Source organism: Serinus canaria, chromosome 1A, assembly GCF_022539315.1.
Source record: "Serinus canaria isolate serCan28SL12 chromosome 1A, serCan2020, whole genome shotgun sequence".
Lineage (NCBI taxonomy): Eukaryota > Metazoa > Chordata > Aves > Passeriformes > Fringillidae > Serinus > Serinus canaria.
Genome location: NC_066314.1, coordinates 3,526,481 through 3,670,659, shown reverse-complemented (window position 1 = coordinate 3,670,659; position 144,179 = coordinate 3,526,481). Strand labels below are relative to the sequence as shown.

Below are 144,179 nucleotides of genomic sequence, written 5' to 3'. Positions count from 1 at the left end.
GTCAGAAAGTCTGATTTTCAGGGAGCTGCTTTGCCCCTGCCATCTGTCCCACTCCTCCAGCACAGTGGGCTGCACATCAGGGAGCAGAGATGCCTGAAACCCCCAAAGATGGGAAAGTTTGCAAGTATCCTTCTTCAGGAGGCAAACAGCTGCATTTGGGTGTTACAATTTTCCACCTCCAACCAGCCCTCGGTGGGCCAAGCAGATAAAGCTCCACCACAAGCTACGGTGCAGCTCATGTGACAGCTTTTTCTACTGAGGACTCGAAGGCAAACGTTTGACACATGTCTGGTTTTCTAACCACAGAGACAATATCTCCTTCCTCTGGGCTCCGTGGGGAGGCAGAGCCTGGAGAGTTTCTCACTCTTCCCTCAAGTCCCCTGAATCATTCACCCTCAGAGATACCTGAGCAAGAGGAAAATAAATTCAAGAGGAAACCTCGGGGTCAGTTAATTTGTGGTCTCCTATCCCAATCAGTCCCAGCTAAGTTCTGGGGCCTTGATCCATGGGACTCTGCAGTTTTCCCAGGTGCAGAAGCCCCAGTGAATCCACAGTATGGATCCATCTGCTGGTTTCCATCTTCTCCCTCGTGCCTTCACCCCAGGGAAGAGCAATGCAGTGCTCGAGAGGCTGTTGGGGTCTGATGGGTGCTACTGAATCATCCTAAACAGGGCCAAAGAAAAACAACAAAAATGGGTTCCCATGCTTCTTTTCTTTTGTTTTTACTTGCCACAGGAAATAGGCATCAAAGGGCTGCTCTGAGGAGGCAGAGTGAAAGCAGAGCTGCTCTCATAACAAAGGCCCTTTGTGATTCACCATCTTCAGCTTTTCCTAGAAGGAAAGTCAAATATCGTGGTACTTGTTTATGAGGAAGTTAAAGAAGAGCCAGCCTCCTGGAGGTCTGGTCAGAGGATTTGAAGCCTGTGGAAAAGTCCATGACTCAGAGACTTCATGCCCAAATTTGCCATGGTCACATTGTGCCACCAGCTCTTTCATGGTCCCTGTACAAAAATGTTAGATCACATAATCTCAGAATATTCTGTTTTTGAGGGGACCCAGAAGATAATGTTTGAAAACCTGAATGTACCTATAGCTGTCCCCTAAAGCAAGTCAAAACCCAATTTTTCAGTTCTGCTACAGCTTCTCTCCTTCTCATTGTAAAAGTTCTCTGCTCAGAGTGGCAGAAGGATGTAAAGACATGGAAATGTCTTGATTGAAACACAGTAAAAACAGGACATTATTATGCAGATCCATTCAGAAAAAATGTGGGGGGTTTTGGGGTTGCTTTTTTACAATATAGGATTTCTTAACCTCTGGCATAGCAAAACAAAGTTTGAGTAGAACATGCACAGGAGCACAGTTTTCAATACTATAATGTCACGAGATTGGCCAACTTTCTGCTCAATTTTGCTTCATGTCCTCAGCAGTCTCACACTGTCATCCAGTATATTATAAACCTATTTCTATAAAAAATAAAATAGCTTAGTAACTACAGCATCACAAAAATAAACTGAAGAATTTAGAAACTTGGCTCTGGGAATTATACTCCCAAGAGAGTCTTGAAGAGTAAAGAATGGGAGATCATCATCTCAGGAGAGGCCCTGACTCTTGGTCCCTGGACCAGGTCCTTCCACACCTTTGCAGCCCCCAAGCCAGGTGGTGCCAGTTCAGATTCAGGATGAGTGGGACAAGAAGTGGTGACTGAGACTGGTGGGGTGGGTTAGCAAAGGACATGGAAATGGGCTCTGGCTGATGAGTGGGAATGTGTGAGGAAGGTAACAAAAGGAAAAATTGGTGTGGCCAAAAGTGCATAACAACCTGGGCAGAATTCAACAAAGAAAGTCACATCTAAAAAAAAAGAGGAATGAAAGTGTTAAGATTTTGTATTTCTGCCTCTCTAAAAATGAAATGTTGGGGCTCTGAGCAAGCTGTTTGCTCTGAGAGGCAGAGTTAACTGTGAACACAGACAGGGGGTTAAATACAGGGGAAATAAAAGAAACCACTGAACCCGACAAGGAACAAAACATTTCAACATGACTTAAAGAGACCTTCTCTGGCAGCTTTGTTGATTTCCAAAGAACTCCCCTCAACACCTTCCTTCTGTGAAATCATCTCTCACTCCCAGCCTGTATATTTTTTTTATTATTATTTATTAATTTCATTTACTGAACCCAGAAGTTTATGAGTGCCCTGGTTCTGTCCACTTCTTAATTCAACTTGAACTCCTTTTCTTTGCTGCTGGAGGGGCAGCTGGGTGGTAAAAGCCCTTCTGCACCTCTTCAAAACACAGTTCTGCACATATTCCTTTCCCAGGCCCAGATGTCCATAATGCCAACAGAAAAATGACAAGAGTACCCACAGTCAGTACCAACAGAAAGCAGAACTTGAAATGACCTCAGCTGGGGATTCATGATGTCAAGTTCAGGTGTCACAGTTCTGGCTGTGTCTCCCAATTTTTCCTTAATGTGTCCTAACCACATTGTCAAGGCTTGATTCTCAATCTGCCAATACTTTTCTTTTTCTGATGTTTCAGTTCCTGATTACCACCACACTCTGAGCTCCTGTCAAGGGATCTAGCCTCCCAGAAAGCAAAAATTTCTCTTCAATCTTAGATCAGCCATAAAGTCTTCCGTGTTTTCAGCTTTTTTTGATAAGAGCTGGTTTAAAGGATCACTCTCACATGTCTTGATATGGAGTGCAGTACTCCTTCCATCCCTGCTCCACACTTTTTTTGTTAACTTCCTCTGCCTGAGTTAGCTGAAAAGCATTACAAGAATGAAGTGTTTCACAGCCAGCTGCTGTCAGAAATGTTTTCCTTCCATGGCATGCTTATCTAGATGATGCAAAATGAAGCATTTGCTTTCCTCTCTCCCTAAAGATGTAGTTCCACTTGTGCTTATATCCAGGCTCATCTTCCAGGCACTGCATTACTCCTTTACATTACTTTAGTTTATTCCTTACACGAATAAATGTTCACAGCTCAATGGCTGTGCCAGGGCCCTGCTTTCTCCAGGGTCTGACTTTCAGTTATTTCTCACTGTGCAACCAGGATGTTTTCACAGTAATCCCCACGTGTGAAAACATCCTGTTACCACACATTAGCTGCTTGTGATCGATTGCTGGTGTTTCCACTTTTTCCAGTCCATGGGAGCTTGCCAAACCAGAGCTTTCCAAATGCAAGGCTCTTTGTTTCCTTTATTTAGAACCACTGAGGTGTCTCACTCATACCTGGTGGTTTTCAGTAGCTGTGATGTGGCTACATCTCCGTGTTGATCCCAGAATATTGATTGCAGGATAAAGGCTCTCATTGTTGGGAAGAAGGTGTAAAACTCGCTCGGTGTATTGATTGGCTCGTTACTGTCTTGTGAAATGAGATTCATGACCTGACTTCTGCTGCTGTGTTAAATACACATGTGCATGAGACTGCTGCTGGAATAATGTTTGAGCTGCCTGCCAGCCCTGTCAGACAATAAATCAAGGCCAGAAGAGATCTCAAAAGTTTGAAAAGCTGAGAAGAGTTTCCATCATTCATTCCCAGGTTCCTCAGTCCTGGCAGAGTTAATCTTCACAAGGATTCTCCTCCAGCACATCTCCCAAGATCTGATAAGCTGCCAGTGTTTCCTTTTTGGGTCCCCAGAAAAGAGTTTTAAGAAAGCCTCAGGGGTTTCAGGGGTTGACACTCAGCCTTTTTTGAAGATTATCTCCATCAGACCCACAGAAATCCATCAGCAGCTTCAAAGTATTTCTGAAAGTCCTATCCTAAGAGGACTGCTCGGGTTCCTACTTTTTCCTTTGACTTCCAGGACTGGAGCTCTGGCTCTCCAGACATGTTCAGCATGAGTTTGACTCTGAGTGAACCAGTCTCTGACATTTCATGGTCAGTCTATTTCAATGACAATTTCAGTGTGACCTCAGTGCTGCTGATCATGTCCCTCTAATGGTGCCACTTCCTCTCTAGTGCCCATCCTTCTGAAACAGAGCACCACTCATCTTAATAAGACCAAAAAGGAGAAACTCTCCCTCATTGTCAGGAGAGAAACTTTATGAAGTTCAGAAAGAAAATGAGTCATTTACATACTGCAGTGAGTTTTTCATGCAGTGCTCCTCTGTCTCATTTAACTTTTGACAAGTTAAATATTTTACCAGTTTTAGGATTTTGAACTCAGGATTTACCACTCACAGGCTAACAGCAAAACTTTGTTACATTAATTGTAATTAAAACTTTTCCTTCATTCAACATGCAGATGTACAGGCAGTCTGCAAACATCTTTTATTTTCTGTGGTGTAGTTTGGTCTGTAACTCAGATGCAAAATTTCCACTAAATGTGACGTGGGTTGGAACCTTACGTTGCCCACTGAAACCCACTGAGGTCCCCATCTACAGTAATTGCTCTTATTTGTGCTCTACACAAATATTTACAGAAAAATATAAATCCAAACTCAGAGGTGGGCTGAGTGGGTTCAGAGAAATCACAGAATCACAGTAAATTGGGATCTTAAGAGATCATCTCTTCCATCATCTGTCTCAGAGGGGGATCAACCCTACCTGTTTCAGTTCTCTACAGCAAAGAATCTCAGAATGGGTTGGGTTGGAAAGGACCTTAAAGACCCTCCAGTTCCACCCCCTGCCATGGGCAGGGACACCTTCCACTGTCCCAGGGTGCTCCAAGCTCCATCCAGCCTGGCCTTGGACACTTCCATGGATCCAGGGGCAGCCACAGCTTCACTGGGCAACCTGTGCCAGGGCCTCACCACCCTCACAGGGAAGAATTTCTTCATAATATCTAGTCTAAATCTCCCCTTTTCCAGCTTGAGGCCATCCTCCCTTGCCCTCTTGTGGTATTTTTGGGGTCCCCCATCATGGGGAGGAGGAATGATGAATCTGACTCCATGTTCTTAGAAGGCAATTTATTATTTAATGTACTTATATTACATTAAAGAATGCTATACTAAAACTATACTAAAGAATAAAGTAAGGATACAGACAGAAGGCTTAACAAGATACTCATGAAAAACCCGTGACTCCTCCAGAGCCCCAACACAGCTGGCTGTGATTGGTCATTAAGTTGAAACAATTCACCTGTTGGATAAACAATCTCCAAACATATTCCAAAGCAGAAAAACACAGTAGAAGCAAATGAGATAATTACTGTTTTCAATTTTCTCTGAGGCTTCTCAGCTTCTCAGGAGAAGAATCCTGGGCAAAGAGATTTTTCAGAAAGTATGACAGTGACAGTCCTATCGCTGACCTTGTTTAATTCCTCACTGAACTCTCCCAAAGTTTTTGTACACGTGTAGGCTCACCTGACTTGTTCTTCGAACCTCAGGTGATGGAGCACCTCCAACCAACCTGCTCAGATTGTCCTGGTCACCTCTGATGAAACAGCCCCAGAGTGTGCTCTAATTCCCCCTTGCTGGAGTTCAAACCCATTACTGCCAGCCCTGCTCCTGTCACCAGAGCCAGTGAATGCACCTCACAGCAAATCCCCTTTTGCTGTGTTAGGGCAATAATTGCCTTACTGTGGATCCTTTTTTATAAAGGAAGAAAATATAATAAGGCACTATTTTTTTCCCCTCTTAGGCACTTGCTGTCAAAGAGAGACAGAAAGTGGTACTCTGACAGTGTGGTGGTGTGCCATACATTACCCTATACCACTTCTTCTTTAATTAATAGCTCCATCCGGCAAACATTTGCACAATTTTATTCCAGTAAGCTTGTGGACACATAAATATTGGCAACATTCATTCAAAGAAACATATTTTCCTCCTTTTTTTAAGATTATGTGCTGTTCATGTGCTTCAGGCCTGATTTAGAAGTCCAAACAGCTGAAGTCTGAATTGATCCTCATATTTCTGTAGAAATGTGCTAGAAAACAACCTTTCCTTGAATTATTACATTAAAAAAAAAGAATATGCACATTTATACAAAACCTTACGTGAATAATAGGTTACCAGGATGTGCCATTATCCAGTCAGTTTTAGAGCTTGCATCATCTGTTTTATTTTGGCATGTCATGCTGTCAAACAATCTCCTAAATTTAACATTTGAGATCTACCTCAAACATAAATCCTCTTTAAGTGGTTCATTTCAAAAGACTGTCAAAAAAGCCCCAGGATTCAACGTGTTTTACTGAAATTCAAAAGAAAGTACACATCCATACACATGCAAATATATATATGTATATGCATAGAAATGTGTGTATATATAAATATTTAATTTATGCAGTTTGAAAGCCAGATTTAGCCATAAAAACTCAATTCACTGTTTTTCTCTTGGTGTGGGAAAGGATGAGTCAATCATTAACCCAGTGCTTGGGTCTCAATCTCTTCCCCCCAAATATGGCACAAACAGAAGTAACACAAATTAATTATTTGGAGCTACACCAACATGAAAGTATAGCAATGGAGAAAAGAATAATAATCCTCTGTGCATGAAGCTGAAGAAGTTTATTTTAGTTTCATTTATTCCCAGGCTTTTCAGCTGGGAGTCCTGGAGTTTTTTTTAATTTCATATGGTGTAACTTGAGGCTGCTGTAAAGACTCCTTTATTCTTTTAAATATTCTTTCTTCTTCCTTTGTGTCATCTGTAACCCTTGACTCTCTCATGGATAATGTGTCCCTCAAAGACTCCTCACAAGAGGGATTGATTTGAGGTTGGTTTCATCTTGATTGCATTTTGTAGGACAGGAAACATAAGCAACGTTGACCTAATCCTATGACCTGAGGCATGAAAAAACAAATAAATTAAAGGGAAAGATTTGCATTTGGCTGTTTGCCCATGGGGTCAGCTTTAAGGACTTGATGGCCCCACATCCTGCAGGACCTGGGAGCAATATCTACATGATTTTTGCATAAGTCCAGTCTGATTTATCCAGTTTGATCCAATGCACCCAGTGCAGATATCCAGAGCTCAGCTCACTCAGCACCCTGCTCTTACCTGGTTCATTGTCAAGTCCCAAAAATTACCCATGTCACCTTCCTCCAATTACATCCCAGTGTTGTTTAAGGCCATTCCTGCAATTTCAGGCCAAAATGCCTTGTCCTCAGCAGACACACAGAAGAGATACATCTTTTCCTTTGCTTCTAATGACTAATTTGGAAAAAGTTGATGTATTATGCTTTGCTGCTCACTTCTCTTGACCTGAACATCCTCCATGGCTTCCATGGCTATGTTCCCTACACCTTAATCCCTGTTACCATCCTCTGGCCTCCTCAAAAAACACATTGCAGCCCACCTGGCACTGCAGTCAAAGTAAAGGTGACACCTAAATGGTCCAGCCTTTTAATACAGGTTTCCCAGTCTGCATTAAACCAGCAGTTTTTCCTTTCCATGGAGCCTGTTTCAGTGGGACTTGTCCATTACATCCAGCCTGGCTGGATTTTTACTGCTCAAGCTGCAAACTAAGCTTTGGTTGAAAGTATTCCCCTAATATTTTGCTTTCCTTTTCTGTTCCTGACTCCTTTGTTTATTTTGCTTAATCTAATCTCTCAGGATGATTCAGGAACTCACAGGAGCTCAAGGGAATTCCAGCCACCAAGACTGATCTGTTGCAGCAGCCCTGGAGGCAGCACAGAGCACCAGGCTGGGTGCTGTGCTATGTTCCAGATCCTGCCCTCTTTTCCTGCCTGTTGCTCTGTTTCCACCAGATATTCCCATCCCTGGAGCAGAGCTGGGGGAATGAATGGCAGGATGGGTCCTTATCCTGTGAAATCACACTCTGCAGGGATGCCATCTAGTCTAAAAATCTCTGTAGTGAAAGCTGTGGGCTAGGTTGGTAAACTCCATCCAGATGGAGTTTTCAGTTTTTGAAAGGTTTATAATCATAGAATCAAATAAGGGTTTGGGACCTTACAGGCCATCTAGCTCCAAGCCCCTGCCATGGGCAGGGACACCTTCCACTAGACCAGCTTGCTTCAAGTTGATTTGATATAGCACCCAGTAATAATTTATCCCAAACATCAGAAGAAAACCCCAAAATGGAATCTCATTACAAAGGAATGTGCATTTTAAGCAGATTCATAAACTGTGGATCTTTTTTCTTCATTTGTTGTATTTTACAATTAATTTTATTTGCTTATCTTCTGACATGACATTCTTAGAGTATGACATGCATTTATCTCATCACCACTTGATACCAACAGTGCAGACCCACAGGTCCAAATTACTCAGAATGAGGATGCCACTGTGACACTGCTGAAGGTGCAAAGTGGAATCAACAGAGTAAAATCAGTACAAATTTTGAAAGGACACTGATTTTGATGCAGGTAATCTTCCATGGCAGAGTAAATCCATGAGAAGAGGTTAATGGCAACCCAAAATACATCAGTCTGTCAACGAAAGACATGCACCATCCCAGCAGTTTGCATTGACAGGACTGTGAGGATAATTAGCTTGGTAGCCAACAGCATTGCACAGCTTTTGACCTTTGCATTGAGCACCTTTTCTCTGTAAAAAAATAAAGGAAAAAGCAATGTTGGGGAAAGATGTCAAATCTTGTATGACTCCAGCTAGCAACTGGAATATAGATGAGTTCATACTCACAAAAACCATTCTCAAAAGGGTTTTAAGTTGAGCTTTTCTGATGGTGTGGTTTAACCTGGCAGGCTGAGTGAGCTGAACTGCTCACTCACCCTCAGAGGGATGGGGGAGAAAATCAGAAAAAGGGTAAAATTAATGATGAAATAAAGACAGTTTAATAGCACAGAAAGGGGAGGAAAATAAGAATAAGGATAAGGATAAGGATAAGGATAAGGATAAGGATAAGGATAAAAGGATAAGAATAAGACAAAGAATAAGAATAAGACAATAAGAATAAGAATAAGAATAAGAATAAGAATAAGAATAAGAATAAGAATAAGAATAAGAATAAGAATAAGAATAAGAATAAGAATAAGAATAAGAATAAAGAATAAGTACAAAACAAGTGATGCACATTGTAATTGTCACCTCTTACTGACCCAGCAAGAGTTGGAGCAGCAGCTGCCACGCCCTGGACAATTCCCCCTGTTCAGTTTTCCCATTCAGAGAGATGCTGTATGGTCTGGAATCTCCCTTTGGCCAGTCTGGGTCTCCTGGCTGTGTTCCCTCCCACTGCTTTGTGTCCCCCAGTCTCCTCCCTGCCAGGACAGTATGAGAAGCTGAAAAGTTCTTGACTTAGTGGAAGGTCAGCAACAACTAAAACATCAGTATGTCATTAACTCATCTCATCCTAAATCCAAAATCCAGCCCTGTACCAGCTACTAGAAAGAAAAATAACTCTACCCCATCCAAACCCAAGAAATACATCCACAACTCTGTGGGTTTTTTACCTCTTTAAATCTATCCATTGCTCTAATAAAAACATTACCTCTCTCTGCAAACCCTGTGTTACTGATATCCTCAGGACATCAGGGCTACAGAAACACTTCTAGTAAAAAGTCAAATGAATAATACATTAAGGAGAATTTCTCTGTAAATATGTCTTTCAGGTCTTGTGTTTACTCACTTGTAAAAAAACATGAAAGAGAGAGCTTTGCTTTACAGCTCAAGAAAGGTGCAGAGAAAGATGACAAAGTTGATAAAAAAATAACCTTGGACTCACTCCCAGACTGAGGAGGTGGCTGTGGAGTACAAGAAGGATCTATCACACTTCTATCCTTGTCCTAAATGTTTTTCCCTTGTTTGACATCAGACTGATACACTGCAAGAACTCCCACAGCATCTCTCCTGGCCCTGCAGATGTTGTAAAAATGAAAGAGGGACAGGGAATAAGCTCAAGAATAGGCTCCTGCTTGCCAGCTTCATGCCCACCAATGTATCCTCATGCCACATCCCAAAGGAATAAAACACTTGTTGACAGGTTCCTGCTATGGAGCACAAAGGTACCAGACCCCACTGCAGTCTGATTGTTGTGATCTTGGCCTGAAAACAAAACCCTAAAGGGACATCTGAGAACCACAGGAACATAAGACATGTCATGGAGAAGAGCCAGGCCCAAGGGCAACGTGGTTTGGACATAGCCAGGAACATTCCCAGGACAGGCAAACAGTGCCTGCCTTGGTTAGGTACAAAATAAATAAACATTTTTAGGTGTTTCTCCACAGAGCAACAACCTCAGATGCTGTCTGGGAGAGAACAGAATTTGGTCAAAAAGACCCAAACTTAGTGAGGCCACTCTACAGTAGAAAATATATAAAAGGAATATCTTTTATTCCCCTGCCTGTGGTCTGAAGACTCTGTCAGGTGCTGAACTTGACTCCCAGCTCCTCCTTCCAAGCCACTGCTATTTTTCAAATATTACTCTCCTATGTTTCCAGCCACTTCTATGTGTGCTACCTTTTGGCCATGCAAACATTTTGCTCCCTCAGGACAGACCCATGGTCCTGAGCATCTGTTTTTTATTTCAGCCTCACAAGGGGGCCTGTGATACTGCAGCAGTGGAAACAATTCATTATCACAATTGAATCACTGTTTCATTTCTCAGTTTAATCTGATTTTTCTGGCCTGCAAAGGCACCTCTGGGATTTATTGCAGTGTTGGACATGTCTGAGGACCTTTTTTTTGCTGTGTGCCTGACTTACAGGGCAATAATTCCTCTGGAGCACATGCTTGGAGCCACGCCTCAGCCTCACTCCATATAAAAATGGGGCTTGTGGAGCCATATCTTGTGTGCATCCCTTGCTGCACACCTTTGGGTCAGTTTGAAGAGCAGCCTGAGGGCTCTAAGAATTTCACATTTCACAGAAATGCTGAAGATGGGGATCCATCCCCACCTACAAAGGTTGTAGCTGCAAACACAACCTTTATCACACCTCGGAGAATCCACACAGGCAAAACCTCTGGGCTGCTCCTGGCACCTTGCAAGTGGGTGAGAGAAACAAGTTCCTACAGCAAATCCACAGGTAATTCATGGAATGACTTCTTTCCTCCTCAAACTGTCAGCTCTGAAATAACCCAGCCCACCACACTCTGCTTCTGTGGGAAAGGGAGAAATGGGAAAGGGAGAAACTGAGGCAGGGATCTTCCTCTGTGCTGTTGAAGAGAAGAAGACCCCAGAAGACCCCTGAGCTGTGTGCTTTATTCCCCACCTGATCCCTCTGTGCTGTTGAAGGGAAGAAGACCCCAGAAGACCCCTGAGCTGTGTGCTTTATTCCCCACCTGATCCCTCTGTGCTGCTGAAGGGAAGAAGACCCCAGATTTCCTGAGCTGTGTGCTTTATCCCCCACCTGATCCCGCTGTGCCACACCTTGAGCTGTACAATTGCCATCTCTGTTTTCGTGGGACAGGGGGTGGTTACAGAGAACAGCCCCAAAAACCCCTTTTGGCAGCTCTGCTGTCATCTGCCAGCACCAGGACAGCCCACAGCTTCCCCTGTCTGAAACAATTCCCCCATCAACACCAAACACTCGTTTCCTTCAGCTGGGGGGAGGCCAGTTGACTTTTCTGGAGAGGAGGAAGGCAGTGCTTGGCTAGAATGTGGGAGGAGGCCACATTTCTACAATGGTAGAAATTGTGGTGAAAACCCAGGAGAAGACAGGATGTTATCTTCACCAGACATGGGTAGAGCTTTGTTTGGATGTCAAAGAATTGGTCAATCAATTTTTTTTTTTTGCCTTCCAGGAAAATTGTGTTGCAGGATTTTGATTTATACCTGAGAAAACAAAGTTCTTTCTAACAGCAGGTGTGAGGTGAGAGGGACATAGAACCTGAGTGATTTCCTGCATATTCCTGGAGCACCAGGGAGCCTTTGTGCAAGGGAGTTTGTGTCATTCCCTTCCAAGACTCTCTGAAGATTAGTGATGCCAGGCTAGAACCAAAAAGTGTAGGGAAACATCTGGAGATTATAATTTCAGTGAAGAAGATGGATCATGCTTTAACTGCCTGTTTTATTTCTGTATTTCTGTGGAATGCTCCTAAAGAAATCATTAACAAATTGAATTCTCATGAGAAAGAGGCAGGGCTTCTTCTACTGACCTAAACTGAGATGCCTGGAACCATCTGAGGATACCTGAGACATTCAGGTGAATTCAGCCAGGTGAGGCTGGCTATGTAGGACCTGTGCCTTTCTGGACATGTGGCACTCAGGAACATCTAAAACTGAACCAGACACCTAAAAAGAACAGTCTGGCACCCTCAGAGTCCAGGCCCCACAAAATCATCTCCATTTTCTGCTGAGGATGTGACATTTCAGTGCAATGCTGAGCCTCTAAATGCTGAGGAAAGTTAAAGAGCAGTCTGGCACTTCACAGCCAGCCAGCAAATCCCTAAAGCAAAGCATTTTACTAACTTTTATTTTAAGCTTTCCTTTAGCAAACATAGCATGTCTGAATACAAATTATCACAAAGATCAAGATGTTCAGATCTGAAAATACCTCAAAACAACTGTCTGCTTTAACCTTTGCATATTTTACATCTTTTTTCCTGATAATCAGATTCCACCCACTAAAGGATTTCAGAAGCACTGGAAGGCAATGCTTCTATGGAGGGTATTTGTTGGAACATAATATCTCCTATAAAATGTAGCTGGGAATTATTAAATAGCATCCTGAAATAGATGTTCCTCATTAGACCTATGTTAATTCAGAGGATCATGCCATTTTTATACAAGATGGTACATGCAAATAACATCTGTCTCATTTCTAGAAAATGGCCCCAAGCTTAAAAATTTAAGTCTGGATCTAGAACTTACACCTCATGAACTGTCAAGAGCTCCAGGCTTAGGATCTTGTTGAATAAAACAAAAAATAAATAGAAATAATATTAACACAGAGGTCCCAGCACTCAAGGTCTCTGATGAGCCCAGCAAGCAATACAGGTGTGGAGTCACAGGTACCAGATAAATTCAGTGATCAGGAGTTCAATCATTGAGCCTTTCTCAGCTGCAAGGATTAATTGCAGTTGTGCTGGATCTCTCTGCTGGGTTTTTCACCATGTAAGTGACATTTCCTCCCAGATTTACCAGAGATGAGGTGATATGGGGTGAGGGCAACTGGAGGTGGATGACTACACCTTCCCTGGAATGGAAAAAGAGAAACCTGTTAAATTCACAGGACTTCAAATCCCTCTCCTTTTTCCCCCCATCAGCTTAAAGAAAAATCAGAAGGTGAGATAGGCCTCTTGTTTGTGGTGTTTTCTTGGTATCCATGGAAGGTGAGGTCCAGCCTGGAGCCTGCTCTTCAAGAAAGGTACGGAAAAGAAAAGGATAGCAAAAACACCTCAGAGGCTAAGAAAGCATCACCTACAAGAAAAATTAGAATGAGTTAGAGCAATTTCGTGTTAAGACAAATTCAGTACAGGCAAAATGGTTTCCACTCTTTGACAGTTACTAATGCCCAAAGAACTAAGAAAAATTATAATAAGCCAAACTACACACATTTCCTTTGATATTTTCCACCTCCAGGAACTTGCATTTCCAGGATTTCCTAAACTAGAAAGCCTACCAGAATTTAATAACCCTCAATAGATTTTTATCTGTGCAGTTTGAATCTGCCTAAGCTTTCAGTGGTCACAACATCCTCCAGTGAGAGGTTTCATAACTTAATTACAGGCCTTGCATGCTGCAAGAAGAACTGCATCTTCATGTTTGTCTGAACCTATTTATTTCATATAATTTGATGGTAATTTGGTGTTCTTGTGCTAGAAAAGACAGTGGGCAATCATCTCTTACATGTTGCCTCAAAGACACTCATGGTTTTTCGAGGTCTGCATCACAGGATGAGAAGTCAGAGATTTATCATGATGGATTTAGATTGCATGTTAATGATAAATTGTCTTTCTAGTGGTAAAGGGAACGAGGTGGTGAAACAGATTGTGTGGTAGGAGGATAAGCTTGATTGCATGTGTCAAGAAGGCAGACAATCAATGCTGTTCATGATGCAGTTTATCCCATTCTGAAGTAAATGTCCACATTCAGTCAATTAAATTGCACTTTAAATTCCACTGACTATTGACTGGGTCTTCAGTGACAACCATGAAACTCCAAAAGCCTTACCTTCAGAGAGATAACTTAAGTTAGAGGAGAAAAATACCACCCTTTTGGGTCTACCCATGCAAAGCAGGACTGACAAACTAAACTGTAGAATCATTGGACGCTACAAAAGTGCCATGAGGATGATTTGAGTTATTGCTACAGAGACCAGCTTTTCCAGTGTGTTCTTTGATACCAGGCTCACAGCACCAGGTCAACTCCCATATGTTTTGACTTTGCAAATTGTGCAAGGCAGCAGAAAACAGTGGCTGAGCTCTGCCAGGTCATGGGGTGAAAGTGAAGCCAAGAAACTGAATTGTGGCAGGAAAAGATGGAATCACTTGAGTTCCTTGCTCTCAGCAAAGCCTATAACAGGTATCTCTCCCACTGAGAGCCCAGTGCTGTGGCTCTGCACACCAGGATGCTCCTTCCTTTCCCAAATCTCCAGACCTGAGGGACCAACAGCTGACCTTCCCTCACAGGGGCAGGCAATGACTTTGGGTGGGCTTAGCTCACCCAAAATTATTTCCATTAGGTGGAAATGTCTAAAAGATGACCTTGGCTTTGACAGGAACCACCATCTCAGCTGTGACACAGCCATGGAGATCAGCACCAAGGACTGCCCTGGACTCCACAGCCCACATCCACACAAGTACTCAGGTTCCTAAATCACAGAATCACAGAGTAATGAGGTTGGAAGAGACCTCTGAGATCGAGTCCAACCTGTGCCCTAACACCTAAACCAGACTACAGCACTAAGTGCCATGTCCAGTCTTTTTTTAAACACATCCAGAGATGGTGATTCCACCACCTCCCTGGGAAGAGCATTCCAGTGCTTTATTATTCTTCAGTGAAAAACTTTTTCCTACTATCCAACCTGTCCTTTCCCTAGCTGGAGACTGTGCCCTCTGGTTCTGTCAGTGCTGCCCGGTGGGAGAGACCGACCCCACCTGTCTGCAGCCTCCCTTCAGGGAGTTGTAGAGAGCAGTAAGGGCACCTCTGAGCTTCCTCTTCTCCAGAGGAAGAGGCTGCATTCACAGCAGCACAAAGGTGAAGCTGCAACAGGTGAAGCCTTGGACAGTTCCATGCCCAAGGTCCCTCACGGATCTGATTCCTCTGCCAGTGCCATCACTGTGACTAATTCCATGCCAGCTGGTTAATTCACCACCCTTCCATTCCCTCCAGGTGCATTTCATTATCCCTACATCTAATTAGCCAGATGTAAAGAAATGCTATTTTTTTAATCTTTTTTTTTGTGTGAATAATGGCCACTGTTAAATCTATGTACCATAATAATGGCAAGCAATATGAGCAGCATTTAACAGCCCTTGAGCTCAGCACAAGCCCAATTGACTTGCAGGAGCCTTTTATAACCAGGTACTCTCTGCACTATCATCAATTATCTCCTAATTAAACAACAAAATTCCCTTGAAATGCCCTGGTTAGACATCATTACTAAACATTTTGCCATCACTTAGTGGATTAATGTGTCTAATTAAATAACTTGCAGCGTGGAGGCAGGATCATGGCATGATACTTGAAATGAGGTGTGCAAACCTCTATAAATTGTTTGAAGTCAAAACCTGCTCGGTCTTGTATTGACAGAAAGGATTACTTTAAAAATCAATAGCTTTCTTCTGTTATTTTTTTCCCATCTGGGTGAATGAAAACAAAGAAACTGCCCACAAAATCCAATGACAAATTGCCACTGGAAATGTTGGATTTTCCATGCTCAGAGGAGAGACAGCTCATTTGCTCGGTGTTTTCAGGGGTGGGAGTCTGAGGATTTTACAGCAAGGGTTTGATGAAATTTTCCAGTTAGTTTTCCATCAGTGATGAAATCTGAATCCTTTAAACACCTTCTGGGATGTCACTCCATACTGGAGCCTAATTTCACCTGTAAGAGGGAATTCCTGCACTGTTCATATGATACTATCTACACCAGAAAGAATTTGGGGATGATCTTCTCCTGGGAATGACCAAACCCAGGCTGGTGGGTTATTTCTAGATCCAATCTACTTCCAGGAAACTTGTGGGTTTGCAGGTGCACCTTCAGCAGCTGCCAACTTTCCAGTTAGTGATACAGACTGCAAAAAAGCTCTTTTAGGATTAGATTCCCCTTTGGAGCTGGGGGCTATTCACATGTCACAATGACCCTGATGACAATGTTGACTCTCAAATCCATGACAGCAAAGGGCAAACCCAAATCACTCGTCCTCTATCCTAGGAGCAATAAACCAACAGCCTGTCACTGAAAAAAAAATCTGAGAAAAACATGATTAGGTGGTAAGATATTTTCGTGTCCTGAGGATGTACAGAGGGTTCAGATTTGTATTCAGATAAAGTGATCACTGTGAAACTGAAACTCCCTGCATGGTAACTACTTCTGAATAATGTCAAGGATGTTGCCTGAATTATTATGAACTCTGAGGCACCTACCAGAAGCAAGGGTGTCCCAGATGCTGGTTGATTGGATGGGGTCCTGAGCCACCTGCTCTAGAGGAAGGTGTCCCTGCCCAAAGCAGAAAGTTGGAACCAGATGATCTTTAAGGTCCCTTCCAACCCAAAGCATTCTGTGATTTTGTGATTATGTTGTTGGCTGGCACTCCAAAAATACTGATGTCATGGCTGACACACTCTCCACCAGGAGGCAGACATTAAATCCCTTTACTTTGCAGTTGATGATCTTGAATATTCACTTCATCTCCCCAGCTGGGTTGAGCAGAGGCTTCTCTGTTCTTCTCTTTCTGCCAAATTGAGAGCAGAAGGATTCAAAGTGAAAGTCACACACACACACACACATATGAAAATGATCCCTTTGGCTTTCCTGTGGTCTGCAGTTTGATCACTGAGCTGCTTTGGAAGATTGATTGGCACACAAGTGCTCCTCTGGCAGGTTGGACAGAGATATCCTGGTTATCCCTCGCTGTTCTGCTGTGGTTTTCAGTGTGCTCACTGCCCTAGGATGCCACTGCCTGCCCTCATGCCAACGTGGTCACAGGTCACATGAGTTAGAATGAAACCTACTCATCTCCAAACAAGCACTTCCTGCCTTCCCTTCAGCCTCACATGTGTCATCATCTTCTGCTTATTGTGCTGCCCAGTGCCCTGTCACAGTGATCAGTTCCCCTTCCTCCCCTGCACTGCAGACACCACACCAAGAGAAACCAGGGGACAAACTGCCCACAGGGAGGGGGTATTTCATTTGGGCAAGGGGTGACAGCTCTTGCTAGTGGGCTCAGTACAGCAGCCTGATGAGAAGCAGGCATACAAACCTGTGCAATAATCAAAGGGACACCTCGGAGTTTAGGCTGGAGGAGGGAGGTCCCCTCCAGGCTGTGGCTGCTGAAAGGTGTGGCAGGGTAGGTCAGTGGCACAGCTCCTCCAATGTGTAGGTGACAGCCCTGTCTTCAGTCAGCTGGACAGAGAGTGCCACCTCTGCTGCAGGGAACCCAGAGAACAGAGTGTGAAAGAGAACTGCAGAGGGACTTTTGTCAGGGGCTTGTAGAGATAGAACAAGGCACAATGGCTTCAAACTGAAAAATTAGATATTTAGATCAGATATTAGGAAGAAATTCTTTCCTGTGAGGGAGGTGACGTTCTGGAACAGGGTGCCAGAGAAGCTGTGGCTGCCCCTGGATCCCTGGAAGTGTCCAAGGCCAGGCTGGATGGGGCTTGGAGCCAGCTGGGACAGTGGATGGTGTCCCTGCCCATGGCAAGAGTTTGGAACAGAATGGTGTTTAAGGTCTCCTCCAACCTAAACCATTCTACATTTGGGGACACTTGGCCTGGTTAGGCCGGAGTGGCCACCTCCTCCACAGCCCCACAGCCCTCAGCAGGAACAGCAAAAGCAAAATTACATCAACCTTGTTCAAGTGGGAAGGAAATTGCTCTGCAACTCCAGCCTGGAATACAGAGATAGTTGTTGATCCTCTTCACCTCCTGTTCCACATCTTCTAGATATCTCCTCAAAAGCAGGCTCTCACCTTCTGAAATGTCTCCTACATAATCTCTAGCAGCACATGGCTGTGCCCATTTCTGCATTTTTTCTCATTTTTCCTTGTGTCCATCAGGCTCCTCAGCTGAGGGACTGCAGCTGGCTCAGACCCTGTGCTGAGGCACCAGAGCAAGGACTGCAGGTTCAAGATGGAACAGTCAGTCCATCCACTTCCACAATTCTTTCATGTTAGAGAGGGGAAAATGTCTGCACAGGAATAAGAGCCTGGAACAGCTCCCCTGGCTCTGTGTCACTGCCATGGCACAGCACGTCCCCCCTGGCTTCCAATATCTGGCCAAATGCATTGAGAACATTTGCACAATTAACAGTGAGACTGGCAGGGACTACAAATAAACACATGCATAAATACTCACATGGGCAGATGGGACACAAGACTGTTCTGTTCCTGCAAATCTCTTCTATCATCTGGGCATCTCTAACCTGTTGTCACCTCCTGCTTGCCCTGCTGTTGCAGGTGGCCCTCTCCTTGGTTTTAGATGTGGTCACACCCTGAGGTGTCTGGGGGTGTACATCTGTAGGACCTTCTGATACCCTGTGTAGATGATGCCCCTGCCACATCCCTGCATGTAAACATTTCTGCAGAGTGCATATGGATGTGGCTTGGCAGTGTTAGGGTTACAGTTGGACTCGATGATTTAAAAAGTGTTTCTCCAACCTAAGTGACTCCATGTATGAATATGGATTTGCATGCATAAATACCCTGGGGTTTGTTACTTGTATGCCTCCAGATTAATGCACAATGGTTTCAGTATTCAGTTTTCTGGCTTTTAAAAAGCATGTTTTTTACTCTTAAAGTAAGCTCTTGACATTAACTCTTAAATTAAGATCTCACTCTTAAATTAAGCTCTTAACTTGCTCTTCCAGCAAACCTCAAATACAAACCAGTCCATGTAACTTTTTGTTCCAGCACATTCCTTCTCTCCCCAGACTCAAACACAACAAACCCTTCCAGTGACTCTGAAGTAAACTCATACAAGTTTTCCTCTTGATCCAGACTTCTAAAACGATTGGAGATAACGATTACATAATTCCTGAAGGGAATCCATACTGCCTCAGCATCACAGTTATTATTTAGCATTTGTATTTCACCAACACCTTGGTTAAAAACCCTCATGCTAGAATGAGTCCAGACCTGTAGAAGTGAAAATTGCTGCCCCAAAGAGCTCAAAGATCCAAATCAAAAGAACTGGGGGAAGAAAGGCACACCACTGGAATGAAATCTCAAAAACAGATGCAGAGTCTTCATACCCAGTGCTAAGTGTGGTGACATTACCAAAAGTCAAGGCCCTGTGCACCTCATGACCTTCCAATTGCAGCACAGAGCTGATTCCCAATTACTGAATGTGCAAGGGCATGAGAAATAACAGGAATTAGGAGTTTGTGCAGTGACATTTTTAAACATTCACTGACTTTTAGGGAAAACCCACAATGAATATTAAACAAGCCCCTGCCTTTCCTAGGGTTGGTGGGTGAGACCTGACTTTCTCAGTTATGTGAGGTGACCTTTCAAAATCATTTTTGCCACTGCACCATTCCCCTGTTCTCCTGGTTCTGCAGCCTTATACACTCTGGGACTTCAAAGAATTAAGTCTCTTTTGCTGTTAATAAATGGAGCCCTGCATTCCCTCACCTGGAAAAGGACTTTTGACAAATGCTACTGTGCACAGAAGAGTGCTCACAAATTATAAGAGCGTTTGAGTGGAAAGCAGAGGTACCAATATGAAGAATTTCTGGTTTCAATTGTTACATTTAGTGCTACAGCACCTTGATGCCTTACACAACACCCAGATTAAGTCCAAATCTGCAGGGCTGTACTGGAAGATAAAACACAAAGCCTTCTTATCACCAAAGTCCCACTTGAGCCTTCAAAATAGATTTCAGGTACAACTGGAGTGCTGCACTCAGCTCCTGCATGGGGGACCGTCTATAATGCAGTCATTTAATTTCAGGGCATGTTTGAGCTTTTTCTTATGTATCCTGAAGGAAATCATAGGATCAACCACTTGGGATCAGAAAGCAAGAAACAGATTGTAGTTTTGTTTTTGCTCTCCATCTTTTGTTTCTCCTCTCATTAGCAGGCACTGCCAAGCAGCCTTCCAGCCACCTAATCCTCTCTGAGAGCTCTCTCTAAGAATCAGACAAAGCTGGAGGTAAAAAATGATTCATACATGGATGTGTTTGTCATTGTCTGGAAAGCAAAATGTTCAAATCCACCAGAGACAAAACAGCCTGAGCTGACACTGTGATGACCTACTTTTAATAACAAATGAAAGCTTCAGGACTGTGTGTCTGGGGTAAAGGTGTGAGGCCCCTAGAGCACAGCTAAGAGAGATCCTACAGGAAGGATGCTCTGGGATATTTTCACCCTTCAGGTCCTGACCTTCTCCAGAAAGAGAAGATAATGCAGCAATACCATGACTTTCACTTGTTACCAACATACAACAGGAGCACTGAGGGACAGAGAATCATTAGGGCTGGAAAATACCTCCAAGACCATCAAATCCAACTTTCAGTGAAGCAGCCCAGGATGTTTTTCAAGGCAGGGGGCCAGAGCACTTGCAGCAATTGTTAGGTTATCCCAAAGTTGCATTTTCATGGCTGTAGTGTCAAGGACAGTGTACAAAGACTGTGTTGCAATGCACAGACACCAGTGATCCACCAGCCCTTGCTCCACATCTGTAGTGTCACAGGGCAGCTCCCTGAGCTGGTTTCAGCTGAGCTCAGGCATTTCTGCACTGCACTGAGGGCAGCAGCACCGGCATCCCCAAAACCACCCTGAGTGAGGTGACATCCTCTGTTCACACAGTGACCCCTTGCGTGCTGCCCCAAACCCTCACCTCCTGACAGGAGCTCTGTCTGTGCCTCCCTCACAGCCCTCTGCTCTTCCCATGGCTTACACAGGGGGCTGGAGGTCACCTACAGCAATAATCTGTCCTTAATTCCTTTCCCTTTGTTCTCCCCCTGGTCCCCTAACAAGAGTGTGGAGGTTTCAGTGCTTCTGTTCCCCTTGGCCACAGTGGACATGAGTGTCACACCAGGCTATGTTTCAAAGGGGTTATGGAGTGGCCTTCAGCCATTTGTAGGAAAATAGAAACAGTGAGCACCACAGCCATGAAATGCCTGGAGATCTCCAGGTAATTTATTTTTACCTTTGCCAAAATCCCATTTCTACTGCAGCTAGCAATGCTGCAGACACTTGGGCACCTAGGTGGGTTACAATCAGTTGGCTGTGGACAGTGACAGAGTGAGAGGTTCATGGCTTACTTTAACTTGAGGTACCTCCCTAAAGCTGGAATTGCTCAGGACATTGCCCCAGGTGTCTCCTCCTGAGCCTAACTGAGAACTCTGGAGCATCTACCTCTGAGGGCCAGCTCTCCTGGCTGCCAGAGCTGGTCTGAGGGCATTTGGTTTTCAGAGGGAAGGCGACACATTTGACACCCTCTTATTTTGTTCTTTTCCATAGTGCTGAAAACTGAGTCTGTGTTGTCTCTTTCTGTGCATCCCAAAGCTGAGATCATTGATGGAAAAAGTATCCTGGACACCCAGCGTCTTCCAGGGAACTGAGGTTAGTGTGGCAAGTCATCATTTGGAGAATTTTATGGACATAATAGAAAGGATCACAGAATCACAGAACCACAGAACCACTTAGGTTGCAAAAGACCTCTGAGATAATCAAGTCCAATCTATGATCACCAATCACCACCTTGTCGACACAGAATCCCAGAATCAATTAATGCGGGGTCACAGAACCTATTAAAATGTGTGGCAATGATGTGAATGGCTCCCTTAACCACTGCTCCCTGATGTGTTTCCACCAGCCAGCCCTGATGGTAAATGCTCTCACATCAGAAATTTTCATAGCACCGAGAAAACGTTTTGACCTGTCAACCACTAAGAAAAAGCAAGCCAGCAAACCCACTCCTCACCCAAAATATTCACCACACAGAGGTCAGGCCTGAAATGTTCCCGTCAGCAGCCTCTGCTCACCCTGACTTACATCAACCCTGCAGCAGAGGGGGATGATTTCTGGGAAACTGAGAAGGAGTGTGCAGACAACAGCACCCAACTGAATAACCCATTATTAGCACAATTTCACTGGGAAACAACAGCCTGGCAGCACCTTTGTTTCTTGTGAACAGGGCACTTCACAAGAATGAATAGGTGAGCTCACGTGGGAAACACAGGGAGAATTGGGAGAAATCAAAGAGCACCCTCACAGATCCCCTGTGGCTCTCAGCTGCCCCGGTGGGTCACAGAGGAGAGGCAAAGCTCCCAGGAAGGGCTGGGGCTTGGCTGGCTGGTCCTAGCTGAAGGGTGGCACTGGCAAAGCAAGCAGAGGGGGCAGATCAAAGCTCATTTTGCAGCACACAGAGGGGGAGCAGGATGGGAGCGGAGCAAGGGGCTGCCCAGCACCCTGTGTTGGGTTGGGGGAGTCAGGGTTAGCACCTTCCAAACTGTCTCAGTTCCAAGGACCCATTTCCTAAACTACTGATGACTTGTCTCAAAGCCTTTCTTGGAAAAAGCTCTAGTGAGAGTGTGAAGGCCTCTAAAGCACCTGATGTGATTCTGGTGAGAGGGTCAGTTTGGTGCTTACATCGTCACCAGTGCTGTGTGCTCAGCTACCAGCTCCTGACACATCTCCCCAAGCTTTTCCCTTGCTAAATCAGCTCTTCCTTTGCCTAAATCTTCACCATCTGCAGCAGATTTCCCTCATTCTTTAAGCAGAGGGTGGTGAGGCCCTGGCACAAGTTCTCAGAGCAGCTGTGGCTGCCCCATCCCTGAAAGTGTCCAAGGCCAGGTGGGACAGGGCTTGGAGCAACCTGGGATAGTGGAAGGTGTCCCTGCCCATGGCAGAGGGGTTGGAAAGATCTTTAAGGTCCTTTCCAACCCAAACCATTCTGGGATTCTGCCATTAATTTATGCCACACCTCAGGAAAGACTCTGCAGTGGGACAGTTCTCCACCTTTCTCCTGCCAGGCCTGTCAGTTCTCACCATGTGCCTTACAGACGTGTCCAAGTGCAAAAAACACCTGGAAATAAAATTTAGCAATACACAGCAAAAAATTTAGTGAAATGTGGACAGAAGCACTGAGTCCTCCACACTCCTGTTAGGAGACCAGAGGGAGAAAAAAAATGAAAGAAATTAAGGACAGAGTATTTTTTGCTAATTTTTTTTGCTGTGTATTGGGTTGGAAAAGACCTTAAAGATCTTTGCAACCCCTCTGCCATGGGCAGGGACACCTTCCACTATCCCAGGTTGCTCCAAGCCCTGTCCCACCTGGCCTTGGACACTTTCAGGGATGGGGCAGCCACAGCTGCTCTGAGAACTTGTGCCAGGGCCTCACCACCCTCTGCTTAAAGAATGAGGGAAAACTGCTGCAGATGGTGAAGACTTAGGCAAAGGAAGAGCTGATTTAGCAAGGGAAAAGCTTGGGGAGATGTGTCAGGAGCTGGTAGCTGAGCACACAGCTCTGATGAAGATGTAAGCACCAAACTGACCCTCTCACCAAATTGTGCTGTCAGTTCTCACCACATGCTTTACAGACGTGTCCAAGTGCAAAAGACACCTGGAAATAAAACGTCCTGGGATTTTTATGTAATGTGCCTGATTACCCAAGAGCCAGACATTGCCCTGCTGTGTCCCAAGGCTTTGATCCCTTGTCTATAAAGGAGGGAAGGCTGATCCTTTTCAGGATCAGAATGGATAAATGCTTTAAAAACTAGGAGATAGTAATACAGTGGATGTGAAAACTTTTGGCCCTGCCTTAAGCATCTCTTTCTTTCTGGCTTTCCCCATCCAGATTATTTGTTGTTAGAAGCAAACAGCAACAGCAAAAAAAGTGTTCCTTTTAGGGCCCAGCTCAAGAGGTTTCTGTATTGGACATTCAGCACTTCCCAATTAAGAGTGATAAACTGCTTTGATTTACTACAGTGTAGAGCCCAGAATCAACGTTATCAGGCAAAGCCTCCCACCTCCTCTCCATTACATGAGATGGGCAGGCATCTAAGATTCAAATTTGGTGTCTCACTGCTCTTTCTGGCAAACTATTTCAGCTGTGTGTCTGCTGAAATTGTAAAGATTAAACAACCAAAAAAAAAATTTTGGATTCCTGGGAGGAGTTCAAACCTGCTGTGAGTGCACACTCACTACATCAAATGCAAGAGCCCTTACCAGCTTTAATTTGAAGGAGGTGACTCAAAAAACCTCTGTCCCACCTCTGCAAGTATCAGCAGCATCTTCCAGGCATGATGTTCATTTCAGATTCCACTTAGGCTGCAGATTCAACCTTGATACAGACCTCAGACATGGGAGGACACAATGCTGTGAGCTGTTGGCAGAAAGGAACAAAATTCAGACATCCAAATCTAAAACTGAAAATTTAAAAAAAAAATCAGCCTCACAGTCATCTTGCCTTTAGAGTACCCTCTAGAGGGATAAAAAGGCTAGCAAAGATAAATGCAAGCATACTGGAAATCTTGCTGATCTCTTAGCCTCTGTGACCTCCCTGGGCAATGCCTTCTACTGATTCTAAATGAAATCAATCAAAATGTCTTTTAATTGGCAAGACAGAGGATGTATAAATACACAACAAAAAGATCCCAGTGTCATTCAGATGGGTTCTCCATCCTTGGAGGCATTCAGAAGCTGCCTGGACATGGTCCTGGGCAGTCAGGTCTCTGTGGCCCTGCTGGAGCAAAGAGGTTGGACAAGGTGACTTCCAGAGGTGCCTTCCCAGCTCAGACATTCTGTGTCTCTGTGATTTCTCAGCTGTTTTTTGTCTGTTGTTTTAGCTTCAGGTTTCCCTGTGTTATTAGCTAATGTCACCCAAAGAGACAGGAGTGGTCCTGCAGCCCTCCAGGAGTAGGCACTTTGTCTCCAGTTGTGGTCAAGAATCATGCTTGGAGTGGCTTTCCATGGTCCCCATTTCAGGGGGAATTATTAGGGATGGTCTCTCTGCAGAGTCAGAGGGGGGATATTGTTTTCACACAAGCAATGGGAGAGTGCTCTCCAGGACAATCACAAGTGACTTTTCATTTTTCCAGCAGTTCCAAAGCAGCTCACCTCTCATGCCGTGTCACCTGGAGTGCATGCTCACACACCACGAACCTTTTGTGAAGGTCTTCACCCACTCCCACCCCTCCAGCTCTTTACCCCCATCTCTCTGATCACTCAGCCCTTCACGTGGCCATTTCCTGTGACAATGATGCCTCTTACAGGCAAAGGGCAGCCCAATTTTTTGTTTGTTTTCTTTTCATTTGTTGGGTTGGTTTATTTTTTCCTTTTCAGTTTTGCTTTGCTGGTGTTTCTTACATGCAGGCTGTTGTGCTGCTCTGGCTGAGGGCACTGAGGTGATGGGTTGAGTCAGCAAAGTGAGGAAACCAAAGCCTGGAGTGGCAGGAGACAGGCAGAGTGTGGAAACCAGCAGGTGAAGTCAGGCAGAGGCTTTGCCTCCCTCAACCTGTGCTCTAAAATGCATTTTATACCCCTCCTTAAATTGATTATCTTGAGTGCTGCTGACAAACCAGAATATTGAGCCCAAACTGACAGATAAAAAGCTATGAAACTTTATAAAATCAGAGATGAGAAAACTTTATGGGCTGGGAACACATTGAGCACCATATGCTCAGTTGATCCTTGGCGTGAGACTAACCTGAAGGATTTTTTAACACCAGCACCACAGTTGATTTATTTCCCTTTATAGCTTGAGAGAGACAACACAAATCTCCAGTCAAGGAGTTCCAAGGAAGTCAAGTCAGGCTGGACCCTGTAGAAAGATTTACTCAATGTTTCCTGGTGGAGCCTGGCAGATGGGCATGGCCACACAGCATTTTGTAAGCAGTTTGATTTGCTCACTGCATTTCCTGTCCTCTTCTGGGCAGGCCAGGGAACTCCCCAGCTGGAATTGTGTAACCTCCAGCTGGGCAGATGTCTCATGGGAACAGGGGGTTTGGGAAGTGCTGGACCTGCTGCATGGTAAAAGGGATGAAGTGACCTCTCCACTCCTTTCTTAGCAGATTTTTTTTATCACTGCTAGAAGAGACTGAAATGTAAATTAAACTTCATGGCAACATGCAGTGCATTCTTGTGGAAGAAGTAGAAACCTTTGAGGGTGAAAAGAAAAAAACCCAAAAATATAAAAAACTCTGAAAATACCTTGACCTGCTATATTTTTTCTTTATTTTCCAAACACATTAATTCATTCATTTCCATTAATTCAAAGCACAGACCAAGAAGAATATTATATTTGCTTTCACAGCAGTTATTAAATATGTTTCCTTGTTATTTCCCCCATCTCCTCCTCTAAATTAACATAAATTACAAACAACTACCCTTAAAAAACAAACAACAGAGACCAAATATTTTGAGAATTAAACCCTTCAGAAAGGTGAGAATTAAACTCTAGAGAATTAAACTCTTCACTGCCCAGGTGAAATGCTCAGTTTTGGATTTTAATTTTTTTTTTTTCCTTACTGAAAATGTGGGTGGTTTTCAAATACAGGAAAGAAAACACGATGCCTGTGGTGATATTTTCCACCAGAAAGATGCAGCTTTAAGGGCTTTTGGTTTCCAGATACCTCCACCCACAGGAGTGGCCTCTTCTGCTGTAGAAGGCGACGCCTGATTAGCTGTAGAGTCGAGTTAAATGGCAATAACAATGCTCAGCAGTCGTTCCTGTGTTTCAGTGGAAGCTCTGTGTCAGCTAGGTAATTATCCTGAGTCTGGGTAATTAATATGGCAGCTGCCTCCCAGACCACAGAGCTTTTAAATCTGATCAAAAGCTGCTGTGGAAAAAAAAAAAAAAAAAAAGGAGTGGAAAGAAGTGGAGAATCTGTTCTTTGTATCCCTGGTGGACAGGATGGAGTTGAAGATGTTGCAGGGGGTGTGGACTTGACAGCCTTTAAAGATCATTTCCATTGCAACCATGCTCTGGTTCTGTGATCCCATTACAAGAAATGGGCTTAAATCCCAGCAGGGAAGGTTTAGGTTACACATGAAGGGCAGTGAAGGACAACTTTGGGACAGGCTGTGGCAGGCAGGTGTGGCTCTCACCAGAGATCTGGAGTGACAAGATGGGTGAATGTCCCTTCAGAAAGGGCTCATGCTGATTTATTTTCCCTTGCAGCGGGAGTTGGAATCCTTGGCTTGTCTTGCCAACAATTTTCCCTGATCTGAGATCTTCTGGTTGCACAGTCAGATGTTTTGCTGGGGGAGGATGCAGGCTCAAACCTTCTGCCAGGTTGGAGGTAAGTGGTCTGGTACAATGTTTAGTGTGTGATACATGGACAGTAACCCTGAGCCTAAATATTTGCACACGTGCCAAGTTCCTAAAGGCAAAGGGATCCTCATGGAAACACCTGCTCTGTCGTGCTCTGATCCCCAGAACACAGAATCCCAGAATCCCAGGATGGTTTGGGTTGGAAAGGACCTTAAAAATCATCTCATTCCAACCCCCTGCCATGGTCAGGAACACCTTTCACTAGACCAGGTTACTCAGAGCCCCATCCAGCCTGGTCCTCAGCATTTCCAGGGATGAGATGTGACCTATGTGAGTGAAGCAATGGGGTCAGAGAATGGGGGACAGACCATGGGGCTGCATCCCAGCTGGGGATATGCCAGTACACACCCAAAGCTTGCACCCAGCCTAAGAGCAGGTAGATATGGTCCTCTAAACACCAGGTTCCTGTGCAAATTTCAGCAACTGCATCAGTAAACAACAAGAGATGAAAACTGAAGCTTGGGATGGGAATACATGGAATTTTGATTACCTACAGCTTGCCTTCAGCTGGGGTGAAAGAACCTATTCTGTATACTTTTATTATCAACAGCCCAGTGTAATGGACTCTGATGCAGACAGGAAGGATGATGAGTAAGTTAATGGGGTGTGAGCAATTAAAATGCAAAATCGTCTCCCTCACTAAATGTCTTTTTCTCTCCTGCCAGTGACAGGAATAGGTATTACAGACTAATTGTCTCAGAAAATAGGAAAGAACCACACTTTGAAAGCAATTGATTTCCCCTGATTTCCAAAATCCCAGCAACCTTTCCCTTTGCCTCACCTCCCTTTTCTTTATTTTAATGTATAATTTACATTTTAGAGACCAGCCTCAAGGGCAAAATAATCACAACAATATTCAAAGGGCCATCCCAGCCTGCTCAAAGTGAACACTTACAGGCCCTAAAATTTCTTAGCACCTCATTTGGGTGATCTCAAACAAAACATCTTTCACAGATCTGGCAGGTGTGGTGTTCTGTACATTGGACTTTTAGAGAAACTCTATTTGAGATTCTTCACTGGAGCCTTTGGAGCCACAGAAGGTGGTTGAACATGGTCTCACATTTTCTGTGGGTACACCAGGGAGCTGAAGGACATCTTTAGGTGTCCTTGCTATAGCTGTGATCATGTTGATTTGTCTGTCAGCAAAGCCCACGGGTCTCACAGAGCTGGTGTTACCCTGGAGGATAGAGGAATTTCCCACTATCTTCTCCAGAATCCCTTGCCACCACATTTCTGGGGTTTCCTTGCCTTCCTGTGGCTCCTCTCCCATGTTCCTGGGCCAGTTTCCTGCTCCAGATCCACCCATCCATGATGGCCAGCATCACACATTTTCTGACAGCACAAGAGGAAAACCATGATTCCTGTGGAGCTGAGAAGGTCTCCTAGGGAGCATCCTGAGCAAAACTCACTTTTGACACCCTCAGCCCCTGGAAGGGGTGCACCAAACAGGTACCACCCATCCTTCTTCCACACAACAACCTGGTCTGAGGTTCCTAACATCTATGTCCAAGAAGGTAACACAGTGGGAGATATGAATGAGGAAAGGACTTCTCTGCAGGCACTCCCTCTGCACCCCTGCCAGCCACGGCAACAACGCTTTGCAGCCTGGACAAAAAAGTCAGGTTGTCCTGTTTGATTATTTTGGGAGAGAGTTTCACTGCAGCCAGTTTCCCCTTCGGTAACAGGGACCCCAGCCCTAAGGGACACCATGCCCAGCCCCCGGCTCGGAATGTGTGGGGGCAAACGGAGAGGACACCGGGGGCGGGGAGAGAGGTGGTGCCGAGGACGAGGAGGAGGAGGAAGGGCGGCAAGGGCAGCCCCGGTGGTGGCTGCGGACGCCCCGGAGGGCGCTGTTTCCCTGCGGGGGCGGCGGGAGCGCTGAGCCGGGCTGGGCTGAGCCGGGCGGAGCTCAGCAGAGCCGGGCTGGGCTGAGCCGGGCTGTGCCGGGCGGAGCTCAGCAGAGCCGGGCTGGGCTGAGCCGGGCTGTGCCGGGCGGAGCTCAGCAGAGCCGGGCTGGGCTGAGCCGGGCTGTGCCGGGCGGAGCTCAGCAGAGCCGGGCTGGGCTGAGCCGGGCTGTGCCGGGCGGAGCTCAGCAGAGCCGGGCTGGGCTGGGCTGAGCCGGGCTGTGCCGGGCGGAGCTCAGCAGAGCCGGGCTGGGCTGTGCCGTGCCGAGCCGTGTTGTCCCGGGAGGAGCGCTGCAGACCTGAGCTGGGCTGTGCCGGGCTGGGCTCTGCAGAGCTGAGTTTGTCTGTGCGGGACTTAGCCGAGCCAGGCAGAGCCGAGCCGGGCTGTGCCGGGCGGGACTGGGCTCAAGCCAAGCCGAGCTGAACTGAGCCGAACAGTACTGATCCGAGCCGAGCCGCGCTGCGCGGGCAGCAGGTACGGCCGGCGGAGCGGAGCGGGATGCGCGGGGGATGCGCTGGGCAGGGCCGGGCAGGGTGTTCCGCTGCAGGGCCGATGTGCCAGGGCCGGGTGGGACCTCCGAGGGAGAACCTATGCAGTAATACCGGGAAAGTTGAGGGCACTGCTTGGTGGATTTCAGTGTCACTTGCTCCGCTGCAGCCATCGGCGCTGCTGTTACGGGGCTTTAAAGGTGATAACTTGGCATTTGTCCGGAGAGTTGTGTTTGATTTATCGTTTTACCCTTAAATAAGAGTATAAATTGCTTTCAGCTTCTCCACCTGATGTCTCTTGCGAGTGTTTGTGGTTTCGCCATCACATTTTCCTGCCTTTAAAAAAGAGCGTTGTTTTCTCCCGTGTATCTTCGTGTAAGAGAGAAAAGGGGAAAGTGAGAAACATAATGAAACAACTACAATGAAACACCGGCTACAAACAGTTTTAGTCAACAGAGTGAACAAGCTGGGGAAGACATAGAGGGAAAAGCCTTTCTCCTGCTGGGCTCAGGGGTGATTTGTAGGTGTTTCATGGTTACAGCAGTGTGTGATAGGACAGACAGACAGAAAAGTAGTTTTAGAGGCTTTGCTGTATCTCAGCGGCTGGGTATGTATCACTTTGGGGTCGGGTTTGTAATGTTCTAGAAAGAGCTGCGATAAGTTTGAGAGCAGATTTGGGCAGTTGAAGAGGAATGAACCCTCCATCCCTCCTCCGCTCCGCAGTGTTCGAGCTGCGTTTCCTTTCGGAGGAGGGGACTGAAACCCCAGCCCGGCTGAATTCTCTGCTACCCGTTGAACTCGAACACAGTTAAACTTCGGTGTAATCAGATCCTTTCTACCAGGCAAGTAACCAACTTCTCAGCTGCGCTTTAATCTCCAGGAGTGTGATACTTTTCAGAGAGGAAAGCTTTTTACAAGTTGTTTGTTTTTTTTTTTATTTGCACCGATGAAAGAACAGTAGCAAAAAAAAAAAAAAAAAAACCGACTCCAGCAGCTGAAAGCCACTCAATTGAGTCATGCTAACAGCAGATTATTTAGTAGGGTTACTAGGGCAGGAAGAGATAAAGTTTCACTGAACTTGTTATTAAAAAAAAAACAAAGGCTGGGGGAGCAGCAGAACTATTTGCAGTGAAAAGGGCAATGTTCAAACTTTTGTGTTCTTGAACAGCCAAGTCCTTGAGGCCCTGCACAAGTGGTTTTAGGGTTTTTTTATTTCTCTTTTTATCCTTCTTTTTTTAATTGAAGAAAGGACTTCACATCTCTGTTGAGGCCCCCAGGCATTGTGATTTCTGCGGAATGAGCTTTAGGAGTGGAGTTGAGGGACCAGCAAGGAGCTCCAAGGAGGTTCTTGTCCCACCTGGATGTGGTGGAGCAGGACTGCATCCAGCTAGAAATAACAGACAGCCTCCTAGGATGCTGCTTTCCTGGAGTTCAAGCTGCCCTTGCCTGAACTCCTGACATCAGAATTGAATCTGAATCCCAGTGTTGTTGCCTCTGTCTCTTTTTGCTGTCTCGGCTGGACATGAGACTTTGGTGTCTGCCAGCCTTTACTTGCCAAGGCTCCCTCAGCCCTGCTGGACCCCTCATTTTCCCCACATGACTCTTTAGCCAAGCCCTGTGTGGACATGAGGTGAATTAAGCAAGTGATGCTCAGCCTGTGCAGAGGTTTTGGCCTGGAAAGAATCCCTGCCTTAGGATGATGCCACAGTTGCACTGGCACAGGCAACGCAGAGGTTTGCTAGACTTCCCCCTCACTTTTACATGAATTTTATGATTTGTTTTTTAAGGCCTTATCTTATTGAAGATTCAGATCTCCCTCCTGAACCTGTACCCTGCAGCTCAGCAGCCCCTGTGCCCAGGCTGGTTTTGTGCTCACACTGCTGGGGAAACCTTTTCATTTTTTTTTCCACCCCAAGGAGAGCTGTGAAGGTTATTACACTGCCAGGGTGGAGCTAACTAAGCTCTTTTTTCCTGCCTCAAGTGTGTTTCTTTTCAAAGAAAGTTACTTGGTTGACTCTCAGAGCTTCTCACAGAAGCAACATGTGCCTCAAATCCCATCAGAGGTGGAGACCTCAAAGGAAAGAGGGAGAGGCAGGGAAGGAGGGATAGAGGGAACAAGAGAAGCAGCTTAGCTTTCCCAACATGCCAAATTTTTATTTTTCTTCCTTGGGATCTTTTGCAGGTTAGTCTCTGTTTCCACATTGTTCTGAAGGAAGTGATATGGTGAATAAAACTTCTGGTGGCAATTTTCTGGTTTCTTCTCTTATTACCTGAGTTTAATTGCCAAGAGCTCTGCAGCAGCCTGGGAGGGAGGTGAAGCATGAAGAACCTTCCAGGGCTTTGCCAGGAGAGATGTTCTGCTCTTGGCTTTTTTAATGCATGTGTTTGTGGATCCCAGTGAAAACACTTGGCTGCAGCTTCTGCTGTTGCTTCCCATTTTGCTGAAGCCAGGATTTGTGTAAACAGAGTGTTGTTCTTTGCCTAAGCTTTGAGAAAGTGACTCTTAAAACAGAAAAGGAAGAGGAAGTCACTACAGGAGTATGAACATCCAAAACCTGTGTGTGTGAAACCATGGAAAGGATTAATCAGAGCCTTGAGCCTGTAGTCACAGGTACCAGGAGCTTTGCACAGTTCCTCCCAGGGCTGCTCATGTGCCTGTTCTCACACAGAAATGTTCCCCAGATCACTCTGGTGATTGACATTGGAAGCAGCCTGCAAACACTGACAGTTTGTTTCCATCCTGTGCTGTTGTTCTCTCTTTGCCTCCTTGCATCCAGCTCCTGGTTGGGAGGAAAACATTGGCAAAGGCAGCCCAAACTGCAAACCCTTCCCTGTAGCCAATTGCACAGTGTTTTTGTTGTATCATGGCTTTTTTTATGTCAATTTTGTGATTTATCTGCATCGTTGCTTCCTTGTGTTAATATTGTTATTTATTGGGCCCGTTGGAGATTTTTCATCTCTCACCACCAGCCAGATCACACCCAGCAGCAGAGATAACATTTATTAACTGTGATGGTGAGAGTGGAAGGGACCCAAATTACATTTCAAATCACACCCAGCTGTCTTAGCAATGGATAATTCCTCTGGTTGCTATCATACCTTTTAGTAACACCATTGCTTCTGAGTGGATTTCTGGGGCAGAGTGGTGACATCCATTTTGGGGGTATTTTTATTTCCACTTATGCAAAAGAACATGTGCTGTGTTTGCTCCTTTGGGGCAGAAATGCTGAGTGGAGTAAGTGTACAGTTTTAAAGGACATGTAGTGAGGATGTAGGGCTCAGTTATCTCTCAAGTGAATTTCCTGATATTTTTCTGAGCTCTAAAGACCCATGAGATGTCCAGGGGATGATCTCAACATGATATCTTTCTGTTTTGTTTCTTTTTTAAATGGTCATTTCCACCTCACATTTGACCCATTTTGGGCTGGATTGTTTCTCAGTAATCAGCTACCTCAATTGTTACAGCATTTAATTTGCTTGGCATTCATTGTGAAGCAGTGCATTCTCCTTTCCTGATCATCCCAGTTATCTGCAGGAAATAAAACTAGTCAGAGCATTTGCATAGGAAATGCCAATGCTAAAAGACAAAAAAGTTTCTGGATGATAAACAAGTGAGGAGAGGGAGGTGATGAATCTTTGGCCCATCCATGGATGATATTCAGCCTGATTCTGTTAGAATCATAGATCACAGAATGGTTGGGGTCAGAAGGGACCTTAAATTCCTCCAGTTCCACCCCCTGCCATGGGCAGGGACACCTTCCACTAGACCAGGTTGTTCCAAACCCTGCTCAGCCTGGCCTCAGACATCTCCAGGGGTTCTTAATGAAAAATCTGCATTCATTTACCAAAATATCACCTCCTGACATAGACAGGGAACCCACAGTCATGGAAAAGATCCATTTTCATCCAAGGTTAGCAGACCATGGAGAGGTAAAGGAAAGTATTTGATGTGTCATCTAGAGGAGAAAGTTAGAACATCTTCCATACACGTAAAGAAATCCAAAAATGGCATTAAAAAACTTTTTGTGCTTTTCACATGATAATTATCAACAAATTTGTCAGTGGGAGGACTGTTTCCATAATTAAAACTGCCCTGACAGGAGAGGGGGATGAGACTGCACATGAATCCATAAAAATAATTAATTCTATATACATATACATTCTTACCTACAACGTATATGAGTGAAAGCAAACTTAGCACAGCTAATGGTACAAAAGGAAGTAGAAAAGGTGAAAGAAGGAGATGGAAACAAGGGGGAGGTGTTGCAGCCTTGTGTGTAGCAAGATTCCAGCTCTTCCTGAGCACAATGACCTGCTCCCTGGTGAAGTGTTACAACAGCAGGATCCAAGCTGGAAGCATCAGGGTTTACAGACTCAGATGGCTTTGGAGAACAAGAGAAATGGAGAAGTTTTCCTTCCAAAACACAGAAGATGGTCTGGGTTTTTTTATTAAGTTTTTTAATGGAAAATATTTTGGTCCACAACAAAGATGTTTTGATTCTGAGCTGTTATTGTGTCTTGTAGGAATTTAGTAAAAGATGATCCATGCATTTCTATTCTGTTGTTTCCTGGGGCTTCCAAAGTGCAACAGGACATCTTCATGTGGTGCAGAAAGGTGTTGGCTCTGTCTCCAGTGTCCATGGCAATAGTGATCAGGGAAGATGTGGCTCTGTGGATAAATCTGGTTGGCAGAAAGAATGAGGATATGTGGGAACCTTATGGATGAGTCATTTTGGTTAGTTTGCTTTATTAAAATATTTCAGGCCCTACAGCAAAACCCATCACTTTGCTTCAGAAAATACCCATATTTTTTAGTTGGAAAAAAGTGATCCTTTATGATAACTAGAATTTTCTATGGCAACAAAAAGCACTTTTCACCACCTGTTTCCCATGGGTTTCATCATTCAGAAAGGCAGGAAAATGATGTTTGAAACTGGTTTGAAAAGGTGATCCCAGACATTGTCAGTAACATGAGGAAGGGTGTGAGTGTGCCTGCAGAAGTGGTCCCCGAGCTGAGGAGGTGGGCTGGACCTCAGAGTCATCAGGACTGCAGTCTGAGGCAGGAAAACACCTGAGTGAAAAAAAAAAAAAAAAAAAAATGAGGCAAAGATGGAAGATGGTAAGGAGGTGGGTATAAGAGGAGTCTGTGGTGAGAGGAGTGTGTGGGGCTGGAACACCTCATGCAGGCCTCCCTCCTGCTGAAGGATGAAGGTTTAAGGTATAGATTCAGCTGTGTTTAGGTCTGGCAGGTGTTACTGAAGGGCTTTGGTGGTAAAGGTGTGGCTGATGAAGCAGTGGGGGATCAGTGCAACGTACAGGAACAACCTGCTCTAGTCCAACGTGTCCCTGCCCTTAAAAGACCTTTTCCAACCCAAACCATTCTATGATTCTGTGATGTATGAGGCATCTGGAAGATCCAGGAAGAGTACAACAGACAGCTTAAACCCTGAAGAACACCTCTAAGTCAAGCACAGATTCCTCCTCTGTCATCACACTGGGGTAATTTATTGCAGAGCAGCCACCCACCCAGGCCAGGAAGTGCAATTCCTGCCTCAGATGTCATTGCACCACATAACTCTGGACAAGCAAATAAGCCCAGTCCATCCCAACAAGCAGAAGGATGTCCCAGCACTGTAAATGCACCCATCTGCTGAGAGTCAGGATTTGGGGTAGCTCATCTCAGGGATGCAGGGATTGAGTGTGGAAGAGGATTCTCAAAGCAGACTGGCTCTAGGGCTGTGGCTGAGTTGTTTTGTGAAGTTATTCTGGGGTTTTTTTTGTGAGTAAGGAACCCTTCTGACAAATGTACTCCTAGCCCTGGGCTGACAGCGAGGTTTTTCTTGGGTTTAGTAGGGGAATGTTTTATCTCTGTCTCTCCTCATTGATGCAGTCATTCATCACTTTGTACTCAGTTCTTTCCTTGGGATCAAACACACACCAGCAGTTGCTTCATTTGGGCTAAATGACTGTTGGAGAGGCCCTAATCCATACAAACTACCCAGATATGTGGCCTTAATTTTATTTTTTAACCCAAAAACCACTGAAAAAGTAAAAGATAGAGTACTGCTAGAGGGTGGCAGCAGAATTGTTGTAGAATCATTGAATCACAGAATGGTTTGGGTTGGTAGGCTTACTCAAGACTGTTCCAACCCCCCTGCCATGGTCAAGGACACCTTCCACTAGTCCAGGTTGCTCAGAGCCCTTCCAGGGATGGGGAAGGAGGTCACACTCTCACATAAAGCTGGAGTGACTCTCCTGGACCATGCAGGTGTGTCACAAGTGAAGCCCTGATTCAGCTGGGTCTTTCATTGACCTTTTTAATGATTTTGTAAATAGCAGGTAGCAATTCCCAGGGATACTCAGGGGCATCACAGCCAGCAGCAGGATGGCTGTCACCTTCCCATTGGGGCCAAAATTTGGGATCACTCAGTGCCATAAATCCCCAGGAACCTGACTCCAGATTGTGCTGGGAGCAGAAGCTTAACTTCTGTTTTGTTTCAAATCTAAACTTATCCATGATTAATTTTCACTTGGATCTGAGCAGGTTTTTTGATGTGGTCATTTCACTTTGCTGTGCAGTTTGTGCTGGTGAAGCTGCTCCTCTTTCTCACCTGAATCAGCAGCAAAAGCAGGGACAGCTGAGGTGGGAGGAGAGCCTGAGTGAGAGGGGAGGCCTTTTGGGGCTGATATGTCAAGAACAGAAAGAGCAGCTGAGGCTTGTGGAGATCTGCTCTGACTTGTGAATGGGATTTGAAAAAGGTTATCCACGGAAAACAGAGAGACAAGCCCAGTTGTGGGAGTCACTGCTGCTTGTCTTGAAGGACTGTGCATGTGCTGAGGGCTGAATTTACCCAGGTTTTCCCCTCCCACCCTTACAGTAACACTTGCTATTTATGTTTTGATTTACAGCATGGGTGAAATAGTAAAAAATGTGCATCCTCCAGCTTCCCTTTTCAGCTCTCCTGCTCCTCCTCCCCCTCATGCCAGGGGAGGGTGTCAAGACAACTACAGATATTGTCATTCAAACAATTAAAATATTGGTTAAGTAAATAAAAACTCCTGAGAACAGCCCTTTTTCTCCCATCAAAATGGGGTAATTCTCAGCAATGTATTTTGAAGTGAAATTGGAAAGGATGGTGCTTTTACCAAATATCTTCATGAGAAAATTCAATTATACAGCTTCTGTCAGTTTTCCCAGTTCCTAGTCATTAACATTGTCCTCTGCCTTATTTATAGACCAGATTCAAACCCCATGGAAAATAAATAAAGGTTTCAGTGCACTTTGATTCAGTCTGTTGCACTTAGAGAGAGCTGTAAACCATCCTGTCCTCAGCTTTTTTTTTTGTCTCTGCAATACCCCTGTTAGCTCCTGGGGGTTTCAATGCAGAGAAAACACCCATGAGCTGATCTCTGAATTAACTGAGCTGATCTCTGAATTAACTGAGCTGCTGGCAGGTGAGAGCCATCCCCTCTGGTGTCACAGGTGGGGTTCTGTGTGAGGACACACACCTCCACCTGAACCAGGCTTCCCTCAGCCCAGGGGGAAGGAGGCATTTGAGGTCACCAGGCGTTTGACCCATTTCAGTCAGCGAGATGGAGATAATGGAAACTGAAAAGCCAGCAGATCTCTTTCTTTCTGCTCTTTGTGAAGGGGCCTGGGGTGAGCAGTCCACATGCAAATGGGTATGGAGGAGGCAGGAGAGTGAATGTCCAAAGCTGGGGGTCAGAAATTGGTTTATTTGGGTGAAGAGGAGAGGAAAGGGGCCTTCAGTGTGTCCCAGTTTGGGATTTTGTGAGTGCACCTGGATGTCTGGGTGTGTGACTGAGCTGTTCTGTGGCCAGTGGTGTGTGAGGAGGAGCAGCACATTCCCTGTGCTCTGCACTGCTTAGCTGAGCTGGGGCAGTGGTGCTGAGGTGAAGCAGACATTGTCTGCATGTTCATCATTTCCCTCTTCTCACAGTGGGAAGATGAACTCATGAAGGTTTGCTTAAGCAGCCATATAGTGATATAAAAAAACAAAACAAAACCCCCAGAAACTAAATTAGAAACTAAAACAACAACAAAAAACATCCCAAAAACCTGATTCTCACCACTTTGGTCTAAAATTAATTTTCCCTGTGTTTTCTATTTCATTCTTCATCCCACTGTGTGTGCTATATCCCTCCCAGTCAGGGAGATAGCTAAGGGCAGAAGCACAGAAAGAAACTGGTGGACAAATGATAAAGTTGATGTGAGTTAAATGGTGAGTGGAGTGGGAAGATATGGAGAGCTGGAAAGTCTCCCAGGAACTGGTCTGGAGCTCTGACACTGAGAATAGGACACCAGACTATAAATGGGAAGAGGACTTTCAGCATAACTGGAGCCAGAGCTTCTTTATTTAAGTAGAAGTGCAGTTTTAAATTTAAATTTAAATTGAATATGACTGAGGAAGAGGAAATGATATATCAGGCTTTATTTAAGGGGGTGGCTGGAGTCCAGAGGCATTGGGAGTGGGAAGGACACAGAAGGTGGAGTTGGGATGGTGCTGACAAGAGATGGCACAGATGTGGCACCTGAAATTGATGGGAGCAACAACAACAAATTGGGGGTGATGGTGGTGAAGCCATGGCAGCAAGAATTGATGGAGCAGAGAATGAAGGCAGAAACTGTAAACTGTGCAAAAGATTTCTGATGCTGATATTTATGTAATTATATTTAGCAGAATAAACATGAAGTTTCAAAGCTGTGGAAAAGGCTGGGTTACCTGAGTCACGCCTGGTGCTGTTTGTTGTAAAATGTGAGCTCTGCCAGGTGCTCCCAGGAGCAGAGGTCACTGCAGACTTCCTGGGAGGATTTCAGGCAGGGGGGAGGCAGCTGGGGGCTGTGGACCAGAGCTGGGCTGGTGGTGTTGGGGTGCCTAAAATGAATGATCTGGATGGTCTTTTGGTCTTTTTGCAGTTCCTATCTGCTGAGCTTGATAAAAAATTCATCCAGTGCTACAGAGGAGTGAGGAGGAAACAGTGATTCTCTTTAAATAATGGTGCAAGCTCTGGAGAAACATGGGACAATCCCAGATCAAAATTAGTTTCCTAAAATACATACAATTATAGAATGGTTTGGGTTGGGAGGGACCTTAAAGATCATCTCAATCCAAGCCCCTGCTGTGGACAGGGACACCTTCCACTATCCCAGGGTGCTCCAAGCCCCATCCAGCCTGGCCTACATCTCCAGATTCCATTTTGTCACACAGAAATCAGGTGTGCATGTCCAGTGTGGACTCCAGTTGTGATCTGAGTCTCCTCTGACAAATCTGCCCATTTTTTGAGGAGTGTGTGGTGACACCAAGCACAGGAGAAGCTTCACTGCTGACAGATGGCCAGACAGATACCTCGAGGGTGAGGTAGACACAGTCTGCTGGGTGGCAGAGGGGTGAGTGAAATGCTCTTTTCCAGTCCAACATTTCTGTAATCCAGGGTCCAAATACCCTGAGCAGATTTCTGGATTAAACAAAGACTTTAAATACCTCCACTGGCAAGTTAAGTTCATCACAGCATGAAACTGTGCCTGCACAAGGAAGGATGTTCATAAGTCTGTACCCCTCTTTGGGATTTTTTTCTTTGTTTTTAAGAAAAAGAAAATAAAAAATAGGTGCAGATGCTGGCACTGGCAGGAAGTCAGTGCATTAAAAAACATCCTGGTACAAGATGGTGAAGTATTTAAGGAACACTCCACCTGTGTCATTTAAAAAAGCACCAAACAACACCCAAAAGGCCAGAGCAAGAAATCTGTGAACCAGTGCCAAAATCATGCAGAAATAGAGAAATTGCTGTGCTAATGAACAAGAGGAACAAAAGGAAAGGACATATTGTAGCTTCATCTCAGTTTGGGATGTTTTTATTTCCCTCATTACATTGAAAAGCTCTTGAAAGAATTTTCTGTTGTTTTTTAAACAATGCTCTGTCATTTCTGGTTTATTCAGTGTTTGTTAGCAGACAATTAAAACCTGAAAATATAGTATTAAAAAATATAGATAAGTACGATAGGGATAGTAACTTTGAAAACATTTCTTTTGACAAGTACAATAGGGATAATAACTTTGAAAACATTTCTTGTGTGGTCCAGGTGTTGCAGAAATGAAGTGATTCAGGAAAATAAAGTAACCATAAGTTTTCCAGGAGAAGAAGGAAGCAAAATTGGCAAGTTGCTCTTAATACACTGGACCCTAAAAATGCACCAAAAAAAGAGAAAGGTTTTACAAAGGAGAGCAAATTGAATAGTTGGGCATTTTTCCAGCAGTACAAGTGAGAAAGATTGCTTTGTTTCAGGACCACATGTGACAAAAATTCATTAAATGTGAGGAAAAAAAAAAGAGAACTGACCTGGCTTGAGGGACAGGACCTGGAGGGGTTTAATCCATATAAAGATTTGGTGAGTCTGCTCTGCTTCTCTTTCCAAATTGCACAAATAACAAGGGATTCAGCTTTAAACACCCTGCCAAGGTAGACAAATTCACATTGTCTGCTGGGAAACAACAGGCATGTCTGAGAGAGGTTCTCCTTCTGGTGTAAGAATTTGTATCCTCTGTGAGCAAATTAAAAAGTGCTCAGGGGTGTTCCTGTGCATTGGACCCTTTTTCCCTTTCTAAGCACATTCCAGAGTGGATGGTTTTGGTGTGGGGTCCTCCCCCAGATGTTTTTCACTGTCTCTCCAAGCTGTCATTACTGTTAGGCAGGAATGCATCTGCTCCTGGATCAAACCCTAAAATCTGGGTCCTTTTTCACTGGGCAGCTGAAGCCCAGTGCTGGGACTGACCTTGGCCAACTTTGTGTAATCATGGGGTGGAAACAGCAATTCCAGGATGGGCTTGGCTTTGTTTGAAATACCTTCTTTGGGATGGCAAGATGCACCCCTGCAGAGGTTTATATCTCTGTCTGGGTGTTCTGGGAGCTGGGCTGGCAGCCCATGTGTGCAGTGCAGTTGTCTCTGTACATTCATGTGAATCCATCCTTAATCTCTTCACAGGCAGCCAGGCTGCAATTTCCCAGCCTCTTTATCCCAACCAAACATTGCTGCACACCACCCCCCCCACCATCATCTTCATCATCATCATCATCACCATCACCACCACCACCACTCCTGCTTAGGACAGGCCCCACATCCTTGCAGGGTCAGTCAGAGCAGGGGGTGGGTGCAGCTGCAAACTTGCTGGTCAAGCAGAGAAAAGAGAGGTTGCTTTTAGAGAAATCTGCTCTAAGGAGACCTCAGCCTGTGCTGGAGGAGATTGGGGAGCTGCAGCATTACAGGGGGATAAAAAGCTGATCAAAATCCTTGGGCACAGCCTGTGATTAGGTCAGGCTGAAGGAATTGTTGTGTGGAGACCCAAGGGGATAGCAAAGCATAAATTCCCTGGTTTTAAGGCCCAGCTACCCAGGTGTTCCTAGAAAGGCTGAGGATTCCATCCTAGAGTCCATGGATGAATGTAGTGACCATTGACATTCCCAGCAGCTATTCCAGCAATTCCCCAGTGGGAGGGACACCCACCCTTCTAGAGCTGTAAATCTGTTCACTTGTGTTAACTCCACTGTGGTTTAATCATGTTTAAGATCTGAAGAGAGACTTGAGGTTCCATTCTTGCCTTGTGCACCACAAATGCAACAAAAGAAAACCCCAGAGCTCAGCAGACTCCAGACAGAGTTTGTAGGGTTTATAGAGGAGATAGATCCTGTTACCAATACACACCACTCCCTCCAAACACAGCTCCACAAGACTCCCCAGTGGGTTTTTAAGAGAAATGTCCTTCCCTGTGCCTGCTCCTAGAAAAGCCTGCAAGCTTCATTTCCAGAGGGGAAAGAAATGTTTTGCCCAGGTCTTCTGCATCTGCAAGAGATGGGAAAGGGTTTGTGTGGGGAGCATCACCTCTGTTTTGAAATCAAATGGTTCCAGGGAGTTTTGGGGGGCTCTTCAGTTGCATGGAGTCTGGTATTGTACCAATCCCATCAGAGACTGCTGGTCCTGGCTTGCCTCACTCTCTCCTTCCTCTGCCTTTGTGAGATGCTGAAGATGGGGAGGCTGAGAACAGAGAGAGGGAAAATCAAAGGGCTCTGCAGCTTCCCCTCCTTTCCCTCCTCTGATCCACATCCTTGTCAAAGGAAAGTGTGAGAAATGTTGGATGGCATCCAGAGGGGCTCTGAACTTCCACCTTCATGAGCAGGCTGGTGTGATCTCCTTTGAAACAACAGCTGATAGGGGCACCCAAAATGAGTCACTCAGGGGAGTTATTTAGATCCCCACTCCCTCCTGTTTGGTCTGTGGGATATGAGGAGTCAGGATGGAGAAAGGGATTTCAGCCTTCCCTACTGGTGTTCAGGGTTGCTCTTAAAATGTGCAGAAGGCCTTGAGCTGTGTAATGCTCACGTGCAGGTCTCCACCAGCCTTGCACACAGATCTCTGCAGGGTCAGGACCTGCCTTTTTTGCTGGGAGATGCCTTGGAAAGGGGGTGAAAGAAAGTTCATACCCTCCAGCTAAAACTCCTGGATCCTTTCCCTCGTAGTGATGCTGATCTGGAGATTATGAACTCGTTTTGCAAGCAGTTTTGCCTCAAAAAAAAAAAAAAAAAAGGAGAGAGCTGGAAATGTTCCCTCTGACCTTGAGAAATGAGAGTTTGATGACATTAGGAAAGCAGCATCTCAAATCCAGAAATATTTCTCTTTTCAGCTGGCCCTTGTTCAATAAATTGCCATCTTTACTGTGTCATACATGCATCCATTTTCAGTCAGTGAAAGGCAGAAGTACAAATCCCATCACAGGCAGCTGTCCTCCATCCACATCTTCTGCTGTGTGGGAGCAGGAACTCATTTCTTCCTCTCTACTTAGCCACAATTGATTAAGGACGTTAAGGAGTTTATTACTTCCTAATATCATCTGGGAATGGTTTCCATTTGTTGCATTGTTCTCCAGAGTGGGCAGAGCTCCCCTGTGCCAGCAAGGTGGGGTGCAGCATTGCTGAACTCCAGTTACTGGGGTTTCACTGTAGGAGAGGTTGCAGGTGGCCTCTTACAGAAAGCTGCATTTCATCCTTGGTTTCCAGATACCTCACAGGACCACTGGGAAATTAAGCAGACACTCTCCATATCCAGTGCAGCTGTTTGTGGTGTTAAATTAAACTGCTGCTGTTACAGCGAGCCGTGCTGGAGCTGAGCTGTGCTGTTGCTTAATTGTTTATGGCCATGGATGCCAGCCAAGCAGCAGTCCTGTAGTGGCAAACACTGGAAATCTGACCTGGAGAACAGATGTTTGGGCCAAAGCCAAGGTGGTTTCAGGAAAGACAGTGGGAGAGAAGAGAGAAAAGCAGGAAACCAGTTATCTGTCTGATTTATTGGGCAGAGTAAAGAAATCCACCCCAGAGCAGAGTGCTGACACAAGGCTGGTACAGCAGTAAACTCTGGTTTTAGCAAGCTTGAGCCAGCCTTTGCAAGCCCTGGGAGGGCAGCTGTTGGTTTATCAGTGCTGACTCTTGCTGTGCCAAACCCACTGTTTGCTTTGCAGCTGGTGGAAAGTTCTCACCTGTTTGCTGGAGGCTGCAGAGCATCTCCTGCAATAAACTGGTTTATGTGGAGTCCCAGCACAAGTCTCTCAGGTTTGATACATTGAAGGGATCCATTGAAATTTTAATGGTTTGAGGAATCTGATCAACACCACATCTTGCAGTGAAGGTGCTTCATGTGAACAGATCACCCCCAGGTATCCACACTGGCTCTCACAGGAGGGAAATCTCACATTGGTGGTTCCAGCTCAGGATCTGAGGGTGCCAATTTCCCCCTGCTCCTCTCTCAGGAGCCCAGAGGACTGCCTGACATGGGGATGCAGGTGCTGCAGACATCTGGGTCTTGGTGAGATCTATCCCCCTGTGTCTTCACAGAACCATAGGCTGCTTGAGCTTTGAAGTGACCTCTTCTTGTCCCCTTCTTGTCCCCCTGCTTGAGCTTTGAAGTGACCTCTTCTTGTCCCCCTCTCCTGCCCAAGCAGGGACTCTTGGAGCTGCCCTAGATCATGGCCAGATGGCTTTTGAATATTTCAAGAGTGAAGATTCCACAACATCTCTGGGATACCTGATCAGGAGGTGCTTGATTGCACAGAGCCAAAATGAAGAGTTGCACTGCAGGGGAGGGAACATCCAGCATTGAAGATGAAGGAAAGTTTTAAAGCCACTGCTCAGGGAGCTGATCCACAGACCTGAGCAGGTGTCTTGTAGCACATCCAAGCAGTGATTTTTGGAGCAGTGATAGGAGCATTTAGCAGGACAAGATGGTTTCACAGTTCCACCTATATTGTGAATACATTGATTTAATTGAAGTGTGATGAATTGCAGCTCAAACATTTAGTCCTCATTTTATTTCTTTAGTACCTGAGTCAATAGTGTCACCACATTTTATTGCTGAGGAGCCATCAAAAGATCTTTGGATTCTTTTAGCAACACTTATGTTCTTAGATGCCCAACACACTGACTAATGATTCTGACTGCCACTCTGAGCTTTTAAAGGGGAATTTGGAAAGTCCTGGTAAGGGAATGCTTAACCCCTTGCACTTCCTCCTGCTCCTGCTTGTGGAGCAACAGGTTCCTAAAGCCAGAGGTGTAGGAATTAGGGATTTGGAAGAGGACCATCATTTTTTCTTGCCCAGGAGTGACCAGAATTGGTGGAGTGTGATAGAGGCAGAGAGGACATTTCTGTTCCCTCTCAGAGGTTCAGTGAGGATGTTTGGGCTGTTGGTTTTAGTCTTTGCCCAACTTTAGCTTTCCACATTGATGCTACAAAATATACAGCCCCTTGAATTTCACCTCTGCTGCCAGAGACCCTTTGATTTGTTTTTCCTTTTGTCTTTAGACTTCATAAGCTTCTTGTTTTTTGAAACAAAGGAAATGTCTAAGTAATAATAAATGTCTGCATCGCACAGAGAGGGGAAAAAAATTTCTTTCCACTGAAGAGATTTTTCCCTTCTTAATTTGATCAGGTTTCTCTGCTTCTGACAGTTGAGGCAGAACTTTTAGCCTTTTCTTGCCAGGGAGCACTGACAAAGCACTCACTGTACTCTGCAGTGCCACAGGTCTAGCTGTGCTTGAGGATCCATCTAAATGTAAGTGGCTCTCCAAAGCAGCTTCATCAGGCACTTGGCTAATGTGAAACCTCCTTCAGAGATGCTGCCCTCATCCAGAGGAGAACAGGATGGTCCTGACTGCCTGTATCCAGCCCCACCTGGTGCTTTGCCTTTCCCACCAGCTTCTGGGACTTTGCAGAAGTTCTGATGTTTTCCTGGTCGAGGGCAATGCCACATGCAGAGATCCATGACCTCTGCCTTCCTAGAGATACACAACAGACATGAGTCACAGGACATTTTTCTCTTTCTCTGCCCTATTCTCTCTTTCCAAGACACCTGATGGTTTTCTTCTCTTTTGAGTGCAGTATCCAAGAGAGTTTGTGACTTTTTTGCTGTTTTCCTGAAAACTCAGCCTGGTTGTTGGCTAACACAGCCAGGAGCTCAAATGGGAACGAGAGTCTTCAGATGCTGTTTATTGTATAAATTGGCCTGATGTAGAGTAGTAAATTTAGGGAAACCTTCTGGGAAGGCAAATTCTTTGTCAGAGAACATGGACAGTTTGCTTCATGAGCCATCTGTGTCGGAAAATATTGGAATGTGAATGCTCAATGCTTGTGAATACTCAGCCAGAAGATTTGGTGTTCCAGTCCCAGCAATAACTGCAGCAGTTTGTCTTTGTTTTATAAAATAGGAGGAAGGAGAAGATCTCATCAAATCCAGGATACAAGTGGAACAACAACCTGCAACCTGGCCATGTGCTGCCAAAAAGTTGTTCTGGGTTTTGTAGCAGCCCCAGGCATTTGTACGAGGGTCTGATGGAAGCTCATCACTCCACACTGCTGGGGAAGAGAGAAGACACTCCAGCAAAGGGCTCCAGCAAAGGGTATATCTTGGTTCCTCAAGTTCTCCTCTCTCCTTGATGGTCTTGCCTCCTGTGTCCTTGAACTGTGAGGCAGGTTTTGAACTCAGCCTGGCCAGAGGAGCAGATATTCATTCAGCTGAAAAAACCTTTCCATGTTGTCCACAACAGTGATGAAAAGAGAAGTCCCTCTCAGAAACTGAGCTTGTCTCTCAGGAAAATACCATTTGCAGGTAAGAAAATGCTATTCCCAGCAGAAAACATGGAACTTCTTCCATGTGGGGCTAGAGAAGCTTCCCTTCAGAAAGATCATTTTTATGTGTAAAATGCAGAAGAGACTTGGCTGCTTCCCACACCACAAGTCATTCATCCTTTTGCTGTTGTGCTTGAACAATGTGTCCTTGTCAATAAATTTGACAGATAACAGCTGGTGATAGCACTGATGGCTTTTAACTCTGGTGGTCCAAGACAGACATCTACAGCTGAGTTCAAAGTGCCTCTTGCTCCCCATTGACAGGAAGAGAAGTCAGGAATGACAAGCTCAGATGATGATACAAAAGTTGGGTGGTAAATCCCAGTTTTGGACCCAGATGGTAAAATGATGGGCACTAGCTACAACAGTTTAGAATTTCTGGTTTCACTAAATCTTCTCTCCGAAGGCTTTGAAAGACCTTGCAGAGAAAGTTTTGTAGTGTTTCAAACCAAAGGTTTTGTAGTGTTTCAACCCAAAGGTTTTGTAGTGTTTCCTGGCACCTTGATTGTATTTGTTTCTGTTTTCAGCTGCTTAAAATAAAACCTGAGGTGCTGTTTTTTCTGGTGGGGTATTTTGTTTCACTGTCTATACAGTGTGGTTCATATGAGCTGAACTTTCTCTTTATAGCTTCACTTGTGAATGTGGTTCAGCACCCAGGAATGCCTGAGCTCCTTCCCATGCCGTATATAAATAGTGCACAGTTATTTCACAGTTTCACATTCAGCTTGCAGGCTACCAACAGTATTCCCAAACCCCTCTCTACTCCCATAGCATTCAGGCTCTTGATGTGACTCAACATCATTTACAGCAGAGGTTCATCCCAGGCCAAGCAAGCTCTGATTTGTGACTCCCGTGCATTGTCATCCTCGCTCCCGGCTGTCGGCGCGAAGTCAGCAGTGCTCAGGGCTGCTCCTGTGGGTTTTCCCAGCCCTGTGATGAGTTCAGCTCCGTGTTTAAGCCAAGAGCTGAGCTCCAGTACCTTGGGCACGTCCAGCAGTGCTGGCTCAGTCCGTGGAAGGAAGTCAGAGAGGCTCCAGCTGGATGGATAACTAGCGGCCGGCGTCCCGCTGCCCGACGGAGATAAGGGGCTGGTCAAAACCAGGGGAAGTTTTAGACTCTCTCCCAAGTGTTCCTGTCTTTTGCTTGGCACAGGACTTGTCATGTCTCCCTTCCTGCGGATTGGTTTGTCCAACTATGACAGTGGCCCTTACCTGCCGTCCCAGGGGGAGGTGATTAACCCCTACTGCGCCGTGATGGTTAAAGAAGCCGTGGAGTCAGGTGAGTGGGGAGGGGTTGAGTGTGGATGGGGGTTTCTATAGGTCATGTCTGTGCTTGTCTTTGTCACTTTCTGTGTGTGGGTAACTAGAATGAGCCATAAAATAGGTTTGCTTGGAAGAGACCTCAAAGATCATCCATTTCCAACCCCACTTTATGAAGTTTTGTGAAGCCCTTTGTGTGTCCCAGCACAGTGCAAGTTTGGGTTTGGCATGGTCTGCAAGGCAATCTGATTTTAAGATGGTGCCAAACAAATCTTTATGTTCAATTTGAGGATATTATCAGCTGCATTACAAGCCCCAGCATGTGACAGAGCAGATGAGCTGAGCTGTATTTGGTTTCACCCTTCCAAGACCAGTTGTTGGTTTGTCAGTGGGACTCCAGACAGGTGAAATCTGAGTGAGCTAAAATATCCTGGCAGGGCCATCTTTGTTAATCACTTTTTTGGGGGAAACTGACAGATACAGCCACTTTCATAATTTAAAAAAAAAAAAAAAGTACTCAAACAGCCCATTGTCTGCAGAAATAGTTACTTTATCTGTGTAATTGCTGTGCTGTGTAAAAAATTTGAAAATGAAACCTCCTGAGAAGCTGTTTGGCGTGTCTGGATCTATGGATTGTTGCACATTTATCCTGATTGAACAACACTGATAAGTCCTCCTTCAAAAAAAAAAAATTATTATATGTCTTATGCATGAAAATAATTCCACTAAAAGGATGAAAAGTTCTCCAGTTGTGCTTTTGAAGGATCATCAAGAGCAAGACCTTCGGTGTTAGGCAGTTACTCATATTGGCTGATATTTAGCTTAAATCTTTGATAAATTTCTAATTTGACTGCTATGATTCTTTGAAAAATAAAATCCACACAGAAATCCCTATTTATTGAGAATCCCTATGACTGTAATCCCCAGAGGATGTTAAAGTAGTTTTAAAAAATTAGAATTTTAAAATAGTTCAGTATTTCACTGGGGTTCATTTTTTGTTTAAGAGTCAGCATTTATCACATTGAACTTTGTCTTGCCTTAAATGATACTTCAAATAATAATGGAAGATTTGGTGCATAGTAAATTCAAAAGGAAATAAAATACTGCATGACAAGATATCTCTAAGATCTCACTTTTATCAGAAAATGCATTTTATTTTAGCTCTGTGCAGAACTTGGCTGTTTGCTTTAATGAGGCTTTTGAAAGCCATAACTTAAATTGAAATCTGTGTCAGTTCAAAAGTGAATAAAATGAACTTGGTCAGAACAGTCTTATATTTATTTGTCCAACACAGAGCTGAAAGTGTTTTCTGGTATCCAACAAACACAAAAGTATTTTCTAAGGGATATAATTTTAATGCTCCTCAGAGTCAGTAATCATTATAATAATTATATTTATTTTAATTATTACTGTAATAATTATAATTTTATTATTATTATTATAAATCCTCTACCAACAAGAAGTAAAAAATTGTGTTTGAGGGAACTTTTCTCCATTAATGAGGGCTGAGTGTAGGAAAGTGACTTTCTGTATTAGGAGATTTCTGTTTGCTAGGATGAAATTTCATCTGGTGGGACAGCCAGGGAACTCATCTCATCAGTGAACCTCCTGGGGCTGATTCACCTCACCCTCCCCTCCTGTGGGAGGTGTTAATCTGCTGGAGGGTGCTTAAATGTGTGGATGGACAACTTTACCTTAAGGGCACTGAGGAAAGTGAGGCCACCACAGAATCCATCCACCCTTTAATTCCCAGGTACTGAGGTGTGAGCAATCCCAGCCTGAGGAACACATCCATGATGAGTGTGGTGAATCACACCCTGGAAAAGCTCTCCCCTGACCAGACAGACCACTCAGAGGTCTCTGTCTGACGTGCAGGGAGCTGAGCCTGACTCCAAATTCCAGGAATGCTCTCCGTCACCATCCCAAGGAGCTGTCATGCTCTAACAGGCTGCAAGAAGGCAAAAGGTCTCCAGACAACCATTAACTAAATATGTTTGAGGTAGAATCATGGAATCATTAAGATTGGGAAAGACCTCCAAAGACGTCAAGTCCAGCTGTTAATCCCATGCTAAACTGTGTCTTATCCCTGCTTCATGATCATTTTTCTTTTGGTCATAATTTGCTCTCCAGCTCCCTGGTTTAACAAAGCAATTGCTACTCCATTGTAATGGGTTAAAAAATATATATACATAAACAGATAAATATATAAAAATAGATAAAAATATATAAAAATAAATATATAAAAATATATATAAATAAATATAAATAAATATAAATATATATATATATATATATACCTGATATAAAAATTTTGGCTAAAATTTTGGCTTGACCAAGGAGTAGGAGTGGACCAGCTACACATCTGGTGAGAGATGCAAATCATCCTTGCCTTGTGCACTGATACTTGGCCATGAAGTAGTTTTTCAGAGCAGAAATGAATGCTGAGCAGGGCAGGACATGCCTATGTGTTCAAGGTTGGACAGGGCTTGGAGCAACCTGGTCTAGTGGAAGTTGTCCCTGCCCATGGCAGGGGGATGGAACTGGATGTTTTTTTAAGGTCCCTTCCAACCTAAACCATTCTGTGGTTCTATGTTTAGCACTGGCAAAGTGTGGGATTTTTTGGTTTTGTTTTTGTTTGGTAGGTTGGCTGGGTTTTTGCAAACAGAACAGTGGTAGATGATAAATGTGTTTCCAAAATCAGGGAGTTTAACTTTGGGCTCATGCCAGAGGCTGTCCCTTGTCAACCAGCCATAATGAAAAGGTCATTGGTCCCCAGGGATCTGGAAGTGTTGAACATCCTTTGTGGACACAGGGATGTCGCAACAAGACCACAGTGAAGAATTTCAGAAGTTCTGGATAGATCTTGGGCAGCCTTTTATATTTTTTAACTTGCTTATTTTGTAAAAGGATCCCTGTCGCATTATAATGCAATCTGAAAAAAAAAACAAACTAACCAACAACCAAAGAAAACCAGAAAAACAAACCACACCTCCATATAGTTGGAGGTGTTACAGCAATTTATAACTGATGACAAAATATTTCAGAAATTATATGTGCCTCTGAGATATAAAAAGAGTCTGCCCTTTAAAAGTGGCTTCTGTCTTCACAAGCCACCTGGCCGGGTGCCATTTTGCCACCTGCCTTGGTGACATTTGCTTCATGAAGGCTCCTGCTCCGTGTTTGAACTCAGCAAATCCTCCAGGAAAAGCTCTCCCAGCCACAGTAGAAGCTGCTCCCCAGGAAAGACAGTTGCAATTTCATTTTTCAGGAGCCTGGGGTTAGATTAATCCCTGGCAGAATTCCACAGCCGTCAGCAGGACGCACCAGGGGTGACTGTCTGATCCCGTATATTGGGCAGTTCATTCACATTCCAGGGCTTGTTTATTTAAGCCTGGTGTCCTGGAGTGCAACACAAATGAAAGCACTTGTTTTGCAAGCGCTGTGTTTCACATCTGTGGCTTTTTCACTGATGCAGCAAAGAAATGATGGTCCTTTACTGAGATTTCTGTTTTCTGGGATGCTGGGAAGTTTATATCTCATTTTTGTCTCGGATTTTTTGTGAATTAGTCCTCTCGTTTAGGGACAAAATTTCATCAGCACGTGTTATCTTCCAGCTGCATGTTCTTTTCCATCTGGGATTATTGGAAATAGCAGCAGGGCCTTTAGACAGGGGTCACATGTCTGCTGCTTTTTTTCTCTTATTCCTTCAGCTTCAGCATTTGATGGGTTGAACATTTGCAAAGGGTAAGTGTGGTATAGAATTTACCTTGAGTAAGCATCCAAGACTTTTACAAGACTATATGAAGTAAAACTGGTTCTGTGAGATAAATAAATCTGGCTGAGATTCTTTTCAGAGAGACCCAGTTAGAGAGAAACCTCTGCAAACCTCAGAGATATCTGTATTTTTAGCCATCATCACATTAAGATGCTGTGAAGGAAGAGGAATTAAAGCATTAGGGAAAGTTTGTTTCATTGAAAACTCTAATCCTGTGGGACAGTGAGAGGTCTGCAAGACAGTTCATGTTTTAACATCCCTTAGCTGGCTACTTGGCTGGACATTAATCCCAAAGTGCACCCAGCTTTTGGGGGTTTGAAGCAAACCTGTCTCATTTTGTAGTTTCTTGGGACAGATGATAAACAAGGTAGTTGTGTGGGATGGGATTAACCTGATTAGAAATGGGTTTTTTTTTGGTGTTGAAATCAGCATTAGAGATCTCCTCAACAGAACTTGGAATCAAGGGTGAAAATTACCTTTTTTAGGGTAGATGTCTGTATTTGGTCTCATGAACTGCCCTCGCTGCATGGATTTGTGTTTTCTCTCTCAACAGAGAATGGCCAGGTCTATGTGCAGAAGAAGCCCACCATGTACCCACCCTGGAACAGCACTTTTGATGCCCATATCAACAATGGCCGGGTCATGCACATCGTGGTCAAGGACAAAAGTGCTGAAATGGTCTCAGAGACCACAGTGGAGCTGAAGGTGCTGGCAGAGAAGTGCAAAAAGAGCAATGGGAAGACAGAGATATGGGTGAGCATCACTCTCTTTTCCTGCAGGATGTGCTGGGGAGCTGCTGCAGGGTAAGGGGAGGTGTCCTTGTGTCCGTGCCAGGCTGTGGCTGTCACCAGCAGCACAGTGGGGACTGGCTGGAATAATGTTTTGAGACTACTTGGGTGTGACTTGAGGGAGAGACTTGTCAGAAGAGAAGAGCTTGGCACTTTTATTTTAATTGAAACCTGTCCTGTGCTAGTGAGGATCCTGCTTCAGGTGAGCTGTGCCCACGTATTAATCTTTGCTGACAAAACCCACTGGGAACAAATGTTAGTATGACTGGCTGAACATGAGTTATTTTATGTTCTCTGGGGAAACAGCTTTAAAAATTTTATCTGATATCAAGTAGCTGATTCACAGCTGCCTGAGTTCAGAGTTATGTCAGAGCAACTCCTTAAAAATCACTGAAGTTATGGTGGTGTAAATTTGAACAGTCTTCACAAGAATGCTGAATGTAAGGTTGTGTTCCCTGCTAGTCCAAGCAAGAAAGATCCTGGCAGAAATCCTTAAAATGCAGTATCCAGCTTATACATAGTCCAGTGGATTCAGATTTCCAAAGAACTTATGGATGATGAGTCAGGTAGGTGGGAATTGCCAAGTCCAGAGGGGAGGCCCTAAAAAATGCCTGAATCACACAGAATGACTGGATTGGAAGAGACCTTCAAGATCATTGAGTCCAACCCAGCCCCAACACCTCAACTAGACCATGGCACCACAATAATGAGCCTGTAGCATCCCTCAGGTTGACTGTAAAGAAGTTAGACTTGCAGAACTGAGTGCCTAAAAGATTTCAGCATCACCTGTCTGAAGCTGACTGGGTTTTTTGAACTTCTTCCACTTTCCCCTTGCAGGATCCATTGGGAACAGGTTTTCTCTGTAGGTAGTGGTGGTCCTAATTTGGTGTCTAAAAGACTGCCTACATCTACAGGCAGGTGGATCTGTGGTTTAATCTCATTCATCTCTCCTATCACGCTGCTCTGACTGTTTGATATGTGATCAACCCTCCTCTCTCTGTAGTTGCTCCTACCCTACCTTGTTGCCTCTGATGGGTATGAGCAACCTGAAAATTAGCATTCATTGCTATTCATCAGTTCCCACTGGGAAAAGGAGATTGCTTGAAAGTCATCTGAAAAGATTTTCCCTTCTCTGAATGACTGTTTAATGGACTTTTTTTCTTGTTTTTCACTTATCTAAACCAGCTCGAACTGAAGCCTCAAGGGCGAATGCTGATGAATGCAAGATATTTCCTGGAAATAAGTGGCAAGTGATGCTGTTTGTTAATTTATAGCTGTGATTTCTGGGCTGTGGGGCACACATGGTGTCTTCACTAAAAGCAGTGCCTATGTTATTACTGACTGATCCATAACAACAAACATTAACTGCTTGAAATGAAAACTCCAGAAAAGGGATTTTTTATTGTGTGGTGACTATTCTTCTGTGATTTGCAAGGCAGATTTTTTTGGCTGGTTTACCACTAAATGGCAGATATTCCCATTATGCTAAACAAGACAGAACAGATACATAAGGAGGCAGCTCCCTCTGAAATAATTCTGCTTTATGTATTGCAAGAAATTCATGGAGGGGCTGGAGCACGTCCAGAGAAGGAAATGGAGCTGAGGAAGGGTCTGGAGCACCAGGAGTGGCTGAGGGAGCTGGAAAGGGGCTCAGCCCAGAGAAAAGGAGGCTCAGGAGGGACCTTGTGGCTCTGCACAAGTCCCTGCCAGGAGGGGACAGCCATGGGGGCAGGCTGTGCTGCCAGGGAACAGGAACAGGAGGAGAGGGAACGGCCTCAGGAAAAAGCCTCAGGTTGGCTAGTAGGGAAAATTTTTTGTAGAAAGGGCTGCATTCTGCTTTGTTGAAGGAAATAGGTTTAATTCAAATGCTTGGTCTTATTCTCCCATCTTTGTTGCCAGAATTCTCATATCCTCAGGTGTAGGATGTAGCTGTGAGGTGCAGATACCTGGAAGGTTCTTCCATTTATAGAAACAGAGAAGCAGCCATGGCCATGCTGATATTTTCCTAACCATCCCTACCTTTAATGTAGACTGGACTGCTGTTTGTGTATTAAAAGGTGTTAGGGAGGCCAAAGAAGAGAAAATGCAAGTTGTGCTTCTATAACAAATATCAAGATCAGCATCAGATCACACAGGGAGCCAGTTCCTACAGGTTACCTGAGTGACTCACTGTGCAGTGCAGGAGTGAAACTAAACAGAGATTGATTTTCTCTGTGAATATCAGATTTGTAGGCAGAAGCACATATAGAAGAGCACGTGAAGTCAGAATTGGTTTGTTGGCTGTCCCAAAAAGCTAAAATAACTGTGAGTAACAGCATGGGCACAGCAAACAGCAAGGCAAGTTCTTTGGCATGGAAAAATAACAAGAATATCCTGGGACATAAATATCTGCTTACTGACACATATATATGCATACAGAAAGGATTCTGTTAAGTACCCATAAATATATACACACACACACATACACATGTGTGTTTGTGTCCATATATCAGTAACTATTAATTTTTATGTAATTTCATCCTTTTTAGGGTGAGCTTCTTCAGTGCCGTACAAAGTCAGAATTTTATGTTTAAATTACCTCTCTTTGGGAATTTTTGTTCTAGGTTTCAAGAGCAATGTCATGAATAGTCAAGAGAGCTCAGTGTCCCAAGTCTAAAGTCATTTTAGTGTAGGAATGGTGGATAAAAACCATTCAAATGAGACTTTTGTGGGTTTCATTAAATGGTATTTCTTTGAGTATTCATTACCATGAGTAAATCATCAGCTTCAGTCAGGTAGTATTTGAGCAACTGCATTTTCTGATGGCACCTGATCAGGACAGGGTACACTTAAATACCTTTCCTCTCCTCCCAGATGCAAAGGACCTGGCTGACTGTGAGACTGAAAGCTTCTTTTCCTTGCACCAGCGCAGGGGAGCCATCAAACAGGCCAAAATCCACAACGTCAAGTGCCACGAGTTCACAGCCACCTTCTTCCCACAGCCCACCTTCTGCTCTGTGTGCCACGAGTTTGTATGGTAAATGGAAAAGGATCTGGGCTTCTTCTCCTTTCAACCCCAGGAGCCAGTTCTGGTGTCACTGTGGCTCTTGGGAACGGGGTTTAGTGTTGGACATGGAAATGGGCAACATTTGGGCAACATGGGCGAGATCTGGATTGATGGTTGGACTGGATGATTTTTAAGGTCTTTTCTGGATGATTTTAAAGGTCTTTTCCAACCTAAAAGATTCCATGATTCCCTGTTAAATATCTGTGCTCCTCCTGGAAGACCCTTGGCATCTTATGTGTAGAGTTATTGCATCACTTTAAGGGTGTGGTTTGCAGTTCTAATTCCAACTGTGAAAAATTCCCCTCACTTTTTAGTTTATTTTTTACAAATATTTTTTGGTTTGGTGAAATGCACAGGCATTTCTCATTGGTCCAGTTTGCTGTTGGGATATCATGAAATTCAGGATGTGAATGTGTGCTGAAAAGGCTGTGAGAACCATAGAGAATCACTCCACCATCAGATTAAATGAGGATAATGAAATTAAATAATCCCTACAAAGAGTGATAAAAAGCAAAGCAATTTTGTTCTCCTTCTTTGATAATTATTGCTCTCCTTTCTTCTACGGAGGCTTTCAGACAACTCAGGATTAACCACTGCTCTGTTCATTTCAGGGGTCTGAATAAACAAGGCTATCAATGCAGACGTAAGAAACTCTCTTTTGTTTTCTTATTGTCATTATTTACTTAATATTTTTTTAAGAAATTTCTTTATTAACACCATGACACCCTTACTGTTGCAGAATGTAATGCTGCCATTCATAAGAAGTGCATTGACAAAGTAATAGCCAAGTGTACAGGATCAGCAATCAATAGCAGAGAAACAATGGTAGGTTGTATTACTATTATTATTATTGTTGCTGTTATTTTATTTTATTTTATTTTATTTTATTTTATTTTATTTTATTTTATTTTATTTTATTTTATTTTATTTTATTTTATTTTATTTTATTTTATTTTATTTTATTTTATTTTATTTTATTTTATTTTATTTTATTTTATTTTTCTGATTCCCTTTAAAATATCTTGAGTGTCATTCAGATCTCTCCCACACCACTGCAAAGCAGCTTCTGATGAAGCCAAAGGACCTACTTAGCTAAGGACTCTGTGATCTGATCTGTGCCCTTTGCTTTTTATGTTCCCAGTGATTTCATTACCTCCTACTTAAGATTTACTCAAATGCAGCTGCAGAATAAGCAGTTGCTGAATCAGAACTGACATTTTTCTAATGCATAAAGTATAACTCAGAGGGAAGTCATGGACACGAGGTGGAGATTTCCTGGAGAAAACTCTTCACTATCCAATGTTAGGCTGGACATGAGGCTGAATTTTCAGATTTGTGCCTGAACAAATCTGTGCTTGTGTTATCTGAAACAGTCAGTGGGAGATCTGATCTCTCCACTGTTATTTGCTTTATTTTTCGCATGTCCATTTATTCTAAAATTTTCTTTCTGGTAGGCAAAAACAGATCTTAAACTCCTGAGAGGACTATTCCTTTTACCTTGTGTCCTACATCTGTATACTCTCAGTCCCACCCTGGCTCCTGTTCTCCTTCTACAATTTTATAGATGAGATTGCTCTCCCTTCTCTTCTGACACCTCCAGGGTAGATGTAACCAACATTGTCATCACCTTTCATACTAAAAGAATTACAACAGGCTCTTCCAAGGAGTGTTTCATGACAACAAATGTAGGCATCCATTGCAGAATGAGGTGAATGATTTTTAAAAGTACCAATGTTTTCCCACTGAGTATTAGGGGAGCCTGGGTATGTTAATGAGGCACAAGCAGTCCTTTGGTCAAGGCCAGGGATGAAATGACCCAATTCCCTCTGAATTGCAGTCACTATGTATCAAAATTTGGGTTTGTGTGCCTGACAAACAATTTCTGCTTGGCAGTCATACCCAAGGATAAAAGAGCAGTAGAGAAACCAGCTTCTGTGGTACATGTTTGGTTTTCCACACGGAACTGAGGTGGAAACGAGGAGTGGATTTTCATCCTGGCTTTTGTCTTGCAGTTCCACAAGGAGAGGTTCAAGATCGACATGCCCCACCGCTTCAAAGTGTACAACTACAAGAGCCCCACCTTCTGTGAGCACTGTGGCACCCTCCTCTGGGGCCTGGCACGGCAGGGGCTGAAGTGTGACGGTGAGTCCCTGGCCCAGGTGGCACCAGCTGAGCATGGGAGGGGTCGTTGTCTTTGGAGGGTGACAGTCTGAAAATCCAAACCTCATTTATTGCCCTTCTCTGCAAAAGCAGTGTGAGGTGGCACCCAGGAGGGTTTCTGTGGTTGAGATGACCCTGAGGTATTAAAAGTCTTTTTTCCCATTCCCACGACCTAAGAAGTTGAGATTCCTCAGCTCTGGTTGTCAAGGTTGTTTATTTTCTCTTATCTGTTCCATTCTTTCTCTGCCCTGCTGAGATCTGTCCAGCAGGTCGGGTTGTGGCACAGTCCCTGCCCTTGGGCTGGTGTTGGCTTTTTATACTAAGAACTACGTGTGCTTTATTTACAATCATTTCCCAATACCATCACCTGTGTTAGACAGTCTGTCTCTACTCTAAGCCAATTCAAAAGTGTCACCATCACCCAGAAGATGGAGCACAAGAAGGAGAAGAAGGACAGGACACACCCAGATTCCTCCATCTTGACTCTTGAACCCCCATTCTAAATCCCCAAAATTCTACTTTTTCACCCTGTGACAAATTCACTGTCATTCTACTCAAACTCTTGTGGCTTGTAACTCCTCACACAAAGTTGGGAATTGTTTCCATGGCTAAAATCAAAGGCCCAGGTGGTTTTGACTCCATGCCAAGGTCTCTGAGCCCCCTGCCAGGGTCTCAAGTCCTCCAGGGCAGTCAGAGCAATGTCCTGGGTTCCGACAGCACCCAGGAGGGTGAAGGAGTGGTCTACAGGACTGTCCTTCAAGGAGGATCTTCTTTCAAGAATGAGGACAACTGTCCATGTGATGAGACATATTTGATCCAGAAGGATGATGAGTTTCTTCCCAAAGGGACAAAGAACATCACAGTGGCACTGTTCATATCCCCAAATCCCCCCCACTATGAATTTGCAAGCTCAATTTCCACTGTCCAAGACATTTCACTGTCTTCATAATTCCAAACCAATGGGAGGATCCTCTTCTGTGATAACAGTTTATCTCTGAGAAAATGCCTTGTAGTTTTAGTAACCTGTACCTGCAGAGGCTGATGGGTGTGGAAATGCAACCTCTGGCCAGAAGAAAATACAAAAATAGTCTCCATAGGGAACCAAAAAACTAGCTGAGTTCTCAAGAACTTTTTGGGTGGCTGATCTCTGTCCCTGGCCAGCACTTGGTCCTGCCCAAACCTTTGCAGCCTTCATTGTCCTGACACCTCGTGTTCTCTCTTTCAGCATGTGGCATGAACGTCCACCACAAGTGCCAGGCAAAAGTAGCAAATCTTTGTGGAGTGAACCAAAAACTGATGGCTGAAGCTCTGGCAATGATAGAGAGCACTCAGCAGGTAAATAGTTTAAGCATTTTTAGATGCTCTTCTAGATTTTGGCTTTTGTGCGTCACACTCAAGAAGTCACGGTGCTGTTCATAAGCTTGGCGCGTGATTTTGGCTCAAAATTTTGCTGGTTTCTGTGTCCCAGGCTCGCTGCCAGCGCGACAGTGAACAGATCTCCAGGGATGGACCTCTGGAAATCGGCTTCCCAGTTCCTGTGAAGGATGTGACACCACTTCAGGCCTTGCCACCATCAGGAAAAAAAGGTAATTCCTCCTGGTGATACAGGGGAGAGCTTTGTTGATGTTTGGTTGGTACTTGGGGAGTTGGAGGTGACACGAGTGGGGAATTTCTTGCCAAGCTCTAAACAGGATATTTGGAATCCTTCTGATCACCATGGCCAATTTTCTTTCTGATTTCATATTTTTGGGTGGAGGTTGAATTCCAGTAGCTTTGAAAACCACTGATGGACCTCACTTCACTCACTAGGAGCTGATCTAGGTATCACAGCCCTCTGTGGTACAAGAGCAGATGTTTGGGAGGGTAAATGAGAGACTGTGCCCTTTGGACCCCAAGGAGAAATAAATGATGTCCCCATCTGTGTTTATTTGTGTTCTGTTCTACAAGTAGAACTGGCTGTGCTGATGTGAAACAGCAAAGCCTCAGGTGGTTTCACATCTGTTTCACATGTGGGTCAGTTTTTCTGCTGAGTAGTGTTCAGCATTTTAGAGCAGTTGCAGCAACAGGATAAATCCAGTGAGGGACAATATCTCTTAAAAGTTCTTGTAAATCCAGGTTAATGGAGTATTGAAAAAACTCAGAGTGATTCCTCTCCAGGCTGGCTGGAATGGTTCATCTGGAATGCTTCACATCCTGAGCAGGAGCACAGTATGAAAATGCCATCCCACCTTTTCACCTAGATTTGCCTAGGGTTTTGAAAATACCTTGGAAAATGAAGCTGCATCATAATGGCAAGCAGCAAGAAGGACTGGAGAAGACAGGTGGCCAGAAATAAAGGATTTGGTGCCATAAAACAGAAAGACAGATGAAGGAGTTTGTAAAGTATTTTGTAAATTTAAAAAAAGCAGCTGAAGAAGATGCAGTTTCCACTGGAGTAAAGTTTCCTCTGGAGAGAAAGCAGTGTGGGAGCAGAGCCAATCTACTCAGAGATGGCCACCACACTTCCATTTGTCTAAAATACCCTTTTAAACCTCTAAGCAGAATACCTGTGAGTGTTCTGGGGATTTTCTACTCCTGTCCAGGGGTTTATTTGAATGCTTTGATATGTGTTGCAGAGCCACAAGGCATCTCCTGGGAGACTCCAGTGGAGGGCACAGTGAAAGGGGAGTCTCTCATAGAGTCAGACTTGGGAGAACAGTCCCAGGAACAGCAGGAGCACCAAGTGCAGTTAAAACTGACCATTGAAGATTTTGTCCTGCACAAGATGCTGGGGAAGGGCAGTTTTGGCAAGGTAAGCATTGGGACTGGGACACCACCGTGTGCATTTGCACGTTGCTTTGTGTGGCTCTAAATAACATCTGGTTTGAAGGGACACTTAGGGAAAAACATGGAATGGAATCATTTGGTTGGCATTAATGGAATCATTTAGGTTGGAAAAGACCTCCAAGGTTAACTGCTAACCTAGCACTGCCAAGTCCACCACTAACTGTGTCCCCAAGGGCTACATCCAAGTGTTTTTTGATCACTTTAAGGGATGGTAACTCCACCACTTCCTTGGGCAGCCCCTTCCAATGTCTGATCAGTGAAGAAACTTTTTCTAATATCCCATCTCAACCTCCCCTGGAACAACTTGAGGCAGTTCTCTCTTGTCCTGTTCCTGTTCCCTGGGATCAGGGCCTGACCCCCTCAGCTGTCCCCTCCAGTCAGGAGTTGTGCAGAGCCACAAGGTCCCCCCTGAGCCTCCTTTTCTCCAGGCTGAGCCCCTTCCCAGCTCCCTCAGCCCCTTCTATGCTCCAGACCCTTCCCCAGCTCTATTCCTTCTCTGGACATCCTCCACCACCTCAGTGTCTTCCTTGTAGTGATGGACCCAGAGCTGAATGCAGAATTTGAGGTGTGGCCTCACCAGTGCCCAGTACAGGTCACTGCCCTGGTCCTGCTGCCACACGATGGATAAATCTCCAAGTCTTCAAAGAATCCTTGCTCTGGCATGGCTGAATCCTGAACTCCATCTTCTCCTTGCCTTGTCCTTCTCCCTGCCCCCTTAGTTGCTCTCTCATGACAGGACAGAAATGCCCCAGGTAGGGTTTCGACTTCCCCTTCTGTGCAGGTTGATGGATCCAGGATATGCCCAGAGAGCTGGTGGGGAAGGTCTCTGTGCTCTCCCTCTTCACAGGGAGGTGGAAGCATGAGCTGAGAAGCTGAGTGTGGTTCAGCTCTGCTCTCCAGAGCAGCAGGTCCCAGCTGGGAGCAGTAACTGCTCCTTCCAGCTCTGATCTGTGCTGGAGCCCAAAGCAAATTTTGCAGCAGCCAAGAATTTGTGCTTTTGAAACAAGAACCACCTGTTTTCAGTGGATTCATTAATCCTGGTGAATTGTGGGTTGTTCTTCCCCATTGCAGATATCCCCTGGGAGGGGACTAAAGTTACTCAGTGCCAGCACAAAGCTGAGAGAAGCAATTTCAGAGGGACTCCCCATTGTGTTTTCACAGCCAGTAAGGAGAAGGAGTATGGATCACATTGCCCACATCCCACATCTTTCCAAGGGGGGAAACTGCCTTGACAAAGGGCTGCTTTTTGCCTGCTAAGTGATCTGGAGCAATTGCTGCAGCCAGTTCCTCAACTGGTGAAATATTTCCTGTGTTGGCCTTTCATACTAGAAAGAAATAAACTCATAGAATGGTTTGGGTGGAAAGGGGCCTTAAAGACCATCTATTTCCAACTCAATGGACAGGGAAATTTTCCACTAAAAAGTGTTGTGTCTACTTGTCATGTCCACAGTTTGCATGGGAACCAGAGCTGAGGCATCTCACAGCTAAACCTGAGTGTCCCAAACCAGCATTCCAGACTAACCTAAAATCAAGAGCATGGATATAATAGAAACATTTTTATTGGAAGGAAAGGATCTCTGGAGGTCTTCTTATCGAAACCCTTCCTCAAGAAAGGTCTCGTGAGATGAGGTTGTTCAGGTGTTCATCTACTCAAGCCCTGAATGCCTCCATTGAAGCACATTCTGTACCTTGTTTTAGCCCTCGTGCTGACATGGACTCTTTAAGCTTCTGCATCTCTCTGAAGTGCACACTGTGGGTGTGGAGAGGATGGGCCATTTCATGCCTTTCTGCAACAAAAACTCACCCACGAGTTTCCTGTGCTGTTGTCGCTCCTGGTGCCCTCATTTGCTCGGAGAGAGATTCACTTCCCCATAGAGGGGACAGGGTGTGCACATCTCAGTGCCTGAGGGGTCTCTCCAGCCCTGTGTGATCCTGGGAGGCTGAGGGGCAGGTCCATGAGGATATCTCCCACCACCACCTCTGGATGTGGTCTGGCATTGCCTCCCTGCTCCTTGGAAGCCACAGCCGAAGTCACAAATGCAGCACATTCATTCCCCAGGAGAGCAGTGCCCAGCACAAACATGAGGGTAAAAAGGGTGCCTGCAGCATCAGCACTGTGAGCATTTCTGGTCATTCAGTGCAGAGACAGAGGGAGGCTCTAGGCTCTACTCTCTGTCTGGTGCTACAAAGTGAAATGCAGCAGTAGCCAAAAGAGTAAATAAAACTTTTGTCAGGGCTAAAATGTGTCTGAGCTTACTCAGTAAATAGTGTCTGGCAGAGAACTTCAAAGACCTCTTTGATGAATCTTACACATTTATTCAGTCTATAGGAACAGAGTCAGCAGGCTGTTAGTGTGAAGATCAGGACTGTCACTGCCTTCCAGGAGAGACTTCTTTGCTCTGTGGTCTCTAGAAAACCCTTCTCTGCTGCTCTGGGTTTCATTTTCCCTGCCTATAAAAATAGGCAGAAATTGTAACTCCTCTGGGAGGTGTTTTCCTATTCTCAGAGAAGAACTCCTGCAAAAGCACGGGGGACCCAGCCTGTGTGCTCAGACCTGAAAACTGAGAGGAAGGAGAGAAAGACATCTGATATAAAACCAGTCCAACTACTGGTGGACATCATTTTCCACCTGCTGAAGATCTGGTGCAGGGTATTTGCATTTCAAATGCTGACAAAGCAAAATTCTGTGTTTTATTATTTGAAATCAGAAAACAGGAAATGTATCTGAGGAGCATTTGCATGAGGATGGTTTCTGTTATCAGAGGTGTTTGGCTCTCTGGCATGTCCTGTCCACCCATCCTGCTCCTCTAATTGACAAGAACTTCACATCCTTCTCCAGGGCTCAACTTCATAAAACTATTCTGGGTGTGGGGAGCAAACTCAAAGTCCTTAATGGCAGAGTGGGGCCTTAAGCATCAAGGTTTTTATGGTGTACCCCAGTGAATTCCCAGGAGCTCAGCTCCCACCCTCACATGGCTGTTCTGAGAGGAGATAATCCCTCTTTCTGAGCAGCTGTTTCCATTTCAGGTGTTCCTGGCTGAGCTGAAGAGCACAGACCAGTATTTTGCTGTGAAAGCCCTGAAGAAGGACGTGGTGCTGATGGATGATGACGTTGAGTGCACCATGGTGGAGAAGAGAGTCCTCTCCTTGGCTTGGGAGCACCCATTCCTCACTCATGTCTTCTGCACCTTCCAGACCAAGGTAAGACAAGCATCTGCCACCTTTTTCCACAGGCTGAGAATGCTTTACTCAAATACAGATGCTTGGTGAAGGGCTTCAGCCTGCTGGGGTCCACCTGGGACATGAAGTGGTGCTCAGGGAAGGGATCTTCAGATTAAGCACTGGGGAAACAGCTCCAGAAATTTAATCTACTTTCCTCACATCAGTCTGGGGCTGGGATGATGTATTTGAGGATTATGGCATCCAAGAGTCATTGAGGTAAAATCTGCTGTTGAAATCTGCATCCTGGTACCCTGGGCCAAGGGAGTGCCAAGGCCACACCCACAGCCAGGGTAAGGATGTGCTCACACTGATGTGTTACCTGAACCTTTTGGCCCATGGAGCTTTGTGCTGCAGCTAGCCTGGATCAAAGCCAACTGAAGAAATCCTGGTTTTGGAGGATAAACATGCTGTCATTCACTTCTTTGCCCCAGTTGCTGTTAAATGGTAGCAGACACTGGTGGTTCTGCAGTTCAGAGCTCCTGAAGTTTTGCTTGTGACTCCAAACCAAAACTGAAGGGACATTTAAGGAATACACATATTTTCATGGTCCTACATGCCAACAACTGCTCAACTTCCCAGAACCACAACCAATAGCCTTAACACCAAAGCAAACACAAGAAAGAAAAAGATAGAAAGAAACCATGGAAGTTTTAGAGTTTGTCTTCTCTGCCCAACCTATTCAAACCATTCCTGAGAGATGGTTGATAACTCTTATCTCAAATTCAGAGCAGCACTGTCTCATGGCTGCTTGTTCAGGGTTTTGTTTGGATGCTCCCAGTCCCTGCTCAGCCCCAGGGTTTGGTGGCACAAGGCACTGCTCAGTGTAAGGTGAGGACCTGCCCAGTGGGAGGTTCTTCTGCAGGGTCAGGAGGAACAAATACAACCTCTGTGGTACACCCCAGTCATCTGTGGGATGTGGCACCTGTTTAAAGACAGGTTAAATTTATAACAGGCAATGTCTGGGAACTGCTGTAGGTGATGTGACACTGAGCCCAGGCATTTGTATTTAACCCCTTTGGGACTGACAGTGGGATAATGTGTGCTGGGAATGAATCCTTGCCTGGCAAGGAAAGGAATTAACTCCCTACTTGAGGAAGGCTGGTTCTCAGAGGAAAATATAAATGCCACAACTCCAAAAGCAAAGAAGATCAAGATTTAATTGAAGAGATAAAACATTCACAGCAGTCACAGCTCTAGGAGGGAGTTTTACTCCAGGGAATTCTGTCTGTTTCTCCAGAGGGATGCTGACTGAAGCCAGCAGCAGAACCATGTTGTCTGTGCCCAGCCTGGTCTGGGAGCTGTAGGTCAGGGTCAGGAAGGTACAGCAGGGACAGTCTGGAGCCCTGGGTTCAGGCAGTGCAGGCATGCAAGTGTCCCCTTCCTTCATGAGACCACAGGAAAAAAAGGAGAGACCAAATGGAGTTGTGTCAGGATCCAGGTGGGATTTACTGACTGTTTAGGGGGTGCTTCCAGCCCCTGAAAGGAAACCTGAAGGATGGAAAAGAAATGAGTGCCTGAAAAATTCATGGGTGCCAGGCTCAAAAAGCCAGATGATTTTTTTTCAACACTTCAGGGCAGCAGCACAGAATTGCCCTGCTGTCATGGAGAAAGAATGCCCATCCACCTCATCCCAAGCCATCACTGCCTCTTTAGAGCTGTGTGATCTGCCCCTCTTGGCTCCACAGAGAGAGGAGCTGGGATGGGGCTGCCCAGGCCAAAGAGGCTCTGGGCTCTGGTTGATTTTCTCCCCTGACCTTTGCAAGTGATCACTCAGGGCAGGAAAGTCACCCAGAGCTGGGAGCTGTGACAACCTTGGATGGTCTTCCAGGGCTCAAAGCACAGTGGTTGTCAGAATGTCTTTCATGGCAATCATTTTAGGATCATGGAGTGGTTTGGGTTGGAAGGGCCCCTAAAGATCACCTGTTTCACACCCCCCTGCCATGGGCAGAAGCCACAGCACTGCTGTGTAGAGTCCCTCTATGGATTTTAATATGGAAAATACAACATTTTTTTGTTTCTTGAAGTTTCACTGGATAGATAAGTAGTTTCAAACTGAAACATATGTGCCAATGCCTTTCTGAATCCCTCATGCTTTGGCTTACCTGAGCTGCTCCAGGTGCCGAGTGTCTCTGCAAAAGACAGTAAAAACAGGAATACTCCTCCACCAAAAGAAGGATCTCAATAGTCCACATGTTTCCAGAGGGGAAAAAAAAGTCCTTTAATCTGCTGGCAGCTCTCTGAGCTCTGGGATGAGTTTCTTCCTCACCTCCACCCAGGTAATGAGTGGCTGCTCAATTATATAAATCTGGATAACTCTTCAGACAGGTTTTAGATGGCACCAGGCACTTAATGCCCCTCCCTGTTCTGGTGGAGTCTGAATGATCAGTGCTTTCAAAACTCAGAATACTTTTCTTATTTTGTTGCATGAGAATAAAGGCAAACCCACAGTGTTTGGGGTTATTTTGTCCAATCTCTTTTTGAATTTTTTTCTGTTTTATTTTACTGCGGTCATCTTTGTATTCAGATATTCCGCTGTCATAATTACATACTCTGAATTTTAACAATAAGCTCAAAGAGCTATTCTGCTGTATTTGATTTTAAATGATGCTGTTATGTTAAAGAGGAGGAAAAAGATGTTTATAATTCTGTGAAATCCCAAAATCAGTAATGCCAAAAGAGTGACTAGCATCCCAGAGCTTATGTTTTATTCTTTTTTGCATTTCACTGATCTTCTGCCATAAAAATAGGCTTCCCTTTTTTGAAAGTCACTTTTATTTCTGTTTCTTTACTTCATTGACCAAGTTTTATTAATACTCTTTACCTAAATGCAAATTAAATCTTGAGGCATTTTGACTTGCAGCACAAAATAGCAACAGAGAAGATTATCTCAACCCAAAAGAGAAGTAATCGTTACTGCAATTTAAAAGAAAATATTACAGAAATGTTTATTTTCTGCTTTACTGCTGTATTATATGTTTTCTCCTGGTGGTGAGCCTTTTTCACACCCTCTGTTGCCCTTGTGTGCTTAATACTGCCTGAAAAATCTCTTACACTGGCAAGGAGGAGAAAATAATTGTAAAACAGGACTGTGGTCCTAAATTGAAAATTCTTTGTCTCTGTTTTCCATGAGTATTTTCAGATTTCTCAGTAAAATATCTCCTCAGAGGTTACTTCAATTCCTGAATTATTTTTTTTTCCCATGCATGATTTCAGTTTTCTTTTCTCTGTTACTGGATCTTGAGGGGCAGGGCTGATTTTTTTGCCCTGGATCAGAGCATGGGGTTGGCACGTGGGCATTTCAGACCCTTTGGATGTTCAGCTCCTCTGCCTGGTGGTGCCATGGACCTCCTGAACATTCCTAGCTCCATCCTCCTACATTTTCTTGGGGTGAAACATCAGCTTGGAAACATCTGTCCATTCCTGTAGTATTCAGAGTACTTTGAGCTTGGAAAAAATCTGATTCAGGGCCAAATTTGAAGCAGCTGATGGGAAATTTTAGGAAAGCTTTGAGGATTTTGCCTCTTGCAACCAACAGGCAGGAAAACTGGCAAGGTCTTGTTGGATCTTGGCCAAAATTTCAACGTGGTTTAGCAGAAATAGCAACACCTCAGCAGAGCTTTGGGATTTCCACAAGGTTGTGCCAGAGAAGGTGTGAGCAGCTGTAATTATAACATCAATTATGTGAAGTTTTTGTAAGACATTTCTAGCTGATGTCAGCCCACGTGGTGTGAACTGGGGGAAGGCATTGGCCAGGAAAAGAGGAGGACAGCTCAACTGTGGGGTTTTTTAAGTAAAAGATGATTGCCATATTCAATACACATATTGTCATTGCCTCCCCATTGTCCAGCCTGAGGGAAATCAGCCCAAAATGCATTCAGCTTTGCCTGAGATCTCTAAAAATCTGCAGTCTAGCTGCACTTTATCCTGAAATAAAAAATTACTTCCTAAAATAAAAACATTTAATTTTTTCTGTTTTTCAGCTGCTAAAGTATTTACTTTTCATAGATTTGGCTACTTTTGTTTCATTTTTGGTCTGGTGATTTTTATTTATTTTTTTTTAATGTGCAAAACTTCAGACAAATCTTTCTCTAGCCTTGAGAAAATCAGTCTCTCTCCAAGATTCTGCTGGTCACTGATAGGGAAAACCACTTCCTCTTGCAAGACCTGGGCTGATAGTGCCTCAGTTATCAGTGAGTGATGGACTCTGTCTGCTCTGAGTGTGAGTAAAGGTCTTGGGATCTCAGAGCTCGAAGTCTGCACCTTCCTCTCTGCAAATGTGTTTTATTTATGTGTAAAAATATGTTCCTATGCTTTGTACCAAGCAGATGGGCACGCCAGGCTGAGCATCCCAAATGAGCAGCTCAACACACATCTAGGAATGCTGACAGTGCAAGGATTAGAACAAGGAATTAACAGTGAGAGCAGGGGCTGGGCTGGATTATTGGGCAGCTGTAAGAAATGCTGCCATCTCCAGAAGATAGGCTGATATTACACAAGAGAATGGGAAAGTCTTTAAACCAGAGAACAGAATTAAAGCTTGGATTGCTCTGGTGCAAATTCCAGTGCAAGTGAATGCCTGTAGTCACCTCCTAGGAAGGAGTAACCCTGTGTTAGCTGTTCCTCGTGACAGTGGACACAGTGAGGACTGCATTGCCCTCTTTCCCACTGGATGGGATGCTCTGATGGGTTACAGCACTGAGTGAAGTGGTGGAAAAGGCTTGAGAGGCTTTTGGCTGCCAACTATCCCATGAAATAAAATAGATTCAAGGTGTGCATCAGCACTCAGACTGTGCTGAGCTGAATTAAAAGGTGAGACCAGAGCCAGCTGCAGGAATTGCATCATGTCCAGCCTTTCTCTTGGCCAGGAACAGCCTAGTTCAATGGGAATGCAGGATTAGGTCACTTGATCTGGAGCCTTCTCCACATGGAGATATTTGTTAGGGTAACTGATCTAAACACAGGTAATGCCACACTGTCCTGCAGCATTAATTATTCTGACATTCATCCTCCTGGAAGCCCTGGGAAGAAGAATTTTTGCTCCTCAGTAAATGGTGTTAAATTGTGTATTTGTATGTATGCAAGTGCTTTCAAAATGCAAAGGAAACAAAACCTGAAAATCTCTGCAGAAAAGTGCTCTGGAGGGCTTCCAGCTGGTTAAAGGATTTTAAGAGCCTGTTAAAGGATGTACCTTCAAAAGATCAATTTAAATGCTGCCTGCTTTATACTCATTGTTTATAAAAAGTTGAAAGCATCTCTGATAGTGCCTATTCATTCTCCCAGCAGTGGCAGCAGAGCAGGAGCAGGTTGGTTTAACCCCATCCCTGCCGGGTCCTGGAGAGGCAGAGGGAACAGGTGGCTCTGTGGGGAGGAGCTCTGCTCAGCACAGGCACTGAGAGATTGAAAGGGCAGCAAAGTGAGTTCCTGCAGTAATCCAGGCTTTCAGCACCTGGCAGGACTGGCTGGGCTGGGGGCAGTGTTATTTTGTGTGCAGGAGCTGTGTTGTTTTGTGCAGGACACTGCTGCCACGTCTGCGTGTTGTACAACCTCGTGTTGCAGGGCTCTGCTGTAGGAGCAGCATTTCACCCTCCCAGAAAAGGGTTTGTCCTGCTCCCAGTGCTGCAGTGGAGAAAGCCCCTGGAAGATGTTCTAGAAGTAGGGAATGGCTGATACATGGATATTTGTTGTTACCTTATTACAGGAGTTCTATGCTGTTGGCTCCTTATCACAAAAGTTTCACAGCTTCTCGGTGTTTCTCATGGGCAGCTCCTCAGAGCACTGACTCTTTCTTCTTCACAAAGAGCCTACTAACTCCAGTTCCCTTCCCAACCAGCCACCCCACTCTTTTACAGCACTCTGCTTCTCATTGCTCGCAGCTGTGGCCTGGTAAAGTCAGGCCTGTTCCTGTTCTTTGATAATTGGCCCAGCTGCAACTCCTTAGGGTAAGATTACTTTCTACACCATCTTTATTTTCTTATATTATATTCCCCTACAGATATTCTTAAGTCAACTGGTATTAAATTCATCAGGAAGTGTTTGGACAATGCTCCCAGGCACATGGTCTGATTCTCAGGGGTGTCCTGTGCAGGGCCAGGAGCTGGACTTTGATGATCCTTGTTGGTCCCTTTCACCTCAAAATTTCTATGATTCTATAACTACCCTGGTGCAGTGTCCATCCCTGAGTGCAGGGAGGGCCTTTACAATCTTCCTTGAGCTCTGTGGTCACAAAAGATGGGCCTGAGGTCTGCCATGAGACCAAACGTTTTCTGTTGTGTGAATCCAGAACCATGACCAAGAGTTTGGCTTGAGCATTTGCTCCCCAGGGATGTCCCACAGGTGGTCAGCAAGCTGTCACCTTCCTGCAGGGCAAGAGGGGCAGGTCACTCTTTCCAAGCCTCCTGCAGAGCTGTGAGGGTCTCACCACTGAGGAACAACATTCCTGCTTGTTTGCTCAACATCCACAGGCAGGACTGTTGAATTTGCAGGCAACTCCAACATGGGAAGAGATGAGAATCTTGACTCCATGTTTCAGAAGGCTGATTTATTATTTTATGATATATATTATGTTAAAAGAAAATGATATATTAAAACTATACTAAAAGAATAGAAGAAAGGATTTAGTCAGAAAGCTAGAAAGGAATGGAATGGAATGGAATGGAATGGAATGGAATGGAATGGAATGGAATGATAATAAAATCTTGTGACTGACCAGAGTCCAAGGCAGCTGGACTGCGGTTGGCCATTAATTAAAAACAACCACATGGGACCAATCAAGGATGCACTTGTTGCATTGCACAGCAGCAGATAATTATTGTTTACATTTCCTTTCTGAGGCCTCTCAGCTTCTCAGGAAAAAGGATCCTAGCAAAAGGATTTTTCATAAAAGATATCTGTGACATCAGGACCACTGCAGGGGATAAGGGCATGGCAGAACCTTGAGAATCAGAGAATGGTTTGGGTTGGAAAGTTTGGGTTTAAAGGTCATCTAGTCCAGCTGCCCTGCAGTGAGCAGGGACATTTTCAGCCAGATAAAACCCCCTTGCCTGCTCCAAGTGCTGACAGGTTCCAGAGCCTCCCAGCAGCAGGCAGGAGCCATCAGCCAACTTTCCCAGGAGAAGGGGAAGTGAAACTGGAGCCTGTGTGCAGGAACGTCCCCTGAGCCACTCCAACCCTTTGACCTCCAGCACTCCCTTGAATTTTCGGTGGTTTCAAGAATGGGTTTTGCCACTTCCCATATTTAATGTGTTCTGTGGCTCTGTAGATCTCAGATCTAGGAAGCTGACTCCAGTAAGTTGTTGCACTTTGCCTTTCTTGGTTACATCTCGCCACTCATAGTGACGTAGGGCTGATCTCAACCAGTTCTCCTTCACAAGCTGTTCCAGGAATCTGCACTTCTTCAGAAGCAAGGGGAACTTCCAAGCCCCTTCCAAGAGCAGGAAAGTCAGAGTGATCCTGTCTTTTCAATAGGTTTATGTACCACTCTATAGCACCTGATCTATCATAAATTTCAGTACTAAACATTCCTAAGTTTGTGTTCTCCAGCTCCATGGCTTAATGCAGTTGAGCAACAGGGTTTGTATATGTGGATGTAAATTAATCTGAGGGGTTACTCCACCTTTTCTTCCCTCAAGGATGCTGCCAGAGTCCCCAGTTTCAAGTCAGAGTCCCTGGGTTCAGTCAAACAGGTACAGCCGAGGGTTGCTCAGGTCTGTGAACAAGCAGAGCATGACTGCTCATTCTCCTGGATAAACAAGGATTTAAGGTTACAGTTAGAGATGTGTGATGAGGTGTAGCCAAAATCAGTAGTCTTTACAGGGGAACTGAGGGGTTTTCTCTTTCCCAGCCCACTAAAGCTGAGTCTGGCCCATTTCAAGACCCCATGAGGTTTCTTCAGTCCCAGCAGGACACATGTGGCTGCTGGTGTGTTGTTGGCTAAACCCCATCACCTCCCTGTGTACCTTCCCAAAGAGCATCTGTTCAAGTATTTTCCTGAACAGCCTCCTGAGCTCACGTTGCTTCCAAGATTTATACATTTCTTCACTAAATTTCCTACCTTCCTTTGGCCTTTTTTGCTTGCTGAAACTCATTTATGTGCACAGCCCCCTGCAGGTGCAAGAAACACTGAAAACCTGCACCCATTTGGTTTAGTGATGGAATTTGTATTCTATCCCCAGGAGGCCAGATCTGGCTTTGAGCTTGTTGGATGACAGGTGGGGTTTCCAGTGAGTCCATTTAAATAAGAGTGCTGTAATTAAGAGGATCTGGCTAAAGAAATTGCACAAATTAGAGCAGACAGCTGTTGTTTGAAAGGAACAAGCACTTGTGTGGTTTTTTAACATAGCCAGCCCTTGGCTTGCTTCCAGAGATACTTAAATTAGATCTTATGGATAAAAACCTTCAACTGTTGAAAATATAAGTGAAAATAACTATTTCCCCCCCAGAAAAAAAAAATGTAATGGGCAATAGGCAACACAAGGAAGATATTCATAAACTTTATAGCATAGCCTAGAGATGACTGACTTGAGGTGTGTACAGAACAGAGAGAGGCTTTTGAGGGGGTAAAAATACCACATCCATTTTGTTTTATTCCTGCAATTATGCACAAAAGGTGAGATTCCCACAACAGAAGCTTAAACTGGGACCATAACTCAGTGTGCAGATCCTTTTCCTTCAGAAAAAGGCGTCCTTTCTGCTTTGTAGAGACAGTTCAGAGAGGAAGGGATCAATCCATGCCAGCTTCTGCAGGGTTCTGGTGGTGAGTTTTGGCTCTTGAAGCTGTGAGAGGATCAGTGTCACGTACATGAGCAACCTGGTCTAGTGGGAGGTGTCCCTGCCCATGGCAGGGGGTTGGAACTTTAGGGGTTTTTAAGGTCCCTTCCCACCCAAACCATGCAGTGATTCCATGATCCTGTATCAAGGATTGGAGAAGAAACCTCAGTGATCAGTTCTGCTCATTATATATAGAGAGATTTCATCATTTCTATGTGGCAGGAAAAGAGTTTTTCACTGCCCTGGTCGAACAACTGATGGTTTCTTGCAACTGGGGACAAGAACTTGACTTTTTTCAGGTTTCTCTGACATGCAGGTACTCAATGGGTATCTAAAAATATGATTAATTCATTACTTTCCCCACCAGCAAGTTACATAGAGCAGCTTTCAGGCTTAAAATCAAGCATGTGCTTAAAACAAATTGCTGTGTCACGTTGGTGTCTCTGGTGAGTTGAATAAGTCAGACCTCCACAGAAGCTGTGCAGGAATGCAGGTGACACCAGCTTGAAGTCACTCCACTGGATGGGTACTGTACTGGGATGGGGACCAGAGGAGAGCTGGGAGTGACTTTTGCCTTTTCCACTATTCCCCCTAGAAGCTTGTCCATCTGTCCTGCTGTGCAGGCACTGTAAAGTCACTGACCCCTTTCTGTGAGCCTGGAGCTCTGCTGGTAAAAATCCACGGCCCCAGCTGGATTTTTGCAGCTTTGCAGTGTTTGCTAGTGGTGTTTATAGAAATCAGAGCAGGGAGTGTGAGTATGGGCTTAGGGAACCAAGAGGAGAAATGAGGAATCTAAAAAAAGGGCTGCTTTCTTTCCAAACCCCTCACAGTAATACTTTCCTTCCTCTTTTTGAGTGCTTTCTGTGCAGTTTGATTTTTTTTTTTATATATATATTTAATCTTTCACCTTGCTCTTCACCATCCCTTATTTCTTCTCACCTTGTCTCCTTCTCTAGGAAAACCTCTTTTTTGTGATGGAATACCTCAATGGAGGAGACCTCATGTTCCACATCCAGAGCTGCCACAAGTTCGACCTTCCCAGAGCAACGTAAGACATTTACCATTGCCTTTGGGCCTGACCTGATTTTATTCCCAGCTCTGCCACTGCCCTGTAGAGAAAATCCTGGGCAGATTATTTGACCTCTCTTCACCTTGCCCAGCTGAAAAGTGGGGATGATGCTTGTGCTGGAAGCCTCTCTATCCCTGCTGTCTCCAAACCCAACAAAACCATACAGGCCATCCTCCCAGCTCAGAGGGACTGGAGTGAGTCACTTCCCATCCTCTTTTCCCTCCCACAGAAGACTTTTACACTCCATCCACACACTTGGTTTCATTCAGACATGACCTTGCTTCTTTTCAACACTCTGTAGCCAAGCTGCAGGACCTGCTTAAGCTGAGGTTCCCAGCCCAGTGGTCAGAGGTGAAGCTGTTGTTTGATAAAAGTAATGGGATTTTCCCTTTTTTCCCCATAAAGTTCAAGGGGGTGGAGTGAAAACCCATCAAAAGCACAAAAGGTAAATTTAAACAAAAAATTAATATACCAGCAGAGAATTAAATATGTATTTAGCTTTGATTAAAGTAAATAAAGGAATTAGAATAAATGAAAGGTGCTTTTGATCCTTTTGCAAGCAAAAGGTATTTTGAAAGTCAATATTGAAACCACTATAGGAATTACTTTTATTTAATAATTTAATAACAAAAAACCCACACCACCTTTTAAATCAGTGTTTGATGATATTTTTCAAATGCATTTGAATGTCCAGAATTAAGGGCCAATGCACTGAAGACTGAAGGAGCAGAGCTGTGCCACACTGGAGGGGGATATGATCCTCTGGTTTCAATCCCTTCTGGGACAGCACTTTCACATTGATGCTGCCTCTTTGCAGCAGGATGTGGTGGTGGTGTCCTTTGGGTCAAAATGTGCTGAGAACAACGACTTCAAGCTCAAAAAAAACTCCATGGAAAAGTCACCAGCCTGCTGGGTAGCCCATATTATGGATAAGCTTTCAAAATCAGAAAAAAATTGGTGTGGTCAGTCTTTGGAACAGGATGTCCAGGGAAGTGGTGGGATCACTGTCCCTGGAAGTGTTCAAGAAATGTGGATGTGGCACTTGGGGATGTGGTTTAGTGGTGGTTTTGGCAGTGCTGGGTTAATGGTTGGACTTGATGCTAGAGGGGTTATCCAGCCTAAATAATTCCAGAATTCCAGGATTCTTTGAAATGTAGGTCATAAATCTGGGCAGGGAGTTTGTCTGTGCTCCCCATCCCAGATTGTCCCCTGCTTTTGGGAATCTCACATCACCCATCAGTAAAACACAATCACCCCAAGCCTTCTGGAGACACTCCAAACCTTCTGGGAACCTAATGGAATTTTGGCTCTTGTGGGGACAAGGTTTCCATCCTTTTGGGTCTAGCTGAAAAATCCTTTGGGAAGCTCCTGTTCTGACCTGTGCCTCCTGTCATTCAGGTTTTATGCTGCTGAAATCATTTGTGGGCTCCAGTTCCTCCATTCCAAGGGCATCATATACAGGTAATTTTACTCTTTAGTGTAATTAATATGCTAAATGCTAAACCTTTTCTGCTTTTCCCTGCAAGCACCAATGGCAGCAGAGAGGCTGTTTCTTGGCTGTACTTACTGGCATTGCAACTCCCTGCAGATTTCCCTTCTACATAGTTTGGGTCTTTTATTTTGAAGAAAGAGAGTAGAAAAAGCAGTTTTGATCTTTCTTTCAGAACCCAGTTCTATTTCAGTTAACAGTAAAACAAATGGATATATTTGGATTTTTTTTTTTTTTTTTTTTTACATTTTGCATTTACACAGAGCCATTCACACAGAACCCAGTGTAGACACCTGGTAAAAGCTTTCAACATATCAAGGTATATTAAGGTCAAGTCAGACACAAGAAATTTGGTCCATCTGCTGTTCTGGTTACCTTGGGACAGTGGTGACAAGCACAATTCAAGTAACAAAAGCAGGGAGACAGTGATATATCTTAATTTTGGATTAATTTTGTGCACAGTGGGGAGATGGTATTCATCTCACCATCATGAATCTGAGTTGTCTGTTAAGTTCTTCTTGTAGTAAGTAGAAAGTAGAGGGCATCTTTAGGTTCATCAAGCCTGTGTTAAAATGTCTATGGGAAGTGCCCAGTTCTACCAGAAATTAGGCCACAGTCTGATTTCCCATTGCCAAAAGGAGGAACTGAATTTCTGGGGAGCTCTGGTTAAGCTCAACTTCATGGCAAAATTCAGTTACTACATTGCAACCTTCTTTAAAAGCAGAAAACAAATAACTTGTCACAAATAAATGAGAAAGCTCCCTACAGCAATGATGTTTGCTGAACCCAAAATGAGCTTATTTCAGTGTTTGTCATGTAGCATGAACATTAGAGCAAATGCTGAAAGTGGATGACTTGCTCACAATCCATTCTCCCTTTAAAACACGAGTTTTGATTCTTATTAGTACTCATGTGGGAGCCATTTATAGTCTTTATTGACCAGTGATGGTGATTGCATAAACATGAGATCAATATCAGTGGCATTCAGCTAAGATGATCTCTGGGGCCTCAGCAACTTTTCTGGCTCTAATTATTATTCTCTGTGAATGAAGGGAAAAATTTTCTGAAGTGCCCAAATCACTTGGCCATGTCTGTTATTTTTAGTCAGTCTTCTCAGAAAATCTGATTAAAAATATCTGCAGGACATGGTGACTTTATGGCAGGGCTGCTAATGCTGACATTTTATTTATAACCCACATTTTTCCTTGGAATCACTATGCCAATGCCGAGCTGGGGTTTGGGACCCATTGCCTCCTGAAAGGAGAGGGGTGCTTAGAACCTGGAGCCTTGGGAATTGAGGGAAAATTGGGACATCTGGGCACTGGTAGCATGTGGATAGGAAGAAATATCTCATTCCCAGGAGCTGGTGATATTGTTTTGGGTATCAAGCGTTGAGAGAAAAGGTTTAACCAGTCCTACTCTCTTCCCTCTTTCACTGAAGACAATGACGAGGTCAGTTGAGAACACAGAGTCATCAGAACCTCTGTCAGAGCAAGCTAAGCACTTAGGAAAGTGAACAGAAATAATTTTTGAAGCTACATCTCTTGTGGTGTCGTAAGAATAATGAATCCAGCTGTTCTGTCTCATGGACCCACGTTTGGGAACATTGGCTTAAAATTTTAACGAATGAGCCGAGGTGTTTTTTGGCAGAAACTCCAGTCCCTGGAGCCAATGATTTTGAGACTCATCAAAATAATGAAAGGGAACTGTAGGTGATGGGTTTCTTTGTTTTGCTTCGATCTACTGGATGAATAAAAGCAGCGCTGGCAGCCCGAGATTGATCTCAACATTGTAACTAAAATAAGTCATTCCAGCTGGAAATTGTGACAACATGAGTGTCTGCCACTTGGAAGGCAAATATCTCGGTTTTCTCTGTATTTCTCTTTGATTGATGACTCCCATTTTGTCTGGGGCCATATTCTTGCAGCAGTGAACAATTGCCCTGTGACAACAATTCAATGTGTAAACACCACAATATCCCCTACCCCGATGGGGACCTGGCCCAAGCAGGACAAGGAGCTTTGCACAGAGGGATTCTGAAGAATCATCTTCCCTGCAATTGCAAGCCATTATCCCAGGAGCATCAAGCACTAGAAATGACCTCCTTTGAGGAACATTTCTGAAACAACCCCACATTGTAAAGCAGTTGTCAGAGGGAGGGTGTCCCTGCAGTAGCCTCATTGTTGTTCCTCTTGCCTGAGAAGTGGAAAATCACAGAATCACAGAGTGGTTTGTGTTGGAAGGAACCCTAAAGATCACCAGCCCACTCACCACGGGCAGGCTTGCCATCCACAGGATCAGGCCCCATCCAACTTGGCCTTTTGGCCAAAATATGTGTAGGCCATGAATTAGTGTGAAAAATAGCAATTACACCCTCAGCTGTGGGTTCAAGCAAATGTGCCTGGGTGCTTTGGGAGCCATGGGAAGGAGCAGTGATTGTAGCACAAACCAGGCAGTGCAGGAATGTCTGTGCTCATAGACCAGGTGACCCAAATTCTACCCACATCCCCAGTCAAGTGCAGCATCACTGATCCATACATTTTACCTGGGTCGTTATCTCAAATAAAAACAAAACCTTTAGGAAAGATTTAAGAAAATTAACACAGAACCGTGCCAGCCTTCCTTTCTTTCTGCCTTTTCTACTTCACAAGCTTTTCTCTCCTTTCAGGGTTAGTTCCCACTTGAGGACCTCTTTGTTCTCCACCAATGGTCATGATTCATCAGCTCGTTTGCTTTTACTTCCTTCTCTGATAATTTCTGTTATCTTCCTCTCTCTGGGCTCTTTGCTTCCCAGGGTATCTCAGAGCCTGAAAATTCAGACAGCAGCCTGGCAGCTGAGTGTGAAAGGCTTTGGAAATCCCAGGGCACCACTGCAGCCCAGCAGTGGTGGGGGCTCTGGGGTTATTCTAGAATTATTCTAGGATTATTCTGACCCTCTGCAGGGCTTGTGGGTCCTCACCTCTTGTGGCGTTTGTAGAGTCTGCACTACAAGGGAGATCTGGCAGCAGCTTCAGAGAGAATATTGAGATTCCCAGGGGAGGAGAGAGTGAGAATTACCTGCTCTGATTCCCCAGGCTGTCTTAGGGCAGAAGCAGCAGCTGGCACAAAGTCCCTCTCAGCTTCACTATTCTGCATCCTTGAAGGAAAGAGCTTCTAGAAAATATCTTGGGTGATGTGATCCCTGGAAGTGTCCAAGGCCAGGCTGGATGGGGTTTGGATCAACCTGGTCTAGTGGGAGGTGTCCTTGCCCATGGCAGGGGATTGGAACTGGGGGATCTTTAAGGTCCCTTCCAACCCAAACCATTCTGTGATTCCATGATTCTTTGTCCTCTCCAGCAGATAAATCAGTGCTGGGAGGCAAGAAATGCAGAAAAAGGATGCTGAAGCCCAAGAGAGCAGCTCCTCATTTATCCCTCAGCCTTCCTTTGTATTTCCAGCATGGAGGCACAGAGGCAGAGAACAAGTGTAATGAGTGTAACCTGCTAAAATAACTTGTGTGCTTCACACTTTGAAGAAATTCTTTTCTTTTCTTCCTCCACAGAGACTTGAAGCTGGACAATGTCCTCCTGGACAATGAGGGGCACATCAAAATTGCTGACTTTGGGATGTGCAAGGAGAACATGTTTGGAGATGCAAAGACAAGCACTTTCTGTGGGACTCCTGACTATATTGCCCCTGAGGTAGGTGTGGGGCAGAGGGAGTGCTGTGGGATAGGGAACACATCTCCAGACATGACTATTGTGCAGTGGTGGAGGTTGCAAAGAGCAATAACCTGGTTTGGAGCAGTCCCAGGCCAGAAACTGGATTTCAGCATGGCTCAGAGTCTGTGTTACTGTTTGCCATTGTTTATTTTTGTGGCTAATTCATTCTTTGGTGCAAGTGGAACTTGGCTTAAACCAAGAAAGAGAATGCTTAATGGAAATTGTTTCTGGGGCATGGCAGAAGAAACTCCAAGAGGTCCTGCAATTGAGGGACAGACACAGCCTGAGGAATGCTGACTGTGCCCTTTCCTTTATTTCTTTCAATTTTTAACCAGACAGAAACTTGTTCTTTTTTCATTTTTCCCTAGAAAATTTAGGTGTTTTGAACTAGATCTCTGCAGAAAAGAGAAAGTTTCCTTAACCTGATGACTTCACACAATGATAGATCTTACCATGGAGAGGCTTTGACTAATTAGGTGGCCAAAGAAAATAGTTTTTAGCTCAGAGAAAAACCTACAAGTCATCCATGCATCATGTTTGACATCAGTCTGAAATCCATTTATTTACCTTTCAACACCCCATTTTGTAATTTTAGTGTTTTCATGATGGATATTGGTATTTTCCAAAGAGTTGTCACAGCCTTTAGGGTATTTTTTCCCTCTGCTATAATTCATTGGTCCTTCACTGTGCACTAAGGGCTCGAGTCTGGCTGAGGTTACATCACTGCTGGCTCAAGGGTCTCTTCAAATCAATTGGATTTCTATTGCCTAAGAATGTGTGTAAGTGTGCTCTGCAATCAAGCTGCAATTGTCTTTTATTCCACTTCAGTATGCCTTTATTTAAGAAAAAAAAACAGAACTATTTTTTGCTCCTAAAAAAAAAAAATAGCCAAGAGTTGATCCATTATCTCTGATTTTATTTTATAGAAAAGAGAAAAACTGAAATAGTTCAGAGTTTTATTTCTACACCATGTTTATTTTAGGGATTCAACGAGTGCATATAAAACATTTTATATCTAAATTGAAAGCACTTCTGGAGTTTATGGATCATCTCTCCTGCCACAGGCAGGAGCACTGGACTCTGTCAGTATTTCACTGCAGCTGCTGCCACTGTAATTTTTTACAGACCCAGCACCTTGGCCACAGCCATGCAAATAAGGGGGGTTTGGGTCAGTAGACAAGCAAGTTTTTTTTCATTTCAAAAACATCTGACCAGAAAAAAGACAGCCTGAAATTAAATTAATGAGTTTATTTTTGTCGCAGAGAATTACAAACAAAATAAACCTTTTTATTTCTGACTGCCATAAACCACTTCAATTTTTAGATACTTTATTCTTTTAAAAATAAAGCCTTTTAAAAATATTTTTTTTTCAGAAGGAAAGGTAGGGATGAGTATTTTTGTAAGTGATCCAGAAAAAATTTATTAAAGGGTCATGCTGATTTTTTTTTTTTTTTGGCTCTGAGTGGAATTGTATATATTACAGCATATTGTATACATTAAAGCTCATTGTATACATTACAGAAAATATTCAAATCTATTTTTTATCCTTTTGTTATTTCCTGTTTTGGAGACAGATGTAATATAGAGCATCCCATTGCAACCAAGGTGTGGGCTCAAGAGTAAAGATTGTGCCTCAAAAATAAATTTTCCCCTCTGCAGCTCTAAAATTCTGCTGAGAATCCTACACACCACAGTCATCATGTGAACCTTTAGATATCTCCAATGTAAAAATCTATATCTGAGCAAGTTTTTGAGGCTCTTTGAGAACCAAAGAAGACAAATAGTATTTTACAGCAGGTGGATATTTAATTAGATGTTTAAAACTGGGTGAAATCCCTTCCTTGGCTATAAAAGGAGCTAATTATAAGTGGTCCAGCTCAGTTTAGATATCTCCACAACAGAGATCTAAAGGCAGGTGAGATTAATTTTCTTCTACAGAGAGGAAGTTTGAGAACTTGGTGATGGTCTTTTAGACCCAGGGAAAGTCATCATTCCAGCTGGATCATCATTCCAGCTGGATGTCACTTTATAGGTGACACTGAAAGGCACAAACCAAGGGACTGACTGAGGACAAATTCCCATTCCTCCATCTAAAACCCAGTTGTTCTCTCAAGAGGACAGACCAGCAACCCCTTTCATGTTTTCCCTGGGGAAGATTTTCCTGGGGTAGAGTCACCACCTTTTAAGTGACTGATAGTCCTGGACTACCTTTAAGCTGCCACATTTGTAATTTTAAAACTCAGCTTGTGTCGCTGGAATTAATCCCAAAATGCTGATTCCTGGCCATTTGTCTTCTTGGACTTCACAGGCCTGATTTGAACCCTTGGAGAGCAGGCTAAAAATGACTTGTCTCATCTTTTATATTTGAGATCTCTCTGGCAGCCAAGGATTTGTTCAAGAAATGTAAGAATTGCATGCAGCCTGTTGTCTGTAGGGCCAGGGACTGTTTTGGCACCCAGGTGTGGCTGTGCCTCATTGCTCCATATTTCCACTGGCAGAATTCTGGCTCCTGCTGCAGGCAGGGAGAAGCACCTCTGATAGAGCAGCTGTGGCTGCAAGGCCATGGTCTGGCCACCCTCCTGAAGCTGAAAAACTCATGTCAGACAATTTACTTCTGCCTTTGTGGCTCCTCTTTCTGGGCAGATACTGCTGGGGCAGAAGTACAACACCTCTGTGGACTGGTGGTCCTTTGGTGTCCTCCTGTATGAGATGCTCATTGGCCAATCCCCTTTCCATGGCCAAGATGAGGAGGAGCTTTTCCAGTCCATCCGTATGGACAACCCCTTCTATCCTCGCTGGCTGGACAAGGATGCCAAGGACATTTTGGTGAAGGTAAGAATCACCACCCATCAAATGAAAGCCTTTCTGCCAGAATTACTGTCTTCAATTTGTTTATCTTCAGCTCTTGTAGAGAGGAACAGATGTAGTTTAGTCACTGTCTTTCCTGTACCACACCTCTCCCATAAGGAGATTTGGTGTATTCCTTCTCCTCATTTGTGATGGTGGCTCCTCACAGACACCAGCAGAGATCAGTTTATTTGCAGAGCACTCCCTGAGGTGCAAAGCTCATTAACTCCTGGGAAAAATACTTCAAACTAAGAGTTACATCAGACTGAGATGTTGACATCTCTTTTTGGGGCACTTGCTGCCACCTTTCTGCCCAAACACCCTGTACTTCTGTCAGGATTAGAGGTAGTAATCATCTTAATACCAATCAGTAAACTTCCTTCTTTAGGAAAAAAAAAAATCCCAACATTTTCTCCATTACGGCCTCTTCTCATTGCACTGACTCTGAATAATTACACATTCCTCCCTACTTTATGCCTGTATTATCATCAGAGAATTTAACCTCTGGGATCAACATTCCAGCTTTTTGTAAGAGAGCCTGAGAGGAGACTGGGGGCGAGAGGGAACATCCGCCAGCACGCCTTCTTTCGGGATATCAACTGGGAAGCTTTGGAAGAGAGAAGGATGGAGCCTCCTTTCAAACCAAGAGTGGTAAGGATGGATCTTCTTTCCGTTCCACCCATCTCAGGTCTTCTAAACTGGGCATTTCTGCTGGATGCCTGACCTGATCCTCACAGTGCTGCTTGGTGGTGGCTGCGAGCCCAGGTATGACACACCCACACCAGAAATTACTCACTGCTTTCTCAGTGACTGCAGCAGGGAAATGCCTTCCCTTCACCTCAGAACTGCAGCCCATTCTGAAGGGATTATCTTTCATTGCACTGCAGAAGGTAAAGCAGCTCAGGAACCAAGTGTTTGGCTACATCAGAATAATTCTGACTATTAATAACAGTCTCGTTAAATTATTAAAGTCCTGTTAATAATAATAACAGAATTTAATTTGACAAGGACATCATACTTTCATTTTACAGTCTTCCACAACTGTTCCGTTGTGGAAGACTGAGTTCAGTCTGCCATGTTACAAAGCTGTAACATCCCTGCCTGGCAGAATTCCTGGATCACAGGCTCAGTGCCTCCTTTATAATATTTATATTTACTGGCTCCCAACTGAAGGTTGAGCTGAGCCCATAGGAAACAGCCTGATAGGGCCAGTACCACAGTAATAAATATCTGACTATTAGTGACTCTTTGACATCAATCTTTTTTTTTCCTTTTCTTGAAGAAATCTCCAAGTGACTGTAGCAACTTCGACAAGGAATTCCTGAATGAAAAACCCAGACTGTCCTGTGCTGACAGAGCACTGATTAACAGCATGGACCAAAATATGTTCAGCAACTTCTCTTTTGTGAACCCTAAAATGGAGAAAATATTTTCCTGAGATCTGCCTTACTGAAGGAATTCTCTGTAATGATTTGAGTAGCACTTTGTCGACTGAAGACTGTGCATGGTTGTTTTATCAAGCACCCTCCAGAAAGAAAGCACCTCAGTGTAAGTTTGTACCATGCCTGGAGGCTTCTGACTTTTTCCAGTCCATAGCAGATGCCAGCCCACTCTTCACTGATGATAAAGTTTCTTTGTGGTATCTTTTGGTGTCTCTTCTCTCTCTTCCCAATGTTTTTGAAATTGAAAGCATCTGAAAATGAGGAGGTGCCAAAACCTGTTCCCCACTATTGTACACACAGCCAACAGGTTTCTCTGTAAAGAAAGATATTTGAGCTTCTGGTGATGTCAGTGCCCATTTCTGCAACTCTGACCCAGAATCACCTTCTTCTGAAGGAAAAGTGGTTTGCTCAAGGCCTGAGGGTATCAGGGAAGACTCAGGGTGAATGCTTTGGTAACCTCCACTTGTACATGTGCAAAATTGCCAAAGTGTGCGCAGCTTTGAAGAAGAAATTTGCTCCCTACACCCTTTAAAAATGCTGTTCACAGGTGTTAGGAGTCAATTTTTCTCCATGGGACAAAGAGACTTTTTTCAGGTGCCCATTCCACCATCTGCACATCTCAATGGATCGTTACCAAAGAGAGTGCCAAGAATGGTACAGAAAACCAGATGTTTACACTTAGTGCCTGAGCAGGAAGGATGGGAAGTTGCAGAATGTTTCAAGAACCCTGTTCTAAAGCTTTAAGTGTCTTCTGACACACCAGACTCAGGGCAAGATCCTGATGGGGCTTTCTGACATTTTACCCTAAAACCACATGAGAAAAGTGCAACATGTTTCCTCAAACCATTGTTTAAGCATTGTAAAAGTGGCCTTCCAGTCACAGATTTGGGGTATTTAAGTTGAAAGGTGCTAACTGGTCCTGCAAAGGCTGATTTACTTTCTATTTCTCTAAATGATGTCCCAGCTCTTGGGCACAGGTCAACGAGCTGCACACCATGGTCACAGGGCAGGAGGCACATCAGGTGAGGGTGGCCCTCACTCCCACCTAGTGACATTTTGCTGTGTGTTCTGTCCCTTTGCAGTCCATGGGAATGTGGGTGGGTTTAAAAAAATGTCTTTTCTATGATCCTTTCATCATGGGATCCTTTTAAATAAAGGTGCAGTGTTTTCTGAGGTTGGAGATGTGTGAAACCACTTGTCACTGAGATACCTGTGCAAAGCTGGGACAAAATCAAGTCAGAGCCTAAAAGGAAGATTTTGTGACAACCTAGACTTGGGCAGTCATTCAAGCTGGTGCTGGGATCTATTTAAAGAATGTACATTTGCAGCTTTGTTGCATCAGCCTCCAGTCCATGGAGAAGAAAAGCTCTAGTAGGTGAGTTATCCCAAAATCAGGTTCCCTTCAGAGGTGCCTTCTGGTTCTGCTGGTCCAGGCTGTCAATTTGGACCTCCCAACAGGATGAATGCAGCCTTGCAGGCAGTGCTGGGGTATCACTGGCAGAGGCTGCAGGCACAGAATCCAGCAGGAGCAAGGGCTGAGGTGCCTGACGTCAAGAAGAAGAGCAGAACACCCTGAGAAAGGTTTCAGTCCAGTGACTCTGATGAAATCCTTGTTTGTGCTGTATGAAATGCAGGAGGGGGCAGCTGTGCTCACAGTTTGTGGAGGTGGTCATCACGTTTAATTAGAATGGTTAACATGAATTTTTTAATGCCAGTGCTGTTTGTACAGTTTAATAAAATGTTGTGTATAATTGGCAAATGGGCACTGAAGTGATTCAGTAGGGACAAAGAACACAGGTGCTTGGAAAAGCCATTAAAATGGCTTGTGCTGTCTGGGGAACATTCCCCAGGGGAATTTGAACCCACAAATACACAGCAGCAGCAAGCACTTGAACAGCAACTATTCCACAGGGCAATATCTAAACCAAGGATTTGGTGCTGTGCAATTGTACCCAGGAAAAGAGGGAAATGTTCCTTCTTACTACCAGAAGGTGACACAGCTCTGAATGGGGTCTGGTATCTCAGAGGGGTTGCACAGGAGTTGTACAGAGGTTTTTATTAAAAGAGGGTAATTTAGGACATCTTCCTTTGACACCCAAATGAGGGTCAGCCAAGTCCTGTGAGGGCCTGAGTGTGCCCATGACCCTGACAGAGTCTGGCCAGCCTGATCCAGACTAGAGACTGCATTTCCAAGTGCTTGAAGACTGGCAGCATCCCTGGAGGACTTTTAGGGATGTTCTCTTTGCTGCAGCACAGCAGTTTGGTCTTGACACCAATGCAGGGACAACCCAAGAGCATAGACTAAGGGAGGAGGGTGCTGGTTCATCTCTTGTGGTTAAGTCACTGAAGAGAAACAGGTTTTAACACCTCTCTGATCAGAAGGAGGGCTCTCTGCACTCCAGCTCTGGTCCCATAAAACCACAAGCCTGACTTGTGAAGGAACTGGTTGAGTAACTGCTAGAGCGGGCACAGCATCAGGATTAGTGTGAAGCTTTTGATGCAAACCACAAGAAGCAGCACCTGCTCCTCTCTGCCAGGCTCCTTCAGCTTGAAAACCCCACAAACCCACTGAGGAAGGGGGCAGGGAGGTGGGTACAATCCACCACAAACCTGCTCACTGTGTGTCCCAGCTGTGCCTGAGGGTGTGAAGAGTGACGTGGGAAGCAGCAAACGCTTTCCTGTGGTGACAGTGATTGAGAGATATCAGCCTGGGAGGGCTGAAAGCACCCACGCAGAAATGAGCAGGAGCCCAGGTACCCACAGAGATGCTCCTTTGCCTTAGCTGAACCTGGCACCTCCATTCCCACCTTATTTCTCTTTCTTTCTCTCCCCTCCTCCATAAAATATTCATTTTATGACATGCTAGATGGGGCTTGACAGGTTTGGTTATTTGTTTGCTGAAGGCTCAATCCTCTTCTGGAGCCCCATGGGATCACAGCACTACTGCAGGATCATGGCACCAGCAAACATCAGGTCTGACCTCCAGCACCATCTGCTTCAACTCAAGTTTTGGGAGTCCCCAGGACCCAAGTGCTCCTTTCTCAGTCTTGCTGCCTCACCTGATGGATGTATGGATTCCTACTTGTTGGCATCCACCAAATCAGGATGAGTGGGAGCCACCTGTAAATGACAGCCCTGGTTTCATCACTCCTGTAAGATTTCCAAGAGGAGCTGGGTTGGTGTCACAGCTCCTCAGCATTCAGAAGAGAAAACCAAGCTCTGTCCTGCAGCCCACCACACTCTTTGCTTTTTGCTGAAAGGAAAGACAACTTTGCCCAGTTGTTACAAGGCACTCTTGCAGTAGAGAGGTGTCACCAAAAGTCCCTGTCTGACAACACAACTCCAAAGAGTAGGTTCTGGCAGTTGAAATGCTCCTCCCTGTGTAATTTTATTTGTTCCTGGGACATCTAAAACCCACATTAGAGATCCCAACTGAGACCTCACTCCAGGGATGCCACATGCCCTACAGCCACAGGATCATCATCAGAGTGTGGCTCAAAGTGTGTCTTGTGGTGTGAAGCCAGCAGAGGTCTCAGTGCAGAGCTCAGGAAGCTTTTCTACCTTCCTTGCTTACAGAGAAATTTTATCTCTGGTCCATCACAGCACAAGCAGAGCCGGTGAAATACAGGAAGTAAATGTATTTTTAGCTCCTCTGTAACTGGCACTGGGTGCAGCCCAGACTGTACCCCCTGTAATTGGGTCCATTCCACTGTTGGTAACAGGAACTTTGGAGTCCTTTACCTTCTACATCACCTCAATATTTATGTACACAAAGATAGAATTGGAAAATAGATGTGAAACAAAGGAAAAAACAGCATCGAGTTGTGGAAGGTGAAACCAGCGCAGAAAAGGCAAGTAAGGAAGAAAAGGGGTATAGGTTGGTGTAATGTTATATAACACTTCATCCATTGGTCTCAATTAGAGCTCTGCTGTTTTCCTTCAAAGCCATCAGTACCATCCTAGAGTTGCTTGTGTAGCCAGAGCACAGAACTTTTGGAGATTCCAGAGGATGGGACAGCCTGAGACCAGAATGGCTCTGATCTGGCCTCCCCGGTAGCACAGAGCTGCCACTCCAGCTCTGACATCTCCCCTAAAAATCCAAATATTTCTGCTTTGAATCTGGATTCAGGTCCCAGTTCAAGTATTTTAATTAGGCAGTCTACAGCAGAGCAATGCAGTTTAACTGTTTGCTTTTAGTCAGGTAGCACCCCTGACACACCCTGGGTTATCTGGAGGACTTTTGCTAAAAATTGGTCTGTCCTACAGCCTGTGACTTATCCCACAGCCCTGTTTCCCCCAGATACCCCCAACAGCTGTGGACACCTCTCTGTAAGCAGTGGAGTCAGGCCTGGAGCTCACCCTCCAGCAGGCACCTGCACTCAACCAGTCGAGTCTTGTCAGAAGAAACATCAAAAATTAGTTATCAACAGGTTTTCTGCAGTTGCTAAAGAAACTTCATGAAGGAAATCCTCCATCCTCCTGGTACATCCTCATTAAGGGGGATCAGAGGGCACTGCATTCCCATTTTCACTGGCAAGCACATTCCCTGCTCCCATACTAAAGCAGTGACAATGAGAGACACACCAAGCTCAGTAGTTATGGTGTTTTGAGAATTATCTTTGCTCTTGAAGGGAAACACTTCTAAGCTAAAATAAGGTAGGTTTACATCAAATGTAGGAAATTTTTTTTTTTCTACTCAGACAGTAGTGAGGCCCTGGCACAGGTGCCCAGAGAAGCTGTGGCTGCCCCTGGATCCCTGGAAGTGTCCAAGGCCAGGCTGGATGGGGCTTGGAGCAATCTGGGATAGTGGAAGATGTCCCTGCCCATTGGGAGGGGGTGGAATGAAATGGGCTTTAAGGTCCTTTCCAACTCAAACCATTCTGTGATTCAATCACAGGATACACATCACAGGAGGTGCTCAAGGGCATCAGCTCTTTCTCATTCTGCATTTTCACATGTTGAATTTAAAAAAAAACCAACCCTTAATCTCTGTTCCAAGAGTCACCTGGATTCTGCCTGTCTGGGACCCAGCAATCTCCCAACTCATGCTGCTCCTCTGCCTAAACAAAAACCTTCCAGTGCACAGCAGCTGGGGAGGTGAATCATTATTTTAATAATCACCTAGAGGAAAACATGCTGCTTGAGTGGAGAGAAAATAAAAATTAAGTATCACATTTAATTTATGGTGTGGCCTTTTATTTTAAAGGAACATAAACTGAAAATATTCAGACATCAAAGGAAGAATCTCAGCTTTCACTTCTAAATTTTATTTTACTATTGCTGTTAGCCTCCCAGTAGCAAAGGAAATGAGTTCTTTGGTAATCATTTCCATTTAATTTTCAGCTCCCTTCTGTTGATAGCATCATGTGTAACCTTTTTTCTAACAGTTACTTTAAATTGTGTATTTTGATATTCCATTCAGCTGGTGGAGAAAGAAAAATCAGTTCTAAAAAAGCCATTTTATCTCTGCTGTACATGAGCTCAGCAGGATAATGTGATATCTCAGTGAGCATATTTATTTTAAGTTATTGGTATTTTCCACCAGGGTGAAATTGTTCAAGATAAAACCTCTCATTGCCTCCCCTCTTCCTGCCCAAAAAATGTCATGGGGCCAAAGCAGTGGAGAAAAAGGAACAAAATAGCAATGCTCATTGAAAAGGAACAATAATCCACCCAGCAAATCAACTCAGTCCTGGTCATTCTGGGCAGGATGAAAAGAGTGAAAAAACCTGAGAAAATGGGGGAAATGGAGCACACAATCATCATAGGGACAATAAATCCCCGGGCCCAGTTTCTGAGGCAGTGAGGGAGAGGTCAGCAGTGCCACCGAGGGACCTTTCTCATGAAGATGTTAAAGCTCAGTCATGTGGTTTGGTTCTTCAGGAGATCCAGTGACACTGGAATTCAGATGGGAAAAGGAATGCTGGTTGTCCTTTGTGCTGGGCTGTCTCTACACCAAATCCCAGACTTGCTCCTTTTTCTTTGGGTGAACTGAAAAGAATGGAACAAATAGAAAGCCTCCACAAAAGACCACAGCAGCTTGGGCTGAAAAACAGCCAAAAGCAGGGCTTGAACCTTCTGAAATAAGGACTAAATGTCTTAATATTCCAATTAAATTCCTTGTTGAGAATCAGCAACACTTTCAGAGAGATATGTGGAATAACCACTGAAGAGAGACAGCTGTAACAGCTCAAACCACTGCTTTTAGCAGCAGCATCCACCTTGCAGCACTTCCCATGTTCCAAATGGAGAGTCTCCAATGGAGCTCTGGGGAGCTGTGATATGGTTCTTTATCAGCACAGGAGCATATGGGAAATTAAGGTCTCATGCTTCCAAAGTCTTCCAAAATTTTATGTCTAGATATAGTTGAGAAGGTGACAAGGAAAATTCAAGGCTGGGGCTGCAGAGGGCCACTGCAGGAGAAAATATGTATTTTTTTTTCTTGGTATAAAGAAATAATAAAGACTGGTTGCTGTGGAGTCACTCTCTAAAATGCACAATTCTTACTCACCATCAGTGCTCAGCCAAACCCTGACACTGAAGAGTGGTGAAACTATGACCAAGCTCTTCATTTTCAGAAGAAATAAGTCAGCATGCAGTGGAGGCAGCTTTCCACCATGACTTACCTCAGGTGTAGCTCAGTGTCCTGGCACAATTCCTGCTTTACACCAGGGAATCAGCCCCAAACATCTGCCTGTTCATTTGATTAGAGATTTTGGATTAACCTGTGCTCCTTCTGCTGCTACAGAGGAGAGGTCTGGAAAGTGTTTTTATTTGAGTGTGGCTCTGCAAATGACATCAACCTTGCTTCACGTGGTAGGGATCCCTTTTCTTCACAGTCTGTACTCTTCTGAGCTGGATTTTTAAGTTTGGAATCTATTTTCCATGATAGGACAAGCCTTATTTTCTTCATCTGCCTTTAGCTATAGGGATTGTGGAATCACAGGATTGTTTAGACTGAAGATTTCTAATTCCATGGATTCCAGCCTTTAATCCAACACTGCCAGGTGCTCCAAGGGTCCAGCTCAACAGGACAGGGAGTTTCCCACACGATCAGCAGAGGCACATGGAGAGGGAGGTTGATCCCATCCCAAAAGGGGGATCAACAAAAATTCCAAGAAAACACTCTCCAGCTGCCTGTAAGACCAACACCAGGGCTGAGCCAATATTGTGTCTGTGACACACCTGCAGCCCAGGTGACATTAAAGTGCTGTAGAAATCAAGCCTGTGGTTTATGCCAGAGTGTGGAGTGTAGGTGTTTGTACCTGACTGAGCACAACCTCAGCTCCCTCTACAGTCACTGAGGACTAATCATTACTGTCAGAGAAACTTATAACCCTCTTACAGCCTGCCCATGGAGTGCTGGGGGTTTATTACCTTGATGGCAAGCACCAAAAATGCTGTGAAGTGTTGGAATCAGAAATGTGGGGAGTTCTTAGAACTTTGGGCCTGTAAGCCAAAGCTTAGAATTAAACACAGGATTTAATCTGAGACTTTGGAATAGACTTCCAAACTAAAGCACTAGAAGCAAGAATGTGGATTTATAGTTTAAAGCAGAGGCATGTGAAGTTAAGAAGAAGGAAGTTAAGTTATAGAAAAAATAAAAGTAATTACAAAGATAAACAAGAAGTTTAGAGTACAGTACTGTAAGTTTGTGAATCATGACATGACTGACTAAGAAAACCTACACTGTAATATGAGTCTATAAAACACAATATTTAAGGATTGGATCAAAAACATAAATATTGTTATTAGCAGTGTTTTATTAGTCAATAAATCCTTAAAAGGCCTTATAACAAAGGGTCTTGTAACCTTCTGAGCTATGCAGTAAAGATGTGAACCAAACTCACACTTCCTGTCTGTGTAGAAGATAAGAAAAATAAATCACATCATCTAAAAACTCAGAGATCCCCTCTCCAACTCATTCAAAATTCCTTCACACAGTGAAGTAAACCCAGGTGTGATCTCTGTGATATCCTGGCTAAGTCCCTGATGATAATGCCAACAGGCTGAAGGTATTGCCCTGATCCCTCCCTTCCTAGACCTGCCATCTCCAAATAAGGAGAAATCAGCCCATGATGAAGTGTCCTCATCCAAAAAAATTGAGTGTTATTATTCCAGATTTACACCACTGTAAAATATTCCTGGTATCTCCTGAGTCCCTGACAATGGCAGGGCACAAAGGGCTGAGACCTCTTCCCTTGGGATTAACCCTCTGCTCCTCTGCACCCCTCTGCACGTGCAGATGTTCATCCTTCTCTCACCTTTCAGCTCACAAAGGGGGGATTTCATCTCTCCAGAATTATTTCAGAAGTTACTTGGTGCCAGTTGTCCCCTCTGAAGTGCCTGGGTGAAGCCTCTGGGTCTGTTCCAGGGCAAAGTAAGGAAAAATCCAGCAGCCTCAACAAATTAACGTGAAATAAAATTTACTCAAGTAGCTTTAATGAATATCAAAATATTCTTCCTGTGAGAGAAAGAAACCACTTTTATCTGCTCTGAATCCTAGCACCTTCCTTCAGTGCTCTCAGCAATGTCCTCAGCAAGTTGAGGACTTGGATCCACAATTCCTGCATGTCTGGCCATCTTTGGACATGGAGATTTAGCTCATCTCAGTCTTTTTCTCTCACTCACTCACTGTGTTTAAATTATTCCTTCCTTTTACTCACTCAGCAGAGCAGTGAAATTTGCTGATGTCAGGATCTCAGAACAGATGGGAGAGCAGTATTGATTGGGCAGTTGAGAGGAGGACATAAATAGCTTGTTAAAAGTAAATAATAATAGTTTAAATGCTGTGTACAAACCTTTATAAAACCTAGTGAAGCAAATCGAATAATCTTTCCAGAAATCCATCCGAGTTTTTTAGCAAGGTGATGAAATTCAAGAGACTTTTTCACTTCCTTATGTTAGTGCTGATACAAGAGGTGATTGAATCAACAGTCTGGAACTGCCAGAGATGAGCCTGCCTTCAGCATCCCAGCCAAATGAGATGTTTGCAGCTGATGTGTAAAAGGGAAAAGAGAATTGATGAGGGGGAGAGAGCAGGAGGACAGGAGCTGCAGAGTGTGAGCCAATTTTCTTAGCAGTGGGGAGGGAAATTTATTTTTCATCATAAATTCAGAGTCTGGGCCCAAACTCACTGCTGTGTGTGACATCCAAATTGGGGTCTAAGGCAGGGCATGGTGTGAAGCCATGGATGAGATGTATCCTTATTGATTTTGGTTCAGGTTTGATATGTACAAAGTCCTTCAGAACTGAGAGCTCTGTGAAGTCCGTGCTTAAAATCCATCTGTTCCTCCATCCACAAACCACACAGTACCCAGCTGGTTGTGACTCCCAGTTATCATGGTAGATATAAAAAACAAATTAAAATTCTAAGGTTATGTATCAAAATCTGGAGAAAGAAAATTCATTTTGAGCTTGGGCTGCCATTCTCCCTCAGATAAATGCCACATTTTCCTGATCCATGTCTCTGCTGATCAATCAGAATCTGGATAGAGTCTGCAGCAGAGACTGAGTCACTTCAGGAAAAGTGTTCAAAATTATAATAATAGCTCAAGATGAAGGACAGGAGGTTAAAAAATTAAAAAAAAAAAAGAGGGAAAAAAAAGAGAAAAAAAATTCTTTCAAGTTATTTGCTAGGGAGAAAAGAGGATTATCCTGTGGATCCATTCCCTGTTGCTGTCACATTGACCTATTTCACCCAAGAAGGTGCACAAGGGCATGGTGCACCCACACTGATGGCAGGGCCAGCCCCTGGAATGCTGGAGATGCCTCCCTGGAAGGACATTGCTTCCCTCAAGTGTTCATCAGTGCTGCTGCAGAAGGAAATGTTGGAATCTCACTGCCTTCACCCCCTGAGCCCTGAGTTTCACCCATGAAGGGTTGGGCACCATGAAGGGAATCCCTGCTTTCTTCCCACCCTGGGGCAATGGGCCAAGAGGAAACTCTCTCCTTTGCACCTGTGAATTGTTCAAGGTTTCCAGTGACTGATTCCAGAAAAAAACTGAAATGCTCTGTGCTGGAACCCAGGACATTGCTCTGACTGCCCTGGAGGACTCCAGACCCTGGCAGGGGGCTTAGAGACATTGGCATGGAGTCAAAACCACCTGTGCCTTTGATTTTAGCCCATGGAAACAATTCCCAACTTTGTGTGAGGAGTTACAAGCCACAAGGGTTTGAGTAGAATGACAGTGAATTTGGCACAGGGTGAAAAAGTAGAATTTTGGGGATTTAGAATGGGGGTTCAAGAGTTAAGATGGAGGAATCTGGGCCTGTCCTTCTCCTTCTTCTTCTTCTTCTTGAACCCCCATTCTAAAAACTCCAAAATTCTACTTTTTCACCCTGTGCCAAATTCACTGTCATTCTACTCAAACCCTTGTGGCTTGTAACTCCTCACACAAAGTTGGGAATTGTTTCCATGGCTAAAATCAAAGGCACAGGTGGTTTTGACTCCGTGCCAAGGTCTCTGAGCCCCCTGCCAGGGTCTCCAGTCCTCCAGGGCAGCCAGAGCAATGTCCTGGGTTCCAATAGCTCTGAACAGATTCCATTGAGATGTTTTAGGTGAAATTTCTTACAGCTTCAAGATGCTGTGGAAAAACCCCCATTTAAAGAAAAAGTGAGAGATCCCAATGACTTTTTAAGCAGATTCCACCTCTCAGTGTAGACATAAATTAAATATCTGGCCCCAAGACTTTCAGCAGAAGTGACAGCCTAGGAATTTGGGCACACTGGAATACACAGCACTGCAGGGAAGCAAAATTTCTTACACAGCCTCATAACCAAAAAGACAAATCAATTAAAGATTTTGCGACAACTACATGCAATGAATAATTAACTTGTGGAAATCACTGTTGAAGGATAATGTGGAGTTTAACAGCACACCAAATGTCTTAGTAATCTTGAACAAAAACACTTGTGAAATGAGAAAAGAATGAAAAGAGAAATTCAGAGCTGGGTCAGAGGAATAGAACTCATGGCGCACAATCAAGTCCCCACCCATGGTGAGAAGTCCTTGTGCAGGGAAATCTAAGAAAAAAAGGATCCTCCTAATTTTCCCTCTCTTTTCACTCCAAACTTAATGAAAAGAAGGAATAAAATACCAACAGAAAAAATAATTAGTGGCAATGGCAATACAGAAGAGATTTGGGTATAATCCCATTTTCCAGATTTGCCTTTAGCAAAGGTCAAATATTAACTCTGCACACTTCCTTTCCTATGAAAAAGAGATTACCAGTCTTCCTAAAAAAGCAGGTGTGCTAATATAGAGCCAGAGCACTTTGGAGATTATCTGCTGATAGGATTATGAAAAACACAGATATTAGATAAAAAGACCAATAAAGGAAAAGTTGTTTGTGTTACTCCTGATTCACATGAAGAAAAGAGAATTCCCACAGTGAAGAATTTTCCTGATGAGCAGAAGGTTGCTGTGTAACAACATTAAGGCATCACAGCAACATTAAAGAGAATTGCTGCTATAAACAAGTTATTTGATATATTGAGACTGTTTTGTTTGCCTTAATTATTCACAAACAGGTGGTATTTTTACTAATTTGTTCTCTGCTCAAAATAGTTGGTTTAAACATATTTTTGTCTCTCTGATAGCACATCAGCAGTGTTCTCATTAGTCCTTCCTGGCTATTTGTGTCACTGTTGGATATTAAATCACACATCAGAAATTATGATTTTGCCACTACAGCATCAGCTGCCTCTCAAAAATAAAAAAAAAGGGAAAAAAACATCCTTTCCTTTTTTTTATTTTTTTGTTGGCAAATTATCTGCAAAAAGCTCAGCATTGTTTGAATAATAAAAAAAGCTTTTACAGATGGCCACAAAAGTGTTTGAAACGAGAGTATTCTCATGAATATTTATTCTCACCAATTCTCCTGACAACTTAACTTCCTGCAGACATTCTTGCAAGTAAACATTCAAACAGTCTCCAAAAAGCAAATAAAAAGGGTTTGCACATAAACAGAAGAAAACTCACAGATCCTTTATTTTGCAGCAGTACCTTGAAATCTCACCCAGAAGAAAAGCCCTCTTGTGTTCAGTTCTGTAGAGGCACAGATGAGAAATTTCCTCCTTACTGCAGAGTTTGGTCTAAGTGCACATAAAAAAGGATCTAAAACTGTCCTCATTTTCCAGACAAGGAGCTGATGCTGACCACAGAGGAGACTTCTCCTAAATTAGACATCAAATAGAAAAAAATCACAGAATCATCCTCTGCTCTGCCTGCATACCCAGCCTTGCACGAGGTTTAGATCCAGGTGCTTTTTGCCAGGCAGTGATTTAGGGGTTTTTTTAGTGTGGGGATTTTTGGCCTTTCACTCTTTGAAAACTCCAAACAATGTACAATCCCTATAGAGGGTTCCCTATGTAAAATTTAAGAGTCATGTTGGATAGGAAGACCTGAAACCATTTTATTCCACCCCCAGCCATGGGCAGGGACACCTTCCACTATCCCAGGCTGCTCCAAGCCCCATCCAGCCTGGCCTTGGGCACTTCCAGGGATCCAGGGGCAGCCACAGCTCCTCTGGGCACCTGTGCCAGGGCCTGCCCACCCTCACAATAAAGAATTTCTTTCTAATATCCAATTTAAACTTGCTCTCTTTTAGTTTAAAGCCATTCCCTGTGTCCTGTCCCTCCATGCTTTGTCCCAAGTCCCTCTCCAGCTCTCCTGGACCCTCTTTAAGCACTGGCAGGGGCTCTGAGGTCTGTCTGGAGACTTCTCTACTCCAGACAGACCTCAGAGCATCCCCAGCCCTCCCAGCCTGGCTCCCAGCCTGGCTCCAGATGGGCTCCAGCCCTTGGAGCATCTTCATGACTTCCTCTGGACTCACTCCAACAGCTCCATGTCCTTCCAGTGCTGGGGGCTCCAGAGCTGGCAGCAGCACTGAGGGTGAGGTCTCAGCAGGGCAGGGCAGGGCAGAGGGGCAGAATCCCCTCCCATGACCTGCTGGTCCCCCTTGAGATGCAGCCCAGGGTGTGTTTGAGCTCTCAGGCTGTGAGTGCACCTTGCCCAGACATTCTGAGCTTCTCATCATCCAACACCCCGAGTCCTGCTCAGGGCTGCTCTCAGTCCTGTGTTTGTGCTTGGGATTGCCTCCACCCAGGTGCAGGACCTTGCACATGGCCTTTTTGAGCTTCACCAGGTTTGCAGTGACCCACATCTCCAGCCTGTCCTGGATCACATCCCTCAAACAAGCACTTTGTAGATGCTGTCAGTCCCCTCCACATCCTAGCATGGGCAAGAGCTGCAATTCTCCACTTTAATGAGCACGGGCTCTTTTACCTCAGCCAAATTCCACGTCCACTGCAGGATTTTTGAAACAAAGGCAGAATCCTTTCATGGACTGCCACAGTGAGCAGCATTTGAATGGCACAGCAGCACGTCGGGTGCAGCTATGGAGGGTGACTGTGAAAATGCCAGTCACTTGTTTTTAAAATTGTAAAAGTTTAATAGTAATAAAATGGTTATAAAAATAGTTATATAATTAGAGTAACAAAAATTTGGACAATTTGGATTAGGACAATATGAGACAATAGAAACAAAGAGTTACAGACAGTCCGGGTACCTTTTTCTGGGCAAAATAAGCCCAAAAAAGGACCCTGTTAAGAGAGGATTAACCCTTAAAAGCAACAGGCTGTTGCATATTCATACACTTCATCCATGATGCATAAATTCCATTCAAACACAGGATTCTGTCTGGACAGTGCCAGCTTCTTCCTCTTAATCCTGACGGCCTCTTCAAGCCTAAGTGAGGCAGGAAGAAGTTCATTCCTTCTGATAATGGGGCAATAAATTCTCTTTATCTGAAAAATTCAGGTGTCCTGTGGCTGCTATCTCAGTGTGAGTCCTCTCTTTAAAAAAAGTATCCTACATAGCAGAGTTTCTATTATAGCATTATGTTATAACCTGAAACTATATTTAACACACTGCTTAATAAAATTAATACAGCATCACTTTCTAACATAACACATATAATATTCATTTTAACACTTGTGAAAAGCCAACCAAAAAATAGGCATTTTTCACAGTGGCATGTTCAGCTGGGATGCTTTTCCCCACATGGCTCTTTTACAGGAGTTGAATCACTGCAGATTATGCCTGGCTGAAAGGAAACAGTATATTCTGTGGTGTTTAAAGATGCCACACTCATCGCAGAGCTTTTGCAAACCAGTGAGTCAGCAGGAGGAACACAAAGCTGGTTCCAGCTATTAGGCAGTTATTTAAAACAAAACAAACAGAAACAAAAAAAAAAAAAAAAAAAAGTAAAAAATAAAGCCAGCCACTTGTGAATTCAACAGATGCAGTGAATTCCCTGCTTTGCAAAGGCTAAAGTGTTTGCACAGAGGAAAGGGGCACTTTTATTAACATAAAGGTCACTGCAGTTCAATTCTTCCTTTGAATGAATTATTCAGTATTTCCTTTTACTCTCATTAAATGTGGATGTCTGTAAACAAATTCTGCAGATGCAGAGAAAATCAGACTAGCAAAAAGCATGTGCAGTGATGGGAAAGAAACAGAGCTGACAACTTCTGGGGGCACAAGGAGCACAGACAGATTTTAGCTCAATGGAGAAATCACACATGAGAGCTCAAAAATGCCATATGACTTCTTCAACCCTTCTCATACATGTCCTGCCTTCCCCATGCATGGATGGCTTGTTGCAGATGTTTTTCCAGCTGTGCCTTGAGAATGGAAGGGCCTGTGATCCACAAAACCCATCACTGAACCCTCTAGATATCCAGGCTCCCAGGTTAAATAGGGTTAAATTTACTCCAAATGGGAATAGACAGCCCAAGTTCTCCTAAATCCATGTGTCCTGTGTTTCCTAGTGGTGTTTCAAAGCCTTCAGAGAAGCTGTCTGCTTAGAAAGACTGGTTTCATGTAATTAGGCATAATTTCAATATCAGCTGTAACTAACTGCTTCATATTTTCAGAATATTGAGATGTTTAACTTCCTTTAAGAAACAGGAAACCTGAAGCCACCATAGATGACATGGCACAATTTAATTACACCAAGCTCTCTGGCACAGATCTACTCTCTCCCTCTCTGTACATCTATAAAATCTCAGAACAGATTTGGATGGACTCTCCAGACAAAACTGGAATTTAAGAAATAATGGTTTTCACTTTTCCATGCATAGTAATTAATACATGCAAAGACAGAAGCTCCAGAGCTGTACATCCAGCATCTGGATGTTGGAGCTCTGGAACCAGCTAAAAATCAAAATAGAGGAAAGGAAAAAAAAAAAAATCACAGCATCTTCTGATTAAGAATTTTTTGTTCACAGACTTTTAATTTTCACCAACTCATTTGTCAGTCCCAGCTCTTTGAGGAGTGCTTTGAGCAGCCATCTCATCACTGATCTTTGTAGCTTATTCTTTTGCAACATCTGTATTTATTTGGATCTAATGAGCCTGGTTGGGTGGTGGTCTCACTGGGAACATTCCCTTTGTTTGCTGGTTCTGGGTATAAAACACTTCCCACTTTCAGGCAGCTCTATTTAGCCAAAACCTGGAGCTAACATTTCTTCTGGTTAAAGGGAACACTCTATTTCCAGGAATAACTACAAGCTTTGTTTTCATCTTCATAATGAATTCATAATGAATTCCTGGTGTTTAGTTACTAAAGCCCTTGGGTTTTATTTGCAGCCCTGCCTGAGCACAGAGATAAATCTAAATCCAAGACTCATGTCCACGGTAAGCTTCTCCTGGTGGATAGTGATTTAGGCTTGGTACTTTGATCTATGGATTTTGTTTCTCCTGAATTGGTTCTTCTCAGATTGAGAACAGGGTGAAATAAATTTTTTGAAAGTATAAAACAAGCTAAAATTGCAGAGATTTGCTCATTGCCGGTCTGAGCTTGTTAGCAAAGGAAGGTATTGCAGAAAACTTATGAACTTTTAAGTTCTTGTGGGCCAGAGAAATGTCCTATTTTCTCAGAACTCCTCTTCCTTGTAACTACAACTTCTTCCCATGGCAATGGCACAAGCCTTTTCTTTTTTTTCATAGTTCACAGAATTATTTTTTTTTCTCTGAAACAGAAAACCACATTGCAAGTTGATCACCCTTGTGTATGCTTGAGTCAGATTCAAAAATAAAGAACAGGCAAGTTCAGACCCAAACAATGGCATGAAAGAAGGCTCTCCAAGACAGAGCTGGCTCACAATCAACCAATTTCCAGTCACATTTCAGAGAAAGATTTCAAGGAGACTACTCCCAACCATATTTGGTGCTACTGGACTGGCTCTAAATCGTTCTCTCCTTAAACGCTTTGCATAGAAAAGGACAGATCCAGCAATACCCATCTGTTGTCATCTTTTTCTCTTCAAATTGCCCTTGTGTCAGTGCTTTCCTGACAAAGGAAAGAAGGAATGACAGAGAGCAGCCAGGAGAGGGGTGGGGCTCTGACTCAGAATAGGAGCCTGATCCTGAGCCTGACTTCACTCACCTGGATAATGACATTTCTCACTAAGTTAAACACTGACTAGGTCAACATGGCTATTTAATACCTCCAGGAAGTGATTATGGCCACCTAAACCACAACTCTAACAGATTCTGCCATCCTGGACAGTCAAGAGGAAAATGCAATTAAAGTTCAAGCATCTGAGCTGAATTTAGGACATAACCCAGAATTAAGAAGCAGACTTCATGTAATGCAGTGCACCCCTAAAAATACCACCCTGAACACTGCATTGAAATCAATTTCAGTAAAGAAAATATTTCAGTCTTCATTTTCCTCCTCCTTTTCTAGTTAAATAAGACAACAATCCTGGTCTCTGATTTCTTCTTTGCTTATCCTTTTTTGTTGTGCTCCATTCAGCTTCTGGATCTACTGAAACCAAAGTTAATAAGCATAAAAAGCAGAGTGCCTACAAGGAAAGTCACCATGGTCAGGGCCCTTCCTGTGACCTTGAGGTCCCAGACACCAACCTGTTCCTCTCCATCAAGTGCAACTCTTTCACCTTCAAGAAAGGTCCCATCAAAGCTGACTTTTGAGTTGCCCTTTGACCCATGCTAAGTTTTGGATGGTGGAAGTTGTCTGGAAGAACCTCAGCCAGCAAGAATTTCGTTTTTTAGGGCTGGGTTTTTTTTGTTTTATCATTCTAGTAACTGAACCATTGCAGTCCAGGTCTCGTGCAATTTCTTGCTATGGACCCAACCAGAGAGATGTGATTAAAATGTGCCTGTTTGTGGCAAGTCAAGAACCATCCTTGTACTGCCAGATTACTCCACATTTCTGCTTTTGAGCCACCAGGGCCTCAAAGGTTCACAGAATCCTGAGGGGGAAAGAGAAGAGCTTCTCTGAAAGAAGCTGATCCTTTCCAAACTGCTCCAAAGTGGAGGACAGCAGGAGCTCACAGAGCCAGCAATGGCCAGTAATTTAAAATAGCTTCTTTTCCTCTTTTCCCTTGCTTTTGCAATCAGCAGATGAGGATTTTCCTTCAGACTTGAATCCCAGCTGATGGTCAGGCATTGCCCAAGTCCCTTGAATTATTTGTAATTCTTCCACAAGCAACACTTCCCTGTCACAAATTCAGTCTAAGTTTGGACCACATTAATTGGGATCAGATGCCCTGGTGTTGAAAATAGCTCTAAGACCATGACCTTCTGCTGGAGCTTTTTAGCAAAGATTTTTCCTGAAAAAACAAGGAATTAAAGAAGGTATTTTATAGCTCTGGGTGACCAAGCCTGCTGATTTGTGCTCATCCTTGAGAGACTGTGAGCCCCATCAAGGTCACTCACAGCATTTTTATTGTGCCCACCTGGGTAAGTGCTGCACTTAGAGCACTTTCCAGCATTCCTGTTTGATTCTTGTAAATTTGAAATCTGCTCTCCAAATGAGTTGCTTTAATTAGCTGTTTGAGTGGAGTTTTCTGCCAGCAAACTCATTTGCTAAAATATGCATAGAAGGTAAATGCAGAAGAATATCTTCCAGTTGTGAGCGTGTCTAGAAATTAGAGTGAATATCCACTGCACTGATTTGACAGTAATTGCTATGATGAATTAAATGTGGGACACTTTTATGCCTGGAACCATGATTCCTGAAGTTGTCTGAGTCTGTTCTCTACATCCACTTCACTTGTACAGCTGCTGATTCCAGTTGAGGTCGGGTATGAAAGGAAGTCATTTTTATCCAACAGCCATTTGTTGGCAACAATAAAATCAGCTGGCAATCACAGCTCATTTCCTGCTGCTGAGAGGCCTCACCAATAATTCCCAACCCTCACACGATTCCCTGCAGAGAAGCCTCAGGATGGATGAGCAAAGTTGGTCTCAGATCCACAGGGTGGGAATTGTGCACCATCCCAGGCCCCTGCTGAGCTCAGAGGGAGCAAAAGCTGCCACCCCTGCTCAGGGCAACAGAGCAGGGCACTCACACCCCCCTGGAATGCTTCATGATTAAATGGTTGGACTCAGTGGGGTCTTGCTTAGCCTAAATGATCCTAGGAGTCCATGATGATGCACTCAGGAAGGGCAAAAATTGACTTTTTTCTCTCTGAACCTCCTGTGTGCTGCCTGTGCATGAGCTGCATGGTTGGGAAATATGACAATTTATATCACAGCCTAAATCTTTCCAAACTCTTTAACCCTCTCCTTGAGGTGCCTGTCTCATGAAACACAGTGCCCAAACCCTCTGCCTGGAAAGGAACAGGGAGACTTTTCCAAAAGTTCTCCAGCTGTATTAGCTTTTCCCACACTGATGTGGATTGGTGGGCAGCAGGGCAGGCATTGCCAGTGCCAAACCTTCTTCCCAAATTCTCATGGTGTTTGTTTGCATTTTTCCTGCCCTTGTATCAACCTCTCCTCTCTTGTTTTCCATCTGGACTATAAATCTTCCATCTTTCCAGTGCACTGGGGTTAAAAGTGTTCTCAACAATGAGTGAAATAAATGAGCCAGGGGATGCTCCCATGTACCGGGGCCACCTTGAATGTCGTGGCTTGACTCTGTGGCACTGACCCAGCAGCCAGAGCAAGGCTGTGAGCAAACTGCCAGATGGAAATGGTCCCTGGACTGGACTAAATGCCAAATGTGGGAATGGTTTGGAGGTTACTTAGTAGAAATAAGACAAATTTGTGCCAGGGAATGTTCTAATATTTCACAAACATTGGCAGTGGCCAATAATATTTCCAGCACCCTTGACCAGTGTTACCTGCATAATTGTACCTGGGGTGTATACCTAGACTGGTGTGCTCGTGTCCAGGGAGACCTGGCCCACAGTGGGAATTCCTAATTATCCCTCAAAGCGGGTCACATAAATGAGTAAAGGATGATCAATCTCATCCCTCCTTCAGAACCATGGTCTGTGATCTCACAGTTTTCCCAAAGAGCAGTTGTGACACACGTGTATTTTGCAACCAGCAGCAAATCTGTCACTGCTTCAAATCTGCCCAAAAGTCACCTGGTTTTTCTTGCAAATGTCTAGTGCAGGTCTAGGTCAAAAAAATGGGCTCTGAGGTGACAGCGTGGTGGGAATTACACAGAATTACAAATATAAATGTTGCTGTGAGCAACTTTTTTGTACATGTAGGTTGACTGGGCAAGATTTAATCTGGCAGTGCCCTGCTTTTTGAAAAGAGTCCAAAACTGCCTTTAAAAGTTTTAGGAGATTTTTCTGGGAGGGAATTGCTGGTTGGATTTAATAACATGATAATCAAGCCCAGATATAGCCCATCAGACTAGATAATGCAAAGTCTCCATGCACTGAAACTTTACAGGGTGGGAAAAATAATCAGATGTCTGGTTTTAAAGGGTGGTTGTAGGGATTTGCCAGACCATTTATGATAGGAATGAGCACAAAGCTGAAATACTTCCTGGGATATGAGTGCCACACACCTTTAATCAACTATGATAAAAAAAAAAAAAGTATTACCTGTAGACCCTGGGTGGGATGGAGATGGAGCCTGGCCTAGATTTTATGCCTCTGTCTTGTGTTGATCCAGTGTTTGCCAATAGTTATTATTTCCCTCAGGAAAGCTGCCAAAGAGATTGAGAATCTGTAGCCTGTTCAGTGAGGAAAAAAGCCTCTGTCCCTTCTCCAGAAGTGAACACAAGATGGTGCTGCCATCCACCTACTGCCAGCCTGGCCTGAAGCCTTACACTGCTTCTGATCCTTGGGATGTTTAAAATGGGAGTTATTAGAAATGCCTGAGCATGCTCATGTAGAAATTAGGGCTTCACCCCCACAAATATGGGGGGGTCAACAACCCAAATGAAGTACATCAAAACCCAGTGCCTCAAATTCCACCAGAGGAGGTTAAGGCTGGATATTAGGAAAAAATCCTTCACTGAAAGGTTTGCCAAGCATTGGAATGAGTTGCTCAGGTCAGTGGTGGAGTCACCACCCCTGAAGGATTTAAAAGATGTGTAGAAGTAGCACCTAGGGACATGGATTAGTGTCAGACTTGGCAGTGCTGCATTAATGGTTGGATTCGATGACATTAGAGATCTCTTCCAAACTAAATGTTGCTCTGATTCTGTGAAAATCCTCATTAGTTCAGGCAGAAAGTGCCAGATGGCAAATGCAACACGAGCTGAGCAAAAAACTAGCAACAAAAAAATGCACTATCCAGGATTATGCTGTAACCAAATTCAGAGCTGCTGTGTCTGCAGTGTTCCCACCCCAGTCAGCATTTGGGAAAGACTTCTCAGTCCACTGTGGATGCTGTGCAAATTCCCAGCTCTTTGCTCCTCTCTAAGGAAAAGCTCTGACTGATGTGTGGGAGGCTTGAGCCACTGGACCAGACTGAGCCAACATCAAAAGGAACTCGAGGAAAAGAAGCATCAGCTACCAGGGAGCAGGAGCAGATGGCAACTCACTGCTCCAGGAGTCACATGATTATATGAGGCTCACTCTGAAAAAGATGTGCCAGACTAGCAAATTTTAATGAAAATGAGGAAACCAATTCCTCACAACATCAAAATCCTTCCTCTCTTGGCTCCTGAGGCTAAGACCTGCAGGCACGTGACTGAGGCATTTATGAATCACATTTCTGTTCATGGCTCTTGCACAGGGCCTTTTGTGCCCTGTGACTTTGTGTCCCCTTCATTAGAGGCTCTCACAGAGATTCTTCTTCCACCCAGCCCCATGCTTGCAAAATCCATGGGCATGTCAGTTCCTGGGAGACTTCTCCCTCCCTCCTGACTGAGACTGGAACCAGCCAAGTGGTTCAGTGGTTCTTGGTGGGACCCACAGCACTGAGGAAGTCTCTTTCCAAAGGAAACCAAGCTAAAGGGAGATTTCTTTCCTTGCTGGGGAGACTTTCCCAGACATTAAGAACATCATGCAGATGTTCTTTCCATGAGGAGGGACAGAGCTGCTCTGTGGTTTTCGACTCTGAGTGCCCTGTCCCACACCTCATTTCTTGGCTTCCCAATCCAGAGTAGATCATTTGGATCTGTCTTTCCCATCTTCATGGTGTTGTGGCAGGACCAGAGGCTGTGGTTTCTACAGATGTGGCTTTAACATTTTCTTAAGTTTTTTTTTTCCTTCCCATCAAAATCCAAATGGTTTCCCCTCACATGGCCATGCCACTGGATCTTGGAATATTCTGAATATCCTGAGTTGGAAGGGACCCACAAGGATCATCAGCTCCTGTGGAGGTGTCTTGAGTTGCCATCCTGGTACCATCCAAACTGCAGCTCATGTGGGTTTCAGCGACTCAGGGAAAACCCAGAAGCTGTCATTGATATTTCTAACCCTGAACCAAACCAACCTTCTCCTCTCAGACCCCTCAAACTGGTTTGAAGCCATTCCTAGAGGTGCCCACTCCAGGTTTCCTCCTCCAAGGCATTGACACACATTACCAAAAGCCAATCCTCCTCTAGGAGTGCCTGGAAATTTTCAGCCTGACATTTTTCAGTCTGGGCTCTGAAATTTGCCTGCAGTTTGACAGCATTGATAGCTAGGTGGTCAGAGGTGAATAAACCAAGCAGTATTAAACTGCAGAATGGCTCAGAAATTCACCAATTCAGTGGGTGGGCACTGAATCCTGTAATCAAATCCTCATCCTTCTTTAGATTCCCACTTAACCACCCCTTCCCTGCAATTACCTTGATCTTTGTATTTCATTGTGCTGATTTACCTTCAGGATCATTTGTTTGGAGAGAAATGCCCCTCCTGGAAAGGCCTTTCTGCTGTCACAAGAGCATCTTCCTTTCTGTCCCTATTTCTGTGACATCCTATACTTTAAATTAAATCAGGTATGCATGGGGATGTGCTGGAGAAAGTCACTCACAGGCAGACTCACACACAGCTCACTAGTCCAAAACTCTGGATTGTTTCTGAGACAGATATTTGATACCAGCAAGGGAAAATACTGGATGGGATGGAAAAGAAGTGGGAAAGGTACCCATGTGAATTTCAAGAGCCAAAAAGCAATTCCAGGCAAACAGGCTGGATGTGATTCCTCCCAACACCACAATTGCACATCATGTCCTACCACTGTGACCAACCCTTCCTTCCCAGGGAGGAGGATGAGCAGGCTACAAACCACCCAGAACTTTCTGATGATTCTGTGAAATCAGGGAAGTTCTCAATATGTCTGTCCTGGATTGCCAAGTAAATTGTATTCTATTTCCATCTGTATGGCAGTTGTCTTCTGTTCAGTGGGCAGTTTTCCTTATCTCTTCCACAACCACTCCTCCCTCTGGGGACACATCTGCTGATAACAGGCTATTGAATGTCACTGCATGGCTGATAAGAACTACAGCATCCCTTTGGGAGATGCTCTGCCCAGAGGGAGGAGCCAAGCATTCCTACCCAGATATAATCTGGAGATTGTGGAATACCAACACAGCTTCTCCACTGGATTTTCCCAGAGGAACAGCAGCTGCCTCTTCCACTGGATCTTCAGATGAAGACTATACCTTCCTCCAGGATCCCTGGTCCAACAGAACCACACCTGACACTCCAGGAGAGGTGCAGCCACAATTTCAATGGGACTGCTACCAACACCCTGACCCACAGGGTGTCAGGCTGTGTTCTGACTCTGTTAGCATTGTTTTTGTTTACTGCATTGTTTATTTTATCTTTTCATTTTCTTCCCTAATAAAGAACTGTTATTCCTGCTCCCATATTTTTTGACTGAGAGCCCCTTAATTCAAAATTTATAGCAGTTCAGAGGGAGGGGGTTTACATTTTCCATTTCAGGGGAGGCTCCTGCCTTCCTTAGCAGACACTTGTATTTCCAAACGTCTGAGCAGGGAAAAGTGAGTATCAACTCAAAGAGCATCAGCTCAGGGGTCCAGTACACACCTAGAGCTGCAAGGTTGTGCACACAGCTCAGGTTCTACCTGTTGGAGTTGGAGACAGACAGCAACAGGGGCTGTCCAGAAGGAGACACAGCTGTCAGCTGGATTGCTCAGGAATTCAGGTGCTTACAGCTGCTCATTTATTCTGTTTATCACCAGAGGCTGAGCATGAATACATTGTCCAGACCACATCTGTGCTCAGACAAATGAGTGGAGGCATCTTTCTCCAAAGGCCAAGCACTTCTGTGCTCCCTGTCAGCAGGTACCACACACCTGGGATCACTGCCAGCAGCAAAATGTTGCACCTCACAAGTCCCCTTGAGTCCTAAAAGAAGGCACAGAAGGCTGGCCTTGCAATGATATGGACATTTTCTGTTCAGGACCATGCCAAGAACTGTCAAACTCATTCATCAGCTGCCTCTGTACAAAGGGCAGCAGCATTCACTGGCCAGAAGCTTGGCAGGGCTTCAGAGCACTGACCTAGAAGTTAAAGGCTCTTTGTTTATCACTAATCCCTGGAGCTATACAGTCCCAAAGCCATTCCCTTTCTGTGCAACACAAGACCAGCTTTCAGAGCCCCCAGCCTGAGCCCAGTGAAGCCAATAGAAAGGCTGCCATTGTCTCTGGTGACCAGGGCACTGTCCCTGGACTCTGCAAAACGAGACTGGCTCCTGCTTTTGTTGAAATCAATGCAAGTATTACCAGTGGCCACAGCTGAATCCAGACGGGGCTGTGGCACGTGTCCCTCAGGAGCCTGAAACCCAAGGTCACCTTTTTCTGAATATTTCAGAGAATGCAGGATAAAGGTTTGGGGTTTCAGCAGGTTTTTAATATTTTAGGTGCCTTTTATTCCCAGAAGGACTTCTTACATCATGTACTCCTTTGTCCTTCTCCCACATAACCCTTTTTGAAAGCCTTACATCTCCCACAAGCTCTTCTGCTGTGATGTGAAATCACTGTCTGGGTATAGCAACACCTTTTCTAGTGCAAAAACTGAGCTGGGAAATGAGAGATCCAGCAAATAAACAGCAGCTAATTGTTTGAGACTATCCAAGAATCTGTTTTCATCTTAAAAGCAAAACCCCTGGGTTATATCCTTGAGCAAGGCTCCTCCTGGGCTGGGATCTCCTCTGCTCCCACTGTCTTTGTGCCATTTATAAAATCACTGCTATTAATTGGTCCTTGATAAAGATCAGAATGATTCTCAGATTTGGGAAAAAAATAATAAAAATTTAAAAATAAAGCCATTAAATCCTGAGCCAGGTATCCAAGAGGAGGATGAATTGCCCTCTGGAATTATCCTCTTCTCCATATTGACAACAAGGAGAACCAAACCAGTATTTTACACTAAGTCCTTGCACTTTCACTGACAGAACCCAGAGGAAAACTGACCCACAGAAAGCAAACCCACTGACCATGGCAAGCACAAGGTTAAGCCACAGTGTTTCAGGCCCAATTTTTCAGAGCTTTCTTGAATTTTAGATAATTATTGCAGGTAAAATGCCTTTTGTGGGTCTAGGCACCAAAAAAAGTCTGCATATTGTTATTTTCTATGTTCAAATAATTGTTTTCATTGGAATTTTCAATGCTGAGAAATGACAATTTGCCTCTTATTGATTTTGGTTATTTTTATTAGGAAAAAAGGCTGAGTGGGACATTTTTATGCTGAGTTAACTTTGTTTAATGCACCCTCAGAAGGGCCCAAGACAGATGGTGGTGGAGGACTGACATTTCCCTTTGTGGCAGTAGATGGAGCTACACCCTCAATAATGTTCTTTTCCAACCAGGAGAGCCCAGAAAAGGAGTTGTGCTCATCACTTCTCCCAAAACTTCCTCCAGAAGGGGACTGGGCGGACAAAGGAGATGAATAAGCAGGGGTGGGAAGAATGAAGAAATTTCCAGGCCTGGGATCATTACCCACTTCTCCAAGGGCTTTATTTACCAAGCATTAACAGTGGGAGCTGTGACCCCCCTTCACTCCATTCACTGTAACCTGTGCTAAAGAAAATCCCCTGGGCTTCATCCTTGAGCAAGACTTCTCCTGGACAGCTGGAAGCTCCTCTACTCTCGGTGTCTGTGTGCCATTGATAACATCACTGATTTTTATTAGTCTTTGATAAAGATTGGAATGATTCTCAAATTGGGGAGAGGGGGAAGAAAAAATAATAATAATAATAATAATAATAATAACTCCAAACAAACAAAAAAGAAACAGAAACCAAGGCCAAAGAACTTGTTTGTTGCACATAGAGGTGTTTGAATTTCTCCACCTCCTGGATGCAGTCAGCCTTCAGACCACCACTCTTCTCCCAGAGTTGTTTTACTCCCTTCTGTTGAATGGAAGAGCTGGGTTCTTCATTAAATTCCAGGAATTTATCCTTTAATTGCCTTAAATTACTTTATTAGCCTGTGTTTTCAATGTCCAGATCTGGAAGACTCTCCATCTCCTGCCAGGAGCTCTTGGCTTCTTCTCCTTTCCCACGAACAGTTTAAGTCCTGCAGAACTTTTTAATTTATATGGATTAAAACCTCCTCTGGCATAGGTTCATGCTTCATCTTCAGGACTCCATAAATTCCTTCAACATTCTCCTCCAGACCTGCTCCTCTTAAGTTTTCATGTATTCGCTCCAAAGGAAGAATAGAGACTCCTTTCTCTCCCCCACACTGACAGAAGCCATAATTTTGAATATTATTTCCTTGAAGTGGTCGAAAAGTGAATCATTGTGTAAGCACAACACCTTGTTATTTGTGAACAGGCAAATCACAGAAAGACATTTTAATAACACCATGTTTATCATCACAAAAACTTCAGCAATGTTTCCACAAGACTGAGCAGCTGCAGCCCAGAGTCTTCAGGTTATTGTGAAAGGCATCCATGAAAATGTAAAATCATCTCAGGCTCTAGCAGAGCCCAAGCTGGGTGGGGCAGGAGGGAAGGTTTATTTATTCTTTCTAAATCCATTTTATTCTAACCAGGGCTAAACAAGCTGTTCCTGGATGGCAGAGCCTGCCTGGATTTGTTGTTTGGAAGCTTGTGGTCGGATTTTCAACGCCTGTGAGCTTCCAGTGGGGCTTTCCCTCTCGCTCAGGTTTTAATTTGAATTCTTTGGTGCCTTGTAAGGAATGATTTCATGGCACAGACCTTCCTTCAGTGGCAGAATTGATGTATTCTTTGTTTTCCTTCGGGCTACCTACTTTCATTAAACTCCTTGGAATCAGTACTTTTGCAGCCTTTTTCTCTCTGCCAGGTTCAGTTTAAACAGTCTGCAGCATCCCAAAGCTATTGGGATAGGAGGACTCACAGCTAGAAACTGGAGATGCAGCTGGAAAAATGTGGGATTTTGACATGCTTTGGAAACAAGGCAGTTCCCATGAGTGTGTCAGTGTCACCAGCCTCACGAATTCCAGGGAAAAAAATTAGATTTCCTGGGATAAGAGCTGCAACTGTTGCCTGAGTGTCTGCTTCAGCTTGCATACCTGAGATGTTTTTGCTTTGTGGACAGGGAGACGCTGGCAGAGCGAATTGCCATTCTCTGGTGTATTCCTCCCTCTCTTCCCTTGCTCCTGCCAAGAAAGCAGGAGTGGAGTGACCACTCCCTGGTAACCAACCCACATCTCTGCATTAAAAAGGCAGCTTCTGTAGCTTTTAATCTGACCTGAAACATGTTGGGACCGGGCAGAGGGAGCTGAGCTTCACTGCACTCGTGGGGGAAGCTGGCAGACGTGTGCTTTGCCCTTGTTGTCTCCAAGCATGGAGACAATTTTGAAGGAGTCTGAAAAACACCTAGGCATTTCCAGCTGGGAGGCTTTCCAATGCTCTCCAGCGAGATTTTGGGTGCTGGTGGAGAGAGGAGCCAGGTAAGAGAGGGAAAGCCCTGGAGTTTTTCAATTGTTCCACCCACCGCAGAGCGAGGCAAGCGCCAGGAACACATTTCATAACATCTCTGATATTTTCCCCTCTGCCAGAAAGAGCTCTGAGCTGCGGCTCTCACTCACTCAGATAAGATCACAGGGTGCAGGGGCAGAGGGGAGGCACTGACTGGAACTATTGTAACTCTCTCCAAAACTGCTCGGTCTCAGGTAGGAGCCACGTGAGAGCAACACGTGCCATGGGAATCCAGGCAGGAGGGGCACTGGGCTGGATCTTGTTTATTGTTCTTGCCTGAGCCCAGCCTGGAAGGTAAGGGGGAGCTCAGGAGGACACAATGTACCCTGCTCCCTTCCTGTGTCCACCCAAAGGCAATTTATTCTCAAGCTGAGCCATGGCCCCAAAGCAAAATAAATTCCAGTGTTTGGCTCTGAACACAGAGCACACTGCAGCTAGGGAAATTGTCAATGTAAAATGCTTCCCATATGGGAAATGCTGATGGAAAATGATGGACAAGGGCTTGTCTCACATTATTGGCACTCCTGGCTGTCACAGAGGGTTTTTCCACCCTTAGGAGGGATTTCAATAGGGTTCATGCTCTTGTCTCACCTTCAACTCCCCCTTTTGGGTTTCCCCAACTATCCAGCTTGTGCCCACAAAGCTCCCTCTGTCCTGGAAAGATTCTGGACAATTTAAGAAGGTCATGAGAAGGACTGGGAAGGATGCCTGGCTGTAGGGATGGGCTGTGTGCCCCATAGTCCTGGTTCCCCAGTTGCCCAGGCCAGGGCCTCGTGCTCTTGGTGTCACGTTGAACGTCATGTCCCAAAGGAAACAAAGGTGTGTTGGCAGTGACCAGGGCTTCAAGCAAACCATGAATGGTACTGAACACTCATCCTGTGTCTGCAGGACCTGGGTCTTACTCATGTTGGATCAGGTCAGTGGTTTAATATCTTCTGGAAATAAACGTAAACCACAGGAATTCATAAAACTAATTTAAAATGGAGCAGTGGCAGAGAAGATTTCCCCACTCAAACTCACTTTGTCTCTTAAAAATATTCCCTGTGGGTGTTCATAATCCTTTTTTTTTCCCCTTGGATTTAGAGGAAGGGGGAACAGGAGATATCTATCCCTAAGGAGATGAATTTCTTGCTGTCATAACCTGAAGAGGGGGTCAAGCATCTGTCTGTCCTGTACATTTGTCAAAGAAATGCAACCGAGGTTGTTTGCTCCTGTCACCTCCACTGTGATGAGCTCATCAAACCAACATCTCTCAGACGTCTTCTGCAAAAAAACCCACCATGGTTAGACCACCTCCAGAGTCAGGGAACACTTCTAGCACACAATTTATCTGCTACACATCTGAGTTTGGAAAACTGAATCGAACATTGCAGTCGATAATCTGGGCAGTGACATAACTCACTCTGTGTCAGGCACCTGCATGTGACTGGCTGGACCCCTGCCCAGATTCTGCTGGTTATCTAAATCTCCTTTGGGCTCCTCAATCACAAGGAGATGACTCTGAGTGCATGCACTTGGTGCCTGTGTCAGTAAGAAGGATCTGATCTCTATGTTGGGTTTGTTTGTGAGATGGAAAGAGCAGCATGGAACACCCCTGTGGTCTCTGATCCCCACCGAAGGGGAGGAAAAAAAAGGTAAATGGAAATTTCTCCTGCCTTGCCACTGGCCCTGGGATTTACAGGTCCCTCAGTGTCCTGCGGTCACCACAGGTGGGTTTATCAGCCCTGCAAAAATCGAAGCTATTTTTAGACCAGATTAGATTACCTTTATGGTAGGTTGTGTTACACTATTCCAACATGACTGGTGCAAGTAGCCATCCCCTTCCTTGAGATGGCAGCACAGAGCAAAATACCTTGATATTCTCTTACTTGGAAATGGGTGGAAGTGAAGTCTGGAGAGGTGAAACTACACAGAATCACTGAATGTCCTGAGCTGGAAGGGTCACACAAGGATCATTGGGTCCAACTCCTAGCCCTGCACAGGACAGACCAAAGAATGATACCATGTGCCTGAGAACAGAGCTACACTTCTCCTAAGGGACATCCAGTTAGTTGGAAATGGTCATTTGGTTTCTAAACAGGCAATGAGGACCAGGCAGGTCCTCCAGGTATCCCAGATTGTGGATAACCATGGAAACTGCTGTCAGATCTGCTGGCACATCACACCATAACTTGTATCTGAAGAAAAAGAACCTGCACTGTCGGGGGACGATCTTGGGCAGTGGGACAGGTTTACAGTAAGCTGTAGGAACGTCCTCTCCTTGAACCTAAGTATGAGGAGGTGATAAGCAAGAAGCTGGCAAGCAAGAGATGTAAAACAGGATGCTGAAAACCGCAAGGCAAAAACAAAATGCTTAAGCAGCACAGATGTAACGAGCCAATAAGAAATTGATAAGGACGCGTGCATGCCTCGTGCACAAAGCGGACCCTCCAATTATATTTTGCGTGATCGCGTGTATGGAAGAGAAAAACATTATAAGAATACGAGCTTTGTAAACAATAAACAGAGCTTTTTGGAATTCTACATCCTGTTGGTGTGTGCTCCCCTCTACCTGGCCGTGACACTGCACTTCACCCCTAGCTGCACACCCTGCCCTGAGCTGATCTCCTTCACCCAAAAAAATGTTTGTGGGCTGCTGGGTTTCGATATGTTCAAGTGGCAGAGTTACAGTGCACCAGCCCTTGGGCACCAGCTATTGAAAAGCAGCCCTTCTGTTTATCTGATCCAGCTCCTACCAACCCCTCCTTCTCCACAGGATGGAATTTGCTATTCCATCTTTTCAATAATTGCCATGACCGTGCAGCGTCCAAGGGTGTTGGCAGATGCTCTTCAGAGGAGGAGGGCACTGCTCTGCATGCCTTTGCTTTCATTAAAAAAATTCCCCAGAATTATTATATTAGCCCCTATTGCCAAAACATGTCTAGACAGAGTTATTTAGGGTGGGCTGTATTACAGAGTCCTGCCTCAAAGAAATAACCAATTGTTCATTATTTGTTTATTGAGAGTATCACAGTCAGAGATCCCTGTTTCCCTACATGCTAGTCGACTAGAAAGAAAACACTTGAAATACAGATATTGATCACCTAAAGCATGTACAGCCTGAAAAAGATGAAATAAATAAAGAGAGAAAAGAGACCATTGCATGAGTGCAAAATGATTTAGGTTTTAAAGATCTTAGGGCTAAAACAGAGAAATTCAAGGGCAAAACTGTGTTTTCTCAACTCAAAAATTTAGAAATTGGTTTTCAGGGCAGGTCTTTAGCAAGAGGGAGTGGAGAAAAGTATGATGATTGTTCAGGTATTGTGAATCTTTTGAACTTTCAAATTTAGAACAAAGTGTAGCCGGATTTGAAATTGGGGGTATCACAAAACATTCCTCCATGCAATTTAAGACATTGTTTGTACAAGTGAGATGCCCTGATTGATTTCTTTGACTTTGTAACTGAATGCAAGACTGTGTTATGCAAGCTTTAATTAGTCTTATTTGGAAACAATTTTCTCTTTTACTTTCAGGTTTCTTTGGGGAATAAGAGGCAGCTCAAAACAGCAGAGTTTGCCAAAGCTAAGAAAATCTTCCAAAAAGTTTCACTCCGTTCTCTGTTGTAGCCATTCTGATAAACTTTAATTTTGGCAGAAGAATGTGTCTTCTCCTAATCTTCTCTTGGGTACCAAATATTATCCAAGCACCATTGCTTCAAAGAAAAGCTCTCTGGAGTTTAGTACACATGAACTCTTCAGGGTCTGACAGTTTCAAGAGAATAACACCAAGTTCACTGAGATTGGAGAATCAAACTTATTAACCTCAGGGTTTACACATTTTACAAGAAAAACAAAAGAGTAAAAAAAATCAGGCTGGCTGGAAATCCAACCAGAGTTGAATCCTAATTCAAGCCACTGCACCAAGGACTTGTCTACACTAGAATTCCAGTTAAAATGTCATTCTCTTGCTGCCATACTGATTTTGGTATATGAAGCAGTTCTGTATATGGTCAGTAACATTTATTCTAAATACCATGAAGATATGTCCCTGAGAAAGTAGAATCATGAGTATTTAGTCTTTCCACTTTGAAGTGTGCTATTCAGATGGAACTGTGTCATCCTACAGCTGTGGGACAGGTTAACCTTCAAGATCAATAGATAGAGGGGTGATACTTTTAATTTGAAAGTTCTCACTCCAGATCCCACTTCAGACTCAAATGAGTATCATTACAGGCAATGTGGGTGTTTTTTGTTCAGGATGAAAGTAAACTCATCTGAGCTTTCAGGTTGTTTCCATATTGGGGTTTTGGTTTGTTTTTTTTCTAGAGTGAAATTCATAGAATCACAGAGTGGCCTCAGTTGAAAGGGATCTTAAAGGGATTTCTGTTCCATAGTCTGAAGTCTGTGCACAGCCTTGCAATCAGTCCCACCCCTCTTGTACTCTGCTCCTAATGGGATGGGTGCAATTTTCTGAGAAAAGCTATGGCAAATGGGAGCACTGGGAATGCCCTGAGGGTTACTCAGGTTGTCTTGTATCAACCTCCCTCTTGTCTACCCGGTCACTGTTGCACATCTGGGCAGTGTACCTGGAGGCTCTGTCTCTACAACACTGCTGGGGGAGTGTCACCTCCCAGTATGGACTGGGACAGACATAACCTGCTATGGAACATGATGTGTCTGAATGTCCTGACAAGGTTTTGCAGTTGAGTTCTTCCTTTCTTTCCCATTTTCACAGCAAACAGCAAAAATATCAACTCCTCCTTGTCCAAATTTTGGACATTTCCTACCATTACATGCTGCATATGATTGGGCACACCCAGCCAAGGGAAGACAGGGAGCAACCTGGTCTAGAGAAAGGTGTTCCTCCCAATGGCAGGAGGTTGGAACTAGATGATCCTTAGGGTCCTTTCCAACCCAAACCATTCTGTGATTCCATGCTACTTTGATCCTATGATTCTATGACCAGGGTCAGCTGTTCTGAAGCTCATTTCATCCAAACTGCTTCTTGCAGCTCCATCCCACACACCCACTCTGTGCTTTGCAAAGGACACTACATTCATCCCCTTCATGCCCCTACCCACCCACAGCTGCAGCACCAGGAAATTTTGGACCAGACCAAGGAGGGACAGTCATCTCCATGCTGTCCTGTACCAGGCAGCCTTTCCCAAGGTTCTTCTGAGATCATGAGCCTTTCCATCCTGGACATTGTTGTCTCGTGCCTTGAGGGTCTGAGCATGAGTCTTCTGAGGAGCAGCTGGGGGAACTGGGGTTGTTTAGTCTGGAGAAAAGGAGGCTCAGGAGGGATCTTATCACTCTCTACAACTCCCAAAAAGGAGGTTGTAGAAGGTGGGGGTCAGGCTTTTTCCACAAGTAACAAATGATAGGTCAGGAGGAAATAGCTTTGAGTTGTGCCAGGCAGGATTTATACTAAATATTAGGGAAAACTTCTTCATCAAAAGTGTTGTCAAGCACTGGAACAGGTTTTCCAGGGAAGTGGTGGAGTCACCATCTCTAGAGGAATTTAAAAGATGTGTAGATGTGGCACTCAGGGATGTGCTTCAGTGTTGGGTTAATGTCACATTCACATTTTCTGAAAAATCCCTTCGCCCAGAATTTTTCTCCTGGGAAGCTGAAAAGCCTCAGAGAAAAAATGCAAACAATAATTATCTCATTTGCTTCTCCTCTGTTTTGCTCATGTGGAATGTGTTTAGAGATTGTTGACCACAAGTGATTGTTTCATTGGATTCTGGTGTGAATGTTTTGACTCAGTGGCCAATCAGGGCCAAGCTGTGTTGGACTCTGGAAGAAGTGGTGAGTTTTCATTATTATCTTTTTAGCCTTCTGTAAGTATCCTTTCTGTATTCTTTAGTATAGTATAGTTTGGCATGCTTTAATATAATATGGTATCATGAAATCATAAATTAGCCTTCTGAGAACATGGAGTCAGATTCATCATTCCTTCCTGCCATGGGGGTCCCAGCAAACACAATAGGGTAGTGGTTGGACTCAATGATGTAAGAGGTCTCCTCCAATCTTAATTATTCTGCAATTCTACGAGTACATCTCCCCACAGAGCTGTCACCTTGGGAACAACCCTACCCCTGAACCCTTACCCCTCTGCCTCCCCTGTGAAATGACATCACTGCAGCCAATTTGCTGCTAATCAATAGGATTTACCAGAGGCAGATGCAGCCCTGAGAGAAGCCGCTGATGCAGCTCTATCCTGCCAGCAGCAAACGCCTCCATGCCAGCAGAGCATGTTCTGCCTTTGTTGGCATTTTCTGCTTTGTCTCCCACCAGCATTTGCATCTTCTCATTAAATAAGTATGGGCAACTGTATAAATATATATATAGCATTGCATTAAAGCCCTGGGATCTGCCTGACAGCCCAGCATGGTGCAGCAGCATTAGCAATGTTTGCTGTACTGTTTCAAATGACCTCATTTGGAGGGGAATTGCAGCCAGTCTAACCCAGACAGTTGCAGGCACATGGGTTTTAGCAGAAATACATCCACTGAATTTCGTTTGGCTGTCCTTTTCTTTGTAAAGGCCATGAGTGCTCTTAGTGAAGTTAATCTGTGCCTGCACAACTGTGGATTACATTCTGATGTGTTCCATCAGATAAGTGAGCTGTCAAGCTGTGATGGCAAGCTGTTGGAAGCTGACAGATGATTGATGCTTGGGAAACTGAAATTTGGCCTCCTCACACACCAGGACTAGGTTTTCAGCTTCTTCTCCCCCAAAATGTCTTTCTCCTCCATGCACAGGATGAGCAGCTCTTCAAGGATGGGTTAGTGTTCCATTGGGGAAGGAAGAACTGGGATGAAGTAAAAGTGATAGGAGCAAGTATTTGCTTTGGAGGGTGGCCTTCTCCTGTTCACCTTTCCTTTGAGTAGGATGATCTAATCAGTTCTACAAAGTTTTGTGTATTATTTTCATATCACACTTTTCTAAGCAACCAGTCCAACTCCAGGCTCATTTACACACAGATCACTCTCGTGCAGGGCAGTGTCATGCGCAGCCCAGGCTGGAAATGCTTTTGCACTGACATCAAGTGTTGAATTTGGTCCAGAGGTGACTTTACAATCTCAGGAGTCATCCCTCTTCTCCACTGAACATGGCCTTCGTTGTTCACTGAACAGCATGCCCCATGACACCTATTGCTCAGCAGAAAACAAAAAGGGAAGGGATGATTCAGATTTCTTGGGTTACCTATGATCTGGTTCTTAGAGTATCTATGAGGCTCCTACTTTCCCAGCTGCCAGTGTTTAAACATGTTTCTTAGTCCTCCAAGCAGGAAGCAGGATGGTAAGTTAGATTATCTCATCATTATCTGCAGGAAGGAGGCCAGCTGGGTCAGTGCAACACTGCTTAGCATGACAGCCAGCGTATAAATAGGATCAGGACTTACAGATGGTGACCAAGGTTAAAAGAATAACTAGTGTATAAATATACTGTGATCATGCTTAAATTCTGCCTGTATTTCCTGTGCAGGGGCTGAGCACAACAAGCATTCATAAATGACCTTGTTAGGAGCACCAGGGGATCTCTGAAGGCACCATGGGCACACAGGAGAGGGCTGGGTGGCTGCCAGCTGGGCAGGGGGGATCTGTGCCCCCCATCAACTCCCCAGGCAATGATGGAAATTGGAAATCAGCTTTCCCCTCCCCATGACCTGGGACAGACGCAGCACAGGACTGTCATGAGGACCAGCTCGTTAATAAGATGCCAGTGTCCCCAGGCAGGCAGAAATGTGTACACATGGACCATGCAGGGATGCACTGACTGTGGAGGATGGAGTGCTGGCATGGATCTGGAGGGTTTTCTCTGGCTTCGTCCTTCAGTGAAAGCCAAACTAAAGTGTCTTCTAGAGTTCACAGCACCATCCACACAGCACAGGAACCTGCTTGAATAACTGACATGGCTGAGGAGATCAAGATGCATGGAAGGGGAGGCTGAGGCTGCTCCCTGCCAAGGAGCAGACCTTGCTCCTCAACACTCAGTTGGCAAAGGTAGGGAATAAGGGTCAAAACTTGTCCGATCGGCTGTGTGTCTCTGTCGGACATGCGTGGGGTGGTTCGCGTGGGACGGTTCGCAGGCAGCCCGCGATGAACAGACGAGTCTGGACTCCTCTATAGTTCAGTCTTCAGGTTGTTTATTAAAACTTATCTCTAAGGTTTTTGTTCTGCCCAGCCGAGATCTGACCAGCAAGGCAGCCACAAGCACTCTCTGCCCCTTTAGGGCGGTCGCACATTCTTATACTGATAATTGCGTACACGATATTTACAATTTTTCTCCAATACCCATCACCTTTATTAAACAGTGCACCTTTAGTATGAACCAATCTAAAATGCACACATCACAGAGAAGATGGATGACAAGAAGAAGGAGAAAAGCCACGAGGTCGGGCCTGAATCCTCCATCTTGCCTCCATTAGACCCCCCTGTACCAAAATTCTAAAACCTACATTCTATTCTACAAAAACACCTGCCCTACACCATTCAAACCTCTGAAACTTCCATACCCTCATGCTTTGATAGCACGACCCTTGAAGGGTCAAAATCAAGCCACCAGCTGCCCTTGGCTACATTCTAGGACTTCTGAGCCCCCCCAAGGGGTCTCCCTGGGACTCAGAGCATCCGAGGTGATGCGCTGAGTTCCCACAGAAACTCTCCCTGGTGTCTTTTTAGGCAGGCGAACAAAGTGACAAAGAGCTCAGCCTAGCCCACAGTCTGCATAGGCACTGTGCCTTGGCAGGCCAAGGATCATGTTTTCTCTTCCAAAATCCATGGGCACTTGGTGCTTGTTGCCACAGAGGCCTCGAGTCTGTGCATTTCCTGAGAAGCCTCTCTGCCTTAGCAGTGACCTGCAGCAGATGAGAACAGACTTAGCTTTTAATGGTGATTTTCCATCCTTTACTTCCCTCCCCGCCAAAAAAATTATATAACCCCATCCATTTTTAGAAATGTAGATCCAGGGCTCAGCAGATCAGGCTAATATTGATTGTTTCAGCCTTTGTGAATTCAGAAAGACTCCATGGGTAGGACAGGGCAGGGGAGTGAGAACAGAGCACTTGGGGGGTATGGCAGCAGTTTCTGTGCTGCAGCCATGTGCTCTGGTGGAACAGAGGATGTGTTATCCTGCTTGCACAGCATCTTCTGACCTGCTTTTGACCCAAGAAGCATTTGCATTCATAAATACTGGAGCTGTACCCCTGGGAGGTGAGGGAATAAGAGGGAAGGAAAAGAGTGGGTTTATCAAACCAGAGATCTGGGATCGCTGCAGGGTCTGAAGAGAAAACTTTCTTCCTCTCTCTTCCAGCTGTAAACCACGCTGCATCCAAGAGGGCTTGTTTATTAGCCCTTAGATTGGACAGTTTCCACCATGGCTGCTCCCTTCCATCCCTCCAGGAAGGTGTTGACTAAGCAACTCAATTCTGGAAGACTTTACTCAGTCCTGCTGTTCTTTTGGGCAGAAAAGGGCCTGAAAGAGTTCTATATCAGAAACTACTCACCTCTCCACTTTGCCATGTGAGAACCCAGAGAGACAGGGGAGAAGTCTGGGGACAGCTCAAGGTGGGTGGTGAAGAAGGACATTGGAAGAATGGGAATGAAAGCCAGCATGTAACTGGAAAGATGAGGGTACCACAGACATCCAGATCTGGAATATGAAGCACAGTACTTGTTCTCCAAAACAGACAAACAAAACTGGGAGAGATACAGAGAGGAGGAATAGGAGGGCCCAGATACAGATCTGAATTTGCATTTCAAGAAATAAAGCATTTCAGCTGGAAATGGGGTGTTGTGAGTGGAATAAAAGGCCAAGAAGATAATGAGTGGCCTGAAAGACAAAAACTCAGAGGGAACACCAATCCTACCTCCAGGTCCTGAGCCTTGGCTGTGCCCTTCTGACTGACAGAGCTCTCAGTCCCAAATCCATGTGTCCTGACAAGTGGTTGTTCTTCACAAGGGATTGCACTTGCTAAGTCAGGCAGGCATAGCTGAAAGATAATGGTTTTCTCCTGTTGAAAATTATTTTATGCCTGCAAGAGCAGCCAAGGCACGCTATGAAAAACCAACCAGAGAGCCCTAAGGATGCATCCAAAGGACAGCTATTCACAAGTTTAAAATCTATAGGAACTTGTTCTTGCTGTAGAGGTTCTGTGGCTTTTGTTTAGGGTTTATTTAAGATAAGGCAGCTCAGTGGTAAGCAGAGATCTAAGTTCAATTCCCTGCATTCTTTGGTGGTTATTTCCTCTGGGATCTTCAGTACCTCTCTCTGTGCACTTCAGTTTTCCCAGAAATAACTCTAACTACCTGCCTGAAGAGCTGGGGGAGACACAATAAAGGCTGTAAAGAGCTGAGATAATGTTGTAACAGGAGCTGTAAAAATACCTACAGGAAATAGAGATCTCTTTATATCACCACAGGAGCTGATATGTGATGCAACTTATGGAAAAGGCACATGGCTGCTGGAGTGTCTTGGGCTCACTGGGGGAATCCAGTTACACTCAGCACTAAAATCACATTGTGTTGTTTCCCAGCCTCTGGCAGAGCAGCCAAATGTTTACACACAACTTCCACTTTCACTTCAGACACTGTCTGAAAGCTCACCCCGTGCCTGGGGAAGCAGCTCACACCTGAACACACAGCCCTTTGTTGTGTTGCTGGTGGTAATTTTAAGGGACTTTAGGGGGTTTATTAAAAAAAGGGGGAAAGTCTTCTTATACAGGCAGTGATATGATAGAAGGGAACAGTTTTAAACTACAAGAGAAGAGATTTAGGTTAGAAATTATGAAGAAATTCTTTCCTGTGAGGATGGTGAGGCACTGGAACAGGGTGCCCAGGGAAGCTGTGGCTGCCCCATCCCTGGAAGTGTCCAAGGCCAGGTTGGATGGGGTTTGGAGCAATCTGGCCATGGCAGGAGGGTTGGAACTGGATGGTCTTTAAGGTCTCTTACAGTCCAAACTATTCAATGATTTTGTTACTTTTTTTCATTTAGGTCACCACATTGCAAAGTGAATTTCGCTTACACAAAAGCAAGTCATACACATGAGGACGAAGGAAAACCTGATTTATCATCACCAAAATATTTTCTTCCCCTCTTTGAAGTTCTGTCTGGGATGATGGGCTCCATTCAAGGACACATTCCTCAATGCCAGATCATATGCAGGGAACATGGAAAGGAGTAGGAAACATAATCCTCTTTCACTTACAGGCATTTCACCTTACCAGAATTTGATTTTTTGCCCCCCAAGGAATTTTGTGCACCAGTAATTTACCACTAGGGAATGTGCCATAAAGCCTAGCTGTGAAAGGGCACAGTCCCAAGACGGATAGAACCCAAAAAAACATCAACAGAGTGGCAGTGCTCCCCTCGGAGCTGCGTGTCTCCTGAGGAAGAGAGGATGGTGCAGCCTTGGGCACAGCCACTAGATGGGGGCACGAACACACAGGTCCACAGCGCCCCAGCTGAACCCCAGAGCACGAACACCAGGAGGTGACACACCACCGACCTTCCCTGCCCCTTGGTACGGAGCAGGATTCTCCAGATTTGGCTATTGGCCTGGTTTAGGGCAAATTTGGGAGCAAACCTCCAAAGGGGGTCCCTCCAGAAAGCAAACCTACACAGCCTCTTCCCCCAACCGGTTTGAGAAGGATTCCTCAGAGAGAAGTAGAAAGAACCTGTTTATTTAACAGGCACAGCACCCCCAGCACATAAAATGAACAATACCAGGTGACACCACTCTGTCACCACTCTGAAAAAGATGACAAATTCAGAAAGTCTCTCCTGGTGGTGGTTGCTCTGTTATCAGTCCCTCCGGCACTGGGGATGGCTGCTGCAGCCACAAGGTGCAAACTCTTGGTGTTTCTCAGGTCCCAGTCTGGAGCAGGTTCAAGTGGTTCCACAAAAGGGAAAGGAAAAACAGTCCAGGAGGAAATTTGAACTGTTTAGCTAAACTAACTAATGAGCAGAAGCAAAAAGCAAGAGCAAAGCAGGAGCAAAGCAGAAGAAAGAGCAAAGCAAAAAGCCAGGCAAAAAGCAAAAGCAGCACTATGTACTGTCCTGTCTGTGTGTCCTGCCAGCTGTGGGGGAGCAGGCTGATAACAAAACCAAAACATTCGCTCTTCAGAGCCAGTCTTGAAGGCACAGAACATAATATCCAGCATAAACAGAACACACAAATGGGGATGCAAGCATCATAACATCACCCTAGGACAGCTATCCACCAAATTCACCCGAGTGAGCCATACGGGCATCCACCCACAGTCCCTCCCACTGGGGTGATGGGACCTGACTGTGTTGTGGCTTTGGGGAGCTCAGGCTGGGCCATGGACAGCAGCTGGACACCCCATGTGGCTCCCACTCGAGGTGTTTATGAAGCCACAGCACTCTGGTCTTGGAATCTGCTCCAAAAGATTTCTTTGTTCAGTACTTCCAGCCAGACAATTCTCCCTCACACGACAAAAAGGTGCCTGCCCACTTCTCTGCAGGCCTCAGCTCTTCCAGACCATCACTGGAAACAGCCTGTGGGTGCTGTCTGCCTTTTGACAGGGTGTCCCACAAATAGGCTCTGACTGAACACAGCGCTGCTTCCACAGAGCCTGGAGCATGTGAACCTCCTCCCGACCCCGACACATCCAACGTGTTCTCTTGGTGAAGGACCAACTTCAAGAGGCTGCCAAACACATCAGCCCTGGAGCCTGAGCAAATCTGTCATGAACTGCAGTTTATACACTCACAAATATATTCCCTCCTCCTAAAGTGGAGGGAGGGGGAATTTTTACCCTTCTGGGAATGCTAAGCCCTGTTTGTGTGACCAGCTTTGCAGAAACATAAAGAGGCCTAAACAGCTGCCACTAATGATGTGTCATCAATTAAGCAGTTTTATGAGGGAAGAAGATTTGGCTAATGCACAATCCTGATGACATATCCATGGAAAGGCTCCTTGAGCAGGCACCATCCTTTAGATGAGGAGCAAGCCAGTGAAACTGGGAGCCACTTGGCTTCTTAACCCAATGATGAGGCAAAACAGTGGAGAGCAGCTTCCCTGCTTGTGTCCTCAAGGATGCTCATAGCAGTTTTTCCAGGAGCCCTTGGATGGGAGCCAGCCTGTCTCCTGAAATGACTTTTCTCACCCCCAAAACAGAAAGGTCTCCATCACTTCTTGTGTCCCTGCTGACTGACATTGGTTCAGCAGGTTTTTCCCTCTGCTCTGGGGCAGAGAATCCCTGCCATTCACTTTGAAAACCTCTGGGAATTTAGTACTATATGGCAAGATCATATATCACACAGAGGTTACAATAAATCCACATCCCTTTTCATCCTCCAGCACCTCATGGTCACCAGTTTAGAAGCACTTGACCTGAGATCTGGCAGTTGCAAATAATTCTGTCCAGACACTTCCCAACCAGCCTGACCCTTGATAGCCTCTGCCAGCCGAGGAAACAGAGAGTTTTTCAGATGATATTGTTTTCTCCCTGTAACTGAGGCTCCTTGTTCAAAGCAAAAAGAAAATAGCTCATTGTCAAGCCTGTCTTTGCCACCAACATGTGACCAAAATATCAGTTTCTCCTTTCTGCTAAGGCCCAGTTGCTCCTTTGCTGGTAGAAGGGAAATCCCTGGAAACAGAGAGCAAAGTCAAAGACACGCAGGCTGTACCCTGTGAGTCAGCATGGCAAAGTCCTCCTCACTCCCCCTCTGCCAGCCCAAAGCTGCTGGGAAGATGTTGTTGCTGTTGTTGCTGTTGTTGTTGTTGCTGTTCTTGGGTGGATTTGGGGTTTTTTTAATCTCAGCATTTTCTGGAGCTGGGCACCTGACCCTGACTTCTTCAGTTCTGCTTGTGGTGTCTTCACATGCAAGCACTGAGCAGCTCTGGGTCTACTTAGCATCTGAATTCCAAGAGAATGCTGGTTTCAACCCTACATGGCAAAGCACCAAGGAGTCTCAGTTCTGCAAGGTTACATTTTACTTCGGGGTGAACTTAGCAGCAACTTCTCCTCCAAGACCTTCTCTTGCCTTGAAATACCCTTTTCTCTTTCTCCTGTTTTTTTGGGGGTTTTTTTCTCTTGTATTGAGACAAAATCTTTACTGTGGCAATGACAGCTGAGGATGGCAGCTTCTGTTGAAATTTTGGCTACACTCCCTTCTTGAGGGATCCAAAGGTCTTAGCTCTGCATGCTTGGAAAGCCTTTCACCAATAGCTGGGCACTGCATGAGGGCTGGCTGGGCTTTGTGCCCTGAGATGGACAAAGATTTTCTCCTTGATCCAAGACTTCCAGGAGAGTGGAATGGGCCTGTTTGGCCAAGGTCACCAGCCTCTTTATTTTCTTGTTTACAGGCTGGCAGAAGGAAAATGCTGATTCAGCAGGCACGGGAGAAAATGTCAACAGGGAACATGCACGAGGGGTATCCTGGCTGCACTTCTGCCAGTTATTTCTCCTTTTTTTTTTTTTCTTTTCAGCCTGATTTCCTTATTTCCAGCACCCAACAGATACATTTGACAAAGTCAGGTTTTCAAAACCAGCCATACTCCACTTTGTCCATTTTAAAGACTTCCTACCCCAAACCACAAAGGGGGTTGGTAACTGTGCCTGGAGTCAAACTCAAACAGAGCCAGTATTTCTCAGAAACTGGAGCAAAGTTGCAATACAATCAGAGAAAAAAATTGGTCACAGCAGCTTTTGTGAAGATTTTTGTGCTCTGAGGCTCTTTGGGAGTGAGTTTCTCTTGATCCTCCTGGGTAGGACACAGAGAGTAGTGGTTAAAAGAGAGGCTGTATCCACACATCCTCCTGGAAGTCCTGAGCTGATTTTCAGAAACACATTTTGTGCTCCAGCTCCGGGTGTCCCAGTGACCCACTCCTGGCCCTGCCGCTTGCAGACTGCCCGTCTTGGCTTGTTGCTTGTATTCATTTCCAAAAACAACTCAGTGTGAGCTGTCACATGCTCAGGGCAATTGTCCATCTGAAAGACTTCATTAAACATTTCTGGTAAAACGTGTGTGTCACTAAATGGCTTTAAGATGAGACTTTCAAATGAGTCTATGTCTTTCATCAGGTCTTTGCTCTTAAAGTAGGCATAAATATTTTTTTCTCACATAAATAAACTCAGATATTTAGGTTGGAAGTGACATTCGAGGAGTTCAGTTAGGTCAGGAGGATTTGGATAACCTCCTCTCTTCAGGTTTTGAAGAAATAGGTCTTTGCTAGAAGCAGCAAAGTCAAAGAATCAGCTGCAGGAAACCTTCAGGGTGAACTTGAGAAGACTTTTTACTTCTCTGTGTTTCTGGTTTACCCTCTTTAAATTGAAAATCTGGTTCTTCACCATCTTTGTAAAGATCTTTGAGCTCAGGGGCTGAAAATTCTGCATAAAACCTTGACAACATTATTATTTACCTACTCAAACAAGGGAACTTGGTTCTGCAAAGACATAATTTTGGTTTTAAGTCATTCCCAGCTCTTCAGGAAAACAGTCTGTGAACAGGCACAGAATTAGTCACACAAGGAAAACAAGCTGTTGGGCAAGTTTTGCTTTTTTTATCACCTGCTACCCAAGTTTAGGGGTTTCTCTTGGGGAAACATTGTCAGCAACTATTGCTGCTGTTAGAGAATCATGGAATCCTTAAGGCTGGAAAAGAACTCTACAGAGTGAATGAGAGACTGTGAGAGCTGCCTAGCTTTTGTTTCAAAACATAATGAATTAGAGTTTCCAATTGTTTCAGGCCAAAGATGAAAAAAGGAAAACACTCCAGAAAATACTCAGAAATAACTGACATCCTTTTGGATATTAATCTAGGCAGCAAAGGTGCCTTGTGTGTGCATGAAATGCTTATCTTTGCATTACTTTCTATTGCTTTATAACCACACAGTTCCTTTGCCTGCTCCTCTTGCTGTGTCTGCCTGTGCTGGGCATGCACTTTCTGCATGGCTCCTGCCTGCACAACTGGGCAATTAAACTGAGATTGTCTTCTGTCACCCGTGGCATTTGGAGCCACAGAACCGTGCTGCAGGGTTTTGAAAAAGCAAAGGGCAAAGACACCAAGGCAGAACTTTATGGGCTCATTAGAAAATTGCCCGTTATTAATCCTGCTGAGAGTAAAAACCAGCCTGGTGTAAAACAGCCCAGCAACAACCCTTCCAACCAATCATGGTGATTTATTCCAGTGTGTTGTCTGGGCCAAACTCAATCATGGTCAGCATTGCTGGGCCCTTAGATAACAGGTGCCAATCTGCCATGTGTGAAACATCATCAGCTTGAAACCTGAGATTTAACTGAAGCAAGAAAAATCAGCCTGAAGCTGAAACCACTTGAATTACCAGATCTAATCTGAGGGGGAGCAGGCAGCGAGGAAGATGACAGGGGATGCAATGCTCCATGGCACTTCTTCAGAAGCTTTTTCACACCCCTATGAATATTTGTCAAATCAGACCATAAATCAGACCCTGCTTAAAATTTTTATCTGCTTTTGGCTTCAGGCATCTGCTGGAAAGGACCCCTTGAGTCTGTGTTATGTACATCTTGTGAATTTTGCAGTGGTTTTATTCAGAATCAGGCTACAATACACAATTCACCCTTTTTTTTTGGTGTGTTTGTGTGTGTGTGTGTTATCAGCCTGCAAGAAAGGGAATAAATTAACAAAACACTGTGAGATCATTCATAGCACCCTCATTCACTAAAAAAATGTATCACTGCAGCCTGACCCGGCCAAGGAACTCCAGCACAGCTGTGTGGCAGCCAGTGCAGGTCAGTGCCAGAGTGCAGAGCTGCAGGGCAAGGGCAGGAGGGGATTTCACCCCGTGGAGCCCAGGGCAGGTACTGCAGAGCCACCAGCCCCACCACGGAGCCACTGCTGCCCAGCACACTCAGGATTGTTGACTTTGCTGCAGACAGTCAGGCTGGGGCAGACTCAAACAGCAACAAACCCTTTATGAAAGCAGCTGGGAAAGAGAATCAAAGACTTCCAGTAACCAGCAGCCAGTTCCTGCTGGACAAATTTAACCCATTCGGCATTCCCAGACAAGCAGTTTTCCTGATTGGCACCTGCTCAGTTCTTGCCTTGGCTCAATTAAACACCTAAATTAAATGTCTCCAGAAACACAAAGCCACAAAACATTTCCAGGGTCCATCCCATAATCCAATCCCCACCTTCAGTTTCTACAGCCTCTTTTTAAAAGCTGGTCTGTTTTTCACCTGTTTTTCACCAGGATCAATTTCCCCACTCCCCAGGCTAGATGAGGAGCTGTCACAGATCTCCCTGTCCTGGTGAATAGGACATGTCCTTGGCCTTAAGGTCTTATGGATAAAATAGCAGCTGGGAGAACATTGGGACTAAGGTTCCATGTTGTTTGTTTTCTTCAAGCCAAGATTGCTACACAAACTGTGAGCCAGGGTGGCCCCAGCTGCAGGTGACATCAGTGAGTCAGAAGGATTGGAGAGGAGAGTAGGAAATGAAATCAGAGCAGAGCTGAGGGAAGAGGCAGAGCTGCCTTCAGCCTTGGAGATCATCTTCTTGGACCTTTAGCTTCTTCCAAAGTGCTGTGGATGTAAATATTGGCTCTCAGGAAGACAAAACACAACACAGTTTATTCTGAGCTGGGGTAACTCAGTGAGTGCAGAACCAGCATATGGGTGGACAGAAGGTGACATCCCAGACAAAGCCTGGCACTCCCACAGAGCTCCCCTGGGATGGACATGGGTCTGCATTAGGGGTGACAACATGTTTGTGCCCATCTGCTGCAGATGGCACTGTGCCACCTCACAGCTTCATTTCGCCAAGGGATGCTGGACTGGGGCAGCAACTTGCTCAGCCCTGCCAGGGTTTCTGTCCCAGGGGCAGGTGGTGACCTCTGAGCAGGCAGAAAGCCAAGCAAAACCAAGGGGGAACTTGGTGGGGTTGGCCAATGCAATCACAGTGAGATGCTGGAGGACAACACATCCTTGGGGACAGCAGTGCCTGTTTCCCTCAGTCCTTGTGAGGGATCCCAAACCCAAGTTTGTACATGGATTTCTGCCAGTGCTAAAAGCCTGGCAATGTTCTCCTTATCTATGTTGGTTATAGTTTATCTGTCCCATTTTCTTATGTCTGTAGTAGCTCCCTGCCATTAGGGCCTCTAAGAGTGCACACAAGCCCTTCTGTACTCTCTCTGTCTACTCTCAGCTGAGGAAAGATTTTCCATATTGCAGCATCTGCTGAAAGATGTGGAACTGAGGTTCCTCTGAGTCAGGTCCTCATTTTAAGCTTCAGTACAGTGCTTCCTCTTCCTCAAAAAGGCACGAGATTGAGATGAGATGAGATGAGATGAGATGAGATGAGATGAGATGAGATGAGATGAGATGAGATGAGATGAGATGAGATGAGATGAGATGATGGATGTTTATTTCTGGGTCACAGCAGACATCAGTCTGCAAGAACCACTTATACAAAACACAAGTTTTATTAGGAATCCAGTGTTTTGATCTAAATCTACTGCATCAGGGCCTTAAAATATCATTCTGACTTTATAGATTGATCAGAAATGAAATATATTACCAGATATTTAACCACAATCAGATGTATTTATATATATATACACCCATGCAGAGTTTGCATGTGTAAATAACTCTCTAACTATTTATATATCTATATATCTATCTGTATATATGTGTGTGTCCATGGACATCTCACTGTTTTTCAGGAGACTTGACTTATTTATATCAAGGAGATTCTAACTAGGGTTTACCCTAACACTTTGCCTAGAAGCCTTCAGGGGATTTCAACATTCATCTTCCCATTTCTGCACAACATGTAGATACAGAAAAAAAATGGGGTTTAATACTTGTATCTCTACTTAGGAGATGCCATGTGTTGAAAAGCAATTTTCTGAAAAGCTCACACTGTGATCTCAGGTGTATTAACATTGATAAATGCAATGATAAGAAAACTCAATGCTCTTGGAGGCCTTTTCCACCCTTAGTGATTCCAGGAGAGAACTCCTGGCCATATCACAGAAATCCAGGTATATCCTGGTCATTTTGGCACAAGAAAGGTCAGCATGAATGTGTCCCTCAAGAACAGCAAAGTCCCCCCTGCTTGTGGGATCTCCACTTCCAGAGAAAGCCACACTCACACACTTGAGGTGGGCTTTTGATTGGAATTATTTACTCTTCCCACTTTCTTTCCAGTAAAACTGGGAGACTCCACTGGCTGTCTGACAGCCACAGAAGGGTTTTGTTTAAATGCACTGGAATTAATTTGTCTGATTGGTGTGAGCTGTGTTAATGGCCAGGCCAGGAGGCAGCCAGTTATTTGGGTACTTTTTGGCTCTGAGAGAGGTTAAGTGAGGACAGTGCTGAGAGCTGCATTGAGATTTGGCAGTCCCAAAGGGGAAGCCTGTCTCAGAGAGCAACTGCCTGTTTTCAGCTGAAAATATATTTCCTCAGCTGTCTCTGAAAGTAAAGGTTAAGTTTAATTTAAAGCAGAGCTTTAGCAGCCTGGAAAATTAAAGTAGCAAGAAAAAAAATCTCGTTTCTCTTTTCTACCGCTCTTAATGTCATTTCCTCTACCATTGTTTTCTGTCATTGTAACCACTCCCCTTCTTGCCTTAAGAAAGATTTTTTTTTAAAGTCTCAATAAACAAGTCATGCAGCATTTCTTCCAGCTACCATGAAGAACTTCCAGATTTCCTCACTAAATCCAGGAAAACAATTCACCTGAGCTTCCCTGTTGCTCCTGACAGACTGCCTTCTTATGCAGAGCAATAACCATCCCCATCTGATTGGGTTGTTGTGGATAAAACAAGGGAAAGGCAAAAAAAATATGTAGGAATTGCAGCTTGTAGCAACTGGAAACTTGTCAGCAATGGTGATAAACAAGATTTGAAGTGGGATGATTCGAAATTTTTTTTACTGGAGAATGAAAGGCAAGGCAAGGCAAGAGGTCTACTTGCACAGAGTCACACTTGTGCCAAAGCATGGAGCTGAACCCATCTGGAGTGGCCAGGAAAAGGGGAAAGAGAGGGACAAGTGAGAAAAGGAGCTAACAGGTTTTGGTTTGACCTGATGCTAGAGTGTATAACATCAGGCACTCTCAGATCTAGGACATGATGTAAGAGGAAGATAAATCCAGCAGCCTTTGAAGGGCCTGCACTGATGGTGGTTATGGACAAAGTCAGTACTATCAAACACCCCACAGTGCAGATAAGACAAGAAAAAGAGATTTTTTAAAGGAATTTCCTAATGCAGAAAAACTGACAGCAAGAATAAATAACCACATATAAGCACACACACACAAAAAGGTAAAAATCTTAGAATTTGATGTTTCCCCCTCTCCCTGTATTAACATGTACAGTAAATCTAACAGAGCAGGGACAAATGAGCAGGGATCTTGCCACTGCTGGTCTGATCACTCAGCTCTGCAATTACTGAGTGTAACTTGCACTCAGGGTGGATGAGATGCAGGACGACAACTGACCTTTGAGAGCCAAAGAAAGCAGCCCTGGATCTCATTAAAACCCTGAGTTTGCTACTCAGCAGTGATTATTCACAGACACAAAGGATGGAGCCTGAAGGGGATCGTTGTGACCGTCTCATCAGCCTGGTAGTGACTCAGCTCTGCTGTCCTGATAGAGCTGGACACTGAAGGAAAATACCCTGCTTGGTTTAAAGTGTAGGGATGGGGCTCAACAGCTCAAACACAGGTCTATCAACATCTGAGCCAGTTGTTTCTAGTGTCAATAAAGAGAAACTGTCTGGACTGAAGGTTATTGAACCTCAGTAGGGCAAATCAATCACACTTCCAAGTGCCTGATGTCTCCCAGGGGCTCAGAAGGAAGCTGTCAGTGGTTAACTCGAGGTGACATCTGCACAGCAGACACTGAAAGTGCAATTTAACGCTAAACACTGTTGTCTGGGGATAACAAGTGAAGTAAATGCTGTCCCCCTGCATTTTCACACATCATTTCCTGGGTGTGTGTAGTTTCCTGAGGGTGCAGGAGAGTCAAGTGCTCACCACAAGTGAAGCCCTGGAAGGAAGCACAGGTGGGAGCTGGACAGCTGGGTGCCAGGCACTGTCCTGTTGGATTCCCACAGATCCACAGATTTTGGAAAGCAGGTCCAACTCGTCCTTGCCTGCAGCCAGCCCCCCACATCCCTGGGCTTCCCTCACCCAGGAGAGCAGGTAAGGACACAGCCTTCCCAATGTGAGTAAAATCAACAGGTGTGGTCAGCAGTGGCTTCTCAGTGGAGATCCCTCTTCTTGGGATAGGACAGGAACCATGTGGATGCAGTGGGATTGGGAGAGAAGGAAAAGAAAACCTCTGTCTCTTTACTTCAGCTTTTGTGGTCCAAAATTCCTTCTCACCTCCTGGGAAGGTAAATATACCAGGTTAGAGGTCAGGAGAAGCCTTCAAGTTTCTTCTCTGATTCTTCCATGCCTCAGGAGAGAAAACTTTCCTCTTCTAGGCCTGTCTTGGTTTGGAAAGCCAGGTGTCTGCTAAGGAAGGCAGGAGCCTCCAATGAAATGGAAAAATGTAAACCCCTTCCCTCCAAATTGTTATAAATTTTAAATTAAGGCAGAATTTAAATTTAAATTTTAATTTAATTTTAATTTTAATTAAATTTAAATTTAAATTAAGGCAGGCAAAAATATGGGAGAAGGAATAACAGTTCTTTACTAGGGAAGAAAATAAAAAGATAAAATAAACAATGCAGTAAACTAAAACAATGCTAACAGAGTCAGAACACAGCCTGACACCCTGTGGGTCAGGGTGTTGGTAGCAATCCCATTGAAATTGTGGCTGCACCTCTCCTGGAGTGTCAGGTGTGGTTCTGTTGGACCAGGGATCCTGGAGGAAGGTATAGTCTTCCTCTGAAGATTCAGTGGAAGAGGCAGCTGCTGTTCCTCTGGGAAATCCAGTGGAGAAGCTGTGTTGGTATTCCACAATCTCCAGATTATATCTGGGTAGGAATGCTTGGCTCCTCCCTCTGGGCAGAGCATCTCCCAAAGGGATGCTGTAGTTCTTATCAGCCATGCAGTGACATTCAATAGCCTGTTATCAGCAGATGTCTCCCCAGAGGGAGGAGTGGTTGTGGAAGAGATAAGGAAAACTGCCCACTGAACAGAAGACAACTGCCATACAGATGGAAATAGAATACAATTTACTTGGCAATCCAGGACAGGGCCATAGGTTCAGCTGCAATGCCAAGGAATGCTGATCTAACACCATGCTGCAGGACTGAAAACACAGGGTGGAGTCACTGGTCTTCTGACAGGTGTGAAGGCCAGATTAGATCATCATGATGCTCCTTTCTGGCTTACAAAGTTGTGACTATTTGAAAACCAGCATTCCAAGAGGAGTCAGAGAGCCCACACTGACGGGTTGGTCTTTCAGCGCTGATGTGCAAAGACAAGTCTGAGCCTGTGCTGTTTCACCTGACATCCAGAATGTCAGTTATAGCAACAAAAACTAAACCATTGCTTTCCCTTGATCTAAGGGAGGTGACTGTAATCACAGCATTGTGCCCAGAACCTGCACAATGGTTTTAGGCACTGAAAATGCTTGGATTGAGAAGGGAGACAATAAATCGTGGAAGTCACAGGTGTGTTGGATGTGGCCAATAATCTGAGAGAGGGTGGGTTTGGATTAGGTATAAGGAAGAAATTCTAGAGTATGAGGTTGGTGAGGCCCTGGCATGGGTTTTCCAGAGAACCTGTGATTGCCTCAACCCTGGAAGTGTCCAATGCCAGGTTGGATGGGCCTTGGAGCAACCTGGGATAGTGGAAGGTGTCTCTGCTCACAGCAGGAGGTTGGAACTAAATGATTTTTCAGGTCGCTTCCAACCCAAACCATTCTGTTATTCTGTTTGCCTCACAGCAAGGCCAAGGCACTCCAGTGCCACAACACCACAGGGGGTTCATATCTGTGAGTTCTGGGAAGGATCAATCCTCTCCCTCCAGCCCAGAGCAGGGTCTGTGTGATCATGCTGTCAGTGTGAGCTACACCAGCCACAGTGGGACAAAAGGGATGAAAACCTTATTAGCATTGTCCATCCCTCTTCATCTGTCCAGTAAATCCTATCCAAAGGGAGAAAAGTTGATTTGTCTTTGGGTCCATCCCCTCCCATTTCTTCCTTCAACCTCTTAAATTCTCGTCTCCCTCCTCATTGCTCTCCTTGGCCCTTCACATTCCCACCTATCTAGGAGGTTGTTGTTGATTTAATTTTATTTCTCCTAATTGCATTCCAGGTTGCAAGGGAGGCTGGCAATCTGCTCTTCTTCCTAGATAAAGAGGCTTTTTAATTTTTTGAATTTTCATTAATTTCTCTTGAATGCTCATGAAACCAAGCATGTCTGAGAAATCCTATCACTCCATCAGCCTGAGGATTTTCTACCCATTTCTGTGCATTAGATTAATGGAAAATACAGTCTCTGTATAGCTGGAGGTTCATGTAATTTGCCAACAAATTTTAATTCCTACATGTATGCACAATTTTACTCTTTTCCCTTGGGGAAAATGAAAACAAACCACTTTATTTCTGCTTAAAATCACTTGAACCCATTTGTTTTGTTTTGTTAAGCAGAAACGAAACGTTTTGCTTGGGTCATGCTGACCTCATGTTCTGCCTATTTTCATTATCCAGGGACTTCATAAAAGTGCTTTCCAGTGTCTTAGACCTTTTTATTCAGCTGGGAGGCAACATTCCAGGATGGACAACATTTTCCTTGGTACACCCTGGACCTTGACTTGCACAGTGTCCATGTTCATCCAGTAAAAGAGGGGAATGCAGTGCCTGGCTGGGGGTAGAGGGGAGCGTGATATCATTAAACCCAAACACAGATGGTCTCTGACAGCTCAGAAAGATTCAGGTTAATTGTTATGGAAAAATACTCCACCAAAAAATAACAACAACCCACAACAAAAAGTAATAATTAAAAAAAATCAAAAAACAAACAAACTCAAACAAATGGAAATATTATTAAATCCAGGAATTTGAAAATATTTCCTTTGGACTAGAAATACCAAAATGAGGTATTTACAGAGACATGTTTAAAGAAAGGGACAGCTGTTCTGGAAATGAGTCTATTTCAGACTGGTTTTTGACTAATTTGGGAAGAAAGAAATGGCCTTTTACTGGTTTGACTGCCTGTAATGCAGCCCCACATCCAGCATCTCCAGACCTTCTGGGAACTGGGCAATCCACTCCTTTCATGAGAAACAGTTTGCCCAGGCTCTTTGGAGGATGTCTCCTGTCCTAGTGGGTGCAGGAAGAGACAGAGCAGGTTTGGGGAAAGCACTGCAAGAAAAATGGGGGAAAAGGATCTGTGGAGAGCTTGTAGAGCCAAAAGACGAAATCATGAGAGTGGACTTGTCTTTGTCTAAAGGGAGGAGGCTCAAGCTGAAATTAGAGAGCCCAGCTGAAGCCTGCATCAATGATTCCCTTTCCAGGATCATATGAGAGGCATGAGTCACACACTGTCCCCATCCCTACCTTGGAGGGATGAAGTGCAGCATGGCAGTTTGCAGAGCACTAGGCTGGAAATAATCTCTTTAGGACAAAAAGGCGTTGTTGGAAGCGGCTGCCATTTCCAAATGCCAGCATTTGGAAGCGTGCAAAAAATGGCAGTCACAAGAACTGGGATTTGAACAGGAAAAGAGGTGCCAAGTGCTATATTTGGGCATTATTATTGCTGTGTTTGTTATTATTATTATTATCACCACTCAAATTATAGTTCTGGTTGGAGACCATGCAGGAGATCAGGCCTCCTTTTAGCAATGGCTGTCTGCAAATATTATGAGAAATGGTCCCTTCTCCCAGGGCAAAAATAAACAAAAATGTTTAAAAACATTCCTTTTCAGTAACAGCAAGGTTGCCCTGTGTGTACAAGAAGAGGGGACTTCAGGATATGCAAGAAAGTTCTGATAAGTGCAGCCCAAATCGTCTATCTGAGAGATAGCTCCTCTTATCAAGGAGTTTTTTCTCCTAGTAGATAAGAAAGAGTGAAGTACTGCCATCTCCTTCTGAGGCACAGGGAGATGAAGCAACTCACCCCAAAAACCTACCAGAAGATCTTCCTAAGCTCAGCCTTCCTGGTTCAGAGGAGCAGAAACCTGGTTTCTTCTAAGCTGGAGTTTGGTCACAGGTAGTTTTTTTTCCAGATGTCACTGCCTGGACCACCTGACCCAGGAGAACCCAGCTCTTAAAGTCAAGGAGACTCACTAAGGGCCTCTGGTTGGGCTGGTCTCCTTAAGGATTCCATGCCAATCACAGCCCAGCTGGTGTTTTTAGGGACTACTTTAAAACAGGCAACTATTTTCTAGGGCACCAGAGTATTGGGGTGTACAGGAGACCTGCAGTGCCTGAGGTGACACAGGGACAGGACTCAGCTGAGTAAATATAAGCATTGTGTGTCATTCTTTCCACACCACAGCTTGCCAGCAGCTCTCCAGCTGCTCCTCCTCAAGGCATGGATCTCTCCCAGACCTCTGTCATATCTGCCTGCCCCATGTGGGGACATCTCAAGTGACAACAGACACCTCTGTTTAAGCAGCAGATCCTTCTCTACATGCAGGTGTCTCCCAACCTCCTGCTACAGCCAACAGAGAGAGCTCCAGCAAGCACTTGGAGCTGCCAAGAGCCAGGTGAGGTGTTCTGGCTGTCCTAAAACATCTAAGCAGCACAAAACAAAAAAGACTTAAGAGCTTCAGGAAAATTATTCCCTTTTGGAGTGGCAGCTGGAAGGTGGGAGGTCCTCACATATGGCACAGGACACTTCTGTTGGGAAGCTGAATCATGTCCACATCCTCTGAGAGAAATCCCTTCCAACCAGTGAATCCTTCCCTGTTGGGACTTAAAAATCTCTTATCATCTTTCTTATGAGCTCAGCTGTTCTTGTGACTGCAGCATCCCAAATGACTTTCCACAGGGAAAGGATTTGTTTCCTGGGTGAGGGAAGTGTGGCACAGAGAGGGGAGCTGAGATGCCTGTGGTCATCCAGAAAGCAGGGCTGGGAACAAAGCCCAGCTCTCCTGACCATCAGTCCAGGTCCCCTAACCAGGAGGTGTAGCTCTGCATCCCAGGCTCTGATCCTCAGATCCAGCACAGGAGTCAGTGCACTCCAGCTGCTGGCTGAAAGCTGCTTTTTTCCTGTAACCAGAGGTTGAAAAGTAGTGAAGTTTCCAACATTCATTTTATCTAAACCCCTAATCCTCACTCCTGAAGTGACTGGAGGACATGTCCATCCCATTTACACTTTGGGAAGGTTTGAAACACATGACTATGCTCCAGTGCTTTGATGCACTCAGAATTCCCACTCCCATTTGCTGCTGGGCACTGAAAATTTGAAAATTCCCTCTGCCACTTCCCCCTCCAGGCTGTGTGCATTGATATTCTCCACCACCCAGTGCACTGATGTGACTCTGTGCACTGAATTTCAATGAGTGGGTAGGGGGTTCAGTCCTCATGCAGAAATCCATTAGAAGCTGCTTGCTATTGAAGGGCAGTGAGCAGATAAATGTGATTGTCTGCGAGTCTGAAAACAAAGGGAATGTGCTGTGATTTCACTGGAAGAAAGGTACTGTCAGTGGAAATGGTTCAATATGAAAACTGCTCTCAGCTGCTGCGTTGAAAAGTCTGAGAAAACTGAGATGACTAAGGGAAGCAATTTAGTTAGGAGCAGGGAACAAAAAAGGAGGGAAAGAAAGAGATTTATTTTATTAAATTATAGCTGTAGCTTCCTGTTTTTTAAATTCGTGGGATGGTTGTAACAAAGGTCAGGAGCCTCATTTTTCAAAGCCAATGTTTAAGCCCCATGTACATCAGTTCAGAGCAGAGATTGCCTTTTCACACTTTGTTCCTGATGTGCCAGACATCCCTGGGGCTTCCTGGGCAGCTTCCTAAGAAATTTCTGAAAGATTCTCTCAGCTTTAGCTGGAGCAGACACTTTTTTCTGGGTGCAGGTGAGTCAAATCAAGCCTCAGTAAAGACCTCTGGTGGGCTGAGTGCTAGAGGAAGCACCACACTTTGTTATCCCTGTGGATCCAGCCCTTAGAATTTCCCTTTTGCAACCCTTGTGGTGGGGAATTGTCTTGAAGGGGACACCCAGTGTCAACCAACACAACCTGGCTGGCTTCCAGCTGCCAACCCCTAAGGCAGCCTTAGTCCTGTAGGTCCTGGGTCATATCCACAGCTCCACGTGGATGTCTCATACCTGGGGTGAGTTTGAGCTCATGAATCAAGGCTCTGAAGTGGGCTGAGATTATTGCCAACCCCATCCCTAAACAATTGGGAAATTCAGCTGGAGCTGGTGAGTGCAAAAGTAAGGCAAAAGCCTTGCCAGCAGCAATCCCACAAGCTGCGCTGGCACCTTCACCTGCAGGTCCTCAAGAAGGTGTGGTATTAATTTAGTTTTAGTTCTCCATCATGCACCTCAGTGTTGGAAAAGCCCAATTCCCAGCCAGGGCAGGAATAAGCTACAAACTGACTCAGACTCATCTCTGCTTCACCTTCCTGCGCCCTCCAAATGTGAGATTTCAACTTTTCTGCCCTGCAGGCTCCATTTCCCAGCCTTCAAACAACAGCCACAGCACAACATATCTGTCTCTAAGTGTCACAGCTATAATTTACACTTTAGTGCAACCCTTCAGAGTTTTTCAGAACCACTAAATAGCAGGGATGACTCTTTAAAGTGGGGAATGCGTCCATTGATGGTGTTTTCTGCACTGTGTCCTCCTCTGACTTTTTCACAGACTGGCAGGAAGGAAGTTTGTCATTCCAACACAAACTTTAGGCCCAAAACACACAGTTTTCTGCAGGGTCCATGTTGGTATCAGCACCAGTGCTTGAAACAGAAAACAGGTGAAATGAGGAAGGAATCACACAACGAGTGTAGAGAACTGCTTGAACTGCCAGAGCACTTCCCTCCTGCCCTTAATTCCTGCTCACCCATAGCTGTGTGAGAGCACAGCTGCCTTGAGGCTCTCAGACACAAAAATCCCACTTAGGGTCCCTTCTGCCTTGTGGAGTTGGCTGGGACCAAATCCAGGAGCTTGGTGCAGTTTGTTGTTCCAACAGCACAGAGACACCCAGGGCCATTTGAGACACTCAAGGGTGACAGAAACATCTGCAAAGGACTTGCAGAGGTGACACATCATCTCTGGGAGGTCAGGAGCAGATGAAGAAGGTGGGTAGTCCTACTTTGGAGCAAATATCTATGAAAGTTCAGAATTCTACACTAGAAGATAAGAATAGTTCTATAGTAGAGACATAAGTCGTAGGCATCAGAATGAAAATAGTGTGAATGCCTATTGCTCTTCCTGCCTGTTCCCCCAAATTTCTCCATCCAAAACACATCAGATGGTGCCCATTTTCCCTTGGCTTTTAAGCTTCCATTCACCTTCTGCATCATGTTCTCATACCCCTTCCAATCAGGACAGGGTTACACTTTTGCTCTCATTTCTTGCCCTTCCTCAACCACACAGCTTTTTCTGCAGAAATAAAGCAACTCCATGCCTCCATCCACACCCCAATTCCTCCTTCAGGACACCCTGTTCCCTGCCTGGCAGGTCTTCACTCAAACACCTCCTTAAAACAGACACTGGAGTGTCAGTTTAGGGATGACACATCACATAATGGAAACAAACAAGGGGAAAAAGTTCAGCAGAAACTAAATTTGGATTGGTGCAAGCTGTGTCACCACTTAAAGACCTGAAGACCTGGTGGGGCTGAAGGAGAGCCCAGCCTTCAGTGTTTTTTTTTTTTTTTTGCTCTGTTTTTGCAGAGAGCACAATTTTATGGGTGCTGATTCTATTTCAAAAATCATGTGGTAAGAAATATGAGTGTCCTGCAGGCTAAATAAAAGCACTGAGGAACCCCTTGTAGCTGATCCTTTCAGAAGGACAGATGAGCAGCTGTGACCAGTCAGGTCCTGGTTTCACCTTCCCACCACTATCAATACAGGGTGTGTCACATTTTTAGGCTCTTTACTAGAGAGACAACAACCACAAATGCTGTTGTGTCTCCCATGGCTCTTTTTTTCAACTGGGCTACAGCAATGAGAGATAAAACTGAGATTGCAGGGTGGCCAAAATATTGGAGCAACATGAAGTCATTAATGCACCAGAGAGCTTAATGTTAAACTTTTCCTTTAATCATTAATCATCTTGTAAATAGCATTAATCTGAGTCTCTAAGGAATTACTCTGCAATAGGCTTTGATCCCAGGCTTTTTGGGGAATAAAGCCCTTTGGGAGTGATTTTAAAATCACTTTGATTCTATCAAATATGATGAATTGAAGAGAAGCAGCACCTCCAGTCGTTTCCACTGTGCTTTAAAACAGGACAAAGATTTTTTCAGAGTTAGCCAAGAAAGGGGAAATTGCAAACACCTGAGTTCTCCTGATTTTATTCAAAGTTTTTATTTCCAGGCATATTTACAAGAGATTATGCCAACCTTCACTGCCTTATCCAGAGTCAGCTGTTCCAGCTTCCCAGAGCATATCACAAGTTGGCATGAGGCAGAGATAAGCCTCGAAGGAGGTCAGAGAGAGTTCAAAAGAGCAGAACGAGGACAAAAGGCAAGAAGCATCGGCGATAAAAAAATGCAAATGCATGAGGCTGAGCAGAAAGGCACATGAAGTGCAGCTGCATCCTCTGACTCTGAACCTTGTGGAAGGGCAGGTTGTCTAGACTGTGCAGCTGCAGTGAGGGATGGAGCCACATGTGATGGAGGGAGAGCAGCAGGAGAGCAGGGGGAAGCGTGGTCTGGTAACAGCCCCTGCAATTCCCATCTGCCTCAACCCATTTGCATCCAGAGAGTTCAGTTTAAAAGAGATGACAACCTAGACACAGCACAAACTTTGGGATTTCTGAGAGGCTGGACATTATAAAAATGTTGTTATAACAAAGCTTCTCTCAGTAACTTTGAGAAACTGGAGAAAAGGTTCATGATTTCTGGTGCAGGCTAATCCCGTTGGGACATCCCTCTTCAATTTGTTCACACACCACTCCATCACCTCTATACTGCACACACACATCCCTCAGAGGCTAGAGATGTTCTTCCTGGCTAAAGAGTTTTTATTTTAGACAAAAAAGCTGTTAAAAAAGTGGCAAAGATGGGCACAAAATGAGTCATGCTGTGAAAGGACTCATCTGAAGGGAAACTTAAACCAGGATCTTCCTCCTCATCACAGGCTGCAGTGTGCTGCCACAGACAAGGAGTAGAGAGAAAAGTGTGAATGTGGCCTTTCTGCTCCATGGCCAGGCACATCCAGTGTTGGAACCAAAGTCCTGGGCTCTCCCTGTGCTCACACTCCATTTCCCCAGCCAGGGCTGCGCTTGCAGAAGTGAAATTAGATTAAATTCTGCTGTGCTTCAGCACAGGCCAACTAAAGCTTTGTATCAAATAATACATGATGCAAACTCAGACCACAGGCAAAGTTCCCACAGTGAAGTGAAACTCAGATTTCTTCACCAGATCAAGCAAAAACACACCAGGTTTACCTTAAGTCATCAGACAGACATTTTCTCTCACTGATACTTGAGAGGACAAATCTTCTTTTCTTCCCTTGTCTTCTGCTTGTCCATACAAAGCCCTGCACCCCTGTAACTAAGATGACCTCATGAGGGAAAACTGGAATTTAAAATAAGAGAAAAGTTAAAAAAAAATAGCCTTGGGGTTTTGTTCGTGGGTTGGTTCTGTGGGTTTACTTCAACTTTTTTCAGAAGCCACAGTCTGCCTTTCAGACACTCCACCAAGCCACCTGGAACAGGGGCAGCCCAGTCTGAATTTGTACTCAGTGAAGAGCATCAGGGTCTCATGGGTCCTTGGTTTCTCTTTTCACCCCAAAATTGTCCCCTTTCTTCTACTTATCTAGTGACAAAACACCTGCCACCAATACAGTGGGTAAAAATGAGGAAGAAAAATTAAAACTGAGTGGATTTCAGCAGGCAGTGACTATTAAGAGATGCCTGCACCCCAGATTTTAAAAAATTATGTTTCCAAAATCTTGTTCACCTGTGATCATTTGCTGAATTCATGCAGAATCCACAGCAAACTTCTGCCCATCTGAAGCTCTGATTGATGCCAAGACCACCCTCTCAGCCCAAGTCCTGAGCCTTTAAAGTCACTGGGACACCAAAGCCCAGTCCCAACCCACATAGTGCAAGGCTGGGTCTGACAGGAAAATGAACAGAGATGGAAATGGTTCCCCATCCCCCCACAGATTCCTCTCTTAATTATCTGAAGTGGTGAAGGAAAAGGACAGTTTACAATACAGGGCCTTGGACACATATGAGCATGTTGCCTTCTTTTTCTTTTACATCCTTAGGGAATCATCACAGGCAAATATTCTGCCTTAATTTGCCAACCAAGCTGCATATTGACATTTCACCCAAGGCCACAGTTTGTTCTGAGCACTGCCCAGCTTCCCACAGCTTCCCACAGGAAGCTGCTCAGCTTCTAACATCTTTCACCTTAATATTTACTCCTTTTCCTTCTGCTGACATTTCCTGGCTCTGCACCTTCCTCATGACTCAGAGACTTCCCGGACCCCAACTCCGTGGTGACATCAGCTCTGAGAGCAGAAGTTAACAAACACCACTCGTTAATTCAAACTGTAATTATGGGGGAGGGGCAGGGGCAGAGGTTGTTTGGGTTTTTTTTCAAGTGAGGATGTTGAGTTTCCTCTAAAACCATATTTAGACCTGAGCTGCAGCATGCCTGCTGTAAGGAATCCCTGTGATTTTAATGACCAAAGGACAGAAAGGAGATCACAGGGCTTTGTTTTGGTCCTGGGTGTCTCAAGAAGAATGTGTAAAGCAAACTGTGCTGCAGAACACCTGGTACAGACATAAGGCAAAAGTCCAGCAGAGCTTCGAGGTGATTTCCGTGTCCTGAAGTCACCTCTGAGAGTGACTTCATCTCCAGGAGACTCAGTGACTTAAAGAAAAACCAAAACAAAACAAAACAGTGAAGATATTTCAGACATGCCCAGCATCTGCTGGCTCAAGCAAACATCAGAACTCTATAAACACATCTGCTTTCCCTGCTTGATGTTGTACATTCACTTTTTACTTTAAAAAGGAGCAAATATCTCATCCTACATCAGCAAGGTGAAGCACTGCTGGGGCAGCATGTGAATGTCAGAGAATCATAGAAAGGTCTGGGTTGGAAGGCACCCTAAAAATCACCCAGTTGCAACCCCCTGCCATGGATGCCACCCCCTAGAACAGCTTCCTAAGGGCCTATCCCTCCTGGCCTTGAACAATTCCATGGAAAGTTGTAATACTGATGCTGTTTATAGTGGGTTTCAGCACAGCAAATTTTAGGGGAAACAAGTGCCCTAAAATCCTTCATCATTTTAGAGATTCTGAGTTTCCACCAAGTTTTACTTGAAATCACAGCTTTTCTGTATTTTTTTAAATATTATTTTTGGTGGTTTTTTAAATTTTTTGCAGGGTTTTCAATTTCACTTCCCTGATATCTCAATTCTTCAGTCAGACTTCAAACAGAGCCATTTGCAACCACATCACCTTTCCTCTCCAGGACAAGGTGACACACCTGCAAGCACTACCTGGGGCTGTGACTCAGCTCTGCCAGGAGTCACGAGCCCCAGGGACCTGCCAGGCCCCAGGTAACACGTGTCCACACAGGGGGTGAGCTCTCAGCTGGCACCAGAACAAGGTGTGAACCTGCTGGAAATTCAACCCAGGAATTCTCCTGTCAGCACAGGAACCAGTGAGATTGCAGAGCTGGGGAGGTTCCTGCAGGATTTCCAGGCTTCAACAGGTGACTTTTAATCTGATTTATCAGCAGGTCATATGAATTTCAGCAAAGTAATTGAATTTACCTCACCCCCTTTAAAAAAAAAATAAATAAAAAATCAGACTTCATAACATAAGCAAGATGTTATGAGAAACGCCCTGGAGTACTGGTAGAGATATTTGTTTTTTCAGCCTGGATTTCTTTTCTTTTTTTTTTCTTTTTTCCTTTTTGGGTGTGTTTTTTAATCTTTTAATAACTCTGTCTGGAATTATTTCTCTGTGAAAACTGCCACCCTGCTCATAAAAGGTAGAAATAATGTGCTAAGCAAATACAAACAGGCACTTTTTCAATGTCTAAACTATTTGGGGAATTTGGGGTTGAGGGATCAGAGCAGACACGTCCAGGTAGGGAAACCTTGCCCAGCATCTCAAGGGGAGGTTTTGGCATATATTAAACTTTCAGGGCAGGGATTTTGGGCTGGCTTTTCCTCTAGGGCTGGTGGTTTATTGGCCAGGCATGGCAAAAATGGATCAGCAGCACCTCTGCCCTTCTGTCATGGATGCAAGTTGAAGCCCTTCCTCCAGATGCTTCCCACATTTCTGGGCCTGGGCTTGAAGGTGACCAAACACCTCTTCAGTGCCTGCAGAGGTGAACCTGTCCTCTGCTCTGAGCCCTCTCAGCTCTCCCAATTTATCCTCTCCAGTGTCTCTTACAGACACAACTGTGGCCACATTTCTCTTCACAGAGAAAAGCAAGGCACAACTTCCCAAGAATATTTCTGAGAATCACAGCAAAGAACCTCAAAGAAAGAAAAAAACAATCCTTATCTCAACTGCTGCTCCTCTTGTTGTCCACAAGTAAAATACATTGTAAAAGATTATTTACCTAAAAGGAATTGGTAATTAGATTCTGGTGTGAGTGTTTTGATTCATTAACCAATTGAATCCACGTGTGTTGTGTGTGTGTCAGGACTGTTGGGTGACAGTCATGAGATTCTGTTCAGTAGAGTTGAGTGCTTGTGCAGATTCAGTTTAGATGTAGTATAATAATATAATATAATATAATATAATATAATATAATATAATATAATATAATATAATATAATATAATATAATATAATATAATATAATATAATATAATATAATATAATATAATATAATATAATATAATATAATATAATATATAGTAATTAATTAGCCTTCTGATATCCATGGAATCAGATGCATCATTCCTCCCCTTCGTGGGGGTTGCCTTGATTTACTACACACCACCACCTCAACGCCTGCTGCTCACACTCCCACAGGTCCCCATGAGTTTCTGCACATTTTCCTTGCTGATGTTTAAGGTCAGAACTTCACACTGAACAGCTGAGACCCTGTGTGGAAGAAACAGGATCCAGAACAGCCAGCAGCTATGTCCAGAGCTGTTGAACTTCACTTTCCAAGCTGCTCAGACCAAGACTTTCCCTCCAACCTCAGCCTCTCCCATGAGTGTTCTGTGACTCACAGGTCACTGCAAGGCTGTCCTAGCAGAAGGCTCCCATATTCTGCTCAGTCACTGCTGGCAGTGCTTCATGTGGACCATCAGTGTGATCCTGTACAGCTGCTCTCATGCTCATCCTGTCCTTACATGTTTGTTTCCTTTAATTTGAGGGATGACACTGGCCTGATCCTCTCTCATCCCACTCTTGTGCTCATCCTGTGCACTGTGGGCTGCAATCAAAAAGTGCAAACACAAGTCTCGTACTTATTTGTAGAAAACAACATAAAAATGACTAGTCAAGGGCCATCTAGCCCAGAATTTTGGTTTACAGCAGTGATCTAAGGGAAAATATGACAAGATAAACACATGGTCACATTTTTCCTGAATGCTGTCCCAGTGAATTTGTGCAAATAATTTTCAAAACCCTGAAAGCAGCAGGACTCTGTCGATGGCATATTTGGTGATGGAAAATATGTCCCTGGCAATGGAGAACATCTGTGGATACACAAAGCTCTGCTTTTCCATCCCCTGTGCTTTAAAAAGACTGAGGTGAAGGTGCTGCAGTTCCAAGAGCAGCACCAGGAGAGGGGTGAAGGTCTCAGGGAAACAGGAGAGCAGCACACACT

General features: G+C 44.5%; 1 protein-coding gene across 2 annotated transcripts; it reads left to right on the top strand.

The window, feature by feature from the left end:
* The first annotated feature begins 26,651 nt into the window (after positions 1-26,651).
* PRKCQ (protein kinase C theta) lies at positions 26,652-83,962 on the top strand. Of its 2 annotated transcripts, XM_030238507.2 has the most exons (20): positions 26,652-26,670; positions 27,090-27,210; positions 45,401-45,801; positions 46,974-47,099; positions 51,409-51,608; positions 52,829-52,889; positions 54,497-54,659; positions 55,301-55,332; positions 55,429-55,514; positions 56,702-56,831; positions 58,075-58,184; positions 58,318-58,435; positions 59,465-59,640; positions 62,703-62,876; positions 72,620-72,711; positions 74,131-74,193; positions 77,763-77,901; positions 80,566-80,754; positions 81,292-81,420; positions 82,052-83,962. In XM_030238507.2, exons 4-20 carry the CDS (start codon positions 46,982-46,984, stop codon positions 82,205-82,207), a joined length of 2,136 nt encoding a protein of 711 aa, XP_030094367.1. In that variant the 5' UTR covers positions 26,652-26,670; positions 27,090-27,210; positions 45,401-45,801; positions 46,974-46,981; the 3' UTR covers positions 82,208-83,962. The 2 variants fall into 2 exon arrangements, with proteins under 2 accessions (XP_030094367.1, XP_009095696.1); XM_009097448.4 differs by lacking the exons at positions 26,652-26,670; positions 27,090-27,210 and adding an exon at positions 29,291-29,621.
* The last annotated feature ends 60,217 nt before the right edge of the window (positions 83,963-144,179 follow it).

Excerpts from the sequence above, each read along its gene's own strand:
- PRKCQ (XM_030238507.2), top strand. The coding sequence starts at position 46,982 with ATGTCTCCCTTCCTGCGGATTGGTTTGTCCAACTATGACAGTGGCCCT. Across the intron at positions 72,712-74,130 it reads TTCGACCTTCCCAGAGCAAC|GTTTTATGCTGCTGAAATCA; the intron begins GTAAGACATTTA and ends CCTGTCATTCAG. Across the intron at positions 80,755-81,291 it reads CCAAGGACATTTTGGTGAAG|CTTTTTGTAAGAGAGCCTGA; the intron begins GTAAGAATCACC and ends TCAACATTCCAG.